Below are 121,061 nucleotides of genomic sequence, written 5' to 3'. Positions count from 1 at the left end.
CCTGTTCATCGGGAGCTTCATGAAATGGGTTTCCATGGCAAGATCACCATGTGCCTTGCCAAGCATCGGCTGGAGTGGTGTAAAGCTAGCTGCAACTGGACTCTGGAACAGTGGAAACACGTTCTCTGGAGTGATGAATCACACTTCACAATCTGGCAGTCCGAAAGACGAATCTGGGTTTGGTAGATGCCAGGAGAACGCTACCTGCCCCAATGCATAGTGCCAACTGTGAAGTTTGGTGGATTTATTTTATTTTATTTTACCTTTATTTAACTAGGCAAGTCAGTTAAGAACCAATTCTTATTTTCAATGACGGCCTAGGAACAGTGGGTTAACTGCCTGTTCAGGGGATGAACGACAGATTTGTACCTTGTCAGGATATGAACTTGCAACCTTTCGGTTACTAGTCCAACGCTACCCTGCCGCCCCATGAGGTGGGGAATAATGGTCAGGTTCAGGCTTAGTTCAGTGAAGGGAAATCTTAACACTACAGCATACAATAAATTTTAGACGATTCTGTGCTTCCAACTTTGTGGCGACAGTTTGGAGAAGGCCCTGTCCTGTTTCAGCATGACAATGCCCCCGTGCACAAAGCAAGGTCCATACAAAAATGGGTTCTCGAGATCGGTGTGGAAGAACTTGACTGGCCTACACAGACCCCTGACCTCAACTCCATTGAATACCCTTAGGATGAATTGGAACACCAACTGCGAGCCATGCCTAATCGTCCAACATCATTGCCCGACCTCACTAATGCTTGTGGCTGAAAGGAAGCAAGTCCCTGCAGCAATGTTCCAACATCTAGTGGAAAGCCTTCCCAGAAGATTGGAGGCTGTTGTAGCAGAAAAGGGGGGACCAACTCCATATTAATGCCCATGATTTTGCAATGAGATGTTTGACTTTTGGTCATGTAGTTACTGTATGTCACACAAGCAATTAGCAAAATACCTCAGACTGGGGCAAAGGTACAGCTTCCAACATGTCAACGACCCTAAGCACACAGCCAAACCAACACTGGAGTATCTTCAGAATCTCCTTGAGTGGCCCAGCCAGAGCCCAGACTTGAACCTGATCGAACATCTCTAGAGAGACCTGAAAATAGCTGTGCAGCGACGCTCCCCATCCAACCTCACAGAGCTTGAGAGGATCTGCAGGGAAGATTGGGAGAAACTCCCGAAATACAGGTGTGCTATGTTTGTAGCATCATACCCAAGAAGACTTGGTTGTAATCGCTGCCAAAAGTGCTTCAACAAAGTACAGAGTAAAGGATCTGAATATTTATGTAAATGATATTTCCGTTTTTGCTGTGCAATTATGGGGCATTGTGTGTAGTTTGAGGGTGAAAAAACATCAATTTTAGAATAAGGCTGTAACGTAACAAAATGTGGAAAAAGTCACGGGGTATGAATACTTTCCGAAGGCACTGTATATACTGCACAGTACAATTCAAAAGTTGACACACCTACTCACTCCAGCTTTTTTCTTTTTTTTTCTTTCTATTTTCTATATTGTAGAATAATAGTGAAGACATCAAAACTATGAAATGACACATATAGATTCATGTAGTCACCCCAAAAAGTGTTAAACAAATCAAAATATATTTTACATTTTAGATCATTCAAAGTAGCCACCCTTTGCCTTGATGACAGCTTTGCACACTCTTGGCATTTTCTTAACCAGCTTCATGAGGAATGCTTTTCCAACAGTCTTGAAGGGGTTCCCACATATGCTGGGCACTTCTTGAATGCTTTTCCTTCACTCTGCTGTCTAACTCCTCCCAAACCATTTCAATTGGGTTTAATGTTATTTGATAGACTTCAATTCTATCTGCTAATTTCATAGCCCCCCCCCCCAAAAAAAGTTAGATGTCTAAACTGTATAATCGTGCAACATATTGCTCTCAATAATAGCCATTTCCCTGATTCCAAACCCTACTGGTTCTCTAGCTAGGCTGCGTACATGTCTGTACTGTGGCTTGTCCTTGAGCAGCTGTGGATGCGACCTCTCTTCTCAGACAGTGGGGTTGAAGTGTGGGGGAGGGTAATGGCATAGCCTGGCATATGTAACAGCTAGTTAACCTCTGGTGCATGATAATGCCTAAATTCCCAGTGTGTGTTGTTAGCCTGCAGACTGTGGCCTCTACATGCTACCAGGACCAATGAGGCTACCCATGGGAGTCAGGTCAGGGTAGGCTCCAATCCACCACCACAATCTCAATGAACTGTGTCACTGCATACCTTTGTTTCCAAACACTGATATGGACACTTTGTTATAGAGTTAGGAAGTTGTCACGGTCGTCCTCCTCTTCATCTGAAGAGGAGAGGCGAGATGGATCGGAGGACCAATATGCGGCGTGGTAAGTGTCCATGGTTCTTTTAATACATAAATGTGCACATGAACAACTGACTACAAAAACAAGAAACGTGTGAAAACCTAAACAGTCCTATCTGGTGCAAACACAGAGACAGGAACAATCACCCACAAACACACAGTGAAACCCAGGCTACCTAAGTATGATTCTCAATCAGAGACAACTAATGACACCTGCCTCTGATTGAGAACCATACTAGGCCGAAACATAGAAATACCCAAATCATAAAAAACAAACATAGACTGTCCACCCAACTCACGCCCTGACCATACTAAATAATGACAAAACAAAGGAAATAAAGGTCAGAACGTGACAGACGTGTAGTAGTTTATCTGAAGTACCGGCTCCTCTCCCAACATGGCTTCATGTGCAGGGTGACTGACATGTAAATGCAGCTTAGCAGCAGCTCTTCCAACTGCTATTGGGTAAGCCAATCAGATTGACATATCCCAGTGTGTAACAGCTAGACCATACCGGCGGTCACGAGTCATGAAGGCAGTCAAATTCCACATGGCCATTTAGCCATGGTATTTAGGCTTCTGCAAGCTCTGATGCTGATCATTATGAGACTTCCGGCGCCGACAGAGATGGCCGCCTCGCTTCGCGTTCCTAGGAAACTATGCAGTTTTTTTTTTTTTTTTACGTGTTATTTCTTACATTAGTACTCCAGGTCATCTTAGGTTTCATTACATACAGTCGAGAAGAACTACTGAATATAAGATCAGCGTCAACTCACCATCAGTACGACCAAGAATATGTTTTTCGCGACGCGGATCCTGTGTTCTGCCTTACAAACAGGACAACGGAGTGGATTCCATGCAGCGACCCAAAAAAACGACTCCGAAAAAGAGGGAAACGAGGCGGTATTCTGGTCAGACTCCGGAGACGGGCACACCGTGCACCACTCCCTAGCATTCTTCTTGCCAATGTCCAGTCTCTTGACAACAAGGTTGATGAAATCCGAGCAAGGGTAGCATTCCAGAGGGACATCAGAGACTGTAACGTTCTTTGCTTCACGGAAACATGGATACTGGAGAGACGCTATCCGAGGCGGTGCAGCCAGCGGGTTTCTCCACGCATCGCGCCGACAGAAACAAACATCTTTCTGTTAAGAAGAGGGGCGGGGGCGTATGCCTTATGACTAACGTGACATGGTGTGATGAAAGAAACATACAGGAACTCAAATCCTTCTGTTCACCTGATTCACAATCAAATGTAGACCGCATTATCTACCAAGAGAATTCTCTTCGATTATAATCACAGCCGTATATATCCCCCCCCAAGCAGACACATCGATGGCTCTGAACGAACTTTATTTAACTCTCTGCAAACTGGAAACCATATATCCGGAGGCTGCATTCATTGTAGCTGGGGATTTTAACAAGGCTAATCTGAAAACAAGACTCCCTAAATTTTATCAGCATATCGATTGTGCAACCAGGGGTGGAAAGACCTTGGATCATTGTTACTCTAACTTCCGCGACGCATATAAGGCCCTGCCCCGCCCCCCTTTCGGAAAAGCTGACCACGACTCCATTTTGTTGATCCCTGCCTACAGACAGAAACTAAAACAAGAGGCTCCCACGCTGAGGTCTGTTCAACGCTGGTCCGACCAAGCTGACTCCACACTCCAAGACTGCTTCCATCACGTGGACTGGGACATGTTTCGTATTGCGTCAGATAAAAATATTGACGAATACGCTGATTCGGTGTGCGAGTTCATTAGAACGTGCGTTGAAGATGTCGTTCCCATAGCAACGATTAAAACATTCCCTAACCAGAAACCGTGGATTGATGGCAGCATTCGTGTGAAACTGAAAGCGCGAACCACTGCTTTTAATCAGGGCAAGGTGTCTGGTAACATGACCGAATACAAACAGTGCAGCTATTCCCTCCGCAAGGCTATCAAACAAGCTAAGCGTCAGTACAGAGACAAAGTAGAATCTCAATTCAACGGCTCAGACACAAGAGGCATGTGGCAGGGTCTACAGTCAATCACGGACTACAGGAAGAAATCCAGCCCAGTCACAGACCAGGATGTCTTGCTCCCAGGCAGACTAAATAACTTTGTTGCCCGCTTTGAGGACAATACAGTGCCACTGACATGGCCTGCAATGAAAACATGCGGTCTCTCCTTCACTGCAGCCGAGGTGAGTAAGACATTTAAACGTGTTAACCCTCGCAAGGCTGCAGGCCCAGACGGCATCCCCAGCCGCGCCCTCAGAGCATGCACAGACCAGCTGGCCGGTGTGTTTACGAACATATTCAATCAATCCCTATACCAGTCTGCTGTTCCCACATGCTTCAAGAGGGCCACCATTGTTCCTGTTCCCAAGAAAGCTAAGGTAACTGAGCTAAACGACTACCGCCCGTAGCACTCACATCCGTCATCATGAAGTGCTTTGAGAGACTAGTCAAGGACCATATCACCTCCACCCTACCTGACACCCTAGACCCACTCCAATTTGCTTACCGCCCAAATAGGTCCACAGACGATGCAATCTCAACCACACTGCACACTGCCCTAACCCATCTGGACAAGAGGAATACCTATGTGAGAATGCTGTTCATCGACTACAGCTCGGCATTCAACACCATAGTACCCTCCAAGCTCGTCATCAAGCTCGAGACCCTGGGTCTCGACCCCGCCCTGTGCAACTGGGTACTGGACTTCCTGACGGGCCGCCCCCAGGTGGTGAGGGTAGGCAACAACATCTCCTCCCCGCTGATCCTCAACACTGGGGCCCCACAAGGTTGCGTTCTGAGCACTCTCCTGTACTCCCTGTTCACCCATGACTGCGTGGCCACGCACGCCTCCAACTCAATCATCAAGTTTGCGGACGACACAACAGTGGTAGGCTTGATTACCAACAACGACGAGACGGCCTACAGGGAGGAGGTGAGGGCCCTCGGAGTGTGGTGTCAGGAAAATAACCTCACACTCAACGTCAACAAAACTAAGGAGATGATTGTGGACTTCAGGAAACAGCAGAGGGAACACCCCCCTATCCACATCGATGGAACAGTAGTGGAGAGGGTAGCAAGTTTTAAGTTCCTCGGCATACACATCACAGACAAACTGAATTGGTCCACTCACACAGACAGCATCGTGAAGAAGACGCAGCAGCGCCTCTTCAACCTCAGGAGGCTGAGGAAATTCGGCTTGTCACCAAATGCACTCACAAACTTCTACAGATGCACAATCGAGAGCATCCTGGCGGGCTGTATCACCGCCTGGTACAGCAACTGCTCCGCCCTCAACCGTAAGGCTCTCCAGAGGGTAGTGAGGTCTGCACAACGCATCACCGGGGGCAAACTACCTGCCCTCCAGGACACCTACACCACCCGATGTTACAGGAAGGCCATAAAGATCATCAAGGACATCAACCACCCGAGCCACTGCCTGTTCACCCCGCTATCATCCAGAAGGCGAGGTCAGTACAGGTGCATCAAAGCTGGGACCGAGAGACTGAAAAACAGCTTCTATCTCAAGGCCATCAGACTGTTAAACAGCCACCACTAACATTGAGTGGCTGCTGCCAACACACTGACAATGACACTGACTCAACTCCAGCCACTTTAATAATGGGAATTGATGGGAAATGATGTAAATATATAAACAATGCTACCTTATATAATGTTACTTACCCTACATTATTCATCTCATATGCATACGTATATACTGTACTCTATATCATCGACTGCATCCTTATGTAATACATGTATCACTAGCCACTTTAAGTATGCCACTTTGTTTACATACTCATCTCATATGTATATACTGTACTCGATACCATCTACTGTATCTTGCCTATGCTGCTCTGTACCATCACTCATTCATATATCCTTATGTACATATTCTTTATCCCCTTACACTGTGTTTAAGACAGTAGTTTTGGAATTGTTAGTTAGATTACTTGTTGGTTATTACTGCATTGTCGGAACTAGAAGCACAAGCATTTCGCTACACTCGCATTAACATCTGCTAACCATGTGTATGTGACAAATAAAATTTGATTTGATTTGATTTTTTAAAATCATTAGTAGTCTACCAAACTTGCTAACTGCCTGGTACTCAGCACTCTATTGTCCCTCTAATCACTCTGACATCAATGCAAACCTATTTGAAAATCTAATCAAACACTTTATGAGAGCCCATGAGCTCATGTTGCACAACATTTCTATAGGCTATGCAATTGCGGGTGATGGCCTCTAAAAAAAGGAGGAGGATTCCATCAGCTTTCTATCAGCTATGCCTACTATATTTATTTCTCAACTTTCCTAATATTAAGCACATTGCTAATATTTATAACAGGAGTATAGCCTACCTGACTGGCATGAAAATAAACCACGGGGAAAAGTGTCCTCCATTCGCTATTTAAGTGCATAGACAGGTTTTCCGGCTATATATTATCACTTGTGAATGATGCCCAGCATAAGAAACAATGGCTTTTTTTGTGATTTGTTAGAATCATAGGTAGGGATAGGAAGGGAGAGAGAGAGAGAGACAGGGATAGGAAGAGAGAGTGAGAGAGAGAGAGAGAGAGAGGCAGGGATAGGAAGGGGAGAGAGAGAAGTAGCTTTCACATGGCGGTGAATGAGCTGAGAGACAAAGCAAGAAGAGCATTCTATGCCATTACAAGGAACATCAAAATCGAAATTCCAATTAGAATCTGTCTCAAACTTTTTCAATCAGTTATAGAACCAATTGCTCTATATTGCAGTGAGGTATGGGGTCCGATCTCTAATAATGAATTTACCAAATGGGACAAACATCCAATCGAAATACTGCATGCAGAGTTTTGTAAGACTGTATTGTAGAGCAGAATTGGGCCAATACCCCCTCCTCACTTGAATAGAAAAAAGAGCCATCAAATTTTACAACCACCTAAAAACAAGTCACCCCAAAACATTCCATCACACAGCTCTACAATGCCAAGAGATGAAAAACGAGACGAGTCCCTTCAGCCAGCTGGTTCGGAAGCTGAGTTCACCAACCCAAACCAACCCCATAGAGCCTCAGGACAGCACTCAGAAAATCTGGCCCAACCAAATCATCACAAAATAAAAATATATCACCTATTGGAAAGACACCACAAAAAATCTAAGTAAACTTCAATGCTATTTGGCTCTAAACAGACAGTACATGGTGGCAGACTATCTGACCACTGTGAGTGATAGAAAACTGAGGAAAACATTGACTAGGTACAGTCTGGCTATAGAGACCGGTCGTCACAGACCAACCTGGCTGCCCAGAGAGGACAGGCTGTGCTCACTCTGCTCCAGGGGAGAGGTAGAGACAGAACTGCATTTCCTATTACACTGTGACAAATACTCAGGCCAAAGAGAATATTTTTTTCCCAAAATTATAATCCAATACAAAGAATTTGAAACTATAAAAGATGAAGAAAACATCCAATATTTATTGGGTGAAAAGCCTAAATGTGCAGTTTTGGCAGCCAAATATGTGTCCTCCTGCCACAACCTGATGGACAGCCAGTGAAAAGTGCAAAGTAATGTCGATAATATTTCCCATCTTGTTTTGTTTTGTCTTTCATACCAGGTCATGTGTCTTCTCAGTCATGTTGACACTGGTCTACTACTATTGCTTCAATGTATTGTTATTCTCATTAATATTGTTGTTGTAGTTGTTGTTAATGGTAAACCCATGTCCACTACTATTATTATTATTGCTGTTGGTCCCACCATTTATTTATATATAAATATATATGTATTTTATATATATATTTTAATTGTATTTTTCGATATGTATACTTTGACAATGTAAGTAAAAATGAACTTGCCATGTCAATAAAGTCAATTGAAATGAATTGCGAGAGAGACAGTGTCACACCCTGACCATAGTTTGCTTTGTATGTTTCTATGTTTTGGTTGGTCAGGGTGTGAGCTGAGTGGGCATTCTATGTTACATGTCTAGTTTGTCTAGTTCTATGTTTGGCCAGATATGGTTCTCAATCAGAGGCAGGTGTTCGTCATTGTCTCTGATTGGGAACCATATTTAGGTAGCCTGTTTGGTGTTGGGTTTTGTGGGTGATTGTCCTTGTTCTGCCTCTGTGTTACTTTGCACCAGTATTAGGCTGTTTTGGTTTTCGTGGTACGTTTTTTGTATTTGATTAGTGTTTACGTTTGTTTCATTAAACATGGATCGCAATAGCCACGCCGCATTTTGGTCTGACTCTCCTTTGCCTACAGAAAAACGTGACAGACAGGGATAGGAAGGAGGAGGCAAGAGAGAGGTAGGGATAGGAAGGGAGAGAGAGAGAGAGAGAGGGTGGATAGGAAGAGAGAGAGGGTGGATAGGAAGAGAGAGAGGGTGGATAGGAAGAGAGAGAGGGTGGATAGGAAGGGGGAGAGAGAGGGTGGATAGGAAGGAGAGAGACAGGGATAGGAAGGAGAGAGACAGGGATAGGAAGGGGAGAGAGAGAGAGAGGGTGGATAGGAAGAGAGAGAGGGTGGATAGGAAGAGAGAGAGAGAGGTGGATAGGAAGGAAGAGAGACAGGGATAGGAAGGAGAGAGACAGGGATAGGAAGGAGAGAGAAAGGGATAGGAAGGAGAGAGACAGGGATAGGAAGGAGAGAGACAGGGATAGGAAGGAGAGAGACAGGGATAGGAAGGGAGAGAGACAGGGATAGGAAGGGAGAGAGAGAGAGAGAGGGTGGATAGGAAGAGAGAGAGGGTGGATAGGAAGAGAGAGAGGGTGGATAGGAAGAGAGAGAGAGAGAGAGGTGGATAGGAAGAGAGAGAGAGAGAGGGATAGGAAGGGGGAGAGAGAGGGTGGATAGGAAGGAGAGAGACAGGGATAGGACGGGAGAGAGACAGGGATAGGAAGGGAGAGAGACAGGGATAGGAAGGGGAGAGAGAGAGAGGGGATAGGAAGGGAGAGAGAGAGAGAGAGACAGGGATAGGAAGGAGAGAGAGAGGGATAGGAAGGGGGAGAGAGACACGGATAGGAAGGGGAGAGACAGGGATAGGAAGGGAGAGAGAGAGAGGCAGGGAGAGAGAGAGAGGCAGGGATAGGAAGGGGGAGAGAGAGAGGTAGAAATAGGAAAGGGGAGAGAGCGAGGTAGCGATAGGAAGGAGAGAGGGAGAGGTAGCGATAGGAAAGGGGAGAGAGAGGTAGTGATAGGAAGGGAGAGAGAGAGAGGTAGCGATAGGAAAGGGGAGAGAGAGGAGGTGGATAGGAAAGGGGGAGAGAGGTAGCGATAGGAAAGGGGAGAGAGAGGTAGCGATAGGAAAGGGGAGAGAGAGAGAGGTAGGGATGGGAAGGGAGAGAGAGAGAGAGGTTGGGATAGAAAGGGAGAGAGAGAGGTTGGATAGAAAGGGAGAGATAGAGAGGTAGTGATAGGGAGAGAGAGAGGTAGGAATAGGAAGGGGGAGATAGAAAGAGATAGGTAGGGCTAGGAAGGAGGGAGAGAGAGAGACATGGATAGGAAGAGAGGGAGAGAGAGAGACAGGGATATGAAGGGGGAGAGAGAGAGGCAGGGATAGGAAGGGGAGAGAGAGAGAGAGAGATGGATATGAAGGAGAAGAGAGAGGTAGGGATAGGAAGGGGAGAGAGAGGGGGGTAGGGATAGGAAGGGGGAGAGAGAGAGGGGCAGGGATAGGAAGGGGGAGAGAGAGAAATAGGTAGAGATAGGATGGGGGAGAGAGGTTGGATAGAAAGGAGAGATAGAAAGAGAGAGGTAGGAAGGAGGGAGACATGGATAGGAAGGGTTGAGAGAGAGGTAGGGATAGGAAGGGGAGAGAGAGGTAGGGATAGGAAGGGGGAGAGAGAGAGGCAGGGATAGGAAGGGGGAGAGAGAGGTAGGGATAGGAAGGTGGAGAGAGAGAGGCAGGGATAGGAAGGGGGAGAGAGAGGTAGGGATAGGAAGGGGGAGAGAGAGTAGGAAGGGGCGAGAGAGGTAGGATAGGAAGGGGGAGAGAGGGAGGGATAGGAAGGGGTAGAGCGAGGTAGGAATAGGAAGGGGAGAGAGAGGGGCAGGGATAGGAAGGGGGAGAGAGAGAGAGGTAGGGATAGGAAGGGGGAGAGAGAGAGGCAGGGATAGGAAGGGGGATAGGGATAGGAAGGGGGAGAGAGAGAGGCAGGGATAGGAAGGGGTGAGAGAGGTAGGGATAGGAAGGGGGAGAGAGAGAGGCAGGGATAGGAAGGGGCGAGAGAGGTAGGGAAAGGGATAGGAAGGAAAGGGAGAGAGGTAGCGATAGGAAAGGGGAGAGAGAGAGAGGTAGGGATGGGAAGGGAGAGAGAGAGAGGTTGGGATAGAAGGAAGGGGGTTGGATAGAAAGGAGAGATAGAGAGGTAGTGATAGGGAGAGAGAGTAGGAAGGGGAGATAGAAAGAGAGAGGTAGGGCTAGGAAGGGGAGATGGAGATAAAAAGAGAGAGGTAGGGCTAGGGAGAGGTAGGGAGAGAGAGAGACATGGATAGGAAGGAGGGAGAGAGGGAGACAGGGATAGGAAGGGGGAGAGAGAGAGGCAGGGATAGGAAGGGGGCGAGAGAGAGAGGTAGGGATAGGAAGGGGGAGAGAGAGAAATAGGTAGAGATAGGATGGGGGAGAGAGGTTGGATAGAAAGGAGAGATAGAAAGAGAGAGGTAGGAAGGAGGAGACATGGATAGGAAGGGTTGAGAAGGTAGGGATAGGAAGGGGGAGAGAGAGGTAGGGATAGGAAGGGGGAGAGAGAGAGGCAGGGATAGGAAGGGGGAGAGAGAGAGGCAGGGATAGGAAGATAGGATAGGAAGGTGGAGAGAGAGAGGCAGGGATAGGAAGGGGGAGAGAGAGGTAGGGATAGGAAGGGGGAGAGAGAGAGGCAGGGATAGGAAGGGGCGAGAGAGGTAGGGATAGGAAGGGGGAGAGAGAGGGAGGGATAGGAAGGGGTAGAGCGAGGTAGGAATAGGAAGGGGGAGAGAGAGGGGCAGGGATAGGAAGGGGGAGAGAGAGAGGTAGGGATAGGAAGGGGGAGAGAGAGAGGCAGGGATAGGAAGGGGGAGAGAGAGGTAGGGATAGGAAGGGGGAGAGAGAGAGGCAGGGATAGGAAGGGGTGAGAGAGGTAGGGATAGGAAGGGGGAGAGAGAGAGGCAGGGATAGGAAGGGGCGAGAGAGGTAGGGATAGGAAGGGGGAGAGACAGGTAGGGATAGGAAGGGGGAGAGAGAGGTAGGGATAGGAAGGGGGAGAGAGAGAGGCAGGGATAGGAAGGGGCGAGAGAGGTAGGGATAAGGGATAGGAAGGGGGAGAGAGAGAGGTAGGGATTGGAAGGGGAGGTAGGAAGGGGGGATTGGAAGGGGAGAGAGGTAGGGATTGGAATGGGGAGAGAGAGATGTAGGGATAGGAAGGGGGAGAGAGAGGTGGGGATAGGAAGGGGAGATAGAAAGAGAGAGGTAGGGCTAGGAAGGAGGGAGAGAGAGAGACATGTATAGGAAGGAGGGGCAGAGGGAGACATGGATAGGAAGGGGAGAGAGAGAGGCAGGGATGGGAAGGGAGTGAGAGAGGTAGGATAGGAAAGGGAGAGAGAGAGAGAGAAGTTGGGATAGGGGATTGGATAGAAAGGGAGAGATAGAGAGGTAGTGATAGGGAGAGAGAGAGGTAGGAATAGGAAGGGGGAGATAGAAAGAGATAGGTAGGGCTAGGAAGGAGGGAGAGAGAGAGACATGGATAGGAAGAGAGGGAGAGAGAGAGACAGGGATAGGGGGGAGAGAGAGAGGCAGGGATAGGAAGGGGAGAGAAGGAGAAGAGAGAGGTAGGGATAGGAAGGGGGAGAGAGAGGGGGTAGGGATAGGAAGGGGAGAGAGAGAAAGGTAGGGATAGGAAGGGGGAGATAGAAAGAGAGAGATGGATATGAAGGAGAAGAGAGAGGTAGGGATAGGAAGGGGGAGAGAGAGAGAGGGGGTAGGGATAGGAAGGGGAGAGAGAGAGGGGCAGGGATAGGAAGGGGGAGAGAGAGAAATAGGTAGAGATAGGATGGGGGAGAGAGGTTGGATAGAAAGGAGAGATAGAAAGAGAGAGGTAGGAAGGAGGGAGACATGGATAGGAAGGGTTGAGGAGAGGTAGGGATAGGAAGGGGGAGAGAGAGGTAGGGATAGGAAGGGGAGAGAGAGAGGCAGGGATAGGAAGGGGGAGAGAGAGGTAGGGATAGGAAGGTGGAGAGAGAGAGGCAGGGATAGGAAGGGGAGAGAGAGGTAGGGATAGGAAGGGGAGAGAGAGAGGCAGGGATAGGAAGGGGCGAGAGAGGTAGGGATAGGAAGGGGAGAGAGAGGAGGGATAGGAAGGGGTAGAGCGAGGTAGGAATAGGAAGGGGGAGAGAGAGGGGCAGGGATAGGAAGGGGGAGAGAGAGAGAGGTAGGGATAGGAAGGGGAGAGAGAGAGGCAGGGATAGGAAGGGGGAGAGAGAGGTAGGGATAGGAAGGGGGAGAGAGAGAGGCAGGGATAGGAAGGGGTGAGAGAGGTAGGGATAGGAAGGGGGAGAGAGAGAGGCAGGGATAGGAAGGGGCGATAGGGATAGGAAGGGGAGAGACAGGTAGGGATAGGAAGGGGATAGGGAAGGAAGGGGGAGAGAGAGAGAGGCAGGGATAGGAAGGTAGGGATAAGAAGGGGAGAGAGAGGTAGGGATAGGAAGGGGGAGAGAGAGAGGTAGGGATTGGAAGGGGAGGTAGAGAAGGAGGGATTGGAAGGGGAGAGAGAGGTGGTAGGGATTGGAATGGGGAAGAGAGATGTAGGGATAGGAAGGGGGAGAGAGAGGTGGGGATAGGAAGGGGGAGATAGAAAGAGAGAGGTAGGGCTAGGAAGGAGGGAGAGAGAGAGACATGTATAGGAAGGAGGGGCAGAGGGAGACATGGATAGGAAGGGGGAGAGAGAGAGGCAGGGATGGGAAGGGGAGAGTGAGAGAGGTAGAGATAGGAAAGGGGAGAGAGAGAGAGAGAAGTTGGGATAGAAAGGGAGAGAGAGAGAGAGAGGTTGGATAGAAAGGAGAGATAGGAGTGATAGGGAGAGAGAGAGGGAAGGGGAGATAGAAAGAGATAGGTAGGGCTAGGAAGGAGGGAGAGAGAGAGACATGGATAGGAAGAGAGAGAGAGACAGGGATATGAAGGGGGAGAGAGAGAGGCAGGGATAGGAAGGGAGAGAGAGAGAGAGATGGATATGAAGGAGAAGAGAGAGGTAGGGATAGGAAGGGGAGAGAGAGGGGGTAGGGATAGGAAGGAGAGAGAGAAAGGTAGGGATAGGAAGGGGAGATAGAAAGAGAGAGATGGATATGAAGGAGAAGAGAGAGGTAGGGATAGGAAGGGGAGAGAGAGAGAGAGGGGGTAGGGATAGGAAGGGGGAGAGAGAGAGGGGCAGGGATAGGAAGGGGAGAGAGAGAGAGGTAGTGCTAGGAAGGAGGGAGAGGTGGAAGAGAGAGAAAGAAGAGTGACAAAGAAGAGAGAGAGAGAGAGAGAGAGAGAGAGAGAGGGGGTGACAAAGAAGAGTGGGAGAGAAAGAGAGAGAGAGGGGTGACAAAGAAGAGTGGGAGAAAAAGAAGAGAGCGAGAGGGGTGACAAAGAAGAGTGGGAGAGAAAGAGAGAGAGAGAGAGGGGTGACAAAGAAGAGTGGGAGAGAAAGAGAGAGAGAGAGAGGGGTGACAAAGAAGAGTGGGAGAGAAAGAGAGAGACAGAGGGGTGACAAAGTAGAGTGGGAGAGAAAGAGAGAGATAGAGAGAGGGGTGACAAAGGAGAGTGGGAGAGAAAGAGAGAGAGAGAGAGAGACAGTGCCATCAGAAAGTATTCACATCCCTTGACTTATTCCACAGTTTTTGTTACAGACGGAATTGAAAATGGATTAAAAAGAGATCATCAATACATCCAGTCATTACCTAGATACTGGCGTTGTTTTATTATTATTATTAGGAATGACAAGCCAGACAAAATTAAACAGGCTATTTATATAATGAATATGAACTCCGAGGGGGTTCATATTCATTGAACCTCTCACTAAAGGCTTCAATCATACAAAAGTTATACTTAAATCCAAACGAGTTCTCCAGCAGATTAGTAAGAATGGCTCACCCTATGTTCAAGAATGGCCTTTTTCCATTTATTCAGATTACAATCCCTCACTTTTGGTTATTTGAAAATCTAATCATCTCCAAAATATCCCTATTTTTAAAGCTAGCCATAGAAATCTGGTTGAAATGTTTGTTTAATCAACCAGAGAAGACAGAACAAGTATTACGGTTAAACTGAAATATAAATGTAAAAAAAGAAGAACATCTTTGATGATAATTCTCAGTATAATCTTTGTTAATGACATCATAAATGGGACTGGGGGAGTCATGTCACACATGCAGCTAACAAAAATATATGGAAATGTCTGCTCCACCCAAAATGACAACCTAATGATTGCATCATTACCGCAAAAAATGGATGAGGCAAGTGGAAGAAGGAATTGGTTCATCTGAAGTAGAGTAAAAATAAGTGTATAGGGCTCTACAGTGCGACCATTTTACTCACAACAAAACATGGAGCCGACAGAGATGGTCGCCTCGCTTCAGCTCCTTAAAAAACTATGCAGTTATTTGTTTCTTATGTTTTATTTCTTACATTGTTAGCCCAGAATATCTCAAGAGCAATCGCCAACTACCTGCCCTCCAGGACACCTACACCACCCGATGTCACAGGAAGGACAAAAAGATCATCAAGGACAACAACCACCACTGCCTGTTCACCCCTCTATCATCCAGAAGGCGAGGTCAGTACAGGTGCATCAAAGCTGGGACCGAAAAACAGCTTCTATCTCAAGGCCATCAGACTGTTAAACAGCCATCACTAACATAGAGAGGCTGCTGCCAACATACAGACTCAAATCTCTGGCCACTTGAATAAATGGATTTAATAAATGTATCACTAGCCACTTTAAACAATGCCACTTTAATATGTACATATCCTACATTACTCATCTCATATGTATATACTGTACTCTATACCATCTACTGCATCTTGCCTATGCCGGACGGCCATCACTCATCCATGTATGTACACATTCTTATTCATCCCTTTACATTAGTGTGTATAAGGTAGTTGTTGTGAAACTGTTAGATCACTTGTTAGATATTACTGCATGGTCGGAACTAGAAGCACAAGCATTTCGCTACACTTGCAATAACATCTGCTTACCATGTACAAAATTTGATTTTAAATATTTTGCTGCGCAAGAAAAAGGTAAGGATTCCAGCTTTAATATCTCCCATATTTTTATGCTCCTACATTTCTTTGTGTGTGCCCCCCAAAAATACCCTTGCTGTACCAGCATCTCCAGCTCTACGGGCACTTATCCAGTCAACATGGGCTGAGGTAAATGCTTTTTGTGGGAGAAGGAAGGAGACTTCTCTTGCTTATTCAAGGAGCTCTGGTGAAATACTAAACGATCTTTGGATCTGTGTGTAAAGCTCTGGAACAGACACAAATGTACATTCACAGACAAGATGTGGAATGTGAAATAGACAAATAAACTGTGTGTAGGCGTGTGTGAGCGTACTAGTGTGTGTGTATTTAGTACGTATTCAGTTAACAAGTCACAAGATTGTGGACAATGGAAAAGCTACCTAAAAACACATCACTGCCACAGAAACAAACAACAAGAGGAGTCCTCCAATCAGAAAAGAGCCTGACAAAAGAGAAGCCAATCAGAAGCAGTCTTTCCCTGGGGAAACAGCTCTGTGTGTAGAGGTAGGGGACATCCACCTGTGTTGTTTCCTAACATGCGGAGCCATGTAGAGGGGCAGTGTGTGTGTGTGTTTGTGTGCCTGTCAGGGTGTGTCTGTGTCTCCCTGAATGTCTTCACTTTGGTGTGTGTGTTAACGTTACTGTATACCAGCACGTGTGTGGTTGTGCGCCTGTCAGAGTGTGTCTGCGTCTGAGTGTGACCCCGTGTGTGTGCTCCTGTCACAGTGTGTATGTCTCTGTATGTGTCCCTCCCTGTGTGTCTCTCAGTGGGAGGCCTTCTGCTAGGCTGTCAGATTGAGAGGTCAGCCGTCAGGGAGAGGTCAGCACGTCAGGGAGGGATCAGCCCGTCATATGGTCAGATGCACGGTAGCGGGTTGCTATTAGCGGAGTGGAATGTAACGAGGTAAAACCGCTGTACGGGAGCGAGAGAACTCAGCGTGAGATAGACAGCAGGGTAATTTCCCACAAACCACTGCTTTCCCACCCATCCAGAAAGGCAACCAAGATTTTTATGAAGTTAGAATAGTCACATTTACTCGCATGGAGATCCCCTCTAGCTTGATGCATTTCTATGCTCAAAACACACAAGTAGAAAGTGTTGTTATTGACTTGGCCAACAGTTGAACAGCGGTTTAATGTCTATCATATTATCAAGTAACACAGCCATTCAAAAATAAAACTTACAATGTGAAACCATTGATAAAACACTCATGTCTTTCAGTGCACATACAATACAGTATCTCCTTTCCCATTCAGTGAATCACAGACTCTTGTTTTAAAACCCACTTCACATATAAAGAGAGGGAGAAAATGTAATGTGAATTAGGCAGAAGGGTGTAATCTCCTGTGTGAGATTAAATGGGCGATAGGCGAGACGAGGGCAGGCCAGGGTGCTGACAACAAGATAAACGTGTGACTCTCCCTGGCCCCTCCGCACCACTTCACTGCCAGCCCATCAATCCTCTGCTTTATGAAACACAGAGTAAAGGGAGTTGACGTGTTTTTTGGGCCCTGGTTAAACCGCTAAGCTAGAAGAGGCTTCAAAACAGAGGATGACTTATTCCTCCAGCCAAAGCTCCATTTGTAGACTGCAATTTCAGTCAGCCGCGTTGCGGTTCTAATGGGGTATAGGCCTATCTGCAAAAACATGTTACACCAGTGCAGCCATCATATTAGATCACACGGCGGGTCAGTGTGTGTGCACGTGTCCTGGTACAGAGAGCTAAAATGCTGTAGCAGTGTTTTGCCTGGTGCTTAATATGCAGCATATTAAGGAAGAGGGGCCATTACACAGGTGCACCTTGTACAGGGGACAATAAAAGGTCACTAAAATGTGCAGTTTTGTAACGAAGCATAATGCCACAGATGTCTCAAGTTGAGGGAGCGTGCAATTGGCATGCTGACTGCAGGAATGTCTACCAGAGCTGTTGCCAGAGAATTTAATGTTAATTTCTCTACAATAAGCAGCCTCCAACATCGTTTTACAGAATTTGGCAGTACGTCCAACTGGCCTCACAACTTCAGACCACGTGTAACCACACCAGCCCAGTACCTCCACACCCGGCTTCTTCACCTGCGGGATCGTCTCAGACCAGCCACCCGGACAGCTGATGAAACTGTGGGTTTGCACAAGCAAATCATTTCTGCACAAACTGTCAGAAACCATTAGCGTGTGTGGGCAAGCGGTTTGCTGATGTCAATGTTTTGAACAGAGTGCCCTATGGTGGCGGTTGGGTTATGGACAGGCATAAGCTACGGACAAGGAACACAGTTGCAAATTATTGAACGCAATTTGAAAGCACAGAGATACCGTGCAATTCATCCGCCGTCATTACAGCATGTTTCAGCATGATAATGCACGACCCCACGTTGCAAGGATCTGTACATTATTCTTCCATGGCCTGCACACTCGCCAGAAATGTCACCCATTGAGCACGTTTGGGATGCTCTCGATCGACGTGTACGACAGCGTGCTTCAGTTCCTGCCAATATCAAGCAACTTCACACAGCCATTGAAGGGGAGTGTGACAACATTCCACAGGCCACAATCAACAGCCTGATCAACTCTATGAGGAAGAGATGCATCGTGCTGCATGTGGCAAATGCTGGTCACAACAGATGCTGACTGGTTTTCTGATCCACGCACCTACCTTTTTTTGAAGGTACAGTCTCTGTGACTAACAGATGCATATCTGTATTGCCAGTCATGTGAAATCCATAGATTAGGGCCTAATGATTTTGTTTCAATTGACTGATTTCCTTATATGAACTGTAACTCATTAATGCCTTTGAAATTCTTGCATGTTACATTTATATTTTGGTTCAGTGTATTTTCTTTGAGGGAAAACTAAAGTTGCACCCACTGATCAATCTACTGAAGCAACAATGTTTGCTAATTTATGAATAAAATTAAAAAAACATTTACATAAGTACTCAGTACATTACTTTGTTGAAGCACCTTTGGCAGCGATTACAGCCTAGCTTCTTGGGTATGACGCTACAAGCTAGGCACACCTGTATTTCGGGAGTTTCTCCCATTCTTCTCTGCAGATCCTCTCAAGTGCTGTCATGTTGAATGGGGTGCCTTTTCAGGTCTTTCTAGAGATGTTCGATCGGGTTCAAGTCCGGGCTCTGGCTGGGCCACTCAAGGACATTCAGAGACTTGTCCCAAAGTCCCTCCTGCATTTTATTGGCTGTGTGCTTAGCGTTATTGTCCTGTTGGAAGGTGAACCTTCGCCCCAGAGGTCCTGAGCGCTACCTGGAGCAGGTTTTCATCAAGGATCTCTGTGTACTTTGCTCCATTCATCTTGCCTCAATCCTGACTAGTCTCCCAGTCCCTGCCGCTGAAAAACATCCCTATAGCATGATGATGCCACCACCAAGAGGGCTGTCATGTGCCTTTTACTTAGGAGTGGCTTTCATCTGGCCACTCCACCATAAAGGCCTGATTGGTGGAGTGCTGCAGAGATGGTTGTACTTCTGGAAGGTTCTCCCATCTCCACAGAGGAACTCTAGAGCTCTGTCAGTGACCATCTTGCTCAGGAAGAGTCTTGGTGGTTCCATACTTCTTCCATTTAATGATGGAGGCCACTGTGTTCTTGGGGACCTTCAATGCTGCAGACATTTTTTGGTACCCTTCCCCAAATCTGTGCCTCGACACAATCCTTCAACCTCATGGCAATTTCTTCAACCTCATGGCTTGGTTTTTGCTCTGACATGCACTGACAACTGTGGGACCTTATATGGACAGGTGTGTGCCTTTCCAAATCATGTCCAATCAATTGAATTTACCACAGGTGGACTCCAATCAAGTTGTAGAAACATCTCAAGGATGACAAATGGAAACAGGATGCACCAGAGCTCAATTTTGAGTATCATAGCAAAGGGTCTGAATACTTATGTAAATAAGGTATTTTGTTTTTTATTTTTAACACATGCTAACATAAAAAAAAAACATTTTTTGCTTCGTAATTATGGACTATTGTGTGTAGATTGCTGAGGAGAACATGTATTTAATACATTGTAGAATAAGGTTGTAATGTAACAAAATGTGGAAAAAGTCAAGGGGTCTGAATACTTTCTGAAGGCACTGCACGCAGCATATTAAGGAAGAGGGGTTAGGCTTGTCTGGTGTTTAATATACAGCATATTAAGGAAGAGGGGTTAGGGTTACTTGGTGTTTAATATACAGCATATTAAGGAAGAGGGGTTAGGGTTACTTGGTGTTTAATATACAGCATATTAAGGAAGAGGGGTTAGGGTTACTTGGTGTTTAATATACAGCATATTAAGGAAGAGGGGTTAGGGTTACTTGGTGTTTAATATACAGCATATTAAGGAAGAGGGGTTAGGGTTACTTGGTGTTTAATATACAGCATATTAAGGAAGAGGGGTTAGGGTTACTTGGTGTTTAATATACAGCATATTAAGGAAGAGGGGTTAGGGTTACTTGGTGTTTAATATACAGCATATTAAGGAAGAGGGGTTAGGGTTACTTGGTGTTTAATATACAGCATATTAAGGAAGAGGGGTTAGGGTTACTTGGTGTTTAATATACAGCATATTAAGGAAGAGGGGTTAGGGTTACTTGGTGTTTAATATACAGCATATTAAGGAAGAGGGGTTAGGGTTACTTGGTGTTTAATACAGTGCCTTGCGAAAGTATTCGGCCCCCTTGAACTTTGCGACCTTTTGCCACATTTCAGGCTTCAAACATAAAGATATAAAACTGATCATGGGCCTCTTGGCTGCATCTCTGATCAGTCTTCTCCTTGTATGAGCTGAAAGTTTAGAGGGACGGCCAGGTCTTGGTAGATTTGCAGTGGTCTGATACTCCTTCCATTTCAATATTATCGCTTGCACAGTGCTCCTTGGATGTTTAAAGCTTGGGAAATCTTTTTGTATCCAAATCCGGCTTTAAACTTCTTCACAACAGTATCTCGGACCTGCCTGGTGTGTTCCTTGTTCTTCATGATGCTCTCTGCGCTTTTAACGGACCTCTGAGACTATCACAGTGCAGGTGCATTTATACGGAGACTTGATTACACACAGGTGGATTGTATTTATCATCATTAGTCATTTAGGTCAACATTGGATCATTCAGAGATCCCCACTGAACTTCTGGAGAGAGTTTGCTGCACTGAAAGTAAAGGGGCTGAATAATTTTGCACGCCCAATTTTTCAGTTTTTGATTTGTTAAAAAAGTTTGAAATATCCAATAAATGTCGTTCCACTTCATGATTGTGTCCCACTTGTTGTTGATTCTTCACAAAAAACTACAGTTTTATATCTTTATGTTAGAAGCCTGAAATGTGGCAAAAGGTCGCAAAGTTCAAGGGGGCCGAATACTTTCGCAAGGCACTGTATACAGCATATTAAGGAAGAGGGGTTAGGGTTACTTGGTGTTTAATATACAGCATATCAAGGAAGAGGGGTTAGGGTTACTTGGTGTTTAATATACAGCATATTAAGGAAGAGGGGTTAGGGTTACTTGGTGTTTAATATACAGCATATTAAGGAAGAGGGGTTAGGGTTACTTGGTGTTTAATATACAGCATATTAAGGAAGAGGGGTTAGGGTTACTTGGTGTTTAATATACAGCATATTAAGGAAGAGGGGTTAGGGTTACTTGGTGTTTAATATACAGCATATTAAGGAAGAGGGGTTAGGGTTACTTGGTGTTTAATATACAGCATATTAAGGAAGAGGGTTAGGGTTACTTGGTGTTTAATATACAGCATATTAAGGAAGAGGGGTTAGGGTTACTTGGTGTTTAATATACAGCATATATTAGGGTTACTTGGTGTTTAATATACAGGAAGAGGGGGGTTAGGGTTACTTGGTGTTTAATATACAGCATATTAAGGAAGAGGGGTTAGGGTTACTTGGTGTTTAATATACAGCATATTAAGGAAGAGGGGTTAGGGTTACTTGGTGTTTAATATACAGCATATTAAGGAAGAGGGGTTAGGGTTACTTGGTGTTTAATATACAGCATATTAAGGAAGAGGGGTTAGGGTTACTTGGTGTTTAATTTACAGCATATTAAGGAAGAGGGGCTATACAATATACAGCATATTAAGGAAGAGGGGCTAGGGTTACTTGGTGTTTAATATACAGCATATTAAGGAAGAGGGGCTAGGGTTACTTGGTGTTTAATATACGGCATATTAAGGAAGAGGGGCTAGGGTTACTTGGTGTTTAATATACAGCATATTAAGGAAGAGGGGCTAGGGTTACTTGGTGTTTAATATACAGCATATTAAGGAAGAGGGGTTAGGGTTACTTGGTGTTTAATATACAGCATATTAAGGAAGAGGGGTTAGGGTTACTTGGTGTTTAATATACAGCATATTAAGGAAGAGGGGCTAGGGTTACTTGGTGTTTAATATACAGCATATTAAGGAAGAGGGGTTAGGGTTACTTGGTGTTTAATATACAGCATATTAAGGAAGAGGGGTTAGGGTTACTTGGTGTTTAATATACAGCATATTAAGGAAGAGGGGTGTTTAGGCATATTAAGGAAGAGGGTTAGGGTTACTTGGTGTTTAATATACAGCATATTAAGGAAGAGGGGCTAGGGTTACTTGGTGTTTAATATACAGCATATTAAGGAAGAGGGGTTAGGGTTACTTGGTGTTTAATATACAGCATATTAAGGAAGAGGGGTTAGGGTTACTTGGTGTTTAATATACAGCATATTAAGGAAGAGGGGTTAGGGTTACTTGGTGTTTAATATACAGCATATTAAGGAAGAGGGGTTAGGGTTACTTGGTGTTTAATATACAGCATATTAAGGAAGAGGGTTAGGGTTACTTGGTGTTTAATATACAGCATATTAAGGAAGAGGGGTTAGGGTTACTTGGTGTTTAATATACAGCATATTAAGGAAGAGGGGTTAGGGTTACTTGGTGTTTAATATACAGCATATTAAGGAAGAGGGGTTAGGGTTACTTGGTGTTTAATATACAGCATATTAAGGAAGAGGGGGGTTAGGGTTACTTTACTTGGTGTTTAATATACAGCATATTAAGGAAGAGGGGTTAGGGTTACTTGGTGTTTAATATACAGCATATTAAGGAAGAGGGGTTAGGGTTACTTGGTGTTTAATATACAGCATATTAAGGAAGAGGGGTTAGGGTTACTTGGTGTTTAATATACAGCATATTAAGGAAGAGGGGTTAGGGTTACTTGGTGTTTAATATACAGCATATTAAGGAAGAGGGTTAGGTTACTTGGTGTTTAATATACAGCATTGGTGTTTAATATACAGCATATTAAGGAAGAGGGGTTAGGGTTACTTGGTGTTTAATATACAGCATATTAAAGAGGGGTTAAGTTAGGTTTAATATACAGCATATTAAGGAAGAGGGGTTAGGGTTACTTGGTGTTTAATATACAGCATATTAAGGAAGAGGGGTTAGGGTTACTTGGTGTTTAATATACAGCATATTAAGGAAGAGGGGTTAGGGTTACTTGGTGTTTAATATACAGCATATTAAGGAAGAGGGGTTAGGGTTACTTGGTGTTTAATATACAGCATATTAAGGAAGAGGGGTAGGGTTACTTGGTGTTTAATATACAGCATATTAAGGAAGAGGGGTTAGGGTTACTTGGTGTTTAATATACAGCATATTAAGGAAGAGGGGTTAGGGTTACTTGGTGTTTAATATACAGCATATTAAGGAAGAGGGGCATAGGGTTACTTGGTGTTTAATATACAGCATATTAAGGAAGGGGTTAGGGTTACTTGGTGTTTAATATACAGCATATTAAGGAAGAGGGGTTAGGGTTACTTGGTGTTTAATATACGGCATATTAAGGAAGAGGGGTTAGGGTTACTTGGTGTTTAATATACAGCATATTAAGGAAGAGGGGTTAGGGTTGTCTGGTGTTTAATATACAGCATATTAAGGAAGAGGGGTTAGGGTTACTTGGTGTTTAATATACAGCATATTAAGGAAGAGGGGTTAGGGTTACTTGGTGTTTAATATACAGCATATTAAGGAAGAGGGGCTAGGGTTACTTGGTGTTTAATATACAGCATATTAAGGAAGAGGGGTTAGGGTTACTTGGTGTTTAATATACAGCATATTAAGGAAGAGGGGTTAGGGTTACTTGGTGTTTAATATACAGCATATTAAGGAAGAGGGGTTAGGGTTACTTGGTGTTTAATATACAGCATATTAAGGAAGAGGGGTTAGGGTTACTTGGTGTTTAATATACAGCATATTAAGGAAGAGGGGTTAGGGTTACTTGGTGTTTAATATACAGCATATTAAGGAAGAGGGGTTAGGGTTGTCTGGTGTTCATTTCGCAGAAAATTAAGAAAGAGGGGCTCGTGAGTTTCACAATTCAGCCTGGAAATTCAAGGTATTTTCACTAGGCATCAATTCAGAAAGGGGAGTGAGGGAGGGAAAAGGAGATCGAGAAGAAGAGAGAGAAACAGAACAAGTAATAGAGAAAAAGAGAATCAAAAAGTAGGAAAGAAAATGAGAGTGAAAGAGCAGGAGAGAAAGAGAGAGAGAGAGAAAAAGATCAAAAAAGGGTAAGAGATAGAGAGGGAAAGACCTCAAACTTAACCCAGGCGAGTGGTTTCCAAGAGGCCTCTCTAAATCTTGTTTTACAAAAACTCTGATGGTGAATATGCTTTTTTCGATACTCTCACCCCAATAATCTTTACACAATGCTGCAGCTGAACTTAACAAAAAATATGTAGTTATTATTTTCCACCTAGTCCTCAAAAGTTGACTTTATCCACCCTGTGCGTGACATGGGTGGATAAGTCTGTAAAGACAAACTTTTCAGCAACCTTTTCAGTACACATTTATTCACACAAAGAGGCTCTCTAAAAAGAGATACTTAAAAAGAGCTCTCTGGGGGTAAAGAGACTGTATTTGGTGTTCTGTATTTCCATTTAGTGTGTGTGTAAAGTGCCTAACTCAGGTGTCTGACAGCCCTGGTGCGGACCAGTGAGAGGATGATGTAGCCACCATCGTCACCTGGAGACAAATGCACACATTATTTAACACACACACACACACACACACACACACACACACACACACACACACATACACACACACACACAGATTTAGTTAAAACGTTCACAAGTGAGACTGAGCTGAGATTCTTGAGCTTCCTCGAAATTCAGAAGGCAGTGGATCTCTTTAGGGAGGGGGCTTTGGTGTTGTTCCTGCCGTTATCCTGGTGGGCCACATGGAGAAGCAGGGGGGTGTAATACGGCTTAGAGGGGCCCAGCCCAGGGTATTTACTTAGAGTACCCAGGCTACTTACCAGGTCCTCACTGACTCAGGGCCACAACACATCACAGGCCACACACACACAGACTATATTTAGGGCTTTTTTTAGAGAGATGGAGGAGAGTGGAGAGAAATGGATTGGGCTTTCAGAAGCAGAGGAATCGCGTGTCAGGCAAGTTGATTTATTTCCTGGTAATCCTGCCCTTATAAGAAGCACATTTCAAAGACTTCATTTTCCTTGCAGTGAAGAAAAGAGCTGATTTTGGGATGCTTTATTGTTGACCTTATGCAATAGTGTTGCATACAGTATGCAATAGGTTGAGCTGTCTACTAAACTGACGACTTCAGTTGAAATACCAGTATCCATCTTCATCCTATGCTTTGTAAATGTACATTTTTTATTTGGGGCTATGGCAGTCAATTTAAAAACATTCTAACAGTATTTCTGATTTTCGTAACTCATCATCACATACTTTAATGTGGGACTATGACAGTCAATTGCAAATTAGTCTGACATTTGCCACGTTCAAAACAACTGGGAACTCGGAAATCTCCGACATCTGACTACAGACAACAACAAAAAACGAGCTTTGACTAGGAAAAAATCATTTTGAAAGGTCATACAACTCGGAATTCCAACTTGGGAACTCGGGTCTCTTTCTAGAGCTCCGACTTTCCGACCTGAAGATCACTGACGTTATGTTTTGACCTAGTATTTTTGAGTTTCCAGTAGTCTTGAACGCACCAATAATGCATCTTATCTCACCACCACTAATGAGATGGGTGTGCTCAATGCATGTCATGTCGGAGTTTCTCAAAGTCAGGGGACGTGGTCGACAGTACGCACCTCATCTCTGCTGTCACATCCAACCTGGATCAATATTTGGTTTTAATGCAGACAAAAGCACTGAATCGAGCTTCACACATATGAGCTGGCAAAGGGTACCATGAGTTTAATGGTGCTTCCAAGACTGGGAACTTGGTAAAACATGTGGTCAATTCATGACATCAGTGATCTTCAGGTCGGAAAGTTGGAGCTCTAGAAAGAGGACCGAGTTCCCGAGATGGAATTCCGAGTTCGATGACCTATCAAAAAAATTCTCCCAGTCAGAGCTTGTTTTTTTCCCCAGTTGCCAGTTGTCTTGAACTCACTAAAGTCGGAAGTCTGAGATTTGAATGAGTGCCCAGTTCCCAGTTGTTTTGAACGCAGCATTAAATCTCAGAGGGAGATGGCAGGGTGTTCCCTATGAGTCATGAACCAAAACTCATCTGTAGTGACCCGTGAATGCGTTGGCTGCAGCATTCGGTCACATCAGCTAGATCAGCTGTTCAGTTTCACTTTCCGGCATGTCAACTCAGCCAGGATCACAGTCAAACGGATTGGGAAGTAGGTCCCAAAGTGCTCTTCCAAGCATTGGAGGTGAGCAGTCGTCACTCGTGTGGGACACTTACAGTGCACAGCTGAGGGAAAGGGGGTATGTTTCACTTTTAAAATACTTTCTCCATCTGAATCCACTGATTCGGTCACTCATCTGTAGACTGATTTTGTATTTCCCAAATATGTCTGTTACACTGTCAAGGTGGCATTTTTTTTATTACATCCATTATGAATGACAACAGTTCCTCTCTCAATGCAAAAAATCTATCCAAAACACTCTCTCCATAACCACCAGACCTTTTTTTTATTTTATTTTTTATTTCACCTTTATTTAACCAGGTAGGCTAGTTGAGAACAAGTTCTCATTTGCAACTGCGACCTGGCCAAGATAAAGCATAGCAGTGTGAGCAGACAACACAGAGTTACACATGGAATAAACAATTAACAAGTCAATAACACAGTAGAAAACAAAGGGGGGAGTCTATATACAATGTGTGCAAAAGGCATGAGGAGGTAGGCGAATAATTACAATTTTGCAGATTAACACTGGAGTGATAAATGATCAGATGGTCATGTACAGGTAGAGATATTGGTGTGCAAAAGAGCAGAAAAGTAAATAAATAAAAACAGTATGGGGATGAGGTAGGTGAAAATGAGTGGGCTATTTACCAATAGACTATGTACAGCTGCAGCGATCGGTTAGCTGCTCAGATAGCTGATGTTTGAAGTTGGTGAGGGAGATAAAAGTCTCCAACTTCAGCGATTTTTGCAATTCGTTCCAGTCACAGGCAGCAGAGTACTGGAACGAAAGGCGGCCAAATGAGGTGTTGGCTTTAGGGATGATCAGTGAGATACACCTGCTGGAGCGCGTGCTACGGATGGGTGTTGCCATCGTGACCAGTGAACTGAGATAAGGCGGAGCTTTACCTAGCATGGACTTGTAGATGACCTGGAGCCAGTGGGTCTGGCGACGAATATGTAATGAGGGCCAGCCGACTAGAGCATACAGGTCGCAGTGGTGGGTGGTATAAGGTGCTTTAGTGACAAAACGGATGGCACTGTGATAGACTGCATCCAGTTTGCTGAGTAGAGTGTTGGAAGCCATTTTGTAGATGACATCGCCGAAGTCGAGGATCGGTAGGATAGTCAGTTTTACTAGGGTAAGCTTGGCGGCGTGAGTGAAGGAGGCTTTGTTGCGGAATAGAAAGCCGACTCTTGATTTGATTTTCGATTGGAGATGTTTGATATGAGTCTGGAAGGAGAGTTTGCAGTCTAGCCAGACACCTAGGTACTTATAGATGTCCACATATTCAAGGTCGGAACCATCCAGGGTGGTGATGCTAGTCGGGCATGCGGGTGCAGGCAGCGATCGGTTGAAAAGCATGCATTTGGTTTTACTAGCGTTTAAGAGCAGTTGGAGGCCACGGAAGGAGTGTTGTATGGCATTGAAGCTTGTTTGGAGGTTAGATAGCAAGCACAGTGTCCAATGACGGGCCGAAAGTATATAGAATGGTGTCGTCTGCGTAGAGGTGGATCAGGGAATCGCCCGCAGCAAGAGCAACATCATTGATATATACAGAGAAAAGAGTCGGCCCGAGAATTGAACCCTGTGGCACCCCCATAGAGACTGCCAGAGGACCGGACAGCATGCCCTCCGATTTGACACACTGAACTCTGTCTGCAAAGTAATTGGTGAACCAGGCAAGGCAGTCATCCGAAAAACCGAGGCTACTGAGTCTGCCGATAAGAATATGGTGATTGACAGAGTCGAAAGCCTTGGCAAGGTCAATGAAGACGGCTGCACAGTACTGTCTTTTATCGATGGCGGTTATGATATCGTTTAGTACCTTGAGTGTGGCTGAGGTGCACCCGTGACCGGCTCGGAAACCAGATTGCACAGTGGAGAAGGTACGGTTGGATTTGAGATGGTCGGTGGGATTCGAGATGGGTGAAACAGAACATTGTCAAGGTCTAATCCCATATCTCCATATTGTTTTGCAAACAGGCATGCACGCAGTGTAACAATCGAAGTTACCTGCCACAGTATATATATATTTTGTTTTACATTTTTTAAATTTATTTAACCTTTATTTATCTAGGCAAGTCAGCAAGTCAACAAATTCTTATTTACAAACCCGGACGACGATGGGCCAATTATGCGCCGCCTTATGGGACTCCCAATCCCGGCCGGTTGTGATACAGCCTGGAATTGAACCAGGGTCTGTAGTGACGCCTCTAGCACTGAGATGCAGTGCCTTAGGGCTCCCGAGTGGCGCAGCGGTCTATCTCCAAGTTCTGTCCTCAGCTCTTTTGCCGGCAGTTCCTCTCGGTGCATCATATCATGACTCCATATGGGGATACACATTCATCATTTAGATTTTTAAGGTTAACCACATTACAATGATTGAAATACAAAAGACATTGCTCAAATATATTTTTAAAGTCTCCCGCGACCCCATTTTCATATCAGGCGACCCCACATGGGGTTGCGACCCCAAGTTTGGGAACAGCTGGTCTAGGAGATGGAGCATGCCAGATATGTATCCCAGTACTAAGAGACTGGCTTCTTCCATTCTCCTGAGTGGATGAATAGGCCAGAGGGAAGAGAAGCGCCATAGAGACAGCTTTAAATAAATCATCCTATCTAGCCTAGTCCCCTTGGTCTAATGCACTATTCATTGACTTGAGTCCCACAAGCCAAACCCCCTCCAAGTCGCCTTATGGGCTAAGGGAAGGCAGGGGAAGGAGGTAGAGAGGGTTGGAAAAACCAGGAAGCGGACCAATATTTATTTAGGTCACCCTGCTGCTATATAGAACAGGTGCAGCATCAGAAGCAACAATATGTTGCTTTTACAACAACGTGAGATGTCCAGAGCTGTCTGTTCAGACACTATGGCCAGTCGCTCTCAGGACCTCTCGCCCCCGTAGTGGCCTACTACTACCCCACAACAGCCAACACCCATCCCTGACATGGACATACGCTGGCACACACACCTCAAATGCACCCACCCAATGGCATAGCCTAGTGGAAACTGAAGGGGCAAATATGCTGTGCAATTTCAGCCAAAATGTTTCACCTTATTTTCCAGAGCAAAATACGGCAGAAGCCTTTTATTTTTAGAGAATGAGAGAGAGAGGGCTCTATAGAGCCCTGGGGCTTAGCATTTTGCATTGTGTTAAGTTATGTATGTGAAATCTTCCAGGGAGGGAGTTGCAGAGGTCAGGACTTCATGGCAGGCACACATCTATGGGCAGTGGGATCTGCTGTAGTGTGTAGGCACACGCCCGATCGCCCACTCACACACGCTCTTCTTTTTCCCTGTTATATCACTGTCATACTGGATCTCAGCGATGGTCACCTGATTGAAATATGCATTGCTGTATCTCTGCTCTCTCTCTCTTACTTATGAGTCTGTAGGTAGCTCCTGAAGACAACATGCCTTTGTTAGATTCTGGGTTCAACTTGGAACATTGTTATACTCAGCAGTATAGTAAATAAGGAGTGAAAGAGACTTGTTTTTACATCGGAAGTTAATGGTTATCTGTAGGAGCCAGATGGGTCTGGAATGTGTTAGGGGAGATGGGTGGAGATCTTTGTTGAGTTTTTTACTCTGAGAATTAGAACCTAACACCTTACTGTCTGATCTTTCACTGTGTTGAGTGGGCTATGCTGGGGTCGTGAGAGGTTGGCGACCCAGTGGAAGGTGGCAGTGGTAGGGAATGCAAATATTTTGTGGGGGACACTATCTTCCAGACTATGAGTAAGCCATTGAGTCAATCTATAAAAGTGTCCCGGTGTGTCGCAGGGTTCCTGTTGATTTCCTGTTGTATTGACTGTCCTACCACTGTTCTCAGGAAATGGGAAAGAAAGAGAGATTGATTTCCATCCCCTCTGTCGCTGTACCCCCCCTCCCTTCATAATTCTCTCTCTCGCTTCATTCCTCCGTGACACCACTGCGTTGCAGTGAATACCAACTTGGTGAAGACTGATTAACCTTATTGCTTTGGCTACGGATTCTATCAATGTCAATCTAATTTAGCCCTGACCTGCTTGTGTATGTGTGTGCACGCATGCGTGTCATCGCTCTAAATCCAGTTTGCATGAATGTGATTGTGTGCATTAATCAAATGACCCCTTAACTCAGTTAAAGTAGTAGGTTAAATGTAGTAAATTACTTCTGTGTTTATAAAAACATTGATTGGTCTACATTCTAAAGATAGACCACCAACAACACTTATAATTTGCACATTAACTACAAAAACACCTTCTTAAAAATGCATAGTAAGCCAAAAATGTGAGATTGGTTCAACTTGATCCCTGTGCATAGGTCTGTGAACCGTTCCTAAGATTCACTGTACTGTGACCCACAGTGGAATCCAGGGACTGGAGGTGTTTAGCACGGCACTGCTGGTTTTCATCCTTCCTTCTCCTCTAACAAGGGACGGCTTCACACCTGGTTGGTACTTGGGACACAATAAAACAAATGTTATTGGTCGCGTACACATATTTTGCAAACGTTATGGCGGGTGTAGGGAAATGCTTCTGTTCCTAGCTCCAACAGTGCAGTAATACACGCAAATCCCCAAAAAGTAAAGGAATTAAGAAATATACCGGGCCAATCAGTGACAGTTATACACTAAGTAGTCAGTTTATTTGCTCCTACAGACAGTGAGTCACGTGGCCTGCTACATAAAGCAGACAGGCATCGAGGCATTCAGTTACAGTTTGATTGAACGTTAGAATGGGAAAAACAAATGACCTAAGCGACTGAGCGTGGTTTGATCGTCGGTGCCAGGTGCACCGGTTCCAGTATCTCAGAAACGGCAGTCTCCTGGGGTTCACGCACAACAGTGTCTAGGGTTTACAGAGAATGGTCTACAAACAAAAACATCCAGTCAGCGGCAGTCGTTTGGATGAAAACAGCTTGTTGATAAGAGTTTGAAGGAAAATGGCAAGAATTGTGCAAGCTAACAGGCAGACCACAAACAGGAAAATAACGGCGCAGTACAACAGCGTTGTGCAGAACGGCATCTCGCAATGCACAACTCTTCCGTCCTTGTCATGGATGGGTTATTGCAGCAGACGACCACACTGGGTTCCACTCCTATCAGTTAAAAACAAGAAGAAGTGGCTCCAGTGGGCACGCGATCACCAACACTGGACAATTGAGGAGAGGAAAAACATCACCTGGTCCTACAAATCCCAGTTTCTGTTGCGTCACGCTGATGGCAGAGTCAGTATTTGGCCTAAGCACTAAGCAGCATTAGTCCATGGGCCCCATCCTGCCTGGTGTCAACTGTACAGGCTGGTGGCGGTGGTGTAATGGTGTGGGGAATGTTTTCCTGGCCCACGTTAGGTCCCTTGATACCAATTGAGCCACGTTTGAATGCCACACCTTGTAGAATCCATGCCCTGATACTAGATGGGTGTACCTAATAAACTGGCCACGGAGTGTATATCAATTATCTATCAGGGAGAAAGGAAAAGCAGAAAAGGGAATGCAGGACCCGGAGGTGTGGATGTGACTGACTTGCCCTGGTGTCCTGGGTTTATTTAGTCTAGTTGGTACGAAGTAGGGAAAGGGGATACCTAGTCAGTTGCACAACTGAATGCATTCAACCGGAATGTCTTCCGCATTTAACCCAACCCCTCAATCAGAGAGGTGCGGAGGGCTGTTGTTGTTGGGGGTTAACTGCCTTGCTCAAGAGCAGAACGGCAGACTTTTCCACCTTGCCGGCTTGGGGATTAGAATCAGCACCCTTTAGGTTACTGGTCCAACTGTCACGCCCTGACCTTAGAGAGACGTTTTGTTTCTCTATTTGTTAAGGTCAGGGTGTGATGTGGGGTGGGCATTCTATTTTTTGTTTTCTAGGTTTCTTAATTTCTATGTTTTGGCCGGGTATGGTTCTCAATCAGGGACAGCTGTTTATCGTTGTCTCTGATTGGGAATCATACTTAGGTAACCCTTTTTCCCTCCTTTCATTGTGGGTAGTTAATTTTGTTTGTGGCATTTAGCCCTGTAAGCTTCACGGTTGTTTCTTTCGTTTGTTGTTTTGTTGGCGACATTTTAAAATAAAATAAAATGTACGCTCAATACGCTGCACTTTGGTCTACTTCCAACGACACCCGTGACAGAACTACCCACCAATAACAAAGGGAAAGCAGTGTGGTAAAGAGGACTCCTGGACATGGGAGTAGATCCTGGACGGAAAGGGAACCTGGACGCAGGCCGGGGAGTATCGCCGTCCGAGGGAGGAGATGGAGGCAGCTAAGGCGGAGCGGCGGCGATATGAGGAGGCAAGTCAGCGAAGCAGGCACGAGAGAGGCAGCCAAAATGTTTTTTTTTTGGGTGGGGGCACACGGGGAGATTGGCGGAGTCGGAGTTTAGACCTGAGCCAACTCCCCATGCTTACCGTGGGTACAGGTGACTGGTCAGGCACCGTGTTATGGGGTGATGCGCACGGTGTCTTGAGTGAGCATTCACAGGCCGGTGTGCTCTGTGCCAGCTTCCCGCATTTACCGGGTGGAAGTGGGCATCCAGCCAGAACGGGTTGTGCCAGCTCTGCACTCGAGACGGCCAGTGCGCCTTCATGGCCCAGTGTATCCGATGCCCGCCCCACGCACCAGGCCTCCTGTGTGTCTCTCCAGCCCGGTGAGTCCTGTGCCTGCTTCAAGGACCAGGCCTCCTGTGTGTCTCCCCAGCCTGGTGAGTCCTGTGCCTCCAGTGATGATCCATGGCACGAAGCCTCCAGTGATGATCCATGGCACAAAGCCTCCAGTGATGATCCATGGCAAGAAGCCTCCAGTTATGATCCATGGCATGAAGCCTCCAGTTATGATCCATGGCATGAAGCCTCCAGTGATGATCCATGGCACGAAGCCTTCAGTGATGATCAATGGCAAGAAGCCTCCAGTGATGATCCATGGCACGAAGCCTTCAGTGATGATCAATGGCAAGAAGCCTCCAGTGATGATCCATGGCAAGAAGCCTCCAGTGATGATCCATGGCACGAAGCCTCCAGTGAGGAGTCATGGCACGAAGCCTCCAACAACGGCCTCCAGTCCAGAGCATCCAGCGACGTCCTCCAGTCCAGAGCCTCCAGCGACGTCCTCTAGTCCGGTGCCAGCAGCGAGGGTGACCAGTACGTGGCCCGCAGCGAGGGTGCCCAGTCCGGGGCCCGCAACAAGGGTGCCCAGTCCGGGGCCAGCAGCGAGGGTGCCCAGGCCGGTTCCTGCAACGAGGGTGCCCAGTCCGGGGCCCGCAGCGAGGGTCCCCAGTCCGAGGCCCGCAGAGAGGTTCCCCAGTCCAGGGTCAGTGGCGAGGGTCCCCACACTAGAGGAGCCACCAAAGCGGGGTGAGCCAGAAGTGGAGAGGGGTCTATCGTCCCGCACCAGAGCCGCCACAGTGGATAGATGCCCACCCGGACCCTCCCCTATAGGTTCAGGTTTTGCGGCGGGGGAGGGAGGGGGGGACTCTCATGCCCTGACCTTAGAGAGCCGTTTAATTTCTCTATTTGGTTAGGTCAGGGTATGATGTGGGGTGGGCATTCTATTTTTTGTTTTCTAGGTTTCTTTATTTCTATATTTTGGCCGGGTATGGTTATCAATCAGGGACAGCTGTCTATCGTTGTCTCTGATTGGGAATCATACTTTGGTAGCAATATTTTCCTCCTTTTATTGTGGGTAGTTAACTTTGTTTGTGGTTGTTTCTTTCATTTGTTGATGACATTTTAAAATAAAATCAAATGTACGCTCATAACACTGCACTTTGGTCTACTTCCAACGACACCCGTGACACCAACGCTCTTCATCGATAGGCTACCTGCCACCCTATGTAGCTTAAGTACTGTGTATCTAATTAGACAATGGACTGAACTGGAGGGCTGCTGGTGACATTTGGTGCGTTTTAGCCATTATGACATGTCAACACTCTCACTCTGGCCAAAACGCAGACCTGCCGGCTTGACCTTTCCAGCGGCTCAGCAGTTTCCCCGTAGACAGTCATTATTTCATTTCTCCTTCCTCTATTATTCTCTCTCTTTCCTCCCTGCAGTTTGTCACCCCAGAGTGGTCAACTCTCCATCTGAGAGGCACACCTAATGAGAGAGAGAGAGAGAAGGAGAGAATGAAAAAATAAGGAAAAGCTGGAAGGAATGAGCTCCCAGTAATAGTGCTAAAGACTGAGAGATAGCACCAGAGAGTCACAGAGCCAGCCTACACTGATAGAGATGCAGAAAGAAGAGAGAATTCTTTGGACACCGTGGGCCAGTGAAGGGGGCTCCCCTAGGGTCATGATAGGGACTGTACCAAATGTTTGATGTATTATAATAAATGATTATGCTTATGTTGTATTAATAGAGGGGAGGGGTTATAAGACCCTGCCCTCCTTGCATTTATATGGTCCTAGACTACAGATTCACAATATATATTCATTATAAAGGTTTAGTATTGTTCCACAGTTGTTTTCTGGTCTCTTTGCTCTTATAAAGAGACCCCACTGAGAAATATGTGACTGTGAAGACAGAACTCTGCAGGGGAGTGTAAGAGATAAGAGATTAGTCAGACATTCCACTATAAATCAACTTGGACATTTACTGCTAAGCTTTTAGATATCTATATAAACAAGAGTTTTAGTGTAGAGTAGGGATGGTTTTGGTCTCATGAGTAAAAGATAATGGCGTAGGCAGTGACATCACCAGGGCCGAGACTTTGGGTTTAACAAATAACTTGGGACTTTTTCTTTGATGCAGAACTTACTCGGAAACACGCGTTATGTTCCTGTTGTCAACTTCTGTTTGTAATTGCATTAATAACATTTTTTGAATTATTTAATAATATCATAATGCTAATCTTTGTTGTGGTGTGTAATTGTTTTCATGTCAAGCGATGTTCTTTAGCGCTTTACTTTATGGTTCCGTGTTTTTGAGCGCGTTTGTTTTGTTGTGCTCCCGGTTTGGAACTATAATAAAGTGCACTTTATTTATCACACTCTGCTCTCTGTAACGGTTTTCGTTGGTGGAAGAAGGAGAGGACCAAGGTGCAGTGTGGTAAGTGTTCATGTTGTAAATTTAATCAAAACTGAACACGAAACAAAATAACAACGAGGAATAACGAAACAGTTCTGTCAGGTGATACACACAAAACAGAAAACAACTACCCACAACTCAAGGGTGAACCCAGGCTGCCTAAGTATGGTTCTCAATCAGAGACAACGATTGACAGCTGCCTCTGATTGGGAACCATACCAGGCCATACACAAAGAAATACAAACATAGAATGCCCACCCCAACTCACGCCCTTACCAACCTAAAATAGAGACATAAAAAAAGGAACTAAGGTCAGGACGTGACACTCTCCTGCACCTGACTTCGCCTTTATACACACCTTGACACAACCCTTATCATGACCCCTAGTCGAACCCGACACTGGAAGGCTTATATGCTGAGCATAGCCAACAAGTGCTCAGCATATGTGGAAACTCCTTCAAGACGGTTGGAAAAGCATTCCAGGTGAAGCTGGTTGAGTGCCAAGAGTGTGCAAAGTTGTCATCGAGGCAAAGGGTGGCTACTTTGAAGAATCTCAAATATAAAATATATTTAGATTTGTTTAACACATTTTTGGTTACTACATGATTCGATATATGTTATGTCATAGTTTTGATGCCTTCACTATTATTCTACACTACAGAAAATAGCAAAAATAAAGAAAAACCCTTGAATGAGTAGGTGTGTCCAAACTTTTGACTGGTACTGTATATCGTGAATCGCCCATCACTTTGAAAAAAATGGAAATATGATTTTTAGGTCATCGCCCAGCCCAAACCAAGAGGTACAGACACTGAACTGATGGGCTGGTGGCCATTTTACAGCTTAGAGGAAAGATTTAACTGTGTAGAAGCCACAGAGAGAGTGAGAAAGAGCAAGAGAGCCAGAAAGAGAGCGAGACAGAGCCAGAGCCAGAGAGAGAGAGACAGAGCCAGAGAGAGCCAGAGAGAGAGCGAGACAGAGCCAGAGCCAGAGAGACAGAGCCAGAGCCAGAGAGAGAGAGACAGAGCCAGAGCCAGAGAGAGAGAGACAGAGCCAGAGAGAGCCAGAAAGAGAGCGAGACAGAGCCAGAGCCAGAGAGACAGAGCCAGAGCCAGAGAGAGAGAGACAGAGCCAGAGCCAGAGAGAGAGAGACAGAGCCAGAGAGAGCCAGAGAGCCAGAGAGAGCGAGACAGAGCCAGAGAGAGCGAGACAGAGCTAGAGAGAGTGAGACAGAGCTAGAGAGAGCGAGACAGAGCCAGAGAGAGCGAGAGAGCCAGAGAGAGCGAGACAGAAAAGGGCAACTGTGTAACATAAACACCTTTGTAAATACAATCCAAATGTATCTGTTTATTTATCTTCCCTTGCCTTTCACACAATACCTAGTTGCACAATGTTACACTACTGTAAATAGATAATAATATAACATTTGAGATGTCTATATATTTTTTATGCTTATTTTTTACATTTCTGATTGCTTATTTCACTTTTGTTTGTTTTTCACTTGCTTTGGCAAAGTAAACATATGTTCCCATGCCAATAAAGCGCCTTTGAATTTTAGAGAGAGAGGAGAGCGAGAGAAAGAGAGAGTGAGACAGGGCGAGAGCGTGTTGTGATGCTCACAGCGGATAGTTAAGGACTACAGGTTGCAGAGGGACTTGGTGATAAAAGCTAACAGAGTGTGAAGTGCATGTGGAGGGTGTTAAAGTCAAGTACAGCTGAAGAGTAAACATAACAGCAAATAGGTGTTTTGTTATTGGGAGCTGAGAAGCCACCTGCCCCTGACAGGTTGTGAAAATTTGGAGGTGCGAGTGTGTGTGTGTACCTTCAAACTTTGTTGAAGAGGCAGAGAAGTAGGCTTGGACAATATACCGCATATCGGGGTATCTGGAAATAACCACGGGATGTTTTTTCAATACTGTCAAAACTATTTGAATATTCGTGCCTACTTTTTAAGTAAGTACCTGCAGTCAACTTGTGAAATATGTTAGGAGATAGAGGACTGCGTTCTTCATTTCACTGGACAACTATTGTTTCATCATGAAGTTTACCGGTTGTCCCCAGTCACATGGTGTTTGTTTACAAGCACACAAGACCGGAACCTTGTAAGTCACTCAATGTTGTGCAGCACGAGCCAGGTGATCGAGTTAAATGTTTGTGAGCTAGATAGCTTAGAACTATTATATAACTGTCTAAATGTGCTAAATGCTCTGGAGTTGTGCATTTGGATAGCTAAGCTATCTAGCTGAATGGTTACCTTCTTCCTAAACCAAGCTTCACTTGGTAACAGCAGAGAATCCCCTCCTGGATCAAGAGCCTTGCTGTCTAATATTTGTTTTGTGCGTGCAGCAAACTGTGAGAACCATTTTTAGTACTTGTACAGTGCAAAAAAAAAAAGGATTCAGAAGCCATTTTGTTACGTTATAGCCTTATTCTAACATTGATCAAATTTAAATAAAATCATCGATCTCCACACAATACCTGATAATGACAAAGTGAAAACATGTTTTCAATTTTTTTTCCAAATGTATTAACAAATAAAAAACAGAAATATCTTATTTACATAAGTATTCAGACCCTTCGCTATGAGACTCTAAATTGAGCTTGGGTGCATCCTGTTTCCATTGATCATCCTTGAGATGTTTCTACAACTTGATTGGAGTCCACCTGTGGTCTATTCATTTGATTGTACATGATTTGGAAAAGCACAACCTGTCTATATAAGGTCTCACAGTTGACAGTGCATGTCAGAGCAATAACCAAGGTTGAAGGAATTGTCCATAGAGCTCTAAGACAGGATTGTGTCGAGGCACAAAAAAATATATATACAGTGGGGAGAACAAGTATTTGATACACTGCCGATTCTGCAGGTTTTCCTACTTACAAAGCATGTAGAGGTCTGTAACGTTTATCATAGGTAGACTTCAACTGTGAGAGACGGAATCTAAAACAAAATTCCAGAAAATCACATTGTATGATTTTTAAGTAATTAATTTGCATTTTATTGCATGACATAAGTATTTGATACATCAAAAAAGCATAACTTAATATTTGGTACAGAAACTTTTGTTTGCAATTACAGAGATCATACGTTTCCTGTAGTTCTTTGCACACACTGCAGCAGGGATTTTGGCCCACTCCTCCATACAGACCTTCTCCAGATCCTTCAGGTTTCGGGGCTGTCGCTGGGCAATACGGACTTTCAGCTCCCTCCAAAGATTTGGGTTCAGGTCTGGAGACTGGCTAGGCCACTCCAGGACCTTGAGATGCTTCTTACGGAGCAACTCCTTAGTTGCCCTGGCTGTGTGTTTCGGGTCGTTGTAATGCTGGAAGACCCAGCCACGACCCATCTTCAATGCTCTTACTGAGGGAAGGAGGTTGTTGGCCAAGATCTCGCGATACATGGCCCCATCCATCCTCCCCTTAATACGGTGCAGTCGTCCTGTCCCGTTTGCAGAAAAGCATCCCCAAAGAATGATGTTTCCACCTCCATGCTTCACAGTTGGGATAGTGTTCTTGGGGTTGTACTCATCCTTCTTCATACTCCAAACACGGCAAGTGGAGTTTAGACCAAAAAGCTCTATTTTTGACTCATCAGACCATATGACCTTCTCACATTCCTCCTCTGGATCATCCAGATGGTCATTGGCAAACTTCAGACGGGCCTGGACATGCGCTGGCTTGAGCAGGGGGACCTTGCGTGCGCTGCAGGATTTTAATCCATGACGGCATAGTGTGTTACTAATAGTTTTCTTTGAGACTGTGGTCCCAGCTCTCTTCAGGTCATTGACCAGGTCCTGCTGTGTAGTTCTGTGCTGATCCCTCACCTTCCTCATGATCATTGATGCCCCACGAGGTGAGATCTTGCATGGAGCCCCAGACTGAGGGTTATTGACAGTCATCTTGAACTTCATCCATTTTCTAATAATTGCACCAACAGCTGTTGCCTTCTCACCAAGCTGCTTGCCTATTGTCCTGTAGCCCATCCCAGCCTTGTGCAGGTCTACAATTTTATCCCTGATGTCACAGCTGTCTGGTCTTGGCCATTGTGGAGAGGTTGGAGTCTGTTTGATTGAGTGTGTGGACAGGTGTCTTTTATACAGGTAACGAGTTCAAACAGGTGCAGTTAATACAGGTAATGAGTGGAGAACAGGAGGGCTTCTTAAAGAAAAGCTAACAGGTCTGTGAGAGCCGTAATTCTTACTGGTTGGTAGGTGAAATACTTATGTCATGCAATTAAATGCAAATTAATTACTTAAAAATCATACAATGTGATTTTCTGGATTTTTGTTTTAGATTCCGTCTCTCACAGTTGAAGTGTACCTATGATAAAAATGACAGACCTCTACATGCTTTGTAAGTAGGAAAACCTGCAAAAGCAGCAGTGTATCAAATACTTGTTCTCCCCACTGTATACATTTGGGGAAGGGTACCAAAACATGTCTAAAGCATTGAAGTTCCCCAAGAACACAGTGGTCTCCATCAATCTTAAAAGGACGAAGTTTGGAACCACCAAGACTCTTCCTAGAGCTGGCCGTCCATACAAACTGAGCAATCGGGGGAGAAGGGCCTTGGTCAGGGAAGTGACCAAGAACCTGGTGGTCACTCTGACAGATCTCCCAGAGTTCCTCTGTGGAGATGGGAGAACCTTCCAGAAAGACAAACATCTCTGCAGCACTCCACCAATCAGGCCTTTATGGTAGTGTATACCATGCACTGTCAACCTATACACAGGTACACAGGTCATGTCCAATCAAGTTAGAAAACATCTCAAGGATGATCAATGGAAACAGGATGCACTTGAGCCCAATTGCGAGTCTCATAGCAAAGGGTCTGAATACTTACGTAAATAAGACATTTCAGATTTTTTTTTTTTTACATTTGCTAAAATTTTGAAAAAATCTGTTTTTGCGTTCTCATTATGAAGTATTATGTGTAGATTAATAAGGTATGCGTCTGTAATGCTCCGGGTGTCGTGGGTGTGGAGTCAAATGCAGGAAACAGAGAGTTCAATGCTGTGCGTCTTTTAATAGCGCTTAACACACCACAGGGTGCTCACAAAAGTAACGTTCCCAAACACAGGGAATAAAAATGTACAATGGACCAAATCACGACCAGGCACAAAACACGTACCTCCACAACAGAGCCGAAGGTTACATAGAAATAATCCCGCACAACAACCAGGTGGGCCGGCTGTCTAATAAAGACAAACTAATTAACCCTACACAGGTGCTACCACTAAACATACAAGGAGGGGGAGGAAAAACAATCAGTGGCAGCTAATAGGCCGGTGACGACGACCGCTGAGCGCCACCCGCCCGGGAAAAAGAAACACCCTCGGTCGGACTCGTGACAGCGTCTATCTTTTTTGGATAGCAAAGGGCAGGGTTTCTGCTTGTGTGCAGTTTATATAGTGGTGTATGTCCTTACCTTGTTGGGCTGTCCAACGAAGGGGTTCCCAGCACAGCGCTGGTTGATGACATCTCTTATGAGGTGTTTCTGTCTATTGTAGTTGGTGAGGATGCTGATCCTGTCGGCAGGGTAACCCAGCAGAAGCATGTACATGAACAGAGCCACACAGTACTCTGCCTCACCCAGCTTCTAAAGAGAGAGAGGGAGGAAGGGTTGAGAGAGAGGGAGGTGAGGTGGGGTGTTGAGGGGGGTGAGAGAAAGAGAGGTTAGGTAAGACAACAAAAAGGTTTGCACACAGGGGAAATCAAACAAAAACTATTACTAAAACAGATACAAAAACGAATTTCCCAGTGTATTAGAATGTTTTCCCCTACTCGTTTGACAATAAGCGAGATGATTGCAAAAGTCTTCATGTTTTTAATACACATTTCCACACTAATTCCAAGCTCTTTTAGTACCCAGAGGGCACTGTAAACCAGTGTGTGTGTGTGTTTGTTTTAATACATGAAATCTTTGCCCGTGCCCCTGTGCTGGTTGGTGTGCCACGTAGAGAGGGGTCTGATGGGGGTGAGGTTAGGCTGGCTGGGGTTTATGTCCCGCCAGGCTGGTAGGCGGCATGACGGGGTGTGAGGCTCAAGTTCATTGGCCTGCTGCTGAACCAGACTGGGACTGGGATATGCTTTACTTTCACTCTCACTAAACTAAAACACAGGATCGGGTGGCAGGCCTCATGCACACAGATGTTCACTTACAGATACACAAAGAAATGCACGTAAAATTGCACGCATGATAAAAAAAAGACAGACACCATCTTACATACGACACACAAATACACACGGACAGGCACGCACACACACGTGCACGCCAATGCATACACACACACACAATGTGCAGTCAGCTGGCCTCTCAGTGCCTCGATTCTGTCTGCAGTGCAGTGAACAAAGGGGGTTTGGAGGATCATGACAAAAGTAGAACATCACGCTTCTCTTTCTCCTCCCAAATACAGACAGGTCACAGCTGTTCAACAGCAGCTGGCCAGCCTCTCTCTCCATCCCCCTCTCTCCGACTCTCGCTCCCTTTCTCTCTCGCTCACCCTCTTTTCCTTCATCTCTTTCTGCCTTCATCTCTTTCTCCATCCAAGTGTTTGATCCCTCCCCCACACTCATTAATACGTAGACATCTCTATAAAAACTCTAAAGGCATATATGTCTTATATATATATATATATATATGTCTTTTTTTGTATACATTTGCAGCCTCAAGCTGCAGTGGCCTTACTATCACTGAATCTCACCATCTATGTTCTAATTAGCGACCAGAAACGTTTCAGTTAATCTGCTGTTTTCAGATTAAGACCACTATTAAAGGGGACTGGATAGATTTGATAAAACACTTACCCGTCTCACTATTACCAAATTGTTATCGGTTTCAGTGACTTTTAACCAGGGCTGAAAGGCTATAATATACCACAAGCACACGGAGATGCACACACACACACGGAGACTGAGATATGCACGCATACACACACTGAAACGCACCCTGGAGGCAGTGCTTCCACAACGGAGAATGATTTGCCCTCCAAATGTCGCCAAAATGATATTACAAATTTCCAACGGTATGCATTATTCATCCAGTTTCAATTAAGACTGGGCACGGTGGAATAACAGGGTGGAATAACAGAGCAGTGTGAGGTGGAATAACTCACACAGCCTGGACCTTTGCTCGACCACCAGCCATGGAATCCCATCAAAACACTGCACCACGTCTGTTTCTGTTCCCCTGACCTGGCTCAAATTATATGGACCCTGTTAATATGACTACCGCCAGATTTTCCTGACCATATGATCTGACCAGGAAACACTCTGGGCCCCAAGTTGTAGCCCAGAGACACACAGACACGCTGTAAGACACACATAAGCACCAATGGACACACACATCCACCCACCAGAGCAGACATCTGTGTGTGCGCGCGCCAGGGTTTACGTTAGGAAAATGTGATACCGGACAATGTGACCTGGAAGATTTGAATTTACCGGACCCAGATGCATTGGGTGCATAACACATTATTGAGTTGCGGCTGTCAGTGAGAGCATCTAAAATATGTGTTAAGATGTCTTGAGTAGGACTATAATTTCAAACATTGAGACAAGAAAGGGAAGGGTCTGTGGCGAAGATATAGATGAGTCTCTCCAGAATTGCTCAGCTGTCTCCCGCCAAACTTAGCACATTGATTGTTTCATTGTGTGAATTATTTTCCCTTTTTTGTATTTTGTATTTTTTTTAATCAACTCCCCATTACATACACTATATGACCAAAAGTATGTAGACACCTGCTCGTCGAACATCTCATTCCAAAATCAAGGCAATATGGAGTAGGTTCCCCTTTGCTGGTTTAACAGCCTCCCCTTCTCTGGGAAGGCTTTCCACTAGAGGTTGGAGCATGGAACATTGAACTGATGTTAGGCAATTAGTCATGACACACAGTTGGTGTTCCAAATCATTCCAAAGGTGTTCAATGGGGTTGAGGTCAGTGCTCTGTGCAGGCCAGTCAAGTTCTTCCACACCGATCTCGACAAACCATTTCTGTATGGACCTCGCTTTGTGCACGGGGGCATTGTCATTCTGAAACAGGACAGGGCCTTCTCCAAACTGTTGCCACAAAGTTGGAAGCACAGAATCATCTAGAATTAAGGGTTCCATGCACTCACTTACATTGTATACTGTAGTGTTAAGATTTCCCTTCACTGGAACCAAGGGCCCTAGCCTGAACCATGATAAACAGCCCCAGACCATTATTCCTCCTCAACAAAACTTTACAGTTGGCACTATGAATTGGGGCAGGTAGTGTACTCCAGGCATCCGCCAAACCCAGATTCGTCCTTCGGACTGCCAGATGGTGAAGCGTGATTCATCACTCCAGCGAATGTGTTTCCACTGCCCCAGAGTCCAATGGCAGAGAGCTTTACACCACTCCAGCCGACGATTGGCATTGCGCAAGGCTTGTGTGCGGCTGCTCGGCCATGGAAACCCATTTCATGAAGCTCCTGCCGAACAGTTCTTGTGCTGATGTTGCTTCCAGAGGCAGTTTGGAACTCGTTAGTGACTGTTGCAACCGAGGACAGACAATTTTTACACGCTGTGTGCTTTAGCACCCGGTGGTCCTGTTCTGTGAGCTTGTGTGGCCTACCGCTTCCCGGCTGAGCCGTTGTTGCTCCTAGACATTTTCACTTCACAATAACCTCACTTACAGTTGACCGTGGCAGCTCTAGCAGGGCAACAATTTGATGAACTGACTTATTGGAAAGGTGGCATCCTATTACAGTGCCACAATGAAAGTCACTGAGATCTTCAGTAAGGCCATTCTACTGTCAATGTTTCTCTATGGAGATTGCATGGCTGTGTGCTTGATTTTATACACCTGTCAGCAATGGGTGCGGCTGAAATAGCTAAATCCACTAGGTTCAAGGGGTGTCCACATAAACTATATATAGAAGTATGTCACCAATAGGCCTACTGCTGCATTGGTCTATAGGCTATGAGTTCCATGCACTAACTTCTTTAGCCACCAATGGATCACGGTGCATCAATGTGTCCATATGGCAGAGGTTGGTGATCTCACATTAATTGACCTTTAAATTTGAGATTTTTGTCATCTTAATTCACATTTTTATGATTAACCAGGTGACAATAATTTTGAGAAATTAAAAAGTTATTATTGAAATGAAATTGTTCCACGAAAATGATCATGTGAAAATCCTAACTGGCTCGCAGAATGGAAGGATATCTTGTAAGCTTCCCCAAACTTGAAACTCACGCGCCGCCTTTGAAGTCTTTATAAAATAATTGCCTCCACGTTTCCATGGTGGGATTTTGCCTGTAGACTACTTTAAAGCAAGGTAAAATATGCATCACAATATGAAATACAACACTCAGGTTTCGAACAATTAGGTATGTTTTCAAAATGCATAGTGCCTCCAGCTTACATTGTAAAGTGGTGGATGACGCGCTGATAGCCTGTTGCCTGCATCTGAATGGTGAATGGGAGGAGCACCTTAAATTACCAGTTGAGAAATAAATATAGTAGCTCTTCAAATCGTGCACCAAATCTTTTTTGGACATACGTTTGCCTTTAGAATTGTTTCACATTGAATGGGCTTATAAAAGCACATTTTACTACAGCAGAAACCAACTGAGGAGCTGCAGGAGAAATCCCACTTAAAATAGGCTCTGTATGCTGTGCATAATTGTGTTGGATAAATAAGATACATGATGACTAAGGAAAATATGCACAGGCCAATTGAATTACATTAAAATTGAAAATGAACCCATAGACAGATAAGCATGACTGTCAAATATAATTTCCATCAATGAATAAAAACGTATTTTGCAATGGGATTTTTTGTCTTCACCGGTAGTTTTATTTAAAATGGGGGGGGGGATTGCAGACTAATGGAAACCCTGGTGTGTGTGTGATGTCTCCAGTATGCTTGTCTCTCTCATGTCTCTGCTTGACACAAATGTGATCTTATGTGCCCAAATGCAAGAGAACTCAGTAACCATGGCAACAGCTGCAACAGCTGCCTCAGCCCATTGCCTCAGGTTGAGTGTAACGGCCCAGGACTGGCACGTGGCTGAGTAAAATGAGGGAGATGTGAAGTAAAGAGGGAATACAATTGGGGAAGGAGTGAAAGAGCGTGCGGCTGTGGCACACTACCCCTAAAAGGAAAATGAGCTGAGTGAAACATACTGAGAATGTAATGTACTGGTAAATACACACATGCTAACATAATCCATCTAATGATAACCTTTTCAAATTACCAGTGATTTCAATCTTCCCCTGGGTCCCATCAGTGATCTACTGAATATTATAAACCAGGTAGTTGGGGTCCTGGATGCTGATTGGCTCGAACAGCATTTCAGCCATGTGTACAGTATATCAGCCATTATACAATGGCTGGGTCTAATCCTGAATGCTGATTGGTTAAAAGTGCATTCCAGCCAGTGTCTGTTCCACAAGTTACCACCAGCTAAATCTACGACGTTAAAATGCCAATTTAGTCTGTTCCATCAGCCTGTCTCATCAATGGGCTCCCGACTGGCGCAGCGGTCTAAGGCACTGCATCTCAGTGCTAGAGGTGTCACTACAGATCCTGGTTCAATTCCAGGCTGAATCACAACCGGAGCCCCGAGTGTATGGCAATGGAACATTTAGAACGAAAGACTGGATTGCTTACATAGATACAGAACAAAAAGACTGAATGACTGGTTGCGTCTCTGGCAACCGAATCAATAGAATGAACGACCAGCTGGCTTGGTTAGCAATACTAGATTTGTTTTGGGACTATTTATTGTGGAAGGATGAAATAGTATGAATAAATTCATCAAAATAACATGGATAAAAATATGTCAATCATTATTTGAGTATGTTGGTAACCCGTTGTATAAAAGTGATAATGCCCTCGAAGCTGGTGTTTGGAGGATATATTAGCACAGTTTGCCGGCCCTCTACGAATATATCCTCCAAACACCGGCTTCTCGGGCACTATCACTTAACTATACCATGGGTATGACACAGAAATACCTGTTTACTGTTACATTTATGTTGGTAACCAGTTTATAATAATAATATTATAATATTATCATTTGTGGTATACGGCCAATATAGCTAAGGGCTGTACTTAAGCACAACGCAACACTGAGTGCCTGGATACAGTCCTTAGGCCTTGGTATATTGGCTATATACCACAAACCCCTGAGGTGCCTTATTGCTATTATAAACAGGTTACCAACGTAATTAGAAAAGTAAAAATACATGTTTAGTCATACCCATGGTATACGGTCTGATATTCCATGGCTTTCAGCCAATCAGCAGTCAGGGCTCAAATCACCCAGTCTATAATGGTCAAAATACCACACCCCCTCTGGCTTTGTTGCTTAAATTAAGGGCGTCTACTTCACATCCCAACCATACAACGTGTATGATGTGACGCACGTCATTTTCCAACTATCCGAGATGTGGATAAATAAGAGAAAACATTTTCCTTTATGACTCATTTCAGAACAGTACAAGTGCAGAGCAGGGGCACCAACAATGAGCTTGAGGGGTTGGAGTATTAACGCACATGTACTTTATCAAATGAGCCATGCCAAAGAGAAAGGGGGATAGATTGCTGCTGGCTAGGTCTCATGTTGCTAGTGCTCAATGGAGTGCCTTGAGCTGGAGTGTGTGCTTGTGGCACGGGGGAAAGATGGCCGTTTGTGTACTGCTGTGACAGGTATTCACCAAACACTGGCACTATCGCCTCTCCAGTGTCCAATTCACCCCTCTGATCAAGTGTGTGTGTGTGTGTGTGTGTGTGTAGAGGAGGGTATGTGGTGGCGGCCACTTTACCCCTCTGGTCTCGGGACAAGTGTGTGTAAGGGGCTGAGATTTGAGAGAGTTGTGGTCAGTTCCCTTGAGGCGTCTGAAAATGGCAACAGCCAAACGTAGAGGAGAAACCGAGACACACATGCTCCTCATTTAACATGTCCAGACCGGGAGATACATGCTCCTCATTTAACATGTCCAGACCGAGACACATGCTCCTCATTTAACATGTCCAGACCGGGAGATACATGCTCCTCATTTAACATGTCCAGACCGAGAGATACATGCTCCTCATTTAACATGTCCAGACCGAGACACATGCTCCTCATTTAACATGTCCAGACCGATTTAACATGACACATGCTCCTCATTTAACATGTCCAGACCGAGAGATACATGCTCCTCATTTAACATGTCCAGACCGAGACACATGCTCCTCATTTAACATGTCCAGACCGAGACACATGCTCCTCATTTAACATGTCCAGACCGAGATACATGCTCCTCATTTAACATGTCCAGACCGAGACACATGCTCCTCATTTAACATGTCCAGACCGAGATACATGCTCCTCATTTAACATGTCCAGACCGAGACAAATGCTCCTCATTTAACAAGCCCAGACCGAGACACATGCTCCTCATTTAACATGTCCAGACCGAGAGATACATGCTCCTCATTTAACATGTCCAGACCGAGAGATACATGCTCCTCATTTAACATGTCCAGACCGAGACACATGCTCCTCATTTAACATGTCCAGACCGAGAGATACATGCTCCTCATTTAACATGTCAAGACCGAGAGACATGGTCCTTATTTAACCAACAACGAGCAACTTCAGGACACTCCTGAGTGAGCCACTCTATAAGGAAGGACAAATCACTAGCCTGTCCTGAGTGGATCCAGTGTTAGCGGTGCGCTAGGTAATGAATATATCAACTGGACTGGCCCTGGATCCATTATGGTTTAAATGAATGAACCATTGAACAATATCCTCTGCTACTCTGCGGAGTGAGTGTGTATGTGGAATGATTGTGTGTGTGTTCCTGTGTACTTGTGTGTGTTCCTGTGTATGTATGTGTGTGTTGCTGTGTACGTGTGCGTGTGTTGCTGTGTACGTGTGCGTGTGTTGCTGTGTACGTGTGCATGTGTTGCTGTGTACGTGTGCGTGTGTTGCTGTGTACGTGTGCGTGTGTTGCTGTGTACGTGTGCGTGTGTTGCTGTGTACGTGTGCGTGTGTTGCTGTGTACGTGTGCATGTTTTGCTGTGTATAGTACCAGTCAAAAGTTTGAACTCATCTACTCATTGGAGGGTTTTTCTTTACTTTTACTATTTTCTACATTGTAGAATAATAGTGAAGACATCAAAACTATGAAATAACACATATGGAATCATATGGTGATAGGAGACATGGATATAATTTAATTTAATTGTATTATTATATGTAGTAGAAAGCGATGGGTTAGAAGAAGCCTACATAACCAACCCATGAAGTAAAATTGAACATCCATATATGGCCAGCTATGTAAACTTTAATATTGATTCATACTGCAAAAGATGTCGGTCAATTGGTAACATACATTTTTGTCTTCTTCTAATGCCCCTTAAGGGCAAAGTAATCTAAAAGTAACTGAACGTAATCAGATTATGTTACTGAGTATGGATAATCCAAAAGTTACTGATTACAATTTTGGACAGGTAACTAGTAACTGTAACGAATCACATTTAGAAAGTAACCTACCCAACCCTGTTGGTACTGTGCGTGTGTTTCTGTTTATACGTGTGTGTTTCTGTGTGTATGTGTTATTATCCTGGTAGAAATAAGGGTTGGGCTCTGACTCTCCCACTCCATTGAAGTCCTCCACGTTGAGGAGCTGGAAGTTGAAGGTCAGGCCAGGGTTAGGGGCCTGGAACTGGGGCAGCAGCTGTACGTGGGGCAGGTTCTCCAGCTGCTTATTGCGGCAGTTATATAGATTACACAGACTGGAGGAGAGATGGAGAACCATGCTAGCATTAGCATCAGAGAAAGATTCACCATTCATTCCTATGGTTAGGGAGAGCCAACATAGTATTAGCATTAAAGAGATTCACTATTAACCACTTTAGCTTAGCGTCCATGTTAGTTAGTATACATAGAGGGCACCAGAGGTAATATAAACTCAAGTGACTATCCACTAAACTGACTAGATAATTAGCCAGGGAGACATGACCATATTCGCGTGTATCAACTGGTATTTAGCAACTATTGGATCATGGACGTACCAAGGGTTTTTTAATTGGCTAACAGACTAGTTATTTTCGTCTCGTCTTGTGTTTAAAAGGATTAAAAGATGTCACACACACTAACCAAATATTGTGTTGATATTTTTGCACGAATGTTTGATGATCAAAAACAGCATGATAAAGTATTTTCAAATTTCAAAATGATTTTGTACATGTTCAGACATGTTTGTTTGATTATAGATAATAAAAAAATATAAAATCAAATGTTTTTATTTATAAATCCCTTTTTACATCAGCAAATGTCAAAGTGCTTAAAAAGAAACCCAGCTTAAAACCCCAAACAGCAAGCAATGCAATGCAATATGTACTGAGCATTTCTGTTTTAACCATATTCACTGTTATGTCCCCAGTGCGCCTAACCCACCTGGTACGGGCACGTCCCTGATCATCCAGGTCAACGGTGGGTACCCCCAGGCGTACGAAGCGGGAGAACAGGGACTGCTCCATGTTGGAGTACTTCTGGAAGACCATGATCTTAATGACAGGGGGCAGCTGCTGGTGGTCTCCTATCATGATCCAACGCTTCCAACCTGCTGTAACCGTCCTCTGGGTTCTAGAGAGGAAATATACTGTAGGTCAGTGTCAAGGTTCAAGGCCAGTTCAGTTCTTCTCCACAGAGACCATAGAGTGTTTGAGGGAAAATGACTGCCCATGCATTACCAGTTAAAAAAAAAAAAAAAATGTTGATTGTAAAAGAAAGATTTGCTTAAAGCTGCAATATGTACATTTTTGGGCGACCCGACCAAGCAGTAGATCTGTTCTATGTGCCCCATTGCTATGCTTTCTGTGCTTTGTTTTTGAGTCTTACATTCGGTTTTGTACACCAGATTCAAACAGCTGAAAATACAATACTTTTGGTTATGGAAAATATATTTCACAGCGATTTAGATGGTACAATGATTCTCAACACTACACCTGCTTGTTTTGTCACAAACTGAAATTAGGCAAACTATTAGAATTTTAGCAACCAGGAAATGGCAGAGTGATTTATGCATAGTGCATCTTTAATTATGGAAATGTCTTTCTTTAGAATGATTAGATCTGATTGTATGGTGGTGATTAGCTAGTTAATCTCTGTGTCAGTGTTGCTTTAGTTTAGCGCTCCCTCCCACAGTGTACAAGCGTTCCACTAGGACAGCTCATAGACTGGTGTTCAAGTGGAGACATATTGCAGCATTAGTGTGTGTTGGTGGTGAACATGTGTTGGGTGCTGACGTTCTTTGCATTTGTCTGTTGCCTCACAAAAGCACAGACCCCTGGAGAATAGCTGTACGCCTTCTCTCCCTGTTTCCTTATCCCTACTTTCTTTCTCTTTTCACAAGCAGCGAAAACATTCATTCGGCCTGCCTTGCATTTCAAACACCCCTCATCACCACGGCACCTCTTTTCACATCTGTTCTTCACCTGCTTTCGTTCTCTCCATTCTCACCCCTCTCTGCCTGTTAACTGAGTGGTGAACTCTGCGCTCCTTCATCGCCCTCCAGCTGGACCACAGGACCGTGTCGCGGTGTCAGATACAACCTGGAAACAACTATCTGCACCAATGCAAAGCTCCAAGCAACTGAAGCAAAGTTACAATATTCCTGCAAAACTTCCAGAAGTATGTCTGTCCCTCCATCATATCTGCAAAGGACATCTTCAACAAAGTATATGGTTTTGAATAAGTGAAACTTGATGTCAAGACCAAGTCTTCAAATGGAGTAGAATTCAAAACCTCTAGCTCGTCCAACACTGACACTAGCAAAGTCAATGGCAACTTGGAGACAAATGGGGTGAATACGAGAAGAGAAGTGGACCACAGACCACACTCTGGGGACTGAGATCACCATTGAAGATCAGGCAACCAAAGGACTGGAACTTATGTTCAACACACAATTCTCACTAAATTCTGGCAAGAAGAGTGGGAAGGTGAAAACTGCCTATAAGTGTGAATACGTCAACCTGGGAGTGGATGTAGACTGACTTTGCAGGCCCGGCCATGCATGGGGCAGCGGTGGCCGGGTATGAGGGATGGCTGGCTGGCTACCAGATGACCTTCGACACAGCCAAGTCCAAAATGACCCAGAGCAACGTTGCTGTCAGCTACAAGACAGGAGACTAACAGCTACACACCAATGTTAGCGATGGCGAGAGAGTCCATCTACCAGAAGGTGAATGACAAGCTGGAGACAGCTGTGAACCTTGTCTGGACAGCAGGCAGCAACAGCATCTGCTTTGGCATCGCTGCCAAGTACCAGCTGGACTCCAGTGCCTAATATCCGCTAAAGTTAACAGGTTCGTAGGAGTTAGCTACACCCAGACACTGCGGCCAGGTATGAAAATCACCCTGTCTGCAATGGTCGATGGCAAGTACATCAACACCGGTGGCCACAAACGGGGAATGGGCCTGGAGCTAGAGGCATAAGTATCTAGCTAACCTGTCTAGTGAAGTCGTCATATTTAATATTTGACAGAATAGCAGAATAATCTGGCCTGATGTATTTCCAGCCAAACAACCCTTAAGGGATGTCTCAAAGGAAAGGGATGAATCTAATCTAAAGCAACAACATACATAACATAGCCCTCAGTTCTGTCAGTTAGATGGATCCCCAAACCATTAGCTACTGTCATTTCCTTTCAGTTGGTTTGTAGTCAGTCATCCTGTGTGTTCTACAGTAGCCAAGTACTACTAGGTCTGCTATTTATTCAGTCATGTAGCCCTATACTGTGTTGTACCACTAGTGAAAAACATCCTCCTCAAACAGAGCATTCCTTCTGCATCTTTTACATATGCTTTAGTGGTTTGGCTCATTGGATTGGACAATACTCATTGGGCAATACGAAGAGGGTTACATGAAGACACACTACATATACACAGAAGTATGTATGTGGACAACCCTTCAAATGTGTGGATTCGGCTATTTCAGCCACACCCATTGCTGACAGGTGTACAAAGCACACCGCCAGGCAATCTCCATAAAAAAAACATTGGCAGTAGAATGGCCTTAGTGAAGAGCTCAGTGACTGTGAACGTGGCACTGTCTGTTCAGTCGCGAAGTTGTAGGTCACACAAGCTCACAGAACGGGACTGCCGAGTGCTGAAGCACGTAAAAATCGTCTGTCCTCGGTTGCAACACTCACTAGAGTTCCAAACTGCCTCTGGAAGCAATGTCGGCACAAGAACTGGTCATCCGGAGCTTCATGAAATGGATTTCCATAGCCGAGCAGCCACACATATGCCTAAGATCACCATTCTTTATTTATTTTATTTTACCTTTATTTAACTAGGCAAGTCAGTTAAGAACAAATTCTTAATTTCAATGATGGCCTAGGAACAGTGGGTTAACTGCCTGTTCAGGGGCAGAACGACAGAATTGTACCTTGTCAGCTCGGGGGTTTGAACTTGCAACGCTCTAACCACTAGGCTACCCTGCCGCCCCATGAGCAAAGCCAAGTGTTGTCTGGAGTGGTGTAAAGCTTGATGCCATTGGACTCTGGCACAGTGGAAAAGCATTCTCTGGAGTGATGAATTATGCTTCACCATCTGGCAGTCTGACGGATTAATGTGGGTTTGGCTGATGCCAGGAGAACACTACCTGCTGAATGCATAGTGCCAACTGTAATGTTTGGTGGATGAGGAATAAACGTCTGGGGTGGTTTTTCATGGTTCCGGATAGGCCCCTTAGTTTCCTTGGAGGGAAATCTTAACACTACAGCATACAATGACATTCTAGACGATTCTGTGCTTCCAACTTTGTGGCAACAGTTTGGGGACGGCCCGTTCCTGTTTCAGCATGACAATGTCCCCGTGGACAAAGCGAGGCCCGAACAGAAATGGTTTGTCGAGACCGGTGTGGAAGAACTTGACTGGCCTGCACAGAGCCCTGACCTCAACCCCATTGAACACCTTTGGGATTAATTTAAATGGCGACTGCGAGCCATGCCTACTCGCCCAACCTCACTTATGCTCGTGGCTGAATGGAAGCAAATCCCCGGAGCAATGTTCCATCTTCTAGTGGAAAGCCTTCCCAGAAGATTGGAGGCTGCTATAGCAGCAAATGGGCGACCAACTCCATATTAATGGTCATGATAAATGTTCGACCAAGCAGGTCCACATACTTTTGGTCATGTAGTGTATATCCATCAATTTAAAAATATATATATATATGTTATCATTATATTATGTGACAAACCCAAACTGTTGCTGTTTTGCACACTTACTAGCAAATTATATTGTAGCTTTTTACATGTATTATTTATATCCCATCTTTGCCTGATTCCTTTGGACATATAGTAGCATTCGGTTAGCAATGCACTGCATGTTGTCAGGGCGGCTCCTACTCAGAATGCTTATCAGAGAGACCTTCAAACCTCAATCTATTTTATTGGTTGATGATATATATATATGAACAAACATTTCAACGCAACCTGTAAAGTGTAGGTCCCATGTTTCATGAAATAAAAGATCCCAGAAATTCATTTCTCCTTTGCCATTTCTCCTTTGTGTGGCATATCAAGAAGCTGATTAAACAACATGATCATTACACAGGTGTACCTTGTGCTGGGGACAATAAAAGGCCACTAAAATGTGCAGTTTTGTCACACAACACAATGCCACAGATATCTCAAGTTGAGGGAAAGTGCAATTAGCATGCTGACTGCAGGATTTTCTACCAGAGCTAATGCCAGATAAAAAAATGTTTTATTTCTCTACCATAACCCACCTTCAAGAGAATTTGAGAGTACATCCAACCGGCCTCACAACCACAGAACAGGTGTAACCACGCCAGCCCTGAACCTCCACATCAATCCATTTTCTGAGACCAGCCACCCAGACAGTTGATGAAACTGAGGAGTATTTCTGTCTGTAATAAAGCCCTTTTGTGGGGAATAACTCATTCTGATTGGCTGGGTCTGGCTCCCCAGTGGGTGGGGCTATGCCCTCCCAGGACCACCCATAGCTGCACCCCTGCCTAGTCATTGTTCAGTATATTTAGCTAATATTCTTCAGGATATGTTAATTATGCTTATTGAACAATTAACATATCCTGGCAGTCATTGGCAGACCCGTACTATCTTGATTACCCAACCTGCTTCCTGGTTGAACATGGTAATATAAATTGCACGACAACGCCAAATGCGATTTTCTGGGTGTGATTAGAAAGGAAAAGTTTACCTATTTTAACTGAGTGTATCCTCCAGGTCCCCTTCCCATAGCTGTGTATAAATTATATGACTGGGACAATGATCAGAAACCAAGTCCACTTGTGTATGTCTACCTTTACAATAAAGTCCTTACACAAGTAAAATATATACCCTACCAGTCAAAAGTTTGGACACACCTACTCATTCCAAGGTTTTACTTTATTTTTAATACATGCAACATTGTAGAATAATCGTGAACTATGAGCGTGCAAAGCTGTCATCAAGGCAAAGGGTGGCTACTTTGAAGAATCAAATATAAAATATATTTTGACTTATTTCACACTTTTTTGGTTACTACATGATTCCATGTGTGTTATTTCATAGTTTTGATGTCTTCACTATTATTATACAATGTAGAAATTAGTACAAATAAAGAAAAAGTAGGTGTCCAAAAACGTTTGACTGGTTTTTACACAAAATAAAATGTACAAAAAATTGTCCTCCATATATCTGCCTGGTACACTGAATGTAGGAGAGTAGGGTAGAGACTGATGAGTTAGCTCAGCTGCTGCTGATTAGGAGGGAGAGTTTAATAAGTACTTGCCCCAGACAAACTTAATCTTACCAAGGCTTGTAAGTCAAACCTGATTCAATCACCGATAGGGATGCAATGGAAAGAAAACGAGAGGGGATATGGGGAAGGTGGATTCTCGTTACCATGCGTAGCGTATACTACAACAGAAGGCATCATGGGCTGGATGTTATAGCATTGGTTAGAGCAAGAGGAGACTAAGAGGTCATTGGTCAGGTTGATGTGGCTTAATGGTCTCCTCTAAACAGACCCTTGTGTAATCTGAGGATATTATGCCCCAGCATTGACATCCCAATAGAGTACCCCAGTATGAGTCATAACACCCATAAAACATAGAGGTCAAACAGGGAAATGGTGGCAATCTTTTTCCCCCCATTCATTTTTCCCATAGGGGATTGTAGAAACACATAAAATAAGGGCTGTGTTTTGTGTTTTGATAACCGTGTAAATCTCTAGGACAAGGTGACTGATCAACATATTTGCCTGTATTAACCCCCCAAAAATGAAATGCTAATGTGGCTATCAAAAAGAACTACAAATACCATGATGATCTGGACAAGACTGCCGAATCGAGGCAAAGGTAAGATTCTCTGGATTAACTATCTAATGTTAGCTAAATGTAGTAATGTCCTTTAGTAGCAGCTTCTATAAATAGGCTAGAATTCTTTAATCAAATCTAATTTTATTTGTCACATACACATGGTTAGCAGACGTTAATGCGAGTGTAGCGAAATGCTTGTGCTTCTAGATCCGACCATGTAGTAATATCTAACATGTAATCTAACAATTTCACAACAACTACCTTATACACACAAGTGTAAAGGAATGAATAAGAATACTGTATGTACATAAAAACATACATGGATGAGTGATGGTCGAATGGCATAGGCAAGATGCAGTAGATGGTATAGAATACAGTATATACATATGAGATGAGTAGTGTAGGGTATGTAAACATTATATAAAGTGGCATAGTTTAAAGTGACTAGCGATACATTTATTACATCCATATTTTAATTATTAAAGTGTCTAGAGATTGAGTCAGTATGTTGGCAGCAGCCACTCAATGTTAGTGATGGCTGTTAGTGATGGCCTTGAAAAACAGCTTCTGTCTCTCGGTCCCAACTTTGATGCACCTGTACTGACCTCGCATTCTGGATGATAGTGGGGTGAACAGGCAGTGGCTCGGGTGGTTGTTGTACTTGATGATCTTTTTAGCCTTCCTGTGACATCGGGTGGTGTAGGTGTCCTGGAGGGCAGGTAGTTTGCCCGCGGTGATGCGTTGTGCAGACCTCACTACCCTCTGGAGAGCCTTATGGTTGTGGGCGGAGCAGTTGCCGTACCAGGCGGTGATACAGCCTGACAGGATGCATCTCGATTGTGCATCTGTAAAAGTTTGTGAGTGTTTTTGGTGACAAGCCGAATTTCTTCAGTCTCCTGAGGTTGAAGAGGCACTGTTGCACCTTCTTCACCACACTGTCTGTGTGGGTGGACCATTTCAGTTTGTCCGTGATGTGTACGCCGAGGAACCTAAAACTTTCCACCTTCTCCACTACTGTCCCATCGAGGTGGATAGGGGGGTGCTTCCTCTGTTGTTTCCTGAAGTCCACGATCATCTCCTTTGTTTTGTTGACGTTGGAGGCGTGCATGGCCACGCATTCATGGGTGAACAGGGAGTACAGGAGAGGGCTGAGGACGCACCCTTGTGGGGCCCCAGTGTTGAGGATCAGTGGGGTGGAGATGTTGTTTCCTACCCTCACCACCTGGGGGCAGCCCGTCAGGAAGTCCAGGACCCAGTTGCACAGGGTGGGGTCGAGACCCAGAGTCTCGAGCTTAATGACGAGATTGGAGAGTACTATGGTGTTAAATGTTGAGCTGTAGTCGATGAACAGCATTCTTACATAGGTATTCCTCTTGTCCAGATGGGTTAGGGCAGTGTGCAGTGTGATTGTGTCGTCTGTGGATCTATTGGGGCGGCAAGCAAATTGGAGTGGGTCTAGGGTGTCAGGTAGGGTGGAGGTGATATGATCCTTGACTAGTCTCTCAAAGCCCCTCATGATGACGGAGGTGAGTGCTACGGGGCGATAGTCATTTAGCTCAGTTGCCTTAGCTTTCTTGGGAACTGGAACAATGGTGGCCCTCTTGAATCATGTGGGAACAGCAGACTGGGATAAGGATTGACAAACCAGCTGGTTTGCGCATGCTCTCAGGACGCGGCTAAGGATGCCGTCTGGGCCAGCAGCTTTACGAGGATTTACACGTTTAAATGCTTTTCTCACATTGGCTGCGGTGCAGGTTTTGGTAGCGGACCGTGTCGTTGACACTGTATTGTCCTCAAAGCGAGCAAAGAAGTTATTTAGTTTGTCTGGGAGCAGGACATCGTGGTCCGCGATGGGGCTGGTTTTCTTTTTGTAGTCCGTGATTGACTGTAGACCCTGCCACATACCTCTCATGTCTGAGCCGTTGAATTGAGACTCTACCTTGCCTCTATACTGATGCGTAGCTTGTTTGATTGCCTTGATGAGGGAATAGCTACACTGATGGTATTCGTTCATGTTTCCGGTTGCCTTGCCCTGATTAAAAGCAGTGGTTCGCGCTTTCAGTTTTGCACAAATGCTGCCATCAATCCACGGTTTCTGGTTGGGGAAGGTTTTAATAGTTGCTGTGGGTACAACATCACCTATGCACTTGCTAATAAACTCGCTCACCGAATCAGCGTATTCATCAATGTAATTGTCCGACGCTATGCGGAACATATCCCAGTTCAAGTGATCGAAGCAATCTTGAAATGTGGAACCAGATTTGTCGGACCAGCGTTGAACAGACCTGAGCATGGGCGTTTCCTGTTTTAGTTTCTGGCTATAGGCTGGGAGCAACAAAATGGAGTCGTGGTCAGATTTTCCGAAAGGAGGGCGGGGCAGGGCTTTGTATGCGTTGCGGAAGTTAGAGTAACAATGGTCCAGGATTCTTTCCGCCCGGGTAGCACATTTGATATGCTGATAACATTTTGGGAGTCTTGTTTTCAGATTAGTCTTGTCAAAATCCCCAGCAACAATGAATGCAGCCTCAGGATATGTGGTTTCCAGTTTACATAGAGTTCAATGAAGTTCATTCAGGGCCATCGATGTGTCTGCTTGGGGGGATATAGACGGTTGTGATTATAATTGAAGAGAATTCTCTTGGTAGATAATGCGATCGACATTTGATTGTAAGGGATTCTAGGTCAGGTGAGCAGGTTCCTGAGTTCCTGTATGCTGTTATGATCATACCAAGTCTCGTTAATCATAAGGCATACCCCCCCACCCTTCTTACCAGAGAGATGATTGTTTCTGTTGGCGCGATACGTGAAGAAACCAGGTGGCTGTACAGACTCTGATAGCGTGTCTTGAGTGAGCCATGTTTCCGTGAAACAAAGAACGTTACAGTCTCTGATGTCTCTCTGGAAGGCAACCTTTGCTCTGATTTCATCTCTGTTGTCAAGAGACTGGACGTTGGCGAGTAGTAAACTTGGGAGCAGATGCGATGTGCCCGTCTATGGAGCCTGACCAGAAGACCGCTTCTTCTGCCCCTCCTGCGGCGCCGATGTTTTGGGTCGCCGGCTGGGATCTGATCCATTGTCCTGGGTGGTGGACCAAACAGAGGATCCGCTTCGGGAAAGGCGTATTCCTGGACGTAATGTTGGTTAAGTTGACGTTGCGCTTATATCTGATAGTTCTTCCCGGCTGTATGTAATAAAACATAAGATTTCCCGGGGTAACAATGTAGGAAATAATGCATAAAAAACAAAATACTGCATAGTTTCCTGAGAACGCGAAGCGAGGCGGCTATCTCTGTCGGCGCCAGAAACATGGACAATTCTGTGAACTGTCTTGTGCAAGTTTTAAATGGAAGCAATACCTGTTAGGAAAGGTATCAGCTAGAGCTGATGTGCAGGAGTTTGAAGGGATTTGTAGTTTTTCATGTCTACTTTGATGCCAATTAACATTTACGAATCCGAGGATAAATAGAACAGAATACAGTGCATTCGAAAGTATTCAGACCCCTTCCCTTTATGCACATTTTGTTCCGTTCCAGCCTTCTTTTAAAATGGATTTTATAAAAATGTTCCTCAACCTACACACAATACACCATAATGACAAATGTATTAAAAATAACAAACAGAAATACCTTATTTACATAAGTATTCAGACCCTTTGCTATGACACTCGAAATTGAGCTCGGGTGCATTCTGTTTCTATTGATCATCCTTGAGATGTTTCCACAACTTGATTGGAGTCCACCTGTGTTAAATTCAATGGATTGGACATGAATTGGAAAGGCACACACTTGTCTATATAAGGTTGACAGTGCATGTCAGAGCAAAATCCAAGCCATGAGATCAGAGAAATTGTTCATAGAGCACCGAGACAGGATTGTGTTGAGGAACAGACCAGGGAAATAGTACCAAAAAAGGTCTGAAGCATTGAAGGTCCCAAAGAACAGTGGCCTCCATCATTCTTAAATGGAGGAAGTTTGGAACCACCAAGACTCTTCCTAGAGATGGCTGCCCGGCCAATCTGAGAAATCAGGGGACAAGGGCTTTGGTCAGAGAGACGACCAAGAACCCAATTGTCACTCTGACGGAGCTCCAGAGTTCTTCTTTGGAAATGGGATAACCTTCCAAAAGGACATCCATCTCCGCAGCACTCCACCAATCAGGCCTTTATGGTAGTGGCCAGACGGAAGCCACAGCTCAGTAAAATGCACGACAGCCCGCTTGGAGTTTGCCAAAAGGCACCTAAAGTACTCTCACATCATGAGAAACAAGATTCTCTGGTCTGATGAAACCAATATTTAACCATTTGGCCTGAATGCTAAGCGTCACATCTGGAAGAAACCTGGCATCATCCCTACGGTGAAGCATGGTGGTGGCAGTGGGGATGTTTTTCAGTGGCAGCGACTGGGAGACTAGTCAGGATCAAGGGAAAGCTGAACGAAGAGATCCTTGATGAAAACCTGCTCCAGAGTGCTCAGACTAGGTCAAAGGCTCACCTTCCAACAGGACAATGATCCTAAGCACACAGCCAAGACAACGCAGGAGTGGTTTCAGGACAAGTCTCTGAATGTCCTTGAGTGGCCAAGTCAGATCCCGGACTTGAACCCAATCTAACATCTCTGAAAAAAGACCTGAAAAAAGCTGTGCAGTGACGCTCCCCATCCAACAGAGAACGGACAGAGAATGAGAGGATCTGCAGAGAAGAATGGGATAAACACGTCAGATACAGGTTTGCCAAGCTTGTAGCATCATACCCAGGAAGACTCGAGGCTGTAATCGTTGCCAAAGGTGCTTCAACAAAGTACTGTGTAAAGGGTCTGGATACTTATGTAAATGTAATATTTCAGTTTCTTAATTTTAATACATTTTCAAACATTTCTAAAAAAAAACGTTTTTGCTTTGTCAATATGTGTAGATTGATGAGGGGATAGGGGATGTTATAGAATAAGGCTGGAACAAAATATGGAAAAGGTCAAGGGGTCTGAATACTGTCCGAATGCACTGTATATTGGTAAAAGTCCCCTTGTCCGAGAGAGATTTACAAGGTTATCAAAACGTCACACCAGAGTAAGCCTACAAAAAACACAGCCCTTATTTTAAGTGTTTCTAATATCCCCCATGGGAAGAATGAATGGAACCATTTTCCTGTTTGACCGTAAGGTTTTATGGCTATTACGACACCTCCACTGTGGGGCTCTATAAAGACTGGATGGACCTATTCATCCTGAGTGACAGGGAATTCTCTTTTCAGGTATAGACCTGAAGATGGGCTTTAGGCCTGAATAAAGGGGTTTAGCTCTGTTGGGTTTTCAGGTCTGGCTGTAGTAATTTACCTGTAGCAGGAGGGATGAAGGTCTCAATCGCCAGGATCTGAGCTGTGTCCTCCATCAGGATGTTGTCATATTGAAAACAGAAGATAAGAAGTGTAACTGTCGAGTTGCCTCTGACTCGAGTTGCCTCTGACTGTCGAGTTGCCTCTGACTGTCGAGTTGCCTCTGACTGTCGAGTTGCCTCTGACTGTCGAGTTGCCTCTGACTCGATTTATTCTGGATCAAAAAGGGAGTTAGTGGGGGTGGCAGGGGGCGTATCTGCATTTTAAATAACATTTTAGAGGCCCCACCTCCTACACCAGCAGGTACTTGGAACAGTCCAGTCCGCTCATCAACAGCTCAAAGGCACAGAACTCCTGATTGGGGGACGGGACGGGACCAACCACCCACACACACACACTAGTAAGATGACTGCTCAGAGGTCTGGGGTTAGGTTTAGAGGTTAAATTGTCAGCATGGACAGGTAGTGGCAACTGGTTCTAAGGGCTGCACCACAGTGAGCAAATGTTTGTCATTAGATGATACATGATGGAAGACAATCATCCTTGGACGTAAAAGTGAAGAGTAGTATAATTAAGCAATAAGGCCCGAGTGGGTGCCTCAGAGGCAGGCTGGGTGAGAATTTAAAGGGTATGGGTTAGTGTTCAATAGAAGCTTAGTGAGCAGTGAAGCACTTCACAACAGATTCCCTTCCAAGGCCTGGTCTGAATAGGAAAAGCACGATTGGGGGTGTTTTCCTGAAAGAAGAAGCGGAGCCTTTGAGTGCACTAGAGAATACTCATATTAGATGCTTTACTACTTTAACATTAATATTAAACCCAATCAAAACATGCAATATTAAATTAGCTCTAGTTTTAATGCCTGTGGTTCCTCAGCGGTTGAAGGGTGAAATGAAGCCGGATTTCTTCCCTCCCTGGGGAGATTCACTCAGACTGAAAGGAGCGAAAGAGTGGAGGAAAAAAATAGGAAAACGGCATAGGGATGGATGTCGAGCAATCCATGCGGTCGATGTCTGTACATGCTGAGTTCATTCAGGGAAACTGACCGTGTGCGTGTGTATGCGTGGGTTCGTGCGTATGATGGCATCGTCTGCTTAGATGGCATCTCATAAACACAACCTTAATCTTTAAACACTCCTTGTAGGCAACAGACACCGAGGCGGATCACTTTCCTTCTCCTGTGATTCTAGGGGGAAGAGTCTAACATCTCTGAGCAGGGGGAGACAGACATATCTCTGCAGCACCATAATGGAAGAGGCTGAGCTGAGGTAACACAGTAAAGTACTCCAGTCTGATGTGATGCAGCCAGTGATACGGGGGATGCCAGATAAATCAAGACCACACATGTTAGGATATTACCTCCATCCAATAACTTCTTTATTGCTTCTACAAGGCCTTTGTATGGCTCCCATAAATCTCTAATGTTTTTGTTATCTCTATATAAAGACTGGATGCAACCAGGAGGGGCTGAATGCAAGTGTGCTTATATGTCAGCGTTTCCCTAAGCCGGTAATAGCCGGCTTTTGGCCGCTAAAAAATGTCAAAGCCGATAAATAAAATCACAGCCGGCCAATTGTCCTGGAGAATAAGAAAAAATACCATTGCGAAATAATGCTTTTAAGCCTATTCATTAATGGAAATACCAATCGATGTAAATACATTTGACTGGTCATGCTCATCGGTCTATTGGTCAATTTGCATAATTATGTTGAATTAAATGAGCAAATGTACACTATATTCATTATGCATCTCATTTATTACATGCTTATAGCATATAGAAACAGAGCCATGGAGTGGAAAATCTGCCAGACAGTGTGAGAGCTGCTGCTACAGCATCTCAAACAGAAAATGTATAGGCAACGGAAGGCAGGCCTCATCAGCACATCACACACCACTTTGCAATGAGCTGGAGGCAGTATGCATTTTGAAAACATATACTTGTGATTGTTTTGATCACGAGTACTGGAATATGTTCCGGTCAGCCTCAGGGAACAACATTGACTTATTCGCTGACTCGGTGAGTGCGTTTATAAAGAAGATGTTGTACCCACTGTGACTGTTAAAACCTACATTAACTAGAAACCGTGGATGGATGGTGCTATTCGTGCAAATCTGAAAACGCGATCCACCGTATTTAACCATGGAAAGAGGTCTGGGAATATGTCTGAATATAAACAGTGTAGCTATTCCCGCCCAAAGGCAATCAAACAAGCGAAATGCCAGTACAGGGACAAGGTGGAGTCGCAATTCAACGGCTCAGACACAAGATTTATGTGGCAGGGTCTACAGGAAATCACGGACCACAAAAATAAATCCAGCCATGTCATGGACACCAACGTCACGCATCCAGACGAACTAAACAGCTTCTTTGCCCGCTTTGAGGATAATGCAATGCCACCATCACGGCTCACTAACAAGGACTGCGCCACCCCCCCTTCTCCGTGGCTGACGTGAGTAAAACATTTAAACATGTTAACCCTCACAATGCTGCTGGAACAGAAGGCATCCCTAGCCACGTCCTCAAACCATGTGCAGACCAGCTGTCTGGTGTGTTTACGGACATATTCAATTGCTCCCTATCCCAGTCTGTTGTCCCCACATGCTTCAAGATGGCTACCATTGTTCCTATACCCAAGAAGGCAAAGATAACTGAACTAAATGACTACAGTTGCACTCACTTCTGTCATCATGAAGTGCTTTGAGAGACCTCCACTGTACCGGCCACCCTAGACCCACTTCAGTTTGCATACCGCCCCAACAGGTCCACAGACAACACAATCACCATCACACTGCCCTATACCATCTGGACAAAAGGAAGACCTATGTAAGAATGCTGTTCATTGACTACAGCTCAGCATTCAACGCCATAGTACCATCCGAGCTCATCATCAAGCTGGAGGCCCTGGGTCTCAACCCCGCCCTGTGCAAATGGGTCCTGGACTTTGACGGGCCGCCCCCAGGTGGTGAAGGTAGGAAACAACATCTCCACTTCGCTGACGCTCAACACTGGGGCCCCACAAAGGTTCATTCTCAGCCCCCTCCTGTATTCCCTGAACAAAGGTTCATTCTCAGCCCCCTCCTGTATTCCCTGCCTCTTCAAACTCAGGAGGCTGAAAAAATTTGGCTTGTCACCCAAAACCCTGACAAACTTTTACAGATGCACAATCAAGAGCATCCTGTCGGGGTGCATCACCGCCTGGTACGGTAGCTGCACCGCCCTCAACCGCAAGGCTCTTCAGAGGGTGGTGCGGTCTGCATAACGCATCACCGGCGACAAACTATCTGCCCTCCATGACACCTACAGCACCTGATGTCACAGGAAGGCCAAAAAGATCATCAAGTACATCAACCACCCGAGCCACTGCCTGTTCACACCGTTACCATCCAGAAGGCAAGGTCAGTACAGGTGCATCAAAGCTGGGACCGAGAGACTGAAAAACAGCTTCTATCTCAAGGCCATCAGACTGCTAAACAGCAATCACTAACTCAGAGAGGCTGCTGCCTACATTGAGAACCAATCACTGGCCACTTTAATAAATGGATCACTAGTCACTTTATACAATGCACTCTAAATAATGCCACTTTAATAATGTTTACATATCTTACATTACTCATGTCACATGTATATACTGTACTTTATACCATCTATTGCACCAAGCCTATGCGCTCGGCCATTGCTCATCCATATACTTACATGTACATATTCTCATTCACCCCTTTAGATTTGTGTGTATTAGGTAGTTGTTGGGGAACTGTTCGATTACTTGTTAGATATTACCACAAAATAAACCCATGTCACACCCTGGCCTGACCAAATAAATATATAAACACAAAATACTAAGACCAGGGCATGACAATATTTCCCGTCTTTCAAAAAAATGTACCCCTTTTTTCTCCCGAATTTCGTCATATCCATTTACGATCTTGTCTCATCACTGCAACTCCTCAACGGGCCTGGGAGAGGCTGTCAGGTTCTTTATAAAGAGAGTAAAAAATGAACGGACGACTACGAAATGCTCCAACCAAGTTTATTCACCCACTGGGTCAAACAGCTGCAAAGACAAAGACATAATTACACAAGCACATATATTTATACCTTCCTCCTAATGCTGAGTCTCCTCCTTACACATCTGGACAGCCAATACATCTCTGTTCTAGACAGGACTTTTGTGATGCCTGTTCTTTCTCACTTTATCTTACACCTCCCCAACTCACGGCTGTCCTATTGACTTGAACCAGACTGTCGCCCTTCTCCTCTCCATAGAATAGCTGATATCTAACAATAACATGTTCTGACAGAATGTAAACTTTCTCACTCAGTAGATTTCAATACCCTCAGTTCTGATATGATGAATAAGCATATTTCATATTTCAAGTTAAGAACTCAGTACCCATCAAGGCGAAGGTCGAGTCATGCGTTCTCCAAAACATGACCCGCCAAACCGCGCTCCTTAACACCCGCCCACCTTTTTAAAAGTGTTTTATTTGTGTTTTTTTTTACCCCTTTTTCGTGGTATCCAATTGTTTTTAGTAGCTACTATCTTGTCTCATCTCTACAACTCCCGTACGGGCTCGGGAAAGACGAAGGTTGAAAGTCAACGCGCCCTCCGTTACACAACCCAACCAAGCCGCACTGCTTCTTAACACAGCGCGCAATCCAACCCGGAAGCCAGCCGCACATGTTCTTTTAATATGAATTAGCATAATCTAAATGTGATTTCTGTCATTCTGAGCTCGGTGGGTGGACACCCAGATCAGGTTACATACCCAATGCATATGGGTCCGGTAAATTTCTCAAATGTCCGGTAAATTATGTGTAGGGTATGTATGTGTAGGGAGTGCAGGGTGAGTGAAAGGCCCTATAACCTTCCATCCGCATCTGGGGAGACAGACAGCAGGTCCTGTGTCACTGCCAATGGGGTCAGGGGAGGAGGGGAGGGGGCACAGGGTGACATGTCACCAAATCACCATGTAATTCCAACCAATGTCTCACAGAACACACTCAAACAGAGGGAATGAGTGAGTGAGTGAGTGAGTGTGTGAAAGAGAGATTTAACAAAGAGGGTGGAAAAGAATGAAAAGGAAGAAACTCACTATATCCCCATCATATTACAAACTCCTAATATCACAACAGAAACACAAAACAAACTGTTGAAATGTGATGCAGTGCGATGTCACAGTGGCTACTTCTCCGGTAGGAGTGGGAGAGAGAGCCTGGGCAGACCTGTCATGGCATCAGTTGTGGAAAGAGAATCACGTGTGTTCAGCGTTCCAACTCCCACTTCACCACACACACAAAGATGGCTAACGACCCGTGAGCAACATCGGAACTGCTGACATGGTGTGTGTGTGACATAATTAACCTCTGACTGGGATGAATATGGTATGTGTGTGTTTGTTCAAGAGCCTGTTTGTTTGTGACATGTTTATCTCTGACAGAGTGAGGATCTTCATGGTGTATGTCCCTTTAGCTAGGTAAACATGTGATGTGATGTGTGTGTGTGTGTATGTGTGTGTGTGTGTGTGTGTGTGTGTGTGTGTGTGTGTGGCCTGCCTCCAGCTGGGTAAATCTCTTCTTGATGTGGGTTGTTGGTAGCAACCCTCAACGAAGTCCATGTCCTCATCATAGGAGCGACCGTGGAACACAGGCTGGGGGGGCGTTGGAGAAGTACTTGTGGAAGGGGAAGTGTGTGGCCATGGCTTCGGCCTTCACCCTGCTTAGACCTGACCTTGGAAATGTACTCTTCCCAGTGAGACATCACCTGCAGCGGGGAGAGAGAGGACAGCAGCAGACAGCCCCCCTGGATGTTACAGGTCTGGCTCTTTTTGGTATGCCGCACACGTGCATTCTCACTCAAAGACAAACACAGTTGCGTCACATACAAAGTAGGACTGGATGATATATTTAATTTATTTGTTTTAGCTCGATATTCCAAATGCATTAAACAATTATATAAGATATTGAACTTGATTTAAACATCTGAACAAGTTGACAGGCTAGCATGCCAGCAGCATACCACCCTGCATACCACTGCTGGCTTGCTTCTGAAGCTAAGCAGGGTTGGTCCTGGTCAGTTCCTGGATGGGAGACCAGATGCTGCTGGAAGTGGTGTTGGAGGGCCAGGAGGCAATCTTTCCTCTGGTCTAAAAAAAAATGTCCCAATGCCCCATGGCAATGATTGGGGACACTACCCTATGTAGGGTGCTGTCTTTCGGATGGGACATTAAATGGGTGTCCTGACTCTCTGAGGTCATTAAAGATCCCGTGGCACTTATTGTAAGAGTAGGGGTGTTAACCTCAGTGTCCTGGCTAAATTCCCATTCTGGCCCTTAAACCATCACAGTCACCAAATAATCCCCAGTTTACAATTGGCTCATTCATCCCCCTCCTGGATCTATTTGCTAGCTTACAAGGTAGAACAGTTGAACAGTGGAGAATAGTTACCCCCTGTAACTATTCTCAACTGTTCTACCTTGTAAGCTAGCAAATAGATCCAAGTTGGCTAAACAAAGATATTTGTAAAGTGTTGATATTTTGGTTCAGTATACACTGAGATGCAATAAAATCTAATTAATTACTTAAAAATCATACAATGTGATTTTCTGGATTTTTGTTTTAGATTCCATCTCTCACAGTTGAAGTGTACCTATGATAAAAATTACAGACCTCTACATGCTTTGTAAGTAGGAAAACCTGCAAAATCGGCATTGTATCAAATACTTGTTCTCCCCACTGTATATGCACACACACACACACACAAAACATTAGGAACACCTTCCTAATATTGAGTTGCACCCCTCCTCCTTTTGCCCTCAGAACAGCCTCAATTCGTCAGGACATGGACTCTACAAGGTGTCGAAAGCGTTCCACAGGGATGCTGGCCCATATTGACTCCAATGCTTCCCACAGTTGTGTCAAGTTGCCTGGATGTCCTTTGGGTTGTTGACCATTCTTGATACACAGGGGAAACTGTTGAGCATGAAAAACCCAACAGCGGTGCAGTTCTTGACACCTACTACCATACCCCGTTCAAAGGCACTCAAATCTTGTCTTGCTCATTCACCCTGAGAATGGCATACATACACAATACATGTCTCAAGGCTTAAAAATAATTATTTAACCGGTCTCCTCCCCTTCATCTACATTGATTGAAGTGAATTTAACAAGTGACATAATAAGGGATCATTGCTTTCACCTGGATTCACCTTGTCAGTCTCTGTCATGGAAAGAGCAGGTTTCCTTAATGTTTTGTACACTGATGTGTAGATAGATGTCCTAGCCTACCTCTTTCAGGTAATACATTCAATGCAGTATTAGTCTTATATTTAGCTAATGAATGATGGTTTATGCATTAGCCTCTACTTATAGCCTCTGTCTCTTGCGCAATACACACTTGCGCTCCGCTGGCCTCTCTCCTTAAATAGCTATAGCAGTTATTTGTTCATAAACATTCAATATCCGTGAAGAGAAATGACAGCCGTCTGCATCTTATTCTAGTCCTATATTATTCAAGCATGTCTTTACAATGATGAACATGAGGACAACTAAAATGATTTCATTTAAACTCAAATTCGCAAATCTATAATTGTAACTTTGTTTTCCGCATGTCCTACACTAGCATCACATTCTTTCCCAGCTTCATGGTTTGAATGAGGTGTGTAATTCCAGTCCATATAATTCAGTATAATACAATAAAGGACAGTAATACAGTCCATACAAAAAGATTAACCTACTGGAGCTAGTTTAATTTATTTACCCAAGAGAGCATAGCTACATCTATGGGCTTTTATGTCGTGTGTATTATGCGGTAGCTTATATATGATAGGCTATGTATTGGATAACGGCGCAATCATTTGGGCTTTTTTGGGCTTGGGCTCGGGCTCATTAAAGGTCTTTAATGTAGGGCTCATAAAATGTCTAATGTATAGGTCATCAGGCTCAGGTAGCATCAGGCTTGAATTTTAATGACGATCAAAGCTCTTACCAAATACAGACATATTTACATATGTTTTAAACTGAACATTTGTCAAATACAATATTCAACCCTACTCTCCCCTCTACACCCCACTGCCAGCTTCCCTCTTCTGTATCCCCTCTACACCCTACTGCCAGCCTCCCTGCTGTGTCTTCCAGTCTCCTCTTACTGACAGGATGCCGCCTCAGTGAGATATCCACTCCACTCTTCTTGATTTTAGATCTGGGCTATTTTATGAGCTCTCTCAGGTCCTCTTAAGATGACAGTTGCCTTGGGTTGTCTCCTCTTTGTTAAAAAGGCTCTGTTGTCTATTCTGGGCCTTTCTGCTGATGCATGCTGCCACAATCGAGATGCATCCTGTCGGGCTGTATCACCGCCTGGTACGGCAACTGCTCCGCCCACAACCGTAAGGCTCTCCAGAGGGTAGTGAGGTCTGCACAACGCATCACCGGGGGCAAACTACCTGCCCTCCAGGCCACCTACACCACCCGATGTCACAGGAAGGCCAAAAAGATCATCACGGTCATCAACCACCTTGAGCCACTGCCTGTTCACCCCGCTATCATCCAGAAGGCGAGGTCAGTACAGGTGCATCAAAGCTGGGACCGAGGGACTAAAAAAACAGCTTCTATCTCAAGGCCATCAGACTGTTAAACATCCATCCCTAAAATTGAGTGGCTGCTGCCAACATACTGACTCAAATCTCTAGCCACTAGCTCTCACTAGTCACTTTAAACAATGCCACTTTATATCATGTTTACATACATATGAGATGAGTAATGTAGGGTATATACTGTACTCTATACCATCTACAGCATCTTGCCTATGCCGCACGGCCATCGCGCATCCATATATTTATATATACATATTCTTATTCATTCCTTTTTCCTTTACACTTGTGTGTATAAGGTAGTTGTTGTGAAATTGTTAGATTACTTGTTAAATATTACTGCATGGTCGGAACTAGAAGCACAAGCATTTCACTACACTAGCATTAACATCTGCTAACCATGTGTATGTGACCAATAACATTTGACTTGATCCAGAACTGTCTGTTGTGGCATTTCTTTTGGTAATTAGGTGACAGAAATAAATGGAGGATATGGTATAATATTTTGGTATTTGCCATTGAAGCGGATTTGAAGCGGAAGGAAGATACTGACACTTATTGCACTGGGATGAGATCGGCAGCATCTCACCCCCTTTCATTTTTATTTTAGTGACACATTTTATTACCAAATTTTGCAGGTCGGGATATCAGGAATGACTAATTCATCTGGAAAATGCCTTACCTTTAGTCTAATGTCACACACATTCACATCTATTATCCCCAAACACCCCCTCCTGTACTGACCTGGTAGAGGTAGAAGTGTCTGTCGGTCTCACAGGTGTAGGTCCAGACTCTCTTGCAGACTGCCCACGTCTCTGAGCAGCTCCAGCCTCCTGGCCAGTACGTCGTGCACACGCCCATACCAGAACACACCATATACCACATCCATCCATAGTTTACCTTGAGAAAGCAAACAGTATCAGGTCCCTTTCAGTCAGTTGAATTGGACCATAGAAGAGTGGTTATATTCCTGGAACTCATTCCAACAACCAACCATTCTCTCATCGTACCTGGAGGCCTGGTACAGTATCAAACTAGTAACAACCACCCTATACAAACACTGTTATGCCATATTCCTACGATGATAATAGCCTCAACCTTCCCTGAACATTGCCTGCCTGTCCATAGCCAGATAAGATCAGTGTCGTGATCTGAGGGTCATATCAAGTCATTCCGAGGAGAAATGTTAATGTTGCGAGGAGAACTGAAGCCTAAACCTGTGACATCACAGTCTAGGGAAAATAGTTTCAAACCCTTCATGCACAAATCAGTATCAGCTGCAAGCAACAAGCCAGTAGGATTGAAGTGAATAATCAAATCTAAAGTTTAAGAACCCAAACTCAAAGCTGGCTATTAATAGTTTTGGTTGCTGAGACGATGGAAGCTAATAGCCAGAAGGACCAAATTGCAGTCTTCTCTAATACATGTAATAACATTGACAAGGTATAACAGGAATTGGAGCTGCATTGGTCAATATAAAGTTGTCAGTTTCAATGGCTTAAAATATTCACATACAAAAAAATATTTAATTTCCATATTTTTAAACAAGACATAAGTTACCTACACTTGTTGCAATGTTTGATATTGAATGAATACAAAGCTCACAAATTACATTGTCAAACAAAGAGTGTAAAATAAACACAATAGTTTGCTTTCCAACAAAAAAAAGACAACAATACAGAAAACCGAGCCATCTTTTGTGTAGTCAGGCATCCCGGTGTGCCACCACAACAAACCAGAAAGACGATTTGTGGGTGGCAGTGGCACCTGGCCATGCTATCATCCATGTCACCCAGACACTGTTGTGCTGTGTGCGCGTGTGTCAGAGTGAAACTTTAACTCTTAAATAGGTCTCTTGCTAAGCCTCACAGCAGATGATTCGTAAACAGAACTACACCTGTTGATGACGATCAAATTAAAAAGTGGTGAACTTGTTTCCCTCGTCACAAAAGCAGCCCACTGCTCTCCCGTCCCAGGAGACTGCCAAAGAGACAGAGACAGAACTGACCCATTTAGTCATAAAGTGCTTTCAACTTCCACAAAAGCGCTCTATATACCTCTGTCCTTCATTTACACAGTATTTCAATATCTAATTAAGGGGGAGGTTTATATAATGTTTTATTTATTTATTAAAAGGCAATGTAATGTATATTAATGTCACTGTAAACTACCCTTGGTTGACCATTGAGAAAAGATAATTGTTCATCCTATTGCCTATACAGTACAGTGTTAATTAGTTTCCCCAGGTTTCTCCTTCCTCGTCATTGGTCCGGAAGGAAGGAAGAAAGGGGTGAATGTTGATTCAGTCAGCGTGCATGTTGTAGACAGCCTCTCGTCCTGGTACTGTAGCTAGCTTTAGCTGATCTGCAGAATGCAGTTGTGCTATTCCAGAGCCGTCACATCCACTCCTCATACTTCAAACTCACGCCATTCTCACTGGCTCTGCTCTACGCAACAATGGCCTGTGTTCAGTCGGCACGAAACAGGAGAAAACTGGTCTGTTTTTAAACAGAAGATGACCATATCTGAATCCTTCAGTGAGCTAAGGGTAGGTAGGGCCAGAATCAAGGTTTTTACAGCAATATGTGCCCATTTAATCAACACAACTGAATCTGCCCATGTACTGTATATTTTGTATCACTAGGCCTATTTGTTGTGGTTTCCATTGACATTCTTTGAGCTAAGATGGTTAGCAGTGGCTAAAGAATACATATCTGCAGACTCCTTGAGGCTCCTGCTCTGATGTATGGCCTGAGGCTATTCATACTGATATAATCTCTCATTGACAGACTTCATAAATGGTACCGTAGATGCGGGATGCGGGAGATAACAGGCGGCATTAGCTCCGGTTCTTGGGTTTTTCCATCACTGGTTATATGCACAAATCATGATTTTGCACGTATCTTTAGAATTTGCGGATGGGAGGGGAAATTTGGCCCATAGACCGTAACTTGCAAAGAGAAAGTGTGGAGTTCTTCGTTCCGTTTCCGATCCTCGTTCTCTCTCTTCTCTTAACACTTATGGACCAAGAACTTAATCAAGCATCTGACCACTTACGCAAGCCTTTGGTTCTGTGTTAACTGAGATTTGTACTTATATAGCCTGGGTCTCAAAGCTATAGTTAGTTATTCTGACAGCAAGATCAGAGCTAGTGAAAACGGCTGCTGCATGAGCACTGAATAAATATTTAATGAAGTTGGAACTATTTTAGACCAAGGGGTCTATTTTGGTCTTTAACGCAGACTGACAATAATAAATAACACATTTGAGGTGGTTCATAAAGTCATGAAAAAAATAGCACAAGTTATATTATATAACTCTACATATTTTTAACATATCATTCCAAAATCATGGGCAATACAATTTGGAGTTAGTCCCCCTTTGCTGCTATGACAGCCTCCACTCCTCTGGAAAGGCTTACCCCTAGATGTTGGAACTTTGTTGCGGGGACTTGCCTCCATTCAGCACCAACAGCATTAGTGAGGTTGGGTGATTATGCCTGGCTTGCAGTCGGCGTTCCAATTCAAAGATTTCCCTTCATTGGAACTAAGGGGCCTACCCCGAACCATGTAAAACAGCACCAGAACAATTATTACTCCTCCACCAAACTTTACAGTTGGCACTATGCATTGGGGCAGGTAGTGTTATCCCGGCATCTGCCAAACCCAGATTCGTCTGTCGGACTACCAAATGGTAAAAAATTATTCATCACTCCAGAGAACGCGTTTCCACTACTTCAGAGTCCAATGGCGGCGAGCTTCATACCACTCCAGCCGACGCCTGTCATTGCGCATGGCGATCTTAGGCTTGTGTGCAGCTGCTTGGCCATGGAAACCCATTTCATGAAGCTCCCAACGTACAGTTCTTGTGCTGACATTGCTTCCAGAGGCAGTTTGGAACTCGGTAGTGAGTGTTGCAGCCGAGGACAATATTTGTGCTACGTGCATCAGCACCCGGCGGTCCCATTCTGTGAGCTTGCTACCACTTCCCGGCTGAGCCGTCGTTGCTGCTAGACGTTTTCACTTCACAATATCATCACTTACAGTTGACCGTGGCAGCTCTGGCGAGGCAGAAATTTGACGCACTGACTTGTTGGAAAGGTGGCATCCTATTACGGTGCCACAATGAAAGTCACTGAGATCTTCAGTAAGGCCATTCTACTGCCAATGTTTGGCTATGGAGTTATACACCTGTCAGCGACGGGAGTGGCTGAAATAGCCAAACCCACTAATTTGAAGGGGTGTCCACATACCTTTGTATATACAGTTCCAGTCAAAGGTTTCGGACATACCTAGTCATTCAAGGGTTTTTCTTTGTTTTACTATTTTCTTCAAGACATCAGAACTATGAAATAAAACATGGAATAATGCAGTAACCAAAAAAGTGTAAGAATATATTTTAGATTTTTCAAAGTAGCCACCCTTTACCTTAATGACAACTTTGCACACTCTTGGTATTCTCTCAACCAGCTTCTCCTGGAATGCTTTTCCAAAAGCCTTGAAGGAGTTCCCACATATGCTGAGCACTTGTTGGCTGCTTTTCCTTCACTCTGCGGTCCAACTCATCCCAAACCATCTCAATTGGGTTGAGATCGGGTGATTGTAGAGGCCAGATCATCTGATAAAGCATACTCCTTCTTGGTCAAATAGCGTTACACAGCCTGGAGGTGTGTTGGGTCAAAACAAATTATAGTTCCACTAAGCGCAAACCAGAAGGGATGGTGTATTGCTGTGAATGTGGTAGCCATGCTGGTTAAGTGTGACTTGAATTCTAAATAAATCACCAGCAGTGTCACCAGCAATTAATGCTGGAGAGATCATTGGGTCTAGTTAAGGCTGTAGGGGTCATTGGGTCTAGTTAAGGCTGTAGGGGTCATTGAGTCTAGTTAAGGCTGTAGAGGTCATTGGGTCTAGTTAAGGCTGTAGGGGTCATTGGGTCTAGTTAAGGCTGTAGGGGTCATTGGGTCTAGTTAAGGCTGTCGGGGTCATTGGGTCTAGTTAAGGCTGTCGGGGTCATTGGGTCTAGTTAAGGCTGTTAAGTCTGTAGGGGTCATTGGGTCTAGTTAAGTCTGTAGGGGTCATTGGGTCTAGTTAAGTCTGTAGGGGTCATTGGGTCTAGTTAAGGCTGTTGGGGTCATTAGTTAAGTCTGTCTAGGGGTCATTGGGTCTAGTTAAGGCTGTTGGGGTCATTGGGTCTAGTTAAGGCTGTCGGGGTCATTGGGTCATTTAAGGCTGTCTTGGGTCTAGTTAAGTCTGTAGGGGTCATTGGGTCTAGTTAAGTCTGTAGGGGTCATTGGGTCTAGTTAAGTCTGTAGGGGTCATTGGGTCTAGTTAAGGCTGTTGGGGTTAAGGCTGTGGGAGTCATTGGGTCTAGTTAAGGCTGAGGGGTCATTGGGTCTAGTTAAGGCTGAGGGGTCATTGGGTCTAGTTAAGGCTGTTGGGATCATTGGGTGTGGTCTAGAAAAAACACCACTACACAAGTTGGAAAGACTCAAACTATTTTTATTTCCATTTTCATCAGTGCCTTTCCAGGGCAGAAGTTGCTCACAGACTAGTGGAGGCTAAAACTTGGAATGGAGTTTACTTGATGGTATATTCATTTAGCCACGTCACACCTCAGGTAAGTCTCAAAAGCCAGTCCACTTTATACACTACAGACCCAAACACAGAATAACACATAAACAGCTCAAGACGATAGGAGAAGCCTGGGACTGGGAGGCTGCCTTGGCTGCTAACGATTGTCCTGACACATGCCAGTGAGTGGTTTGTGTGTGTGTGTAGAGTTGTTTTACGACTGTGCTGATAGCCATGCTGCCATATTTACTCCCCAGCAGTCACCCAATAAATAACAGACAGATCCCTCTGCCAGCTACGAGTCACCAGGCCAGGAATGAGCTTCATCAAAGCAAGGCAGCTGTGTGTGTGTTACTGAATGTGCGTGTTTCTGTGGATGAGAGGCTGTGTGTTTGCGAGGCAGTTGTGTGTGTGTGTGTGTGTGTGTGCGCGCTCCATCGTCACCATTTAATTTAGTGGAGGGGCTTTCAGGGCAGTAATTCACTAAGAGGGCCTGACTGAGATCTGCAGGAGTGAGGAGGAATGGAATGCTAAATAACTCCACATTACTAGTGTCTGAGGGAAGGTCCTAGCCAGTCCCCTGCGTCAGAAAGAGTATTTACAAATCCTCAGCTCTTCAAGAAGCCAGGGCCAGTAATACACCTTTTATAGGTAGCCAACAACCCACTCTGGGCTATGAGTGATTGAAAAGCACAGTATAACTAATGAGCCAATGGATAGGAGACTTCAGCTGTGGCTCAAACTTTTAATGCTGTCCGTCTAGTGCCTTGGTTTACTCAAGTGGCTAGATATGAGTAGTCAAAAAACATTTAAATGTTTTTTTACCAGACAAGATGTTTGATCTTGACCACATCTTAAATAATGAAAATCAATATCGTCAATGGTTCTATGGCCAGTATGAGTTCAGTTTATTGTATTAGCATAAAAATGTAAGTAGCAGACAAGAGATAAACATAACATAACATCTTACCATAGTGGGTTCAGGCTGCATCCCAGCATGGATGGCCTCAATCTGAGTTGGTGTAAACTGGATGGTATTTCTGTTGAAACACACACAGTTATCACTCATGGTTAGAGAATGTTAAGGAACATGTTGAAAGCTTGAGAAGCAAAACAAGAGCTGTTTTCAACAATATTTCGATACTTTGACTCCAAGTATCAATCTGTATTTGTTTATTTATATATATATATATATGGGAAATAAAACACTGAAGCTAAGTGATCAGGGCTGGTAGGAAACAACATGTCTATAGGCAGACACTAGGCTGGGGGGGTTCACAGGTCAAGGTATAGCAGGTTCGGTTGAACTATGTGATATCCTTCCTGTGTGTCAAATTCTTGAGCAACATCTTCCTTTTCATTTAATTTTGTGAAATGTAAAACAAAACATATTTCTTCAAGCATTGATGTCATTTTAATGACAGTAAGGAGCTTGTGTTAGGACTGCACAATATGGGAAAACATCTAATTGTGTGTTTTTTACTGCGATCACCACTTGGGTGATCTGTGGAAAAATAGAAATAGAATGATTATTCTAATGATATAGTTGAAATACAGTGTTTGGCATAACAACAGATTAAAAAGCCAGGGAGGAGTTTGTTGTGACAGGGTAGGAACCAAAATGTTGGTCTGTGTTTCCCGGGGCACAACAGCTAGAATTGAATAGGTGTTATATTAGGTCAACAACTTTAGAATATGCTTAGTTATTCCTCTCTGATTCAGAACATGCCATAGTACAAACAAAATCAAATCAAATTTTATTTGTCACATACACATGGTTAGCAGATGTTAATGCGAGTGTAGCGAAATGCTTCTAGTTCCGACAATGCAGTAATAACCAACAAGTAATCTAGCTAACAATTCCAAAACTACTACCTTATAGACACAAGTGTAAGGGGATAAAGAATATGTACATAAAGATATATGAATGAGTGATGGTACAGAGCGGCATAGGCAAGAAACAGTAGATGGTATTGAGTACAGTATATACATATGAGATGAGTATGTAAACAAGTGGCATAGTTAAAGTGGCTAGTGATACATGTATTACATAAAGATGCAGTAGATGATATAGAGTAAAGTATATACGTATACATATGTGATGAATAATGTAGGGTATGTAAACATTATATTAGGTAGCATTGTTTAAAGTGGCTAGTGATATATTTTACATCATTTCCCATCAATTCCCATTATTAAAGTGGCTGGAGTTGAGTCAGTGTGTTGGCAGCAGCCACTCAATGGTCCACAGACATGATGATATATACAGTGCATTCGGAAAGTATTCAGACCCCTTGACTTTTTCCACATTTTGTTACGTTACAGCCTTATTTTAAAATTGATTAAATTGTTTTTTCCACCCTCATCAACCTACACAGTTTGCTAGCCAGATTTGCCCTCTCAGTTAGCTAGTTAGCATTAGTGGCTAATGCAAACATTCTTGGACATGTGCAGCTTGCTAAGACTAACACGCATTTTGCAGATAGCAAGATAAAATAATAGTATAATAAAGAAAACATTGATTTATATTATGAAGCAAAGTGGAAAGTAGAATCGTTCTTGTTTACAGTTGACTGTACATGTATTGTATGCAGAGTGAATTTACAGTGATAACCGCTGCCATGCTTGAATGAGTGACAGGGGGCGGGACTTGGTGTGCATTGGGAAGCAGCCTGTAGGAGAAAGGCAGAGAGACGGCAAGAGGAATAAACTATGAAAACGGACGTTACACATGTTTTAAAATATCGCAAAAATAATGGATCTCTTGCGATATGGATATTTCACATAGAGCAAATGTACAAAACATTAGGAAAAACCTGCTTTTTCCATGACAGACTGACAAGGTGAAAGCTATGATCCCTTACTGATGTAACCTGTTAAATCCACTTCAATCAGTGTAGATGAAGGGGAGGAGACAGGTTAAAGCAGGATTTTTAAGCCTTGAGACAATTGAGACATGGATTGTGTGTGTGTGCCATTCAGAGGGTGAATGGGCAAAACAAAAGATTGAAGTGCCTTTGAACGGGGTGTAGTAGTAGGTGCCAGGTGCACTGGTTTGAGTGTGTCAAGAATGCTGCAGGGGGTTTTCCATTCTCAACAGTTTCCCATGTGTATCAAGAATGGTCCACCAACCAAGGGACATCCAGCCAACATGACAACTGTGGGAAGCAATGGAGTCAGCCTTGTGGAACTTGTAGAGTCCACGCCCTGATGAATTGAGGCTGTTCTGAAAGCAAAAAAAAGAAAGTGTTCCTAATGTTTTGGACACTCAATGTATATGTTTTGTACACTCAATGCAATTCCAATGTACATTCAATAAATTGTGCAGCCCTAGCTTGTTTGCACATGAAATCGACGGCAAGGGTCTGAAATTACACTCAACATGTAAAACACACATTCTTTCAAGCTCTTTAAAGGGGTTAAAACACTTGAGAAACAAAAAATAAAACCAAGATTAGTGGCTACATTTAAATTTCCACGATAACTGGCGCTCTTAGCCATCTCTACCAGCAGCAGCCTCCTCTGGTAGCGCAACCAGATCTAACAGAATGTGCATCGTACTACAGGCATGCCTCCAGAGATGGACCCAGCGGGACCAGTCAGTGATTGATCACCCAGGGGTGGGGTGGAGTAGGGAAAATCGAAGCCTGGGGGCTGTGCTCAAATAAAGGGAGGAATGAGGGAAGGGAAAGAGGAAGGAAACAAAGGATGGGTGGAAGGTGAGAGGTAGTATGAAAAGGAAGAAGGGATGGAGGTAGGGATATAGCGAGAGGGAGTGTAAATACCAAACTGGGTCATGTTTAATGTGCAGTAATACAGTCCCCCCACTAGCCTTGAAGTTGTTCTCCTTGGGTTTGAGTCTCATTATGATGTTGAAGGACTCATAGGGGTCCTCAGTGCCGTTCTGGATGCTGTCGGTCATGTCCTACTGGTACTGGTTAGGGTTCAGCCACACTCTGAACGTCCTGGTCAAGGATTGTAGTACACTATGGTAAAGATTGCAAAGGCAAAAATTGTACCTCTTCATTTCCAGCAGGAATAGGAAAGTAGATAAAAAGTGTATTCAACAAAAATATGACACGATTGTTAATTTTAATATTTATTTTAATATTTGAAGCTATTGATTTTAGTCCTCATTCAATTATTTTTTAAAGCATGTTTTAAGAACTACTTACACCGACTGTACAAGACATTAGGAACACCTGCCCTGACAGACTGACCAGGTGAATGCTATGATCCCTTATTGATATCACCTGTTAAATCCACTTCAAATCAGCGTAGATGAAGGGGAGGAGACCGTTTTTTATGAAGGATTTTCAAGCCTTGAGACATGGATTGTATGTGTGTGCCATTCAGAGGGTGAATGTGCAAATCAAAATATTGTTGTCAAAGTGCCTTTGAACAGGTTATGGTAGTAGGTGCCAGCAAAATAGCTGGGATTTTCACACTTAACAGTTTCCCGTTGATATCAAGAATGGTTCACCTCCCAAAAGGACATCTAGCCAATTTGACACATCTGCGGGAAGCATGGGCCAGCACCCCTTTGGAATGCTTATAACACCTTGTAGTCTATGCCCCGACGAATTGAGGCTTTTCTGAGGGCAAAAGGGGGTGCAATTCAATATTAGTAAGGGGTTTTACACACTCCGTGTATATAATCTCTCGGTATCTACAGTCAGCCAGTGTTATATGGTTTGGGGGGAATGCAAAGCAGAATCTGTTATGCTACGTTTCCACAAGAGATCCACATAGAACATTGGGGGTGATGAAACAACGGAAGTGAATTCATGAAGCACGCAAAGTGGGCAGGGGGACAGTTGGGCGATGCGACCATTGGGCGATGCGAGCATGGGTGAGGGACTTGAACAGGGAAGGACCAAAGCTGGAATAAGCTGAACTTAATTCAATACTCTGCGACATCATGTTGTGATTGACCAAATCGAAGCACACTATAGTTTTCAGCCCCTACTGGATTGGCTGTTGATACACTTACGGCGCCGACAGAGATGGCCCCCTCGCTTCGCATTCTCAGGAAACTATGCAGTATTTAGTTTTTTTAATGTATTATTTCTTACACTGTTACCCCAGGAAATCTTAAGTTTTATTACACACAGCCGGGAGGAACTATTGGATATAAGAGCAACGTCAAATTACTAACATTACGACCAGGAATACGACTTTCCCGAAGCGGATCCTCTGTTTGGTCCACCACCCAGGACAATGGATCAGATCCCAGCCGGCGACCCAAAACAACGGCGCCGCAGAAGGGGTCTTTGGGTCATGCTCCGTAGACGGGTATATCGCGCAGCGCTCCTGAACATACTACTCGCCAATGTCGAGTCTCGTGACAACAAGGTAGACGAAATCCGAGCAAGGGTTGCCTTCCAGAAAGACATCAGAGATTGTAACATTCTTTATTTCATGGAAACATGGCTCACTCGGGATACGTTATCAGAATCAGAACAGCCACCTGGTTCTTCACGCATCGCGGCAACAGAAACAAACATTTCTCTGGTAAGAAGGGCGGGGGTGTATGCCTTATGATTAACGAGACGTGGTGTGTTCATAACAACATACAGGAACTCAAGTCCTTTGTTCATCTGACCTAGAATTCCTTACAATCAAATGCCGACCGCATTATCTACCAAGAGAATTCTCTTTGATTATAATCGTGTAAGTCGTGTATATCCCACCATAAGCAGACACATCGACGGCCCTGAAAGAACTTCATTGGACTCTATGTAAACTGGAAACCACATATCCTGAGGCTGCATTTATTGTAGCTGGGGATTTTAACAAGGCTAATCTGAAAACAAGGATCCCTAAATGTTATCAGCATATCGAATGCACGACCCGGACTGGCAAAACTTTGGATCATTGTTATTCTAACTTCCGCGATGCATACAAAGCCCTCCCACACCCTCCTTTCGGAAAATCTGACCACGACTCCATTCTGTTGCTCCCAGCCTATAGACAGAAACTAAAACAGGAAACGCCCGTGCTCAGGTCTGTTCAACGCTGGTCCGACCAATCGGATTCCCTGTTTCAAGATTACTTCGATCATGTGGACTGGGATCTGTTCCGCATAGCGTTGGACAATAACATTGATGAATACGCTGATTCGGTGAGCGAGTTTATTAGCAAGTGCATCAGTAATGTTGTACCCACAGCGACTATTAAAACCTTCCAACCAGAAACCGTGGATTGATGGCAGCATTCACGCAAAACTGAAAGCGCGAACCACTGCTTTTAAATCAGGGCAAGGCAACCGGGAACAGGACAGAATACAAACAGTGTAGCTATTCCCTCAGCAAGGCAATCAAACAAGCTAAGCATCAGTATAGAGACAAAGTAGAGTCGCAAATCAACGGCTCAGACAAGAGAGTTATGTTGCAGGGTCTAAAGTCAATCAGGGATTACAAAAAGAAAACCAGCCCCATCGCGGACCACAAAGTTTTGCTCACAGACAAACTAAACAACTTCTTTGCTCGCTTTGAGGACAATACAGTGCCACCAACACAGTCCGCTACAAAAACATGCAGGCTCTCCTTCACTGCAGCCAACGTGAGTAAAACATTTAAACGTGTTAAAACCTGTTGAGGGTCTTGAGTCCCAATTGGGAACCAGCCCTCCCCGTCAGCTGGAATGTGGCGCATGGAACGCAAAAAATATTCTTAAAAATATTTTACCTCCACACATTAACAAGTCCAATAGCTCAAATGAAAGTTAAACAACTTGTTTATCTAGCCAGCAAGTCAGATTTCTAAAATGTTTTACGGCGAAAACATAGCACATATTTATGTCAAACCACCACCGAAGACACACCGAAGACCAAGCTAATTTCCATAGCCAAATTCCACAAAATATGCAATCACCAAACGCAGGATTAAAATAAAAATAATTTCACTAACCTTTTGAAATCTTCATCAGATGACAGTAATATAACATGTTACACAGTACATTTATGTTTTTTTCAATAATATGCTATATATATCCATAAATCTGTTTACAATGACGGCATGTTCAAAAAAATGCTACTCAAATGTCCGGAGAAATGACGATAGCTCCAGCATATGCCGTCAGCTAACATGGAATACACAACATAAACTTAGACTAAATATGCATGTTCTACATATGTATAGAAAGATACACTTCTTCTAAATGCAATCGCTGTGTTACTTTTATTTTTAACGTTACAGATTTCGTTCACTAGGCTATAATATGAGTCGGCGCTCAGGAATGAGCATTTTGGCTCCTCTACTTCGGAGTCCACAGAAACCCATAATAAACACATAAATATTCCCTTACCTTTGCTGTTCTTCCATCAGTAGACCTGGAAGGGTTTATACTTACCAAAAACAGCTTTAGTTTGGAAGTCTGTGTCTTTCGGTGATCAAACACGACACATTTCGGTTGAAATGCAGCCAAAAAGTCAAGTGGGTGCGCACCAAAACGTCGAAATTACATATTAAATGTCGACTAAACTTGTCAAACTATGTTCAGAACACAGCGTTAGCATGTTATCTAGCTTCACAGCAATTCTCAGGACGAAGAGAAACACACGAGTCGTTTAATCAATCTTGGAACAAAGACATCACCCGAGCAGAGCGCGCATGAGAGTAGCCTGTTTTCTCGCGTGACCGAAAGGTTTCGGCCCGCCAAAACCCTCGTGAGCGCGCGATTCTCACAATGAGAAGCCCCATTGAAAGCAGACATCGCGCCTAAGAGATAGAAACTGTTCCCAGGACTGTAAGTGCTTGGGAAGGGTGGGGGCGATGACGTCAAAGTTGGGCCAACTTTTATGATGACAAGAGAGAGTTTGGGAGAATGAGTGCCCTGAGAGTTCTGCTTTACATAGAGACATAATTTAAACGGTTTTAGAAGCTTTAGAGTGTTTTCTATTCAATAATATTTTTTATATGCATATATTAGCAATTTTTGACAGATTTTTTTTCTGTTTACTATGGGCACCCAATCACCCCAAAGGGGGCAGTAAATCAGCCCTATCTTTAACAGGTTTTAACCCTCGCAAGGCTGCCGGCCCAGGCGGCATCCCTAGCCGCGTCCTCAGAGCATGCACACACCAGCTGGCTGGTGTGTTTATGGACATATTCAATCAATCCTTATCCCAGTCTGCTGTTCCCACATGCTTCAAGATGGCCACCATTGTTCCTGTTCCCAAGAAAGCTAAGGTAACTAAGCTAAATGACTATCACCCTGTAGCAGTCACTTCAGTCATCACGAAGTGCTTTTAGAGACAAGTCAAGGACCATATCACCTCCACCCTACCTGACACCCTAGACTCACTCCAATGTGCATACCGCCCCAATAGGTCCACAGACGACGCAATGGTTAGAACGTTGGACTAGTAACCGAAAGGTTGCAAGTTCAAATCCCTGAGCTGACAAGGTACAAATCTGTCGTTCTGCCCCTGAACAGGCAGTTAACCCACTGTTCCTAGGCCGTCATTGAAAATGAGAAGAGTTCTTAACTGATTTGCCTAGTTAAATAAAGGTAAATAAAAAATAAATAAAAAAATCACACTGCACACTGCCCTGGACTGGGATATGGACAAAAGGAATACCTATGTAAGAATGCTGTTCATCAACTGCAGCTCAGCATTTAACACCATAGTACCCTCCACACTCATCATTAAGCTCGAGACCCTGGGTCTCGACCCCGCCCTGTGCAACTGGGTTCTGGATTTCCTGACGGGCTGCCCCTAAATGGTGATGGTAGGAAACAACATCTCCAGTATGTTGGCAGTTGCTGCTGCCAACATACTGACTCAAATCTCTAGCCACTTTAATAATTAAAAATTGGATGTAATAAATGTATCACTTGTCACTTTAAACAATGCCACTTTATATAATGTTTACATACCCTACATTACTCATCTCATATGTATATACTGTACTCTATACCATCTACTGGATCTTGCCTATGTCATTCTGCCATCGCTCATCCATATATATTTCTATGTACATATTCATATTCATTCCTTTATACTTGTGTGTATAAGGTAGTTGTGGTGAAATTGTTTGATTACTTGTTAGATATTACTGCATGGTCGGAACTAGAAGCACAAGCATTTCGCTACCCTTGCATTAACATCTGCTAACCATGTGTATGTGACAAATAATGTTATTTGTTATATAGCACTACCTAGCCTGCTTGCTAGCACCAACATGAAGAAAGCGTGCTTATCCAAATGTACGTGTCAAAAGGATTATGTCCGTTAGTGATCGTGTGACATGCAATTCAACTAACGGCAGAATATAAATACAATGAGGTTGAATTCATTCTCAAGAATAGTGTATACTACCCAATAGACCACTAGTAGATACTACAGATGTGTGGTGGGTATATGAGCCTGGGAATGTTCATTGCTTATGTAACAACCAAGGACACGAACATACAGAGAGTGATAGAGGAGTGCAAAAGAGGGAGCAAGAGAGACAAAATAAATGAGAGAAACATTAGCTACATTGGCCAGATCTCCCCCCCAAAAGCCAGCCCATTTTAGAAGACATTGTATGCCTCTAATTTCATAAATCCTAGGGCATCTTCCCTGGTCCCCAAGACAGCTAAGCTCTCAAATCCTGGTCCAGACAACGCATCTCCCATCTCAGCACCAAGACGCATTACATTCTCATGCCTCTCACACACACAGGCCAGAAGCGTTAGACTGATTCCCATTGGAAGCCTCTGAAGCACCTGTGTGTGAGTCTCGCGTTTCACAAACATTTAAAATGGGGTTCTCGCATGATGCCATTGTGCAGTGCCCTGGTGGTGAAACTCAAGCCAGGTGGCTCCTGTCCCATGCATTTCCTTTAAATCTGCTCTGCTAAAACGAGTGTGGTGCGATTGAGGTTGGCAGGTAGCAAGGCAGCTGGGTAGGTAGCCAGGCAGATAGTCAGGCATGCAGGTAGCCAGGCAGGTAACCAGTAGAGAAAAGTAGCCAAAATCAGATTGAGGTGTTTGTTTCTTTGAGCTCATTCCAGCTTTACTTTATCTAGTTTCACAGCTTATAACAAGTTTGGCCAGGCCAAAAGAAAACCTTATATAATAGCTTTTAAATCTCAATGGGGTTGCTGAGTAAATGGAGGATGAATAAATACATCGAAATGATGGTGCCACTTCACACAAAGCGCCTGGCGATACAGGTGACATGATCGTCTCTGGCTCGGCCCTGTGGGCATCAAAGTTTAAACAGCGCTAGACAACAGAGTTAGATTCATTACTACATACACCCTGGTCCAGTTAGTACCACTCGCTACATTTTTAATAAAGTGGGAATATGGAGAGGAGAAGCGAGGGGACATAGTGCTTTGGTAGAGGTACACACTGCCACATGTTCACATAGGGGGAAGGAACACTTAGTGTACCATGTCTGGAGGTTAACCTGATATTATATCCATGCCAATAAACGTCTCTGAGCTCTGCTGGTGGAAGAGGAAGATTCTAGGTACAAGTTGCCTGTGCAGATCTAGGACCAGCTAGCCCCCCTAAAGATGTAGGACCAGCTAACCCACTTACAGATCTAGAACCAGCTAACCCACCTACAGATCCAGGACCAGCTAACCCACCAACATATTTAGGACCAGCTAACCCACCTACAAATCAAGGACCAGCTAAACCACCTACAGATCTAGGACCAGCTAACCCATACAGATCTAGGACCAGCTGAACCCCCTAACGAGCTAAGACTTGCTAACCCACCTACCGATCTACGACCAGCTAACCCATACAGATCTAGGACCAGCTGACCCCCCTACAGATCTAAGACTTGCTAACCCACCTACCGATATAGGACCAGCTAACCCATACAGATCTAGGACCAGCTGACCCCCTACCAGCTAACCCATACAGATCTACAGTAGGACCAGCTAACTCATACAGATCTAGGACCAGCTAACCCACCTACAGATCTAGGACCAGCTAACCCACCTTCAATGACAGGGGAAATGCAAAACTGACCTTGGGATCCACATTGAGCGGTATCATGACTGAAAGTCTCATTTGAAAGCCAAACCACAGGGGATATAATTTTTTTATTTGAGCTTTATTTAACTAGGTAGGCCAGTTGAGACCAAGTTCTCAAATTTCAAACTGTGAAATGGCCAAGATAAAGCAAAGCAGTGAGACACAAACAAGAGTTACACATGGGATAAACAAACGTACAGTCAATAACACAATAGAAAAGTCTAAATACAGTGTGTGCAAATGTAGTGGGGGGTAAGGCAATAAATAGGCCATAGTGGTGAAATTATTACAATTTAGCATTAACACTGGAGTGATATATGTGTAAGTAGAGATACTGGGGTGCAAAGGAGCAAAATAAATAAATAACAATATAGGAATGAGGTATTTGGGTGGGCTATTTACAGATAGGCTGTGGAGAGTTTACAGTCTAACCAGACACCTAGGTATTTGTAGTTGTCCACATATTCTAAGTCAGAACCGTCCAGAGTAGTGGTGCTAGACGGGCGCGGGCAGCGATTGGTTGAAAAGCATGCATTTAGTTTTACTTGCATTTAAGAGCAGTTGGAGGCAACGGAAGGAGAGTTGTATGGCATTGAAGGGCCAGAAGTATACAGAATGGTGTCGTCTGCGTAGAGGTGGATCAGAGAATCACCAGCAGCAAGAGCGACATCGTTGATATATACAGAGAAAAGAGTCAGCCCGAGAATTGAACCCTGTGGCACCCCCATAGAGACTGCAAGAGGTCCAGACAACAGGCCCTCCGATTTGACACACTGAACTCTATCTGAGAAGTAGTTGGTGAACCAGGCGAGGCAGTCATTTGAGAAACAAGGCTGTTGAGTCTGCCGATAAGAATGCGGTGATTGACAGAGTCGAAAGCCTTGGCCAGGTCGATGAAGAAGGCTGCACAGTAATGTCTTTTATCAATGGCGGTTATGATATCGTTTAGGACATTGAGCGTGGCTGAGGTGCAACCATGACCAACTCGGAAACCAGATTACATAGCGGAGAAGGTACGGTGGGATTTGCCATAACCATGGCAAGCCCAGTCACAGCTTCAATAGGATGAATTTGAGACTATGGCTGTCAAGGTATTCTGGAGTCTAGAGATGCCCGTCATGCCCTTCTACCACAGTAAAATCAAATAAATAAAACACTGAGAGGCATTCAGGTGTGATGGGTTTCCCTAAGGTTAATGGAACGTTAACGAGAACAGGTCAGGTCTCTGAGTGTCACCATGACAACCCCACTAGACCTCAAGGGCTGGAGGTTAAGGGGTCGGAGGAGGATGAGGAGAATGGTGTGTGACATGAGTTTGAGAGTGTGTCTAGGCGGGGTGTGGGTGTCTGTGTGTGACGGTGGGAAATGTATGTATATGCATGCACTTCTTTGTGTGTGTACGCCTGTGTGTGTACAGATGTCCACGTGTGTACCAGCCTACCTTCCTCGATGACGCGGTCCTTGTCGTCCAGCATGCCCTGCACCTCGCAGCCACTCACGTAGGCCAGGCCTGTCTGCTCCACAAAGGGCTGGCGCCGGTCGAGGCGCGTGCCGAAGGGCAGATTGGGCCACACCGTGACCAGAAAGCAAACGTTGTGCTTCCGCAGCCCTGGGAGAAGGAGAGCGAAAACTCCCTGTCAGCGCTCGGCTGATCTTTAAAACATGAAGCTGTAATTATACAATGGGGAGGGGTGATGAGGGAGGCAGAAAGGGAGAATCACATCACACACCTCTCAACTGAAAGACAAAAAGAAGGAGAATGTGAACCCGTAAAAGAGGTATGGAGGTGGGAGAGAAAGGGAGGGTGATTCTGGTAGCACTAGACTATCCTGACATCCTCCTGCACTCGGAGGTTCGCTATGTGTTGAAGAGCAGGCTCCTTTAGTAAATCTACAGATTTAAAAAATAATCAATCCACTAATGTGATTTTCTGGATTTTTTTTCTCATTTTGTCTGTCATAGTTGAAGTGTACCTATGATGAAAATTACAGGCCTCTCTCGTCTTTTTAAGTGGGAGAACTTGCACAATTGGTGGCTGACTAAATACTTTTTTGCCCCACTGTAAAGACTTTATTACTGGGAGGGAGTGGGATCCACGAAGAGAGAGGGAGGGAGACAGAGTGCATGAGAAAGGAGAACAAAAGACAGAAAACTAGACGGTATATAGAGGGAATGCTGAAAGGTAGAGAAGTGAGAGGGAGAGCAGGGGATTGAGATGGCACAGCCATGTGCCTTCCCACTCGTGTTTGATGTGGTCTCGTACGTTGAGGTTGACAGTGATGGCTTATCCACCTCCACGATGGAGAAGGCTGTGATGTCTGAAACTTCCTGGCTGGCCCCCAAACACCACACTCTGACTGCCTAACGGATGACGAGACAGCGGGTCAACCCACAGACACCACACTATCATACTACGAGCGCCTGAAAATGTCATAGAAATTGAGTTATGAGTGAGGCAAAAATGATAAATTCTAAGTAAACAGAAATGTGGGAACATTTTCTTACCATCAGTTATAGGTGTGTGTTCTCTGCTCACCATGGTTTCATGCGAGTCACAACATCCTCCACGTCATGTCTGATCTCATAGGTGGACTCCAGACGGAACAGGTTGAAGTTTCTCAGCAAGCAGTCGTGGAGGGTCAGGAACTGCAGGTTCCGTTTAGGAAGAGCCAGACAAACTGGAACACAAGGATTAAAACAGAGAGACATGACAAAAAAATCCTCTGTAATTGATGTCATTGGTATAGATCTATTACCTACCTATTTCAGTGTAACATAAACAGGACCTCGAGTTTTCCCTGACCAGGAACAACTCGGTAGCTATGTGACAGGGACAATCCCTTCGATATAACAGCTGCAGAGTAGACTAGAATGCTAATTTACACCTGTAATCTCTTGGAAGGCTAAAACAGTTAAGATAGCCTTATAGACGTCGATAGGCTCATGGATTTCAATGGGATTACAGGGCTTGTAGGCATTTTAGCCTGTGAAGGTGCCCCTGCTAGCCTAAAGAGGATTGGCCATTAAGAGGGTGCCAGCTCACTGCCTCTGTGGTGTGGGATAACACAGCAGGGTGTGTGTGCGAGACGAGTTTGCGCAGAGACACAGTAGACAGACACACACCTTCACCAGAATGGTACTCATTCGGGACTATGTTCTCATCCAGATAATCTCCTCCGTTGGCTAAAGAGGCATCTGGTTAAGTTGCTCGATCTGGGAGATTCGTCTCTCATGACGAGACACCTGTTAGTGTGAGAGAGGGAAGAAAGAGAGACAGAAAGAGAGCTGGAGAGAGAGAAAGAAAGACATTGGGTGAATGCACCATCCCCCCACTCTTACCCTCCCCTCACTCACTTGACAGTGGTATTAAAAACAAAGTTTTGTAAAAATAATCATGTCAGATGCATCACACTACTTCACCGTCTGTCATGACTACCCCTTCATTAGAGACCATCTCTCTCATACAGTTTGGCTTGTATCTCTTCAGTGAGCCTGCAGGCTGTTTTTTTTTTCGGTCAGGGGCCTAAATGTAGTAGCATCCCTGATGGTTGTGTGCCAAATATGATGCAGAAGTCTATATAATCCCTGTGTTTAATATGTGATCAGTCAGTCACTAGCCGCCATGCTAAACTAATCCTGTTATACTGCGTGTTCCCTGCCAGTTACTACCCAACCCAGGGTTTTGTCACAGTCGTCCATCTTTTTACACCGCCGTGTTCCCTGCCAGTTACTACCTAACCCAGGGTTTTGTCACAGTCATCCATCTTGTTACATCGCCGTGTTACCTGCCAGTTACTATCTAACCCAGGGTTTTGTCACAGTCATCCATCTTGTTACACCGCCGTGTTCCCTGCCAGTTACTATCTAACCCAGGGTTTTGTCACAGTCATCCATCTTGTTACACCGCCGTGTTCCCTGCCAGTTACTATCTAACCCAGGGTTTTGTCACAGTCATCCATCTTGTTACACCGCCGTGTTCCCTGCCAGTTACTATCTAACCCAGGGTTGTGTCACAGTCGTCCATCTTGTTACACCGCCGTGTTCCCTGCCAGTTATTATCTAACCCATGGTTTTGTCTTAGTCATCCATCCGGGACTGGTCGAGAGGTACATAGATCTAAAGACTGTAGAACCCTGATTGAGACTAATACCCATTGAGCCCATCTGGGACAGTCATTGCAAAACGAAGCAAAAATTCCATAATGATGGATAAAGAATCCACTGCAATGTCGGTAATCTAAATAGGAAATTATTATTTCAAGAGTGGGTGGCTCATGGCTTTGAGGAATTATGTAAATAACCCCAAGAACAGTGATAGCTAGAAGCTCAGTAGCACTCTGACCAGCTCATCCTCTCATTCCCCATGTTTAATTACAGACTTTCTCTGCAGTGTGTCTGTGGGACCTGCTCTGCTCCATCCTGCATAGCACAGCTCTACACAGCACATCTCTACACAGCACATCTCTACACAGCACAGCTCTACACAGCACAGCTCTACACAGCACACCTCTACACAGCACATCTCTACACAGCACATCTATACACAGCACATCTCTACACAGCACATCTCTACAAGCCTCCGGCGACCAAACAAATAACGCATAATACCAAAGTGGAATCTGGAGATTTTCGGTTGCTCAGGGCAACCCGGGGCCACGCAAATGAGTCCCCTGACAATGGCTCTGGGAACAATCTAATCAGCTAATTATTGAAAAGCTTCTCTTCAGTGGCGGGCAGAGGAGAGGAGGACTACAGAAGACTTGAAGTGGGTAATTACAGCAGTAGGGACAGAGCAGGTCAGTGGATGGACTGGTCGCATGGTGATGGAGGGTTATGGGGATGAGACTTGTTAACAACACACTGTATGCCTGTTTATAGGAGGGACTAAGGGTGGGTGGGTTTGGAGAGCAAATCAGATCAACAGTGGTGTTTTTTCCTAGGATAAGAGAAACCTTAGTGCTCTTTCCTCATTAGTCTCTTTCTACCTCCCTCTCCTCCACTTCACCCACTCCATCTCTATCACCAATGTTGAGCCCTAATTGGATTCAAAGGCAAATTCAAGGGCGGAGAGGAGTATGTGTGGGGGGTTGCATACTGTATGTACTCCAAAAGCATAAATGAATGTATTTTAAACGAGCCACGCCAACCCTATTATGATGCTATGCTTTCTGGGCGGTTATTGTTCCGCAAGCCAACATATACGTCGCTTCAGTTTAGCCAAGCCGTAAATAGAGGAGGGGTTCTCTCATTCTTAAGCGCATCTAGGGGGGCATGTAAATATTCATTATCTTAGCATCCTCTCCTTGTCTCCTTCCCATCACCCCTAACCATAGATCTAGGATCAGATGAAACTTCCCCAATTCCCACATTTTAAGCATTAGAACGATGAAATACATATCTGATCCCATATCAGCGGTTAGGGACAACATCTCCCCGTTTCGAAACAGCACCTACCAGCAGCTCCAGGAGGACCTCTTTCTCAATGGTGGTGTCCTGTCCCTCTGCCAGCTCTGGTAACAGACATAAGTACGAGGCCACCCGGTGGAGAGTGTTGGGACTGTAGGGAGAAAAAAACAACTTCAGCATATTTTACATTATGAACTATGAACTTCCAATTCATGTGTATTTTCTTTGAGCATCATGGTTATATTTTTTGCAACGCTTTTCTATTGACATAAATATATGAAATGGAGACCCAAGGGTAGAAACGCACATTCAAGAGAATATATTACCATGCAGATTATGTTTTTCTGAGGAGGAAAATGATCCTATTTCAAAGTCGCTACCTTTCATCTGACAATATGAAAAGTGTCCCATTCACCTAAGACACAGATATTTTCTTAAGTCCTGTGCTTGTAAGCATTGCGATGTACTGTACGCTAGTCCTCGTGTTTTCCTACTCTGCCCTGCTAACTAAGGCCACTGCAGACCTGCACTGTCAGCATGGTGTGTACAGGGGCTGGGGCCGCATCAATGCGACGGGATTATGAAAATCCAACCGCATCTCTATTTCTCAGAGCTGAAGCAGAGGGTTGAGAGGCTGCTGTCTGAATAGAAGGCTGTTTTAAGCAGACAGCTGTGACATGTGCCACCATGACACAGACAGGGGTTGGTATAGAGAGAGACACTGTCTGTGACAGAGTCCTATTCAGACAGACCGGGACATGTGTCATTGTAGGCAGCAGTGTGGCCAGACCCGTGATGCCATGTTTAGTTTGACCACATGGGTCTGGGGTTTTGCTGACCATGCAGTTGGTCTGTCTAGGGACTGGCATGGGTCACGTTGCTGTACTGTACTCCATGACAAAGCTAAAATAGCTGCTTCCATTGAGTCATTAGGGAGATGAGGCTGGACGCAGGACAGATCTGAGAGCTGTTACTTTTTGTTAGGGCCATGAGCCCACAAGCCTGCCTAATTGTAATTTTATCTCCACCAAATCTCTAGCCAGACGACACGCAATGAGGAGTTCTTAAAAATGAAAGAGAAAAATACTGTGTGTGTGTGTGTGTGTGTGTGTGTAACGCCCTGCCTGTGAGGGTTTCCGTTAGGAAAATGTGGTGCCGGACATTTGACCGGCAGCATTTAAATTTACTGGACATTTTGTACATTGGGTTCATAACCTGATTAGGGGTCCACCCATGGTGCTCAGAATGACAGAGCTCACAGAACATGCCATTTGAGGATAAAAGGATACGCGGTCCTTCTTACCGAATTCTGATGCCCACTTTGAAGAAGTTAGAATAACTGTCCACACGTACTTTTCCTCAGCCAACATGACTAGTAATGAACAGCAAAATCACTAGTCTGTCAATCTACTATCCCCCATAGCAGAAAAGTTTAACTACTTTATTGGTTAGCTTGTCAAGAAATAAATAGTCTATTTAAACTGACACTGGGACAGTTGTGGGACGATAGATCCCAAATTCATAAAACCAATAGGCCTAGGCTACATAAAATATAAATCAATGAGTCTGACGCATCAAATCAGAACGCATCGCTGGAAATGTTGATAAACTATTATTTCTTCACATTACACAATGCATTCAGAAAGTACTCAGACCCTTAACCTTTTCACATTATTCTACGTTACAGCCTTGTTCTAAAATTGAGTAAATACAACTATTTCCTCATCAATCTACACACAATACTCCATAATGACAAAGCAAAACCAAGTTAAGAAATTTATTACAAGTAAAAAACAGAAATACCTTATAAGTATTCAGATATTTTGCCATAAGACTGGAAATTGAGCTCAGGTGCATCCTGTTTCCAATGATCATCCTTGAAATGTTTTTACAACTTGGAGTCCATCTGTGGTAAATTCGATTGGTCAAACATGATTTGGAAAGGCACACACCTGTCTATATCTGTCTATAAGGTCCCACCGTTAACAGTGGATGTCAGAGCAGAACCAAGCCATGAAGTCGAAGGAATTGTCCATAGAGCTCAGAGACAGTATTGTGTCGAGGCACAGATCTGGGGAAGGGTATAAAAAAATATCTGCAGCACTGAAGGTCCCTAAGAACACAGTGCCCTCAATCGTTCTTAAATGGAAGAAGTTTGGAACCACCAAGACTCTTCCTAGAGCTCGCCGCTTGGCCAAACTGAGCAATCGGGGGAGAAGGGAGGTGACCAAGAACCCGATGGTCATTCTGACAGAACTCCAGAGTGCCTCTGTGGAGATGGGAGAACCTTCCAGAAGGACAACCATCGCTGTAGCACCCCACCAATCAGGCCTTTATGATAAAGTGGCCAAATGAAGCCAGTCCTCAGTAAAACACACATGACAGCTCGCTTGGAGTTTGACAAAAGGCTACCCAAAGGACTCTCAGACCATGAGAAACAAGATTCTCTGGTCTGATGAAACCAAGAATGAACTCTTTGGCCTAGATGCCAAGCGTCACATCTGGAAGAAACCTGGCACCATCCCTATGGTGAAGCATGGTGGGGCGGCAGGTAGCCTAGTGGTTATAGCATTGGACGAGTAACCGAAATGTTGCAAGATCAACTCCCCGAGCTGACAAGGTAAATATCTGTTGTTCTGCAACTGAACAAGGCAGTTAACCCACTGTTTCTAGGCCATCATTGAAAATAAGAATTTGTTCTTAACTGGGAAAGGTGAATGAAGAAAAGTACAGAGAAATTCTTGATGAAAACCTGCTCCAGAGCACTCAGGACCTCTGAGGTGAGGGTTCACTATTCAACAGGACAATGACCATAAGCACACAGCCAAGACAACGCAGGAGTGGCTTCGGGACAAGTCTCTGAATGTCCTTGAGTGGCCCAGTCAGAGCCTGGACTTGAACCCTAATCTAATGTCTCTGGAGAGACCTGAAAATAGCTGTGCAGCGACACTCCCCATCCAACCTGACAGAGCCTGAGAGTATTTGCAGAGAAAAATGGGAGAAACTCCTCAAACACAAGTGTGCCAAGCTCGTAGCATCATACCCAAGAAGACCCGAGGCTGTAATCACTGCCAAAAGGTGCTTTAACAAAGTACTGAGTAAAGGGTTTGAATGCTTATGTAATTGTGATATCAGTTTTTTATTTGTAATAAATTTGCTAACATTTCTAAAAACCTTTGTCATTATGGGGTATTATGGGGTATTGTGTGTAGATTGATGAAGGAAAAAAAACTATTGAATTCATTTTAGAATAATGCTGTAATGTCACAAAATGTAGAAAAAGTCAAGAGGTCTGAATACTTTCCGAAGGCACTGTAAATGCAGCAATGTGCACAAAGCAGTAGGCTAGGCACGAAAGTTTGTCCAATAATGCAATTAACGGGAAAACACCATTGTCAAAGCACATGCGAGCGGTTTCATTTGACAGATGAAAACATCAGCTAGAAATTTAGGAAGAGGGGAGATCTAATATGTAACTAGCAAACTAGCATTGGTTGCTAATATGACTAGGATTGTGCCTTTGGCTACTGGACTATGAAAGAAAGTTGATATAAAATAATTGCCTCCTAGGCTGTGGTCTGACTTTGGCTAGGCTACTTTGAAGCAAGGTAAGACATGCCTCATAATAAAAGTTGTAAAAGTTCAGGTTTCAAACAATTTAAGTATGTTTTCAAAATGCATACTGCCTCCAGCTCATTGCAAAGTGGTGTGTGATGTGCTGATGAGGCCTGCCTTCCGTTGCCTATACATTTGCTGTTTGAGATGCTGTAGAAGCAGTTCTCACACTGTCTTTGACAGATTTTCCGCTCAAAGGCTCTGTATGCTGTATGCATGTGATAAGATACATAACAAATAAGCTGTACAATATAGTCCACAAAATTATGCAAATGAACCTATAGACCGATAAGCGTTACCAGAAAAATATATTTCCATCAACTGGTATTTCCATCAATGAATAGGCTAAAAAGCATTATTTCCAAAGGGATTTTTTCCCAAGACAATCGGTTGGTGGCAATTTTATTTATCGGCTTTGTTCTTTGTTCTTTTTTCGGCTAAAAGCCGGTTATTACCGGCTAACGGAAACCCTGCTGCCCATGTGTGTTTTGGGGACTTAGCGAATCTATCTGGAATAATGGATGAGGGGCAGTTTAGCTTCTGGGTAGCACAGCTGGAATAGCTGACAATAATAAGAGGGTTTTGTGGGTAAAAAGCACCTTGTTAAAAGTGATGGAAGCCTTTAAAGCCGGGGGGGGCTCGGTGACAATGCAGAGCCTGGCTTTATCCATGAGACAATAACACAGAGGGGAAAGGGAGTCTCAGCAGCACCTAGGACCAGGGTCAGAAGGAAAGGATAGGAAGCACACACACACTAACAAGGCCCAGCCCCATGAAAGTGATGGAGGGGGGGGGGGGGGTTGGCAAGGCCACTTGCTAATATGATCTGACAAATACAGCTGTTCAAAGAGTTTATTCTCAAGCCCCTGCAAATTGCTGAAATTAATGAGGCGAGTCTCTCTCTCTCGCTGGTACCACACTACTCTGCACATTCAAGGACTCACATGCTGCCTGCCATTTGCGGTCAGGGGGGCAGCGGTTGGGATGTTAGCGATACCGATACGACATTCAGCATTTGTCATCATGGTAGCATAAAGGTTAGGGTGTGTATGGATGTTTTTTGGGGTTCACAATCCCAGATATGACTCCCCTCCCCACCCACCCACTACCTGAGATGGCCAAACTGTTTGGTGAGGGATTCCTGTGTGTCCACGGCTCCCACATTGGACAGGGCAAAGTCCTGCAGCTCTGGGAAATGGGCAAAAGCTGCCTTCTGAAAGGCAAGACACAGCAAACATTTAGAGATCATAAGGAAACAACTCCTTACCCACACACCCCAGAGACCGTGTGATGTCAGGCACCTTTTTCATTTCCCTAATGTACTAATCCAACATCTGTGTGGGGCTAGAGAGAGGTAGGGGAAAGAGCGAGAGATGGACAGATGGAGAGAATATTAGGATGAACAGATGAACCAGCCTGCATATTTCTCTTTAAATTAATTTGATCATATCAAGTTGAGAGGTAAAAATGCATGTAAGACTGAAATGTAAAATATTGAGAATTCTCTCTAGGACTGACTTTGACTTTATATTCTTTCTTGTAAATGACATATGGAAGCTGTCACTAAATGATGAATGTTCCATATTCATACATGTACAACTCACAGCATGGGTTATGTCTCCCAGGTGCACACAGTACACTTAGGTAAACTTTTTCCTATCTTTAATGCTTAAATGTGCAAATGATGTTCAAAACTGATGCCTATCAACGATTTGAAAAATCTAGAATCATTTGTGATGTGGACAGGTCAAGTAAACAACCAAACAAAATAGAGTAACTCATCCATCCATCCTGGGTAGTACTGTATACAAGTACCTGCAGTGATGCGATTCTGTCGTAGTGGAGCGTGGTCATCTCCTTCTCTGTCAGGGCGTTGCCAGCTGGTCGTTGATCCCAAAGCCGGTGTAGAACAGCATGCCCAGTAACTGGCAGAAGAGGTGTCCCTCCTCCTCTCTCTGCATGAGGCTGGACACCAGGTGGGAGTCATCCAGCACCGTGTTGAACCAGCAACGTGTTAGGATCAGGGCCTGGGGACAGACATAGAAGGGAACCACACATTACATATCATGGTAAAACAATGAAACCGCTGCCCTTATTTATTGAGCCTATAGTCTTGTATATGTTGTTTTTTAAATAAATATTCACGCATCTACCTATAACTAGAAAAAGCATAATTGGGGTTCAATTGGGGCCAATCAGATCAATCCATCTACAAACCAGAATTCCCAGCATTTGAGGCCCAGAGAATAAATAGGGCCCTATTGATTCAGAGTCTATTTCAGCAGGGTGGTTTGGACTATTTTTTGCATTTCATAGATGAGGGTTGGAAGTCAAATTTCAAAAAGTGGAAAGGAGAAAAACAATGACAACATCCTACACAGTGACCTCTACTCACAAAAAGAACAGCAAAAATTAATTGAAAAAATGCCATGTCTTCTACTGAGTTCACCTCTCTGCAGATGATACTACTCCCGCAACAAGACAGACAAGCTTTATCTATGGCCACAGCTTTGATCTCCACAGACCTGTCACAGACGGCTCAACCTAACAGACACACAAAATGTAGGATCTCTTTTTCCATACAGAGATTCACAGGGTCTTATCACGTCATCCCAGAGGGAAGCATGAGATTTCAGCCATTCCTTTGTAAAAGGATACTGCTGAGGGGGAAAGGACTTCTCCGGAGGCAGCTTGCCTTGCCAGTGCCAGGAAAAGGATAGCATGTCATCGGATAGGGGGAAAATCAATCCATCCGATCCTCCCTCGGGGGGGAACAGGAGAACCATGGCCACGCAGCCCAGAGAGGGAAGGAAACATCTTGACTATGTGACATCCTCTCTGCGTGTCATGATGAAACCAAACCAGACCACAGAGAAGAAAGCACACTACACCATGACGTTAAAACTCAAATTTTCTACGCTAGAAATAACCTGTATTTTCTCAACGTCATCAAAAAACAATCATTCAAGGTTGCATACTCTACACATATCAAGATATAAATAGGTGTACAGGTATAGGTAGGTACAGCAACCTCAAACGTGTCTTTGCATGCTCAGTGAATGCAGATATTCAGTTGATTCTATATAAATGGATGCCTAGCACACTTCATACATATGCTACACAACACCACCATAGATTCCCTTATAAATAGTGTGTTTCTTACCTCCAGGTGAATCATGAGCTCGATGAACCTCACGCAGGAGTGGACCTTCCCCCCAAGGGCCTGAGAGAGACAACACAGAGAGACATTCAGTTCAGGTAATAACATACACAACACACATGACCACCATCACACACACTCAAACACAGAGGGGGATATGGGAGATGAACGAGGGTTTTCAGCAAACAACTGTGGACGACACCATGGCGTGTGTGTGTGTGTGTGTGTGTGTGTGTGTGTGAGAGAGAGGGAGGGAGAGGGAGAGAGAGAGAGAAAGAGAGAGTGCTGGGGCCAGGAAGTGGCCTGGCCGTGCACGAAGACACCGGTATGTTTGTCTCTCCTCTGGGGCACTGCAATGTATGCTGGGAGATCAGCCATCATTAGGGGAGGTAGGTGTGTGTGTGTGCAGTAGCACATGTCCATTGTGCTACATACCACCGTGTGTGTGTGTGTACATCCCTGTGCTGTGTACCAATGCTCTGACAGGGAGGATTAGAGTCTGGGTCTCAGCAGGACTACCACCACCCAGCTACATGTTGGGAGAGATGCTATTCTGAGCACACAGGTTGGGCGTGTGGGGTGGGGGGGGTCTGTGTGTCGCCTTACATTACATCACCACACAGACTGTCACTGTGGGCGTGGCGGGGGGCAGCTGAACAGGGCTGCTCTTTCAGAGTGGGGGGGTCAAGTCAGGAGGAAAGGATGAACTTTGGGACTGATAAAAGGTTGGAAATGGTGCATCTCACACCAGTAATGAGGGACTTTTGGACTGTAGAAATGTCACGTATAAAGACTAGGAGGTAAAGGCATGTGCATGGGGTGTCCTAGTTTGCCTCTGGTACCCAAGATGTCTGTCTCTCTGCTAAAGCTTCAAATAAACAGCAGAGTATTTTTAAATTGGCACAATAAGTTGTGAAAACTTTTCAGCATGAGGAAAGTGTCGTTGAGCACCATTTTAATCCTTGAAAATCTCAACTTTCTCCTCCAGTAAATGTGGCCTCCCCGCTGCGGTGTCCAGCTGCTTATGGGAATACAACGAAGCTGCATTGTTCATAAATCACAGCTGTGTTGCTAAATGTTTACCTGCTGGGGAGACGGACATCAGAACCACCAAAAACTTCTTAATGAGCTCAGAAAGGAATGTCCTCTCCATCTTGCCTCTGGAAATAAAAGGCAGGAAATAATCATTAGCGACACGCAACACAACGCTGTGCCTTTGATGGAACTATTCTAATTTCTGAGGGGACTATTATAATTGATGGGACTTTGATGGGACTATGGACAAAACAAAATGTCGATTTTGGATGGGATTATTATATTTTTTTGATAGAACTACTATATTTCAGATGAGACTACTATATTTCGGATGGGACTACTATATTTCGGGTGAGACTACTATATTTCGGATGAGACAACTATATTTCTGATGAGTACTATATTTCGAATGAGACTACTATATTTCAGATGGGACTATTATAATTTGGACAGGGCTATTATACTTTGGAGGGACCATTAGATATAGGATGGGACTGTTTCTACAGCTGGTGCAGGCACATGGCAGAAGCTTTGCCATCCAGAAGCTTTGAAGCTTTGCCATCCAGCTTGTCAAAATGTTCTTGATCAGATTGAAAAACTTTTGGAGCTTGTGAACATTCGTCAACTCGTGTTGGAGTCAAGACTGTACCGATGACAGACAGTGAGTCTAATGACGCTATAAAAGAAATAGCAAAACATTGAGACAGTTTGTCTTTGGTTGACCGACCCTTTTCTACATAATAAATCCCTATTCAGTAATGTAAAAAATATTTTGGCATAATCTTAAACATTATGCATATCTAACAGTGTGACAGTTCTAAAGAAAGGAGTACTGCAGGATAAGGGAGAAAGGAGCTCTTACTGGTAAGAGACATCCACCTGGGCAGTAAGATGAGCTGCTGCACCTGCTCTCTGATCAAATCCACCTCCTGAGAGACAGACAAACAGACAGGAGCAGAGGGAGAGCAGAGAGAAAGAGAGAGAAAATGGGAGAGAGGGTCAGAGAGGGACATAAGGATATTTGAGAGTTGGTAGAATAATTGCATTGCACCAAATAGATTCTAACCATTGCATATGCTTCAGTAGAATCAGAGGGATAACAATCGAATTTCAGAGTGAGAATGGTGCAGTGGCTACCCATTGTTTTGAGCAGGAGTGGGGAATACAGATATGCTTGGGTGGCACCTGAGTATAAAGTGTTTTGAAGTGTAATACTGCCACCTAGTGGAAGCTAAACCAAACTACTTTCATGGAAACCACATCCAGGATGTTTTTCCCTGACTTCTGCTCTTGTCTGCTCAGCTTTGTGGATCTGAGACTAGGGCTGTGGCGGTCATGGAATTTTGTCAGCCGCTGATTGTCAAGCAAATAACTGCTGGTCTCACTGTAATTGCCTGTAAATGAACACAAACATTTAGCATCTCCTGGCATCCACACTTGGCCTACAAGGCACTGATGCAGCCCTTTGGAATGTCTACATTTTAAAAAGTCTAATAAATCCATGTAATATAGCCTACACCATCACAATATATCCATGATTTATTTTAGACAGGTCTAAAGAAACATGATATGAAGAAAATGTAGTATATTTCAGAATAACATATTCTGAAGAGTCCTTATGTTAGGTCCTGATCTGGCTATGACATACAAGTATGGCTGTGGGCTACACTAGTTGCCTTAGCAGACAAGATTTGATTAGAATTCTGTGGCATTATTTTATAATATGAATTTCACAGCGGCATCCCCTTGTGTGAATGTAATGCCCCCTAAAAAAATATGCTTTATTAGAAAGGTGCATTTTTAAATGGTGAAAATTACCTTCCCCAATCTTGAAACTAACACGCCGACTATTTATGCCAGTTAGGCTCCACACCATTTGTAAAGCAGATGAATGTGCTGAATTTTAAGAAGTTATTTGGCCACTTCAGTTGCAAAACAAATATAGACCTATGGGCTAGGATACATGAGGTGTGCGACTATGATAAATTGCATGCGTTGTTTCTTGCCTTACTGCACAAGCTGAGCATCATTCACAAGTGATTGGTTAATATTGTCACTCATCAGACTATTCTTCATTTAATCTTGTCGTTACATATACTATATATAAATGTGAAATGTGTTTTTATTTAGAATGGACCATCATGATGAACCTGTCTCAGAACAAGCAGGGGAAAGAAATATGTAATCTATGCACTTAAATAGCTAACGGAGAATAATTTCCAGTGGTTCATTTTATTGCCAGCCAGGTAGGCTATACTCCTGTTGTAAAGCAAAGCAATGTGCTTAATATTAGGAAAGTATAGAAATACATTTACAAGGCCTAACTGACATAAAGCTGATAGGATCCGCTTTTAATTAGAGGCCATCAAAACTCTGTTTTCTAACATAACTGCATAGCCTATAGAAATGTTGCTGCAACATGAGCTCATGGGCTCTCATGAAGTGTTTGAGTTTCGATAACATTTGCATTTATGTCAGAGTGATTAGAGGGACAATAGAGTACTGAGTAGCAGGCAGTTAGCAAGTTTGGTAGGCTATTAATGACCATCAGCAGCATCAGAGCTTGGAGAAGCCTAATTACTGTGACTAAACAGTCACGTGGAATTTGACTGCAGTTGTGACCGCCGGTGTGGTAGTAATACGGTCACCGTAACAGCCCTATCTGAGACGACTGAGACTACTAGGTAGGCATGACTAGTAGCTCTATCTACAGTACCTGTTAAAAGTTTGGACACACCTACTCATTCAAGGGTTTTTCTTAATTTTTTAAATATTTTCTACATTGTAGAATAATGGTGAAGACATCATAACTATGAAATAACACACATGGAATCATGTAGTAACCAAAAAAGTGTTAAACAAATCAAAATACATTTTATATTCTTCAAAGTAGCAACACTTTGCCTTGACAGCTTTACACACCCTTGGCATTCTCTCAACCTGCTTCACCTGGAATGCTTTTCCAACATTCTTGAAGGAGTTCCCACATATGCTGAGCACTTGTTGCTTTTCCATCACTCTGCGGTCCAACTCATCACAAACCATCTCAATTGGGTTGAGGTCAGGTGATTGTTGAAGCCAGCTCATCTGATGCAGCACTCCATCACTCTTATTCTTGGTCAAATAGCCCTTACACAGCTTGGAGGTGTGTTGGTCATTGTCCTGTTGATAAACAAATGATAGTCCCACTAAGCGCAAACTAGATGGGATGGCAAATCGCTGCAGAATGCTATGGTAGCCATGCTGGTTTAGTGTGCATTGAATTCTAAATAAATCACTGACAGTGTCACCAGCAAAGCACCCTCACACAATCACATCTCCTCCTCCATGCTTCACGGTGGGAACGACACATGCGGAGAACATCCGTTCACCTATTGCGTCTCACAAAGACAAGGAGTTTGATAACAAAAATCTCAAATAAGGACAGATTTCCACCGGTCTAATGTCCATTGCTCATGTTTCTTGGCCCAAGTCAGTCTCTTCTTATTATTGTTGTCCTTTAGTAGTGGTTTCTTTGCAGCAATCTGACCATGAAGGCCTGATTCACACAGTCTCAACACAGTTGAGATGTGTCTGTTACTTGAACTCTGAAGCATTTATTTGGGCTGCAATTTCTGAGGTGCAGTTAACTCTAATGAACTTATCCTCTGCAGCAGAGGTAACCCTGGGTCTTCCTTTCCTGTGGCGGTCCTCATGAGAGCCAGTTTTATCATAGCACTTGATGTTTTTTTGCGGCTCCACTTGAAGAAACTTTCAAAGTTCTAGAATTCCACAAATTAATATTTAAGGCACACCTGTTAATTGAAATGCATTTCAGGTGACTACCTCATGAAGCTGGTTGAGAGAATGACAAGATTGTGCAAAGCTGTGACTACTTTGGGTGGCTACTTTGAAGAATCAATATAAACAATCTAAAATATATTTTGATTTGTTTAACACTTTTTTGGTTACTACATGATTACATGTGTGTTATGTCATAGTTGTGATGTCTTCACTATTATTCTATAATGTAGAAAAAAGTACAAATAATGAAAAACCCTGGAATGAGTAGGTGTGTCCACACTTGACTGGTACTGTATACTTCAGCTATATTGCTTCCACCGGTACAGTTCCATCAAGTCCAAGAAGGGGAGTGAACAAGGGAAGAGGGAAGGGACTCTTCATTCATGGTTTTTACCAACATACTTTCTGCTATAAAACAACCTCCTATACCCAAGATGCTTATATAATATGTGGTGATTCAGCCAATAACAAATTCCCCATTTCCAGAGAGGTAGAAATTGGTTGGTGTGTGACATACCAGGCTGTACCAAGCAGTGGTGGAGGAAGACAAACAGTACAGTCTGTTCCTTCAGAGACACGTCCTCCATCACACACTTAAATAAGTAGGGGAAGTGGCTTGGCACCTTCTTAAACACCTGGATACACATAATAAACCAAGGGTTAAAAACAACATTAGAGGACATTGATATAGAAGACATTGATCAATGCTCTCTGGAGACATTTGCCCTAAGTAGATGTATTGCTGGGGCTGTCCATGTACAGCCAACACACAACACCCACATTCACAACAATATAGCATGTACAACAACACACTCACTGATTGTTAACACAGCTAAGCATTTGCTATGTGAACCAAAAATCTACAACCAAGGATGAACATTTCTGTTTGACAGGCCAGGGTATTCATTCTTACCTCACAGGCAGGGACGTTCTCTCTGATGATAAATTATTATCATTGATAAGGTATTGAGGCCACATTAAAAAGGGTCAAAAATCCACCTGAACTCCAGTAACATGATCTTCCTAATGGCGAACCTGAAGATAAAATAGCAGACATGGAGGACTTGGTTAAACCATTTATTCAACTTGTGGTAAGAAGATTTAACATGACAAAATACTGATGCTATTCAAGAGTTGAGTTCACTCACACGGACTTTAGAATCACTTTCTCATAGACATCCTCCAAGACCTGAGTGGGTGACAAATACCGTTTGTTAGAGCAAGCAGACCGTCTCCACTATACTCATAAATCAATGATATATCTAAGTAGGAGGCTAACCTTTGGGTCGAATGGTAGTTTATTCTTGGGGCACCCAGTATCTATTAGCCAACTTGAAAAAGAAAGTGAGAGAGGTTATTATAACAAAAACTATAATCCCGGCAACCCATAAGCAAATGTTGTGTGAGTGCACTGGATTTGTTTCTGGGAGTGATGGTAAGATGTCTGGCCCAGAGTGAGTGGAGGAACCAGGAGGGATTTGCTTTGGTAGAGAACACCAGCTCCTCTGAAATCATCTTGGCCAAGTCAAATGGGGGAAATGAACCCCTCCCGGAATTCAGAAGATGCCAGCCAGGGTTGCATTCAGTACAACAGAACGGTGTGCAATGTGGAATTCAACAGAAATGGAACTCAAATAAAATAAAAGTTCACTGGTCGCATACACATATTTGCAGAGGTTATCGCAGGTGCAGCAAAATGCTTGTTTCTAGCTCCAACAGTGAAAGAAAACTGTACTGAAAAACCAGTTGGAAAACATCGTGATTATGGTGGCCCAGAGGGCGATGACCTGGTGTGCTGCACAAGTTTTGCGATTTCAGATGGTCACATCCATATTGATCAGGCCACACCCACTAAATGTACCTCTAGCCAGCAGATCCGACCCGCTTGCTAACAGCTGCACTAGGGTCGGACAGCCTTCAGTCTGTAGATTTAGACACTGCATAGCTGGCGCGAGATATGGCTCAGAAAATGTACCTCAATCCAGAAATGAGAAATGCAATATACTTCCCATGAATTGTACCATTATCCCAACTGTTACACCAGGAAGATTGTTTCTCCGGAAAACTGACCTTTTTGTCCTCATGCTACGTCGCAAAAGCCACAGCAGCCATTTTGGGATGGCAGTGTCAGCCAATCACCTCCTTAGTTGATCAACACTGCGTGCTATTCCATAATGGCTGCTGTGGCTACTGCTAGCTAGCATGAGGATGAAAACGGCAGTTAACTTTAACTAGCAGTCTATAAAACTTCTTGGTGTAACAGTTGGGATAATGGGACAATTTGGGTACAATGCATTTCTCATCCTGGGATTGCAGGACAATTTCCAAGCCATATCTCACAACACCTCTGCTGTGTGTTAATCAACACAGGAAGCCTTCCTATCCCATTGCAACTGTAAGCAAGCGGGTCGGACCTGCTGGCTAACGTACCTCAAAGGCTGTTTAAGAACTGTCTGCACCAAAAACATGTTGTTCAGCACAAACCGTCACACAACCTTGCAAACGCTCCACAGGTATACCCCGGTGACTGGACACCCCGCCAAATTGTGAATTCGTTCAACTAATCAGTGATGTAAAAAACGCACACCTGTAGAATAGAGTATCACAGTAGGAGCCACAATACCTAGCGGTTAAACAAGGAAATAGTTCCAATAGATTTTTTTTTAAACTTCAAATAAGGGCTGTGTTTGGTGTAGGCTTACCCTGGCATGACGTATTGATAACCATGTAAATCTCTCTAGGACTAGGTGACTTATCAATATATATATATTTTGTATTTACACCAATTTTCAATCTTGTGTCATCGCTACAACTCCCCAACGGGCTCGGGAGAGGCGAAGGTGGAGTCATACGTCCTCTGAAACATGACCCGCCTAACCACACTCCTTAACACCCGCCAGCCTAACCCAGAAACCAGCAGCACCAATGTGTCAGAGGAAACACAGTCCAACTGGGACAGCCTGCAGGCACCTGGCCCGCCACAAGGAATCGCTAGACCGCAATGAGCCAAGTGAAGCCCCACCGGCCTAACCCTCCCCTAACCGGGCGACGCTGGCCAATTGTGCGCCTTCCTATGGGCCTCCCGGCCATGGCCGTTTGTGATACAGCCTAGGAATCAACCCGGGTCTGTAGTAACGCCTCTAACACTGCGAGGCAGTGCCTTACACCACTGTGCCACTCGGGAAGCACGGAAAATATTTAATTTAATCAATTGTAGAATAAGGGGTCTTAATACTTTCCGAATGCACTGTTCCTGGAGAGCTACCCTCCTGTAGGTTTTCACTCCAACCCCAGTTGTAACTAACCTGGTGTAACAGTATAGCTTCCGTCCCTCTCCTCACCCCTACCTGGGCTCGAATCAGGGACCCTCTGCACACATCGACAACAGCCACCCTCGAAGCATCGTTACCCACCGCTCCACAAACGTCGTGGCCCTTGCAGAGCAAGGGGAACAATTACTTCAAGGTCTCAGAGCGAGTGACGTCACCGATTGAAACGCTATTAGCGTGCAACCCCGCTAACTAGCTAGCCATTTCACATCGGTTACACTGGTTCAGCTTATCAACATGCTAATTATTAGAATCAGGTGTTCTAGATTAGAGTTGGCATGAAAACCTAGAGGACGGTATTTCTTCATGAACCGGGTTCAATTGCCCTGATGTAGAACCACCAGAAAAAAATATGGATATTTTCTATCAATCTTTGAAATTTGTCTTCCCTTATGGATTCGCAGAAGATATTTATATAAACTGTACAGGGCTCTGTAGTTTCAAACAGATACTAGACAATTAGATATCAAAATAATGTTTGTCAAATTCAAAAATACAGGGGAGTATACACTATTTAAAGCTAACTCAAGAGAACTGGGTATTCAACAAGAATGTTATAAAGGAGCATTTTTTTATTGAAACCAACCCCCTGCAACTGGGCACGGACATTTTACGAGACTCCTGTTTCCCCGAATCGAGAACGAAAACTGCATCGATAAGGTTGGTTAAATTCTCTGTGCTTGTTACGCCTTGTACTAACACACTGTAATCAGTTGCTGAAATGTTAGACAAAGGGAAAACAACCTCCAAAATGAAGGACTGGGCTGCCCCAGTGTCTCGCATTATCTTCATCGGCTGCTTAACAGCATCGCCACACTGCAGAGACACAAACATGTATGAAACAAAGGGTTCATACACATCTGATCTAAAATCTTGTTTAGGGAGATACGCCAATCCCAACCAGAGACTTAATGGGCTAATTGTCCCTAGAATTTCTAAGCAAACAGCTGGAGGCAGGGCTTTCTCCTATAGAGCTCCATTTTTATGGAATGGTCTGCATACCCATGTGAGAGACACAGACTCTGTCTCAACCTTTAAGTCTTTACTGAAGACTCATCTCTTCAGTAGGTCCTATGATTGAGTGTAGTCTGGCGCAGGAGTGTGAAGGTGAACGGAAAGGCTCTGGAGCAACGAAACGCCTTTGCTGTCTCTGCCTGGCCGGTTCCCCTCTCTCCACTGGGATTCTCTGCCTCTAACCCTATGACAGGGGCTGAGTCACTGGGTTACTGGTGCTCTTTCATGCCGTCCCTAGGAGGGGTGCATCACTTGAGTGGGTTGAGTCACTGACGTGATCTTCCTGTCTGGGTTGGCGCCCCCCCCTTGGGTTGTGCCGTGGCGGAGATCTTTGTGGGCTATACTCGGGCCTTGTCTCATGATAGTAAGTTGGTGGTTGAAGATATCCCTCTAGTGGTGTGGGGGCTGTGCTTTGGCAAAGTGGGTGGGGTTATATCCTTCTTGTTGGGCCCTGTCCGGGGGTATCATCGGATGGGGCCACAGTGTCTCCTCACCCCTCCTGTCTCAGCCTCCAGTATTTATGCTGCAGTAGTTTATGTGTCGGGGGGCTAGGGTCAGTTTGTTATATCTGGAGTACTTCTCCTGTCTTATCCAGTGTCCTGTGTGAATTTAAGTATGCTCTCTCTAATTCTCTCTTTCTTTCTCTCTCTCAGAGGACCTGAGCCCTAGGACCATGCCTCAGGACTGACTACCTGGCATGATGACTCCTTGCTGTCCCCAGTCCACCTGGCCGTGCTGCTGCTCCAGTTTCAACTGTTCTGCCTGCGGCTATGGACCCCTGACCTGTTCACCGGACTTGCTACCTGTCCCAGACCTGCTGTCTTCAACTCTCTAGAGACAGATGGGGTGGTAGAGATACTCTTAATGATCGGCTATGAAAAGCCAACTGACATTTACTCCTGAGGTGCTGACCTGTTGCACCCTCGACAACTGCTGTGATTATTATTATTTGACCATGCTGGTCATTTATGAACATTTGAACATCTTGGCCATGTTCTGTTATAATCTCCACCAGAAGAGAACTGGCCACCCCTCATAGCCTGGTTCCTCTCTAGGTTTCTTCCTAGGTTCTGGCCTTTCTAGGGAGTTTTTCCTAGCCACCGTGCTTCTACCCCTGCATTGCTTGCTGTTTGGGGCTTTAGGCTGGGTTTCTGTACAGCACTTTGAGATATCAGCTGACGTAAGAAGGGCTATATAAATAAATTTGATTTGAGTGCTCCCACACAAAAAAATGTCATTTTATCTGTAAAATGTTTGTTTCAACAGAGAAAATGTGTCCTTTCTCATGGCAGTAATGACAAGCTGACGGATATGAAAAATCTGTTCAGCCGATCTTTATCTTTGGGCACTGTAGAAATGGACAAACCTTGCAGTAGGTGGTGACTTTTTCATAGGGATAACTACTATGTGCTATGTTTGTGAAGGTAGTTTTATATGTCAACACAAACTCATCTGCAACAACTGCAGCCTTCTCAAGAGTGAGATCCATGTGCTCATAAATGTAGGTAGCAACCCTTTTGTGAAGGCAATTCTTGAACTGCTCGAGAAGTATTAGTGTCTTTAAATCTTCAAGGTCCTTGAAGGTCCTTCTCTTGAGAACCACACCACTGCTCAAAAAGACATGCTGTTCCCTTGCAAACTCAACATGCCTTTGTGATTCTGTCTTTTGTAATTTACAGAAATGTTGTCTGTATGCCTCTGGGACCAACTCGTAAGCCAAAAGGATAGAAGCTTTAAGTGTCATAATCTGAACTCTGGTCAAGAGATAAAGCTCCCTACACTTATTGAGCCTTTCCCATAACACCACATTGGAGGAGCAGTGACCAAATATCTCACAGCCATTTTAGGGATGTAGTGATCCGCTCAAACAGAGTAAAATATACATCCAACAATTGTTCATTGAAAGGCGGTACAAGTTGGCTGTTCTAACCAAGATCAAACTGAGGGTGTAGGATGGCTGGACTGGATTCAGAGTGCTTCCAGATCTATCGCTCTTCATCGAATGGCATGCTCACATTCCTGTTCCCTTTCCTTGTGCTCAAGGTCTAGTTTCTGTTGCTCCAATCTCTCCTCACTTTCTCTTTCCTCTTCCTGCTGCTCAGGTTCTAACTTCTGTTCCCATTTTGCCTTTAGTTCTAACTCTCGCAGTTGCACATCTACAGGACTCACCCTACTACCCACAGGACCCTTTTCATCAACCTCCCTCTCCAGAAGGATTTCCTCCTTTGACTTCTGCTTTTGGATTGCCAGATATCACCTTGATGTCATAATGCTTTGCGATGAGCAGATTTGCCTTTGTACTTTTATCTAGCATCTCCCATGTAAGATTTAACACAGATGCATCTAAGTCCATGGCTTTGTTTTATTAGCGTGTGTGATTATGAAACTCTCAAAATGATTCCCCCAAGCTTAGACTTTCAGGTGGATATCAATGACGGAAATTCTACCACAGAATTGTCTTATGAACACTCAAATATCTGGACACAGCAGAGCTTTAGAGTAGGTGATTAGAGTAATTACCATACTCATGGTAAACAAGAACCCGAACGAGTCCCAATTTGTTACGTTCCCCAGCAAGAAGCTTTAAGTGTCATAATCTGAACTCTGGTCAATAGATAAAGCTGCCTACACTTCTTGAGCCTTTCCCATAACACCACTTTGGTGGAGCAGTTACCAAATATCTCGCAGCCATTTTAGGGATGAAATGTTAGCAATCCGTTCAAACAGAGTAAAATATACATCCACCTCTTTTTCATTGAAAGGCGGTACAAGTTGGCTGTTCTGAACAAGATCAAACTCTGAGAGTGCAGGATGGCTGGAATGGATTCAGAGTGCATCCAGATCTATCGCTTGAGACACTCATATAAAGCAATAAAAAATATAGTTTTCTTATAAACTCAGCAAAAAAATAAATGTCCCTTTTCAGAATCCTGTCTTTCAAAGATACAGTGCCTTGCGAAAGTATTCGGCCCCCTTGAACTTTGCGACCTTTTGCCACAGTTCAGGCTTCAAACATAAAGATATAAAACTGTATTTTTTTGTGAAGGATCAACAACAAGTGGGACACAATCATGAAGTGGAATGACATTTATTGGATAATTCAAACTTTTTTAACAAATCAAAAACTGAAAAATATGGGGCGTGCAAAATTATTCAGCCCCCTTAAGTTAATACTTTGTAGCGCCACCTTTTGCTGCGATTACAGCTGTAAGTCGCTTGGGGTATGTCTCTATCAGTTTTGCACATCGAGAGACTGAAATTTTTTCCCATTCCTCCTTGCAAAACAGCTCAAGCTCAGTGAGGTTGGATGGAGAGCATTTGTGAACAGCAGTTTTCAGTTCTTTCCACAGATTCTCGATTGGATTCAGGTCTGGACTTTGACTTGGCCATTCTAACACCTGGATATGTTTATTTTTGAACCATTCCATTGTAGATTTTGCTTTATGTTTTGGATCATGGTCTTGTTGGAAGACAAATCTCTGTCCCAGTCTCAGGTCTTTTACAGACTCCATCAGGTTTTCTTCCAGAATGGTCCTGTATTTGGCTCCATCCATCTTCCCATCAATTTTAACCATCTTCCCTGTCCCTGCTGAAGAAAAGCAGGCCCAAACCATGATACTGCCACCATGTTTGACAGTGGGGATGGTGTGTTCAGGGTGATGACCTGTGTTGCTTTTACGCCAAACATAATGTTTTGCATTGTTGCCAAAAAGTTCCATTTTGGTTTCATCTGACCAGAGCACCTTCTTCCACATGTTTGGTGTGTCTCCCAGGTGGCTTGTGGCAAACTTTAAACAACACTTTTTATGGATATCTTTAAGAAATGGCTTTCTTCTTGCCACTCTTCCATAAAGGCCAGATTTGTGCAATATACGACTGATTGTTGTCCTATGGACAGAGTCTCCCACCTCAGCTGTAGATCTCTGCAGTTCATCCAGAGTGATCATGGGCCTCTTGGCTGCATCTCTGATCAGTCTTCTCCTTGTATGAGCTGAAAGTTTAGAGGGACGGCCAGGTCTTGGTAGATTTGCAGTGGTCTGATACTCCTTCCATTTCAATATTATCGCTTGCACAGTGCTCCTTGGGATGTTTAAAGCTTGGGAAATTTTTTTGTATCCAAATCCGGCTTTAAACTTCTTCACAACAGTATCTCGGACCTGCCTGGTGTGTTCCTTGTTCTTCATGATGCTCTCTGTGCTTTTAACGGACCTCTGAGACTATCACAGTGCAGGTGCATTTATACGGAGACTTGATTACACACAGGTGGATTTGCACATAATTCAGGAACGCACAATCTCTCCATCAGTGCTCAGACTGTCCGCAATAGGCTGAGAGAGGCTGGACTGAGGGCTTGTAGGCCTGTTGTAAGGCAGATCCTCACCAGACATCACCAACAACAACATCGCCTATGGGCACAAACCCACCGTCGCTGGACCAGACAGGACTGGCAAAATGTGCTCTTCACTGACGAGTCACGGTTTTGTCTCCCCAGGGATGATGGTCGGATTCGCGTTTATCATCGAAGGAATGAGCGTTACACCGAGGCCTGTACTCTGGAGGGTCAGTCATGGTCTGGGGCGGTGTGTCACAGCATCATCGGACTGAGCTTGTTGTCATTGCTGGCAATCTCAACGCTGTGTGTTACAGGGGAGACATCCTCCTCCCTCATGTGGTACCCTTCCTGCTGGCTCATCCTGACATGACCCTCCAGCAAGACAATGCCACCAGCCATACTGCTCGTTCTGTGCATGATTTCCTGCAAGACAGGAATGTCCGTGTTCTGCCATGGCCAGCAAAGAGCCCGGATCTCAATCCCATTGACCACTTCTGGGACCTGTTGGATCAGAGGGTGAAAAATGTCCGGGAAGTTGCAGGTGCCTTGGTGGAAGAGTGGGGTAACATCTCACAGCAATAACTAGCAAATCTGACCCCCCCCCAATACGATGGAAAACTACGTATCCCACTAACATTGCTCCTTTTAACACACCAGCATGTTAGCTACATTGGCAAAGTGGCAACTGAAGTTGACTTCAAAGTACAGCCAAGTAACGTCAGCTAGCTAGCAAATTGTGAGCCAATGCTAATGTTAGCTATAGTAGTAGCCAACTAGCTGGCTATGGTATCAACTAATATTAGCTAATAAAACAAATGGCTTGATTTTTTAGTAAATGGCTATCAACAAGGCAAAATAATTGTGGAAACCAAACTTGGTGTTTCACATCTGTGTGATACCCACTACGCATGTACACAAGGACTGTCTTGTGACCGTAGCGTACGTGTAGGTATGTACGGCAGGACCAAATCAGAGAGATAGGTAGGAGCAAGCCCATGTAATGCTTTGTAGGTTAGCAGTAAAACCTTGAAATCAGCCCTTGCTTTGACATAAATAGAAATACTTTCTATAGAACAACCTTCGCCTCAGGATAGGAAACCGAAATTAATAATTCATGTATATGTATTATATTAAACATAGAGGAGGGAGTAAAATATTGGCAAGCAATAAACATTTCAGAACAACTATGGCTGAATTATTATCCTTACACTTTCAAAAATACTAGTCGAATAAGACATGGGAGAGACGACGAATTTTGGCAAAGAGATTTATTTATAGACTAATACAAATTAGTAGCGGATTTAGGTACAGAGCTGCACCTTGCCGGGTGCGGCACAGGGCGCCCACGAGTGGGGGCGGGCGCTGAAGGGGGGGTTCGCCCAGGGCGCCATATTGAAACAAATCGCCAAACCGAAAACTGCAGACAAAAATGCTTTCTGCTACCAAGATCAGTGAAATGTAGGCTAAACTGACAATGGAGTGAAAAGCAGAAATCTCAACTAGCATGCAAGCTGCAGCAATGAAGACTGTGAAGGGGGAGGGGATAATTCTGTCAGGGGGAGATTGTGAGGCTCTATACAAATTCGACTGAGGTAAAGTTGGTTTTATATTCACACATAAGGACATTCAGACATTCATCAGACATTCGCCAAAAGCCATTTAAAAATGTAAAAATCAATAACTAATTCACCGTTTGTCTCAGAATCAAGCTAGATAAGATTTATTCTATAAATGTCTAGCATTTACAACCTTTTTTGAGTAGACATTCCAGTTTTGACTTCATAAAATTTATTAAATGCCATTTAAAGTGATATAAATCAATAACTAATGGACTGTTTCTCACAGAAACATCAAACTATGTATGATTTATTCTATACATGTCTAGCATACCTTTACAACCTTTGTTTTGAGGAAGAATTCCAGTTTTGATTTGATAGAGGGCATGTAGTCCGTCTAGAGGGCGTGGTCAAAGTTCTAATGAGTCTGTTATACCCTATTAGAAGGGGCCTGGTAAAGATCTTGCATCTTCAGTCATATTAAATTAGATTACAGAAAAAAACTACGTGATGAAGGGGTCAGGCCTGACTAACAAAGAAGACAAGTGGATGGATCAAGAGGACCAAGGTAACCAAGAAGATCAACATGGACAACATTCCACAGTGGAGATAAAGAAAACTCAGAGTGAACCATATCCATAACCATATATTAGCATGGGTATTGAACGATACCAGAGGGTGGAGAACATAAAAAGCACTAATATAAGAAGTAGATGGTACATGTTTGGTTTTTGGGCTGAATGTATACATTATGATTTGCCTCTGAACTGTATGTGAACTCCTCTACAATCTACTGGCACTAACCATTACTAGGACAAACTAGGACTTCAACCAGGCTGTCCCTATGCTATTTGCTCTCTTAAACTGCTAGCACAAAGCCTATGTGAAAATGTTTTTTCACAAAAGATCACGAAAAGAAATATCAACTGTCCCAAATCAGCTCTACATAATTCAGCAGGGAGGTGTGGAACTACCACACATTATACTTATTACACCAGTGTAGAAACTTCGTCACCTACATAGGTATTACCAAATCCTTTTCAGTTCATATTCCTTGCAGAAAGAACAATTTGCAAACATTTTATAACATCCAGAAAGACCGTTGTCTTAGAAGGGTATTTATACTTTAAAATACATATTTTATGTGAATGGATGTGAATTAAAGAATTCTGACATTGTTTTAATGTCCTAGTTTCATATTTTTTTCTTGACCTCCAACTCTATATATCCAAGTGAGCCTATGAGCCTACATTGCTCAAAATGAGTTGTTTGTGATATCTACACTCAGTTGCCACTTTATTAGGTTCACCACCCTATTCACGAAAATAAATTGCTCCTACATACACCAAGTCCAGTGGTCTTGGCTTATTAGACACTAAAGCATGCAGAGAAGTATTCAGGTATTCTGTTTGTTTGAATTTTAGTGCAAAATGACAGCACAGTCTGTGATGGTCTTCTGTATCTCAGAAAAGTTCGAAAACAGTTTTTATTTATTTTTATAATTCCAACACTCAGCTTGTACTGACTATAATAAACTCCAACTGGACTTAAAAACGTGAACAGTCTATCTCCTTTCCCAGTTTCATCAACTGTTATGAATTCACGTTGTTCCAGATGCAAAAGGGGTTGTACCTAATAAAGTCATGACTGAATCTACAGACTTTCCAGAATGTGTTCTGGGAATACCCGGGTAACAGTTACAGTCCTGTGTCATGCCTACAGTAAAGCATCCTGAGACCATTCATGTGTGGGGTTGCTTCTCAGCGAAGGGAGTGGGCTCACTCACAATTTTTCCTAAGAACACAGCCATGAATAAAGAATGGTACCAACACATCCTCCGAGAGCAACTTCTCACAACCATCCAGGAACAGTTTGGTAACGAACAATGCCTTTTCCAGCATGATGGATCACCTTGCCATAAGGCAAAAGGGATAACTAAGTGGCTCGGGGAACAAAATATCAATATTTTGGATCCATGGCCAGGAAACTTCCCAGACCTTAATCCCATTAAGAACTTGTGGTCAATCCTCAAGAGGCGGGTGGACAAACAAAAACCCACACATTCTGACAGGCTCCAAGCATTGATAATGCAAGAATGGGCTGCCATCAGTCAGGATGTGGCCCAAAAGTTAATTGACAGCATGTCAGGGCGGATTGCAGAGGTCTTGAAAAAGAAGGGTCAACACTGCAAATATTAACTTTTGCATCAACTTCATGCAATTGTCAATAAAAGCCTTTGACACTTATGAAATGCTTGTAATTATACTTCAATATTCCATAGTAACATCTGATAAAAATAGCTAGACACTGAAGCAGCAAACTTTGTGGAAATTAATATTTGTGTCATTCTCAAACTTTTAGCCACGACTGTATGTAAAACTTCCGACTTCAACTGTATATACTATGACAGCAATTCACTGTAATAGGTACACGTATCTGGCACAAGTGACGATTAAACTGATTTGGATTTCAAAAACTGCCATTATTGTAATGTTTGATATTACAACATTGATGTGTGATAGAATTTTTTATAAACACATACGTTTTTTGCAAATGCATGATTTATATTGCCTGAATAGTCAACGATGATTAACACCTCAGTTATGTGTGCTTCTGTCAGGGTTGTGGTCAAATGAATGTCATTTAAAGTCAATTTAGCAATTGAACAAAAATCCAGTTCAATTTGAAAATGTTCCTAATTGCAAAAGCATGTAACAGAATTTGGGTATTTCAGAACTGTAATTTACATGTAAATAAACATAACCCTGTTTTATGTTTTTAATATTGTGGATAGAATGCTTTTTGTGCCAGAGATACCATTCAGCCTGTCTGGGGATGAAGGACAAAATAGAAAATGATTGGAAGGGGCCTCTTTGCTGTTAAATTAGAGGTGTATAAATAAATGACTGTTGTGCTTTGTAACTACTTTAAAATGTGGAACTGTTGCACAAAAAATGCAAACATTGATTTGGCAAACAATTTAATATTGTAAACATTGTACAACTTTCTGTAAACATTATCTAACTTCATATAGAACAAATTGCATTTGAAATTAACATTTCTTTAATGTTATTGCAAATAAAAGCATATTTTCACTATTTTATGAGACAACCACTGAATTAGATTTCTTCATCTTTAAATGCAATATTTGAAATTATGTATTTCTATCAAATCAAAACTGGAATTTCTACTCAAAACAAAGGTTGTAAAAGTATACTAGACATTTATAGAATAAATCACAACTAGTTTGATGATTCTGTTATTAGTGAAAACGTTAGATTTATATAGCTTTAAATTGAATTTTATAGATGTTATGTATTATCAAGTCAAAACTGGAATTTCTACTCAAAACAAAGGTTGTAAAAGTATGCTGAGTTCGTTTGTGGTTTGGCAATAACTGATTAGGGCATATCCTCTGGCGTGTTGATGCTAATGTGTTGTTCTCTGTATCCATAGCAGAATGATTTTGCAGTGCATGGTGATCGAACAGGTTTCCTGTTATATTCATCAGCAGTATAGGGAGGGGGAAGTCTGAATCCAAAAGACAGTCATTGTACAGATGGTTAACAAAACATGCACCTGACGGTATTTGTACCTTGCTTTTTGTGGTGAATGTGAATGAAAAAAATGTATTGATAATTGTTTTCATACACATACCATGTCCATAATATAGAGGCCTATGGGATATTCATTGACGAGGTAATGTGATCTGCATAACATACCAATACCGATTGGCATACCTTTGTATGCCTCCTTTTCTATATACCTGCAGAGACAAAAGTGAGCAGTTCAGTCATCTGCACCCAAGCCTTCAACATATTCTTAACTCTTTGTTGATTGATATCCATTGAATTGTGTCCCTTTTCTGTTTTTAGAAAGATTTGCATAGATATGAAAAGATAGATCGTCATAAAACAATATCAATTTAGATCATACAAGGGACATACCTTCCTTTAAATTGAGATCTTTACATTTTTCAGTTAAATGCCTGCACCTGCTACCCTTTCAAATCCAAATGTTTCAGTTGGGGAGTTAGGTTCCTGCATGAACCCTCACCAACTAAGGAGGTTCCTTGATAAACCCCACCTATGGGGTTCTTGGAAGAACCTTTTGGGTGCCATTTTAAGTGCCAAGAACCCTACGGTTCTTCAAATAAGAACCCTTGTTGAACCCCTACTTTTTAGAGTGTATCAAGATAGCATGTTAATGATTAAGTAACCAGTTATGATGTCAAGTAGAATTTTGCATAACTCAATTGACTAATCAAGATAAAATCGCAGAGAAATCCTTTATTTATACATTTATTTGTTCTGAATATGTCATCTAAAACTTGGATTAATAACAGCAAATGATGGCAGGTATACAGGTGATAAATAACCAATAAATAACAAGCACACCGTTATACGATTCCACAAATGGCTTGGCTTCACAACAGTAATTTCACAATCATTTCAATTACAACACAAGGCAGTTTATTAAATCATTAATATGGTAATTTTGTCCTTTCTGAATAGTGATGTGGGAATATTAAACTAAACAGAGAAAAGATGAGTAAGAAATCATATTAGATATAGGTCAATAAAAACAGAAATATATGTTTAGTCCATGTCTGATTTGTGTGTGCGCTGGTGGGTTTTTAGATGAGACGCTTGTGTGAAAGTCTTCTCACACACTTTACACTGGAATGGCCTCTCGCCTGTGTGGGTGACATAATGTCTCTGGAGTTTGGAAGGAGTCTTGAAATCCTTGAAACAAATTGCACACCGATATGTGCTTGACTGAGTAACCTCAATTTGATTTCTTGAGGCACATTTATGGAGCTGAAGATCCCTTTCTGTTTCAAAAGATGTGATGCATTTATCACACTGAAATGACATGTGAATTGGTTCACGCCAGTAATGATCAAGCCTCTCATTTTGGATAACATTATGACTGTCTGCATCTGCTATGAGTTGATTGGTTTGAAATTCCATTTGCATAGAATGCATGTGACCCCCCATTTCCTGTTGCAATGAATTATGACCTGTCATCTCATTGTTTAGGGCATGTCTGTGAACAATAAGATGAGTAGCAAGTTCAGATGGGGACAAGAAATTACTGTGACACTCAGTGCACCAATAGTCCTCGCTTTGTCTACTCCCAGATTCCATATTATCATTTGGTAGGCTTATGTCTTGTATTGCCACAAAGCTTGGTTCTCTTGCCTCTGAAGAATGACCTAAACCCTCATCAGTGACTGAGCAGTGATCAGAACTATCTTTGTAGGACTGTGGCATGTCTCTCAGTTTATTTCCGTGAGCAGAGGCAAGAGCTTCATGGTCAGGGTCCATAAATGTGCTGTTATCCTGGACATCACTACATGTTTTAATATCATGTGTTCGTCGTTCATGACTTCTCAAGTGGCAAGGCTGTCTGAAAGTTTTAGTGCATAAACTGCATTTGAATGGTCTTATCCCAGTGTGTATGAGAAAGTGTCTAGATAGTTTCGATGGCGTGTCAAAGCCCTTCTGACAAATCGTGCACAGGTGTGCTTTTCTTTTAGCACAGGTCACCTTGTTTGGTATGGACTGTTTAGAAGTGCTGTTAATGTTGTTGTCCTGTTGTGCCTTTGGTTGATTACTACAGGTATCCTCAAAATTGTCCTGGAATGGTCTCCATTCATTCACACCATTTGAATGGAATGTCTCTGCTTTCATAGAACTCGTTACAGGAACTTGAACACAGACTTTAGGGTACTGAAGTTGTTGCGGCCTTCTTACTTTCATTCTATTTCCCTGTCGAGAGGCGGGTCTAATGGGTCTCCACTTGTGAGTTCCCTCGTGGACTTTCAGGTGTGTGGCCTGTCTGAACGTTTTTCCACATGCCAGGCATTGGAATGGTCTCAAGCCAGTGTGTACAAGGTTATGTCTTTGTAGTTTAGAGGCAGATGGGAAATATTTGAAACATAGCAAACACTGGTGTTTCGTATGGCTTGTACTCCCCACAGAGATGGCGTCAGCGCCTTTCAAAGCCAATTCTGGACCTGTACTCAGGAAAGGAGCATCACTAACTTTTCCTGTTGAAGGCATTGCTTGATTTTTCAATTGCAAGTGGCCACTTTGATTCAGTGTTGTTTCTGGTGGCATTTGGAGAGGGAGCTGAGGCTTGGATAGGGAGGATGTTGAATGCTGAAACCAATGCATTTTCCTATTGCTTTCATTGTGTCCACAAGCAAAAGTACTGCCTTGACCTGACTGTTTCTCTGTAGGGGACTTGAGGTGAACGTTCCTATCAGAATTGTGCTTTTCAGGAAGCTTTTCCTGAAATTGGACACCCACTGGAGACTCTCGGTGTTCAGTAATTCGAAGTGATGGAGGTCTAGAACGTGGAGCATATCTTTGCTTTCCATTTTTGGACCACAGATGAGTGTGGGAGTGGATCCTCAAATGTGTTGGCTGGCGAAATCGCTTCCCACACGTGTGGCACCCAAAGGGTCTTTGACCAGTATGGGTCAACATATGCCTCTGCAGTTTGGATGGAGAAGGGAAACATTTAAGGCATGTAAGACACTGATGGTTCAGTTGCTGATTCTTTGCTTTCTGGCTGATCTTACATTGGCTGCTGGTTTGACCAAATACCGGCGTCTTCAGGTGAGATTTTGCAGTTGATTCAGGTTCCTGCAGAGTGGAAACTGGAAAGTCTTTATCATCTTTCACATTCAGCTTCCAGTGCTCTGGTTTAACAATAATATTGAGTTCAAGAGCTTTCGATTCATTAGGCTCTGGAGAAGTCATACCTTTGTCTGAATTTTGGTAAGCATGTTCAGTCTTCGACACAGACATGGCACCCCTTGGATCATCCACCTGACTTGTGTTCTGAGATTCATCTTGGTTCTTATGACTGACTTGGTGCCTCTTTAAATGGGTCGAAAGACGGAAGGTTCTGCCGCAGACACGGCACTGAAAGGGTCTTACTTCTTTATGCATCATGTAATGCTGCCGGTGTCTAATTGAACTGCTGAATGTTTTTGAGCAAATGCTACACTCAAATTGACTGGTACCACTAGCATTCGGCTCTACTTTGACAGGAAGCGAAGACTTTTCTAACTTGTCCAGGTGCTGCGGGGCACCGACGCTTATTTCACACTGTAGTTCCATATCTACATTTGTGTTCCTAGCATCTATTCGCTTTTCTTTTTGTTTGGTACACACATTTTGGAGATTTGATTTATTATGCGAGGCATATAGGTGGGTTTTCAGGTGTGACACCTGCCGGAATGTTTTCCCGCAGTCCTCACAGGAAAAAGGCTTCTGGCCAGTGTGAGTAAGAAAATGACGCTTTAGTTTGGATGGAGAACAGAATGTCTTTGAGCAGGTTGGACATTCGTGGTTCACCCTCATTCTACCTCTGAAAGAGCTTTGCTGAGACCCATGAATGGGGATAGTCTTAGAAAATCCAGTAGGCCTGCGTTCATGTATTTGAGAGTGCATTTTCAAATGGGCCCTTAGTCTGAAGGCCTTCCCACAAATGTTACACTCAAAAGGTTTTGGATGACTGTGAACTGGTAAGTGCCTCTGAAGCTGGTGAGGGGAACTAAAACACATCAGGCACACTGTACATGTGTAGACATCATCTGTGTGCCATGCACTGTTCTCGATTCCATCAGAGACAATCATGTTATCATGCAGCAAATCTGTGAAGAAATGGCCTCCTGGCTGGGTGTTTTGTTGGCTGCTAAATAAACCATTATCAGCAGGTGAGATAAGTTCAAGTTGCGGTTTGATCTCTGAGGCTGTAGTGTACAGCTCTGGCTGGTCA

General features: G+C 43.9%; 1 protein-coding gene, 1 long non-coding RNA gene and 3 pseudogenes across 2 annotated transcripts in view; 1 reads left to right on the top strand and 4 right to left on the bottom strand.

Annotated features, from left to right (window-relative positions):
* The first annotated feature begins 50,911 nt into the window (after positions 1-50,911).
* Positions 50,912-51,713, top strand: LOC112256776 (annotated as a pseudogene).
* Positions 51,714-65,502: 13,789 nt separating this feature from the next.
* Positions 65,503-76,261, bottom strand: LOC112256779. Its single transcript, XR_002954464.2, has 3 exons — positions 76,019-76,261; positions 70,220-70,375; positions 65,503-66,651 (listed from the first exon to the last, which is right to left on the bottom strand). It is a non-coding gene; the product is annotated as an uncharacterized LOC112256779 (long non-coding RNA).
* Positions 76,262-78,600: 2,339 nt separating this feature from the next.
* On the bottom strand, positions 78,601-88,444 carry LOC112255772 (annotated as a pseudogene).
* A 108-nt stretch (positions 88,445-88,552) lies between these two features.
* Positions 88,553-113,099, bottom strand: LOC112256777 (annotated as a pseudogene).
* Positions 113,100-117,533: 4,434 nt separating this feature from the next.
* Positions 117,534-121,061, bottom strand: part of LOC112256780 (zinc finger protein 770) — a 4,548-nt gene continuing 1,020 nt past the window's right edge. The window contains exon 2 of the mRNA XM_024430273.1: positions 117,534-121,061. This exon is cut by the window's right edge and continues 386 nt beyond it. Within this exon, the coding sequence (XP_024286041.1) occupies positions 117,863-121,061 (3,199 nt within the window). The 3' untranslated portion in view covers positions 117,534-117,862.

Source organism: Oncorhynchus tshawytscha, linkage group LG08, assembly GCF_018296145.1.
Source record: "Oncorhynchus tshawytscha isolate Ot180627B linkage group LG08, Otsh_v2.0, whole genome shotgun sequence".
NCBI lineage: Eukaryota > Metazoa > Chordata > Actinopteri > Salmoniformes > Salmonidae > Oncorhynchus > Oncorhynchus tshawytscha.
This window is presented reverse-complemented; position numbering and strand designations above follow the sequence as displayed.